We start from the raw sequence: 144,179 nt of genomic DNA on the forward strand, positions 1-144,179 counted from the left end.
CTAAAAGTTAAAAGCTGAGGAAATGCCTTTAGACGCTGCTTAAAAGACAAGGCCCACTGTGGGCATACAGGATGCTGATCGGTGGAGGCAGGAAAGTACCACTGACGCAGGAGCGGAGGTGCCCCTGTTGTTCAGGAAGGCAGTGAGCACTTGGCATATTTCTGGTCTTCTGCACATCCCATTGATGGGAAGTCCCTCCGACTTGTCAGTCTGTATTTATAGATTGAGATCCCGGCCAACGTTACTGTCTTCAAGAGGGTGTAGCGGACTCAGTCTCATAGCTAGTGAAGATAATGATTTGAAACTAGAAAACCTAAGGAATCCAGTGGTACCAACCATAATGCTTCAAAATCACTCACATTTTGGCAAGAGAAAACTGGCATGGCCATTTTCAAAGGGGTCCCTTGACCTCTGACCTCAAGATATGTGAATGAAAATGGGTTCTATTGGTACCAACGAGTCTCCCCTTTACAGACATACATTACAAATGTGTTATTTTCGCCTATTCTAAAATAATGTGTTTCTGTATACTGGGGTCCCTAAACAGTCTTGGAATTGTATAAATTGGGTATCACTGTAAATTTGTGTTTTTTGTGGATCAAATGAGCCAAACTGTATTCATGCGTCATCACACATGAATGTTAGTCCCCATAGTAGCCATTTCATTGTAGTGATTTTTTTAAATTTGAGCTCACTGTATAAAATGACCTGTGGTGACCTCTAGGATAATCACAGTGTCATGAAACTTTATGACCACAAACTAGAGACCTAGAGCATTCAGAGGATGGATGGCTTACCTAGGTAGATTGACAATTAGGGGGTTTCTGAGCCGTTTCCAGAACAGAAGTGCTCGCCATCTAATAGCCGAAAAAGGCAATTCTTGCAGAAATATCCAAATGTTAAAAGTTTTTGATACAAAATCACAGCATGGCTTCTTCTATGGTGTTCCTCCACATCTTGGTGTCTCAATGTGGTATTTTGGAGGGATTTTTTGATCATTTTTATCAATTCTAGAGTGGTAAAAAATGTTTGAATTTAGCACTAAATCTGTTTAACAAATGGTATCAACCCAAAAATAGCTGCAACAACTTATGAGAAATAATAGAGCATGGGAATGGCCATCATATACTTCCATTAAAATGGAATAGTTTTACAATTTATATTAATTAATTAATTAATTCATTCATGATTATTTCTGATTCATGACTAGAACAACTTGACACACAGTGCTGAACTGCATCTCAAATTAAACTTCAGGTTCCCAGCTTTCAGATGATGTACACCACTGCTTTCTCCCCCAAAAAATCCCTTGTACTCCCACATGTAGACAAAAACAAGTCTATGTGGGTCTCTTTATTTTTGTGTCATGTCAAAATCCACCATGGCAGGAGGCAAACATCGTTCTGTGTTTGAGCTGCCTGAAAGATCCAAATGTAAATTCTGATAAATATTTTGTCTATTGTAGTTTCACTCTTATCCAGCATCCCTTGAATTTATCTCCCCTTCCCATCACTCTCATACCTGCATCACCCTTGTTCCTCTCCTTAATCTCTCTCCCTTTCTTCGTCTTTTATATCTTTGTAATACAGTTTATTTTACTGAGAGACATTTCTGCTTTTCTCCAAATCCACACAAAAACCATGGTTTGCCGTAAACCAAACCTCGAATACCATAGACTGGCAGAATGTAGGAAAATACTGGCAAATATAGATCTGTGGAATTCACTTAACTACTGACAGTAGCATTCCAATATGTAGCCAAATCCTCGGCAGCCACAGTTTTAATGGGTAATTACAACGAGGCTGCTATTATGGGCCAAAGTTACAAGACGCTGTATAAGAGGCAGTAACTCAGGCCTCTTAAAGGGTGTTTCAGGCTCCACAAAGCATGGGCTGTTTTTCTCCGTTTCCATGCTATCACACCCTTCAATGTTGTGATGAACCAAATGTCGTAAACTCTTCCGATGATGACATCTTACTGTTTTCGCCTCTCCTCCCGTTCCTCCCCAGTCCCGCCGCTGTTGCCTTACCCACAGCTAAAAGGTCAAGTTTACTGTGTTGCTTCAATTTTCCCTTCTTACAAGACTTTTAGTTGTCATCCCACCATGATGGTATGTGAGATTGAGCAGAAACAGATCAGGTTGCATAATCTGACATAATGATTGAGGCAGCGGAGACAGTGAGCTGACGTGAGAGTGTATTGGGTGGAAAGAGCTGGAAATGTCAGCAGATTTCAATGTCAAACAACTAACTTGAGCTGCAGTTCGTGTGCTTGACACATGCTGCATGTCATCTGTCACTGCGCACCTCATGTAATGCTTGACATGTTGAAATACATACAGCAATGTGTTCACGGGGGTGCACACGCTCATGCAGAGAAGATACACCCGGAGCATGCTCTGGGCATATGCACGTTCAGCTATTTACCGCTCTCGGTGCCAAGTTGTTCCATGCCGTGGTATACTGTGTGTATCCAACTGATTTACAGCTTGCTGCCGAGACGGTGAAAAAAAAGCACAGGAAGAGAACTTCCATCTGTAGTAATACCCAAACAGCACGGTGTCGTTGACCATGGGCTTCGGGGGCTGCAGATGTGCATGTGACAACTTGTTGAGCCCTAGAGGGGAGGTGCACAAAAACCGCAGGGAAATTAATGTAACATGTCTGTGGTGCAGTAGCAGCAGGGTGTAAATGGATCATGATGCAGCAGGGAACTTGACTTCTCAGACATTTAGAGTTCAATTTTAGCAACAGAGCATAAAGCAAGAGTTTTCAGAAACTGGACACGGACTTAAATTGTAATGGCTGCCAATGTCGTTATTGTCAGTGCATACAAAATATAATGAATAAAGGCCCCGAGCCACAAGCATAATTGTATGTTATAATTGAATAAAGCATAACACATGTCAAAAAGTAGTATACTTCAGTGTATTAGAAATGTAAAAGTTATTGTTTTATTTTTTGTGCTTAATTTAAAGTATATTTAACTTGTACTTCATTTCATTTAAGTGTACTTCAAAATAGATGTCATTAAGTTAAATTTCAATGTACTCAAAATAAATATACTAATTCTGTAATACTTAAAGTGGTATTCTAGTGTATTTATAAAAAGTAGGGCTGTCAAAGTTAACACTATAATAACGCGTTAACGCAAATTAGTTTCAACGCTACTAATTTCTTTAACGCATTAACGCAATCGATCTTTCAGAGGTTGTAGCGGGCTCCGTTTTAGAGCTAGAGTGAAGATACTGGCATCATATGAAACCTCAGGAATCCATTGGTATCAATGTCATACTAGCTTGTTGCAAAGGAGGCTTAAAACTGGCAAGGCCATTTTCAAAGGGGTCCCTTGACCTCTGACCTCAAGATGTGTGAATGTAAATGGGTTCTATGGGTACCCACGAGTCTCCCCTTTACAGACATGCTCACTTTATGATAATCACATGCAGTTTGGGGCAAGTCATAGTCAAGTCAGCACACTGACACACTGACAGCTGTTGTTGCCTGTTGGGCTGCAGTTTGACATGTTATGATTTGAGCATATATATATTTTTTATGCTAAATGCAGTACCTGTGAGGGTTTCTGGACAATATTTCTCATTGTTTTGTGTTGTTAATTGATTTTCAATAATAAATATATACATACATGTACATAAAGCAAGCATATTTGCCCACTCCCACGTTGATAAGACTATTAATTCCTGTCTGTGTGCTAGTACACTTGAGTGTGCTGTAGCATACTAACATTTAGTACACTTTAGACTACTTTTTTTCACTAGGGAATGAAGTGTTGTTCATTCTAACATGTGGTGCTGGTTGTCCATATGGTGCAATGAAATATAGGTCAGACAGAGCTGACATAATGCTCCCAATAGCTGACTGTACGGTAGTGGTACTGTTTAGTTACTAGGTGTGTGTATTGGGAAGGGTGTGTTTATTGTCAATGTCTCACTGGAACAATAGAAGTATTTGGACACGATGCGTCACAGAGGAATCCCGACCTTTGAATTCTTGCATCCTCTCCCGTCCATTTATTCCCTCCTACCCCCTTTGTTCCTTTCTTTTTCTGTCTCACACACACACACATACACAGTATCAATAGTCCCCTATCACACAGTCGGTCCTGTGTGACTCCATGCAGCCCACTTGCTTCACTTTCTACATGGAAAACTAACTTTATTTTAAAGGCTGAGTGGTTGACCTCAGAAAATAGCCAACATGCGAAGCTGTTGACCCTTTTCCACTCCAGGACTGTGTGCTGTATAATTTCAAAGATGCACTCCCAGTGGTTTGAATACTGCAAGTATTTGTGGTCTCTCTCGGTGAACCAGAGACTCCTTATAATCTCTTGGATAGCTGAAATTCTTGGTCGTCTTCACCAGACAAATGTTGAGAAAATAGGTTAAGTCTAAGGTAAATATTACTGGTACCGTCTGAAAACTAACTCAATGTTTACAAAAGATATCAAGAGTGCATGTGGGCATTTCATCAAAGACATGTTTTTACAAATGTATTAATTTATGCTCTTATTCCACTGTGAATCCCTCCACATTAGCTAATACTTTCCCTATGCGACTCATTTCAAAGATGTATCAGCAAAAATGTAAAGTGAGCTTTTAGTGGCTTCCCCATTTATATCCCTGCTATGAAGGTAACGTGAAGACGTAAATCTAATTGTGGCTCAGATCCAGGGGGTTGACGCCTGTATGGTGAACACAGCCCTATTTACTATTCTGAGTTACTGGGGAGACTGAAGGGAGGAGTGAGGTACACAAGAAGGCAGCACTGAGATGTGTCAAGCCAGACAGAGGCAGCCAGAGGGAAGTTAAAGCAGCTTTACTTTCAAAATAAAAGCATCTTTTTATTAGCCATGCCTGCAGTGGGTTACTCTGATTTGTCTGTTGTTCCATTTTCAAGCACAACTCTACTATCTATATTCCGCCCTCTTTTTTTTTAGAGGGGTAGGGGGATGTTCAGGGGTAAATAAATAGTCAACAGTAGATGGCACATATGGTGTACAATGTACATCATCTGAAAGCTGGGAACCTGGAGATTAATTTAAGATTCAGCTCAGCACTGTATGTCAAGTTGTTCTAGTCATTAATAAGAATTAAAAAAATAATCAATTAGTTAAATAATCAATTAAAATAATTTGTGGAAGTGTATAAGAGTGTAGAACATGATGATATAAGTCTGTGATGGACATTCCCGTGCTCTATTATGTCTCATAAATTGTTGCATCAGTTTTGGATTGGTTGATTACATTTGTTAGAAAGATTTGGTGTAAAATGTAACCATTTCTTTATCATTCAAGAATTGATAAAAAATTATCAATAATCCCTCCAAAATACCACATTAAGTCACCAACACCTTGAGTTTAAGCCATGCTGTGATTTGGTTTCAAAAACTTTGACTTTGACATTTTGAGATTTCTGCAAGAATTGCATTTTTCGGCGATCAAATAGCGAGCACTTCTGTTGTGTAAACTGCTCAGAAACCCCCTTATTGTCAATCTACCTAGGTAAGCCATACATACAATGCTCTAGGTCTCTAGTTTGTGGCTGTAAAGTTTCATGAGGCTGTGATTATCCTAGAGGTCACCACAGGTCATTTTATTCAGTGAGGTCAAGTTAAAAAAAAATGGTCTCACTGCAATGAAATGGCTACCATGGGGACTAACATCATCAGACATGAATACAATTGGGCTCATTGGATCCACAAGAGTCTCAGTTTTACAGTGATACCCTATGCAATTCCAAGACTGTTTGGGGACCTCAGTATGCAGAAATATTCAAATACACCATTTTAGTATTAGCGAAAATAACACTTTTGTACTGGAATAAAAAAAACTGCATGGTTTTTGCCCCAAACTGCATCTGATGCAACACAAGGAAAACTAGTAAAAGAAGAGAGGCATACAGACCATACCAGTGATATCCATAACACATTCCACCTGAGTCCAGGATTATGTAAAACAGCAGCATGTATCCTTCAGGGCAGTTTGTAAAAGACATTTAAAGGTATTTAAAGAAGGGCGTACTGCTAACGTAATGATTTTTTGCAGCTCATCCCATGCCCAGGGTGCATAGAAAAAGAAAGCCGTTTGCAGTTTGTAAATCTACTGAACACAGTGGTGGGGTTACTTCAATTTACTCAAATACTTTACTTGAGTATTTCTATTTTATGCTACATTATACTACTGTATTACCTTTCACAGGTAAATATTGTACTTTTTACTTCACTATATTTATCTGACAGCTAGAGTTACTTTGCAGATTAAAGGTACACGTGGAGTTGTTTTTTTATTACCACTGGGAGTACTATAAAGCAATGTTTTTATTAGTGGGTCCCCATTTGCTTGGTTTTGGGGCATGCAGGCGAGGATGCACATGCACACTTATACATAGGTGACTCCACACACATTACTGCCAGTGGTTTTCAACCATTCCACAGATTTACAGGTGGCGGTAACAGCCAACTAACACAACAACGTGCCAGCAAAGGCCAGGAAGAAGAAGATTGTTAGCAAGTAAACAAGGATGTAAATAATGCAGCTTTGCAAATGTTATACGAAGAAGGAAATGCATTCAACACTTTTGTCATGCCTTTAGTATACACACAATGCAATTTGGTGAGTTGCAGTCATTGTCTTTACAAAAAACACCATTGAGAACCATTACGATTTTGAATTTATGAATTATGTATTTGAATTTTTTTTTATCATAATATAAATATGATTAGGCTATCATTGCTATAGATTAAACCAGTCAACACTATATAAAGCAGTTAAGATTGGCTCATTAAATCAGCTACAACATTAACATCTTTCTTACATTTTAATAATATTCAAATGACATAGCATAGGTCTATTTAATAATATAACACTCTGAAAGGGACCATTTTGCATTATGAATACTTGGAATACATTTGTATTTTTATTTAAGTAATATTTTGAAAGTGAAATCAGCCTATAGGCTGTGATGGAGTATTTTTACATTGTGGTATTAGGCCTATAACTTATTACTTAGGTCTACTTTACTTAGCCTATTTATTTATTTATTTATTTATTTATTTATTTATTTATTTATTTATTTATTTATTTATTTATTTATTTATTTATTTATTTATTTGTTCTGATAATCATAACTATAAATAGCCTACTATAGAAATCTAACCTGGTCCCTCTGAGACAAAGTCCATGACTATATTATTATTATTATATATATGACCCATATTGACGTGTTTTTTTTAAGAAAATAAATGAGCCTTTAAAGCAAACGAGAGTTTTATTTTGAAAGTTGTGCCCGGAAAGCTTGTATTTACTTCTCGCGTGCTTGGTATTGGTGTCCTGAGCGCGAGCGAGGCGCATTGGCGTTGACTAGGAGCGTCAGGAGTCAGGACTGAGTCGCGCTCACAGAATCGGACTGAAGTTCAGAGTGTAGTTTAACTTTAACTTCAAGCGTCTCCGGTTAGTCTACCGGGAGGTCTGCCATGCTCAGCGGAGCAGAGAGAGAGGAAGCAGAATAAAGAAGCAGAATAAAGAGCCGGACTGTGGACGGGACTCCGTTATTATGCTCCTGACTGTAACTCACTGAGGGGGAACGCGCTCCTGCGGGCTGTGGTGGATACATGGTTGACTCAAGAACACCCAGAACATTTGTGTTATAATTTTCTTTTCGTGGGAACTAACTGATAACTGTTGTGATGGAGGGCCACATGTTGTTGACATGGATGCTGCTGTGTGTGCTCCTGCGGCCGACGGCCACACAGAACCCCGCACCTGAAGGAGGTAAGATCACCTCACATGGATGGTTTTTTTTTTCATTTTTTCATTTTTTTTTTATTATTTCAAGATGACAGTATACATAGTAACAACAGAAAACATTAAAACATATACATACAGAAGAAGCATAGCGAAAACATAAACAAAGAGCTGTGCCAAACATAAAAGGACAACAGAGATGAAACAAAACCAACATAAAATGAAAAAAAAGACCACGCGAGAGAATGACAATAATTTCACTTAAAAACTTTAAAGATATTGCATACATTCATTGTTTTCATTGCTTTTCTGTTTTGTGAGGAAGAAATTGTTGACAGAAATAGATCCATTTCTTTCATAAATACAAAAAAATTAAGCTTTTGTTTTGGTAAATTTACACTTGTGAATGTGGAACTTCGCAAGAATTAAAATTAAATTAATAAGAAAGAATGCATTACTGTCTTTGTCACTGTAATCATAGCAACCAAATATAATATTTCTATAGTACAGTGCAAATCTGAGAAAATACCTTACATGGATGTGGACACCAGTGATCCAGAATCCAAATGCCATTTTTCATCATCATAATAGGGAAACTTACCAGAAATAGAGGCCAAGACTAAAGGCTATAAAAGGTATATAAAATGTAACTTAATATCTGTATTTTCAGCACCAATAAGGTGGTGATCTATAAACTACCTGTGACCAAACTCTCAGTCAATACACAACTTTGTCTCCAGTTAATGTAAAGTGAGTTTAAATGCAATAGGTGGCACATAATGTGAGATGAGGAGAAACTGATGCTGCTGCAGGAGGTGGAGGGACTGTCTGAGCTCAGGGTGGATCCGGATGGGGTTGGTATTACACCAGTGTTCTCAGAGCAGAGACATGGCTCGACTCCAGGTACTGAATTGTCAGTCGATGACATCCCACAGCCCGGGGCAGTGGTTCCCTGAACGGGGGGCACATGCAGGGACCACCCAGGCGGCCTGGGGAAGGCTTCAGGTGCTCCCCATAGGCTATAACACACACACACACACACACACACACACACACACACACACAAACACACATACACACACACACACACACACACACACAAAGGGTTGAATTCACAGTTTATTGTCTGCTGATGAAATGACATTACAGTAGTGGTTGGTTTCCAAGGCAAGGACAAAGCAGTCTCCACATCCACTGAGAAATAGTTCCATTTTAATTCTGATGTCATTCATTAAAGTAATAATCTAATGAGAAAAGCAAACTGAGAGCAAGAATAACTGATCTGCAGTTTTAGTTTTCCACAACTATGATGTAATAAATAATACGTATGATAACAACAGAGCTGGTTTAAGGTGTCCTAGGGCGAAATTTGGATTTGGAGATTAGGGTTCAACCGCCCGGAACCCCAACCCTAGCCCCGTAAACCACAACACTCATCAGACATCGCAATGATTTTAAGATGAAAATTACGATTTTTTTCCATAAATAACTGTATTTATTATAATATAAATAAACAATTGGTCCCTGATATTGTTGACTTAAAAGTGTTTAGTCAGTTTCACTTCAATTTACACTTTTATTAACAAATAAGTGCGGTCAGACGGATGACAAAGTGTGAGAAAGAGAGTTACAGGGGGTGAAAAGTGTATTTATTTATTTATTTGTTCATTTGTTACTTCAATGCGGAAAATTAGGAAGTACGCCCACCGGCATTTAATAAAAAAAATATTATTAGTGTTTTTATTTTTTTTAGGGTGACCAGGGTGGAGCCCTAGGCAACCGTCTATATGGCCTATGCCTTAAACCGGCCCTGAGAAATATGATATAATCAAATAATAATAAAATCTTTCTTTATTTTACAATGATGTAAAGTTATGACTCTCCTCAGGGACTTTAGTGGCTGATTTTGATACTAATATTGCGTCCGAAATTCCATACTAACATTCTATTTAGTACGCTAAAACAGTATGTGAGATATTTTAGTACATCTGAAACCTCAGTATGAAACCAATAGTACGCGAATTGCATACCATTTCGGGTGAAATATTACAGTATGCAACGCTGGACATTACGGCAGCATAAATATCCCACAATGCAATGCGGCAGTAACGACAACATCCGTCATGAATGTTGTCGTTACTGCCTTTGACGGACAGCTTTGTAACATAAATAATGCTTCAATTAACTTTAAGTATAAGATTTCACTTTGCTGGCCGTAATATATATATTTTAAATGAATTCAGACTTTGATTCTCACAAACGTTTTTGTCACCTAAGGTCGGCACAGGTTACTATGGTTACACGTCAATAACCGGCAAGGAGGCTCTCAGAAAGTGACGACGTAAATTACTGCTCAGTGCGTCCAAAAAGATACACACTACTGTTTATTCACACAAAAGTATGTTGAATGATATTACACCTATTGAGTATGTAGTCACTACATACTCAAAATCGCATACTATGCACTACATTGTAGTGCATAGTATGCGATTTCGGACAAAGCCTCTTCTGATTGTCATCAGTTCTGATCAGTGACAACAGTTTGATTCAAAACAAATGTTATATCATCAGCCGTTATCAAAGTGGTGCTTTTACACCCTGCAGTAAAACTCATGACCATGAAGTGTCTGAGAGGCTAAACTTGGTGGTGGCGACACCGGCGAGTCTGTCAGTGAGAGCGGATCTTTATGACCGTGTTAACATAGTAGCCTGGTGAGAGAGATGCGGTCACTTTGCTGTTGCCATTAATAGGGACCTGATGGGACTGAACCCACATTGCTTGCAGTAGTTGGACTTTTTATAAGTGCACTTGCTGTTATTACTGTCACCCTTGAATAACAAAGAGCTTGTCATCCCCACAACCTACAGCCACAGAAAAAGAAGGAACATGTATGGGTAATCATTGAGGAATTAAGAATCAATAATGGTTTTTGACTATTGTATTCTTTACTGGATGGCTGCAGCGCACCACATGCTTCAGTTTGTCTCATGTGGCCCTCCTGTTTATGCTACATTTCTGCACATCCAGCCCACAAAACCTATATTGTTCTAAAATCTAATTTTAGGAAAACTAATTGTATGAAGAACACACCGCCATGTGCATAAAATCTGAGTAAAAAAAGTTTACTTTTTTTTGCAATCAGAATGGTGGGATCTACATTTACCATTAATCACATCCCTGTAACATCACAGTGCTACTGTGAGAGGGCACATATACACTGAGAAGGTGCATCTCTTTGCAAATGAAATAGTATTGACTGAGTTAATCTTTGCATGTAAACTATTAATTACAAATCAATACAGTGCTTTTGAGAATCAATATCACAAAACCTCATATCGCGATATTTGTTATATTGATATTTTCATACTCCCCATTATTCTTCATGCTTGATTGTGCATGTGTCTGTGTAAGACTCCCATGTACTCTATGTAATGTTCCCATGTGTTCAGCAGGTTGCCTGCTCTGCTCCCGTTGTGTGTTACTAGGGCCACGTGAGGTTTCATTTTTCCACCATCACGTCACTCAGGTGCTCGTAGTTCACCAATAAATCCCATTTATCGTGCGATCGATAGCAGCAGGCTGCATTTAAACACGTCTTCTCTCTAGATAAACAGTGAAGCGGCAATCTCCAGACGTCAACATTATGGTTTTTAGATAAAGACACACCTGCACATAGGTAGAGGTAGAGGGGGGCCCTCGCCCCCAAAGTCCAAACAACAAGACAGATGTAAGGAATTCTTTAGGCTGATGGAGAGAAAGGCAGCGAGCGGGCACGTCTGCATGTGTGTATGTACACGCCTTGTTGTATTCTCAGCTTTCAGCACCTCAGAGTCTTATCAACACATCATCTCATGTGTTAAACATTCAAGTATTAAAAAAAAGAGGCATCCAAGGAAAAAAACAACTTTCCACAGGTGTCAAGGTGTGTGAGTCAATGCTGTAATTACAGTCTTATTAGATCACAGTGACCTAGAGGCAATCTGAGGTCTTCATCTGTCTCTCACATGTTTATTTTCTTTCTTTAACCCTCGCTCTGAGGTTTTAACAGTGGGCGTGTTTTCCTTGGATGACTGCACAACCTGCAACTAAATATTGCTTTTAGATTGTGTCTTTATTACCGCTGCTTCTTTGTTCCTCTCTCTGCTCTGTACATGACCATCCAACATTCCTCCTTGTCTCTCGCATGGAACTGGCAGTACACCCCCCTCATCCCCCTCAGCTTCACTCCTCTCCTTTTAATGCCTTTTATTTCCCCTTGTCCCACCTCCTCTCTCCACTCCCTCTGCCTCTACAGCTAAAGCCCAGCAGCTACTGTTCTCCCTCCCTCCCGTCCTCGACTCTTGGCATTTACTTTTAACTTTGCTTCTGTTTCGAAATATGGAAAATTGGTGGGGTGGGGTGTGTGTGTGTTGTGTGTGTGTGTGTGTGGGGGGGGGGAGGGTTCAACCTCTGGCTCAGTGCTTGAATGCCTTTTATCCATCGTTCACTGCTAAAGTTCTTACAATGCCGGCATCATTTTGTATTTCCTGTGTTTGTTTGGATTTCTTCTTATCTTCACTAGATTCTGACTCTTTGCTGCTTTCATGTTCCCAATATCCCCTATAAAAGTTATGTGACTGTTGCTCCAAGAAGCTGGACGAAGAAAGGGAGGGAGATTCCAAATGTGTGTGTGTGTGTGTGTGTTTGTGTCAGTGAAGCACGAGTGTGGAAAAAGTTGTGGGAGTAAAAAGGAATCATCATAGAGGGAGTTCATCAGCATCAAAAGGCAATGCGTACTGATTTTGACTACTTGAGTTGCATATTAATGACATAATGTATTGATTAGGGCTGTCGATTGATTAAAATGTTTAATTGTCCATGATTAATCGCGATTCATTTTTTATCTGTTCAAAATGTATCTTAAAGGAAGATTTGTCAAGTATTTAATACTCTTATCAACATGGGAGTGGGCAAATATGCTTACTTTATGCAAATGTATGTATATATTTATGATTGGAAATCATAAATATATACATGTATACATATATATATGTTAATTATAAAACCCTCACCGATACTGCATTTTGAAAAACAATATGCTCAAATCATAACATGGCAAACTCAAGCCCAACAGGCAACCACAGCTGTCAGTGTGTCGGTGTGATTATCATAAAGTGGGCATGTCTGTAAAGGGGAGACTCATGGGTACCCATAGAACCCATTTTCATTCACATATCTTGAGGTCAGAGGTCAAGGGACCCCTTTGAAAATGGCCATGCCAGTTTTTCCTTGCCAAAGTTTTGTGTAAGTTGGAGCATTATTTAGCCTCCTTCGGGACAAGACTAGTATGACGTGGTTGGTACCAATGGATTCCTTAGGTTTTTCTAGTTTCATATGATGCCAATATCTTCACTCTAGCTTTTAAACCGAGCCCACTACAACCTTAAAATAGCAAGTTGATGCGTCAAAAAAAGAGTGCCGTTAAAAACAATTTGCATTAACACATTATTATCGCGTTAACTTTGACAGCCCTAGTATTGATCTTTATTTTTCCTCCACAGTGCTGAACTGCTGCGAGGGCGACGTCCTCTTCTTACTGGATTCCTCAGGGAGCGTGTCGTCCTACGAGCACTCCCGCATGCTCACCTTCCTGTCTGAGCTCCTCCTCCCCTTCTCGCTGGGAGAGGACCAGGTGAGGGTGGGACTTCTGCAGGTGGGCACCCGACCACGCCTCGAGTTTGGCTTTGAAACCCACAGCACCCAGAGTGGCCTCCAGGGGGCTTTCAGGAACATCAAACCTCTCAGGGGGGACACCAACACAGTGGAGGCGCTGAAAATGGCAACAGAGCGGGTGCTGAGACCCGGAGCGGCGGACGGGGCCCGGGCGGAGCTCCCGAGGGTGCTGGTGTGGTTGACGGACGGGGTGAAACCGGGCGATGTGGTTGGACCAATGGCCGAGCTGCGGGAGCAGGGTGTGGCTGTGCTGGTGGTCTCCACTGGCCATGGCAACTATCAGGTGTTGAGGCAAGTGGTGAGTCCGCCTGTGGAGGACCACCTGTACTTTGTGGACATCGATGATATGAGCATCATCACAGAGGACCTGCGGGACGCCATCATTGGTGAGTATGGCACGGTTAGCTGCTGATATTTAAGGTTGAGGTATCAGATTAAATAATAATCAAATAAATTGTAAATTAATATTTCAGAATTTTAAAATGGAATCACAAAATTCATTTTTATATTTCACCTTTTGTGATTCCATTTACTAATGTGTCTGCCAATCAGAGCCCCTGTCACTGCTTTGTGGGTTGGGCACTGGTTTAATTAGCAGGTGTGTCATTGCTTACATGCCTTCAAATGAAAAAGACACATCTTTGAATCAAAGCAATAACGAAATCGAAACTACGGTAAAGCAGGAGACAAATTAATTGTGAGATGAAATATGATTTTAGGACACATTAGTAAAATGGCGATTGAAAAAGCAATACTTAATTAAAAAACGTAATTAATTAATTTTAATTTGATTTTAATTATTAAATGTAATTCATCAATTCAGAATTGTTTCCTTAAATTCACCAATTTATTAAAGCTGCACTAGGCAATATTTTTCAATAATATGATGGACCAGTTGACTGTGTCCGAAATAATTCCCTATTTACCATATAGTACACTAGGCTATATTTACTGTCCGTCATTTTATTTGACTGTCTGAAGCATAGACTGCATATAAGAAGTGGACGTCTGCTGTTTTGAAGCCTCGAGTTCGGCATTTTAGCCGTCGTCATCTTGGTTTTTGGTCGTCGCCATCTTGTTTTTTTGCAACCAGAAGTGACACGAGAGGGTGCCGAACGCTGAATAAGACGTTTTTAGGAGACAAAATGAGGAAATGTTACAATTAACTTTCATGAAGTGAAAACACACGGACAACTCCTAGACCGGACTTCACCGTGGTAACGACCTGTCAATCACAAGGTAGCCACGCCCTTAAGCATACCCTATCGTCTAATTTGACTTTAAATGGAACCATAATTTACTAAATGAACATCATGCTGTATTGAAAAAGACTTGAAACTAGCAATTGAGACCATAAACGCATGTTTACAATGTTTACTGAGGTAATAAATCAAGTGAGAAGTCATTTTCTTCTATACAATCAGACTTCTTTTTGCAACCAGAAGAGTCTCCCCCTTGCTGGCTATTAGAAAGAATGCAAGTTTAAGGCACTTCAGCATTGACTTCACATTTCAGACCCCGAGGTTGCCCACTGGTCTTTGAAGTGTATGCTGTAACATTACATAGTGTCCTAAAAAATTCCCACAATGCAACAAAAAAGTAGTGTCCACGGCTCTACTTTCTAATTGCTAACAATTCCACAATGCAATGCTCTGCATTTATAATCCACCACTCATTCACAGATGTATCACATGTCTCCGTACTCCTCCCTAATTCCACACATGCTCCTGAAGACAGTGAGACTAAATGGGAAGCCAGGACACTGAGAGTGCCTGTGTGCATGTGTATAGTTACTGTAATAAGATAGGACGATCTATTAATGGATTAATGATTCAGTTTCTCTTGCTGAATCCTCCAACACCATGCCAGATATGATACATGTATATATATATTTATATTTATAATTATATATAGAAGGCCGAGGGGGTACCCCACCTCTTTGGCCAGATTAGGTTACTGACATAACACTCACATGAGACACCTCAGCAATCATACCGTATATACTGCAGCTGTAAGACATGATGTATAGTATAAATAAGGCTTGTGTACAACAAGGAGAAATGCAACAGTCCTTGCTTAGTGATACGATCGCAGGTATCAGTGCCTCTGTGGCATTTGTTATTTTGTTGCAGGGCCTCACTGGGTCGGCTATTTCAAGTTGTCTTATTTCAAAGGCTATGAATGCATCCAGAAACCCAAGTCTGGCTGTCTTCGTGGGTGGCTGTCTGAAGCCGAGGCATTTTTAGCGCTGACTTGCTCTTTTTCCTGTCACCATCCTTTCCTCTGTGCAGAATTACAACTTCTTTAATTATAATCCTGACAGACCCGAGTGCACACAGTCACTTCATTCATCTTTTTCCTACCTCGACAGAGATTATCCGAGCCGAGCGAATCACCGTCCGCGACGTCTCCACCAACTCGGCCACGCTCCAGTGGCGACCCGTTCTGTCAGGTTTGACGGGCCATTACGAGATTCGCTTCAGTTCGTTTCCGAAGACAGAAACAGGAGGCGGTGGAGGAGGTGGAACTGGGACCAGTCCGAGCACTGGTGGCAGTCATTACCAGAGACTAACCCAGTCTGCAGATTCCAGCACTGCCAGGTTAACGGGCCTGAAGTCTGACACCACCTATACCGCCACACTGACCCCGGAGTCCAATGAACAAGCCTTTAACGCACTCTCCGTCACCTTCACTACAAAGCCAGGTTGGGTTTCATCATATTTACTCATTGTGTCATCATAACCCATAACTGTGCACATATCTTTGCTACCTGCTCTCAATCCTTTCATTCATTTTTTTCAAAAAGGCAAAAGTTCTCTGGCTCCAACTTGTCAAATTTGCTGCTTTTATCTGTTGTATTTGTATTTGTAAATTTAATATCTTTATATTTTACAAGTCCAAATTTTTCCCCAAAATGTTGTACTAATTATAGTAAAGTCGGAAAAGTTCAATTTAAATTTAAAAGTAAATATATATTTATTACTCACCTATTATTGGTAACTTTAATTTTCATATATGGTGAATTGTATGCTTGTCTATAGACACATTTTCATATGTTCAGTTGACCTGATGTCCACTGACTTAAGGACTTGTAATACTAGTAATTAAAGGTCTTATTGATAACATTTTTATGAAGACAAATATTTAAAACTGACTCAGTGTTTTTTCACCAGAGGTGCTGAGCCCATCTGTGGTAACGGTCTCCGAGTCGGGGCAATCCAGCATCCGGGTGAGTTGGGGTCCTTCTCAGCCGGAGACGGTCACAAGTTACTACGTCGAGTACTCCGCCCTGCCCAGGGGCAAGCTCCACGCTGTCACTGTGGGCAAGACGCAAAACTCCACGCTCCTCAGGGACCTCCAACCAGATACCACTTACTTGGTCACCGTTAGTGCCCGGCACGCCTCGGGCACGGAGAAGGCCATGTCGGTCAAAGTGTGTACTCAGGAAGGTGAGCAAGAAAATGCAGCTGAACTTGGTGATCAAGGATCCATTTACTGCACACTTGTCCTAATCCTACGCAGCCTAGTTCTTTCTTGGTCTTAAATTTCAGATAATTACTAGCTAATAACTAGTTCCATTCAGGTTTGACTACTCCAAGAAAAGTTCTGAGCACCTAGAGGAGGGTTAGGGTCTACATTTTCTACTATATGAGTTTTATTAAAGCATTTCTGTTTTTCTTTAGCCTCTACTTTTTTACTCTTCTTCATTCATATCCTCTTATCTAAAATTCTCTGTCTCACTCTGACTAACATCTTTGTGGTCTTCTCCTCCAGTGACTCCAGCCCTGGCAGACCTCCAGCTGACCACAGTGGGTAGTGACTCAGTGCAGGTTGACTGGAAGAGCAGCGTAGGAGGTCTGAGGGGCTACTGGCTCACCTGGGATGGACAGGAAAGCTCTGACCCTGTCCAGCACTCCTCCCTCTACTTGCCTCCCGACTCTCTGTCAACGCGCCTCACACACCTCCCCCCAGCGACTAGAGTGTGTGTGTCGCCCATTTACCGGACGGCGCGAGGAGAGGGACTGTGTTGCACGGCACAGTTCCATTCAAGTGAGTGGTGACAGGGTACTCACGCCATGAAGGGAATCTTTAGAGTTAGTTGGGTCGATATTTATAGGAATAGTTTGACATTGTGGGAAATATACTTATGCGCTTTCTTTCAGAGAGTTTAGCGTTTACTACACAGCTAGAGCCAGAATGCAATTAGCCTAACTTAGCATAAAAATTGGAAGGAGGAAAAACAGCTAGCCTCTCTCCAACGTTCAAAAATCCACCTCCCGGGAGCTCTAAAACACACTAATTAACATTATAAGGTATCTTGTTTTTTTAAATTCATATACAAAAAGTAATGTAAAAAACAATGTTGTGGTTTTTAGGGGGAGGTACATGGTGTAACTATCTCCTGACGAACAACATCAAACAACAGGTGACTTCCTGGAGTCATACAGTGCAAACGCTGCTGAGACGTGCTGGGAGGATGGATAACATGTTGTTCGTCATGAAATAGTTACACCACGTAACTCCTCCTTCTAAAACCACATTTGTTGTTTTTGCATCTCTGTTTTAGTACGTGGATTTTTGCAACTTTGGAGGGAACAGACTAGCTGTTTCCACTCTTAAAGCGAAAAAGTTTGACATTTTGGAGAATATGCTTGCCGGTATTGATGAGAAGATTGATACCACTATAGCAGAGACTACAGGAAGTTACTGGCATTGAGGAAGAAAATGTCCGGCACGTAACCCCCATTAAACTAGGATTTGTTGTTTTTACACTTACCTTTGTACGGGTTAAACAAACAAGATAAGTGTTAATTAGTGAGCTTTAGAGGTGCCGGTAGGAGGATTTTGTGACCTTTGGACAGAACCAGTTTAGCTGTTTACCTCTGTTTCCAGTATTTGTAACCTACTTGTGATGGAATTTTCCATCAATTCCTCTCTTATTGGTAGAAAGGTCAGAGTGTTTGTCAGAGTGTCCCTCTGTTGACATTCTTGGGTTGGAGTCCTGTCTAGAGGAGCCACCGTTATCTGTACAGCTGTGCCTGTAGTGGAGACCGTAGAGCCAGTCGCTAGGGCAACCAGGGTCAGAGATGCCAGAGGAACGGAGTAAGTCAAAACATGATAAGGGGTAAGACACTGAGCACCGGGGAGGAAGGGCAGAGTTGTGAGGCCTTCATGCAGAGAGCATCTATTGTGGAGACCTGACAATTCTCCTTGATCAAGCTTCAATAAACCTTCTTTTGTAAGACATCATCAGCTCCGGACCTCTTCCTTCCAAAGATAACTTGTGTATCAATTATTCCATCACACTACTAACTTAAGTTAGCTGCTGGTAGTAGCTTCATATTTACCATACAGACATTAAGAGTGGTATCCGTCTTCACATCAAACTCTTGGCAAGAAAGCGAAGAAGTGTATTTACATACATGTCAAACCTTTTCTTTAATGAACAGACATGAGAGTAGTATTGGTACAGTATCTAACCATGCAGTTTTGGTTTTGAGGTATCTGTCTTTGAGATTTCTGCCTGTACCCCAATACAATGGAGGTAAATGGAGTTGTGTTTGTGGTGCTTAAAAAATATTCAGCTACAACTTTTATTTTCAGATTCACCTGGATACGGTGGATAATCCCCACACCTCACCGTCAAACAGTTTTTATTGTAGCTGCTTTCTACAGGGCCAGCTCTAGCCCTTTTGGTGCCCTAGGCGAAATTTGGATTTGGAGCCTCCCCCCTGTAGGGTTAGGGTTAAGGTTCAACCTCCCAGAACCCTCACCCTAGCCCAGTAAACCGCAACACACATAATCATCATAATGGACATCACAATGGTTTTAAGACAAAAATTAAGATTTTTATTTTCATTAATAACTGTATGTATTATTATATAAATAAACAATTGGTCCCTGATATTGTTGGTTTAGAGGGCGACTAGTGCCCCCCAGAATTGTGGCACCCTAGGGGACTGCCTATATGGCCTATGCCTTAAACCGCCCCTAGTTTTCTACCAGAGTAATCCCTAAGATTACATTTTTAAAATGTAATTCTCCATTGCTGTGAGCTCCACAGATGAAATTACATTCACCTCTATTTTATTGGGGTGGACGTAGAAATCACAGAGACAGTTGTTTCAAAACCTACTCATATAAAACCTGTCTTCATGTCTAGATACCACTAGAAGTAAGTCAGAAATATGTGTTTTTGTAGTATGAGTGAACAGACCCTTTAAACTGAGACATATTTTTGTTGGACTGAATGAATTGCTCCAGATTAATTCCATTTGATTAATGTAATGGTAATGTTCATAGATTTATTACATAACACTTTGACTTTAGCCCAGATGTTTAAAGGTATGAATGTCAAACGTCTCAACTTCTGTGTCCCCCCCTCTGCCCTTTAGATGCATTATCATACGGCCACCAATCATAGCACCCCTGAGCTGCAAGTGCACCTTACCAAACATGGAGGGACGGCGGCGAGAAGAATGCTGACTTTCATCCATAACTCTTTTCCGAGTCGCTCCCCTTTGTGGATATCATCCAGGAGAGATGTGTGGTTTGGCTCACTGAGCACTCATGTTGAAGCCATAGACACTTAAGAGTGGTCTGGGACAATATGGCCACATGTTGACTGCTACAATCTGCAACACAGAGGAATGTTTGCTTTTCCATTTCTTTTGTCTCATCTGGTTTACACCTGTAGGAAATGCATAATGTTTCAGTTTAGACATGCATTAGAAAAATATATTTCTTTGGTCTGTTTTGCAGATACAGAGCAGGGCATGCTGGGAATGTTGGTGTGGCTTGTTTTGGAAAAAGGCTTTGCACCATATGTGGGCCTCATGCCCAAATCGGCATATTTTTCAAATCCTGCTAACACACAGAAACCATCTGATTTACATTTATAATGAATACTTATGAGATGCACTTAAATGACTTCTCTTTCAGCACATGTTTGACTCTTGTGTATGCACACTGGAGCGCAACAAGGGAACGTTAACATGAAGTCCCTAATATCTTCAGGATTGCTTCGAACTTTCAAGAATTTACAGTCCACATGCCCTGACACTGACACTACGGAGATGCTGCATATGATACAAATGTGTGTAACTGAGAGTAATTATGGTCTGTGGACATAGATCCATCATTCATATTTATTAATCAAGAATCATGTAAGTATGATAATTAATAGCGTACAGTATTTACAGACCTGCCGTTTACATATTAAGATTGTTACCTTTTTTAAGTGAGTCTCTGCTGCCCCCTACTGAAAGCATCCTTACAGGCTTACAGCTCATCTTTGACTGTTCTCCTCTCAGAGTAAGTGTATTGTTTTATGTTTGTTGACCACTATTGAAATTTAACATGAGCTTGCAATAAAGTCCTTTAATAATTTTGTTTATACTAATTGTAGTTTTTTATTATGGTACAATCTAGCATCGTGGACTGAGATTAGGGTTAAATATTCTGATGAATAGCCTTTAAGAGACCCACCATAGGGGCAGATAGCAGGTCAGCAATAGATGTCACATAGAAGTGCTGCAGATGCAGCTCAGCACTGTGTGTCAAGATGTTCTGTGTCAAAAATGGTCTCACAACATGAAATGGCTACAATGGAGACTAACATCATCACACATGAATACAATTCATTAGATCCAGACAGTCTTAGCTTTCTAGTCATACCCAATTTATGTAATTCCAAGACTGTTTAGGGACACAACACATCATTTTTAGAATAGGCGAAAATAACTTAATAGATAAATTTATACTGCATGCAAAAAACTGCATGGTTTTTGCCCCAAACTGCATGTGATTATCATAAAGTGGGCACGTCTTTAAAGGGGAGACTCGTGGGTACCCATAGAATTCATTTTCATTTACACATATCTTAAGGTCAGAGGTCAAAAGAACCCTTTGAAAATGGCCATGCCAGTTTTTTCCTCACCAAAATGATAGCCTAACTTCAGAGCGTCATTTAGCTTCCTTCCTAATAAGCAAGCATGACATGGTTGGCACTAATGGATTCCTTAGGTTTTTATAGTTTCGCATGATAGGCCAGTACCAGTACCTTCACTCATGTAGCTTTACTTAGCTCTAAAGCTGAGCCTGCTACAGCCTCTGAAAGACAGAAAAGTCGGTCGGATTTTTACTGCATTTAGAAGTCATGAGGAGAAGAGCACTACTCCTCCAGTGAAAACAGTTGTTCAATGTCTTTGTGGCTCTGCAGGAGCTTTGAAATGATCATTTAGCAGGCAGGGTGGGTCTAATCAAAGACTTTGGGAAGTGTAGGATCCAGCATTTTGGGAGTTTAACCCATTCTACGGACTAAAATGCAGGATATCTTGGCCTCTGCTGCCTTTCTCTCTCACTAGTCTCTTGGAAGTCCCTCAAATTTTTGCAAATGCAATACTAAATCAATACCCCCTTAAATCACTTTATGATAAAACTGTACCTTATAGGAACTACTTTCAATGTTGTGTTTGCATTTATAATTTCTTCCAAATCTTGGGAAACACAACAGTTTGACTCACTCACTTTCAAGTTTTGTTTAGTTTGGTAAAGTTATGAATAAGTTATGGAATACAATCTGTATGATGTGGTGGGACGGCACATATTGCGAACTACAGTAATCAAGTCTTATTTCAGATTTTTAGGTCACATAAACAAACAGACTGACATGGCCCGAGTACACAGACTGTTTGACTACTCTGTGACAGAATAGAGAACCTTTCTGTATCACAGCTTCCGCTTGCAGGTGAATGAAAGCACCTGCAAGCAGAAGCCTTGATTCAGAAAGGTTCTCTATTCTGTCACAGAGTAGTCAAAAGCTTTCTGTATCAAGGCTTCCGCTTGCAGGTGAATGAAAGCATCTTCAACTGGTCAGCTGATGTGTGTGAGTTATCATTTTGATAAACATTGGTGGTTAATTTGTCAGCCTTTTCTGAATTAAATAGAGAATTTAATTTCAAGAATTGTAACCCATAGGTGTGAATACCGGATCAAATACAAGTATCATGAATGTTTGCTGTATCCCGTTGCCTTAGGAAAGACCATTTTAGCCAGACAAGCCTTTCAACAAAAAGGTCTGGGCAATATGGATACAATCTTCTGTATGTGCAGGGTGGCTGTAACTCAAGTGGCATTGTGTGTCAGCCATTAAGTTGTGGGGTTGGTGGCTTTATATCCTTATATCATACAGGTGGCCATTTAATACCAGTTTAGGAGTTTACTCCCAACTCCTAATTAATTCCAAACCAGATCAGGGTACCCTATTCTACGGCTACTGTATATGGGACGGTAAGACAAAAGTACACACAACTTAAAAATAAATAAATAAATAAAAAACCTTTGTTTCATCTTAGTTTTAGTCTTTTGTAGAGGACCTAGGGCCAAACCTTTCCGAAATTATTCTACATAATCTATCATGTCTCAACTAACCTAACCTAATCTAACTTCTTTTTGATTTGTATTGCTTTATTTATATTTAGATTATATATATAGTTTTATTTAATTTAGAAAATCTTGTGATGAGATGAAAACATATGATTAATCCAGAGCATATTTTTTTCTTTGAATTGTAAAACTAAACCATAGCTATTATGAAGACAAATAGCCTACTGTTTTGTACTGTTCATCAAGGCCTATTGATCAGCTGACTCTTCCTACACATCACTCTTTTAATTACTTAGCTATAGTTTCTCCTCTGTTATTTATTAGTATGATTTTGTGTGCCCCCTTTGTAAAGCGTCCTTGGGTTTCTGAAAGGCGCTATATAAGTCCAATTTATTATTATTATTATTATTATTAATATCTGACCGGGAGCACCTGAATGGGCACCAAGAAGGATTTCTTTGAGGACAGTAATTCCCGAGGAGCCCCTGAAGGCAGCACCATGACGCAGTAGCGGTATCAGTCCGGTAGGAGGCGACAGTCTCCGCATCCTGTCTCCCGTTAGCTCATCAAGCTGCAACAGTCAAGCCTTGACATTGCGAAGATGGACGCTGTTATGATCTAGACCCACCGGGATACATAGAAAGCACAACACTGCGAGTTTCAGAGCTCTGTTATGACAACATTTCCAGCTCGTCTAGGTAAATAGAAACCTCCTTGGTTACTCAGATAGCGAGCTAACGGTAGCGTCTTTACAAAGTTATGTAGCTAGCTAGCAACATGACAGCTAATGTCAACGGACGGGGCTAGCGCAGCGAGCAGTAGCTAAGCTAAGCTAAGCTAAGCTAGCTAGCAACGTCGCTCCAACTACACCGTAGTTTGAGACAACTAACTGATAGAACCGCCGGGTTTCACTTAACGACAGTCTCTCGTCTGTATCCATGGAGACAGCCGTGTAACACAGCAGCCAGCCAGCAGCTAACTTCAGCTAAAGCTACCAGCAGGATGAGGAAGATGAGTTGATGTCAATGCTAGCTAACGTTAGCATGCTAATCATGTTCAGGACCGTTTCCTGGTTGAGATTCCTTCCTCGGCTGGTTACCGACCCGAGGTTTACAAGGACTTTGTTTAAGCTTACAGGGCATAAAAGGCAGCTAACGGTAGTATGTAATGTATGCTATGTAATGCCAGCCTTGGTACTTTTTGTGATCTCTGGAAGGAAGGTTAGCAACAACATCTAAACCCTGATCTGTTTGATGGGTCCCGTTTACTGTCAAACTAACGTGACAGCTCCACCTATGATCATGACTTCAGACTCTTTCCACTGATTTATCATATGATCTTTATTCCTTTATGCATGCAGTGCACCAACATGGCACTGGTTTTAATACAATTGAATCGTATTTTACTAAATGTTGTTAGCAAACGTAATAATCCTGCATTCTCCCTCCACCAAAATACACTAGCTAAACCAGTTACCCAAGTTAAAGTTATACTGCTTGATGGACCTCTGATAGTCGTCAGATCAAAACGATTATCAAAAATACTATATAATAAGCGGTGTGTATGTTTCTCTGTCAGCAGCAGGGTTACATATTGACAGCTTTGGAGAAGTATTCTCACAACAACAGGAGACACAACTACATTGGTGCTAGATATTTGCTAAGTAGCCTAATTATATATGTCTATGCGTTCTCACCTTTCTCATAATATTTAATGTATGCTGTGTAATGCCAGCCTTGATACTTTTAGATAACGTGATCTCTGGAAGGAAGGTTAGCAACAACATATAAAACACCTGGTCTGTTTGATGGGTCCCGTTTACTGTCAAACTAATGTGACAGCTCCACCTATGATCATGACTTCAGACTCTGTTTTATCATATGATCTTTATTTCGCTATGCATGCAGTGCACCAACATGGCACAGGTTTTCATACAATTTAATGTTGTTGTACTAAATGTCGTTAGCAAACGTAATAATCCTGCATTCTCCCTCCACCAAAATACACTAGCTATCTACGTAAGATCAGGGCAAACCAGTTAACCAAGTTAAAGTTATGCTGCTTGATGGACCTCTGATAGTCGTCAGATCAAAACGATTATCCAAAATTATATAATAAGAGGTGTGCATGTTTCTCTGTCAGCAGCAGGGTTACATATTGACAGCTTTGGAGAAGTATTCTCACAACAACAGAGGACACAACTGCATTGGTGCTGGATTTTTGCTAAGTAGCCTATTCTTATATGTCTATGCTTTCTCATCTGTAATAAGCCTGGTCTGTTTGATGGGTCCCGTTTACTGTCAAACTAATGTGACAGCTACACCTATGATCATGACTTCACACTATTTCCACTGTTTTTTCTCTTTATTTCACTATGTATGCAGCGCACCAAAATGGCACTGGTTTTAATACAATTTAATCTTATTGCACTAAATGTTGTTAGCAAACGTAATAATCCTGCATTCTCCCGCCACCAAAATACACTAGCTAGCTACGTAATATCAGGGCAAACCAGTTAACCAAGTTAAAGTTATACTGCTTGATGGACCTCTGATAGTCGTCAGATCAAAACGATTAATCAAAAATAATATAATAAGAGGTGTGTATGTTTCTCTGCCATCAGCAGGGTTACATATTGACAGCTTTGGAGAAGTATTCTCACAACAACAGAGGACACAACTGCATTTGTGCTAGATATTTGCTAAGTAGCCTATTCATATATGTCCATGCTTTCTCATCTTTCTCTCTAAGTTGACTAGTGGATGTGTGTGTGTTTGCAGGTGGAGGCAGGAGGTGTGAGTAGAGTGCAGTAGACCATCAGCAGCATGTATTCTGAGTGGCGCTCGCTGCAGTTGGTGGTGCAGAGTGACCAGGGCCACCTCAGTGTTCTGCACACCTATCCCACCAGCGTGGGCACGGAGGTGGCAAATGCTGTGGTCAAGCCTTTGGGCACGGCCGTGAGCCCTGTAGCCACAGAGAACATCCTCAAGACAGACAAGGAGGTGAGAAACACTGTTGTACTTCATGTCTGTGTATGCAATGTTTGACATACCATTTTAATGCCTTGGCAGTCTGCCAAGCCACCGGTTCCATCACCAAAGCTTTGGAGAGCCTGTTAGCTTCAAAACTTATGATCATAATGGGAATGGCCTTATTGATCCATCATAAGATGTATTTTACTACACAATGCCAGTTGCAGGAGCTCAGTGTATACCATACTGTTTGATGGTGCTCAGGGTTGGAAATTAACTTTTTTGTCCACCTGCCACTGTGGCTGGTGGATTCCTAAATCTACCTGCTACTCAATAGATTACCATAGTTTTCTTTTAGCTGGTGAATGAAGCAAATGTAGCAACCACCTGCATATCATACCAGCATTTGGCTGGTGGCTGGTCCTAATTTCCAACCCTTATGGGGCTATCACTGTGTTTGGTTAATTTTTTTGGACAAACTGCTTACCATTTCATTAGAAAAATTCAAGTTTAAAAAAAAATGTCAAGATATTTTTACATGTAATGATGATACTTGTTAAAAAAAGATGGGCTATACAACGGGGTTAGTAAAAAACTCAAGGCATCTGATGTCTTCAATTGAGTTTAAGCTATTAATATCAGTTTTTTGACTGTGATGCAAATAATTTGGGTGGACATACTACTTAGTGTCACCACAGTGAATAAATTCTAATTATTTTTGCTCTGCACAATCATTGTTTGATATGACATGCAGCGATTTGGGCGGTAATCAACTTAAAGGAGCAGTATCCTACATTGCTGATGTTGTCTTAAAGATTAACTTAAGTATTTTTCAACCTGGACCTTACTTTCCCATGTTTTTGTGTTTAAGTGACTAGTAGGGAAAACACTTTTTGAAACTGGTCCAGTACTGAGGGATTACAAGCAGCCGCCAGCAGGTAAACAGGCTGTAATGTAATCATTTGGGGCAACCTGGCACCCTCAGTTTACATCCAGTAAAAGTGTTTGTTTTTGCCACTGACAGGCTCAGATTGTTATTAGAAGTGTCTGGCAACATTATGGAAAGGACCCTACAGAGAAATGAACCCTTTTTCTTACCTTTCGCTTCCTGTTTGTCATTGTGTCATGCGACTTATTGCCGGAAAATATCGGTGGAGACATGAGTGAGAGTTGAGAGAGGAGTGCCACGGGGACATCGGTGTTGTCAGAGTTTGTTGTGTTAGACTACAGAAAGCGCAGCTTAGTGTTATCTAACAGATTTTCAATGTCATGGCTGAATATTTAGCTGATTTCGACAATGTGGAGATGACACAACATTTCACAACGAGGCTTCTCTGAGAGAGACACACAATAACAAAAGTAAGAAAAAGGTGTCATTTCTCTGTAGGGTCCTTTCCATAATGTTGTCAGACACTTAATAACAATCATCCTTTAGTGGATGTAAACTGACGGTACCAGGTTGCCCAAAGTGATTACATTACAGCTCGTTTACCGGCTGGCGGCTGCAGCGTTCTACCTCAAAACTGGACCAGTTTCAAAAAGTGTTGTCCCCATTAGTCACTTAGACACAAAAACATGGGGAATAGGGTCCAGGTTGAAAAATACCAAATTTATCAAGTGCCATATGTAGCTGTCCCAACTAGAGGCTATTGACACATGCAGTAAGAAGCCAGAATCAAAAATACAATGGCTTCTGGCTTAGTGGACACCTCCATTTTAAATACAGATATCTGTGTCTTTACTGTCACAACCAATGTAAGTACGGTCAAAAGTAACTGCACTGTGCTATTTACATCCCCTCACTTTTCACTCACTTTTATATTATATTGTGTGTTTCAGTTGGATGAAATTAACTTTTCTTTTGAAGTCTAAGCATTATACCCATTAATTACGAAGCAAAGTACATGAGAAATGTTGGGGTAAAAACTAAAAATATCTCATTTAAAAACATTTTCAGACCCGGTCTTTCAGTACTTTGTAGAATCTCAATCACCATCGTAGCTATACTTCCTCTTTGATATATCATTGTCAGGTTTGCACACCTATATTTGGTCAGTTTCTCTCTTGCTTCCTTCTACATCTGCACTGCAGCTTTTCCGTGTTTCCGTATTATATGCATCTCGCAAGGCTGCTGGACAACTTTGGGGAAAAAGACCAGCGCTGTGCTGGATTTGTGCTTTGTGTCATTGTGTCATGAGGTTGCATGCACTGTGGAGCAGGATTTATTCAAGAACCTCTCTGTATTTGGGTTTGTTTATCAGTCCCTTAATCCTTACCAGTTTCCCAATTCCTGCCTTTAAAATCATGGCATGATGCTTCCACGACCATGTTTCACTTTAGGGATGATAGTATGTGTGTAGACTCTGATTTTGCCCACATGTAGTGCTTGACATTAGAGCCAAAGATTTACATTTTTATCTCATGAGATCTGAGTCCTTTTATTCCTCTTGCTCTCAAAGTCCATTTAAATGCCATTAGGCAAATCCTAGTTGGGCTGTCATATGTCTTTTACTCAGAGTAACTACTGTAGCATATAAAGGTGTGACTGGTCGGGTGCTACAGAGATAGCTTCTCCTTTCTCTGCAGGAGGATTCAGCCTGAAACACAACATACACTTCCCCCTCCCTTCACTTCTCTTTCCATATTACAACACAGTTTAGGAACCTATTTGCATGTTGTGTGTGGATTATGCAAAAAGGTACTTTGTAAATGGCTATTTTTATATCTTAAAGCCTCTGAAGCACACACCATATATTCTGTGATAAACAACATTAGTCTGTTTAAAAGGAATGTCCTGAGCCTTTCCGTGGAATCCGGACCGGTTTTGATAGATAGGTATTGGCTTTGAAGTGTCAGATCATTTTTTGATCCTTTTGTTTGTATTCTCCATATACACCAGCTGTCAAAAACTTCTCTCTTGTGCTCTGATAAAACACAGGAACACTCTGCTAACACACAACGTTGTGAGCAAGTGAACCGCAGAGCTCACAGCAAGCCAGCAGTTTCAATTAATGACATGACAGCATGTGTCAGGAACGGATGTGAGAGGAGCTTTGTTGGGTTCAAAATAATTCAGCAATATGTCTCAGGTGCACCGTACATGTGAAGTGCTGCTGTTGCTTTGAACATCACTTCATGCTGAGGATACTTAGATAAACCTTCCAGCCGCTACTGATCCATGCTGACTCTCCCTTTTTCATGAATATTATACAAAACACAGTAGGAAATCATACAAAATATTGCTGGAAACTGTCACGGGAGGGCAGTAGGCAGGCTTTTAATGAAGGCTGATTTTAGGCTATGTACAGTATGTGGCTGTATTATGTAGGAAACAGAAAATCTTGGATAAGACTTGGTATCGGCAGATCACTGTTGGGACTTGGATCAGGATCATGGGCTAGTAATTAATTGCGACATCCCCTGTCTTTACTGTCGTCTTTGATACATTTCCACTAGGGCTGATAATAAAGCGTAAACGCAACGCATATAACATTGACTGAAGAATGGTCTGTTTTTCGCTCGCATAACTTGTCTTTTGAATATCCGGTCTGTTTATGATTTAGCAAGAAACTATAAAACATTTGCTTTGGAGAGGCAGTGTATTGTTATTGCCATCATCATCTTGCCCTAAACCTTTGGCCTTTCTTGTTACGAGACAGTAAATCAGATGTGCTAAACCTCTTATGCTTAACTCACTTGACATAGTACAGACGGACATAAAGGAACTTGTGCCTCTGCACTGCCTGTCTGCATCTGTGTTTGAGCCGACTTGGCACTTACTCAAGTTTTTCCCTCCTATCTAGATCCTTGCTTGTGTTGTACGAACTCTCAGATGTACGTCGCTTTCGACAAAAGCGTCTGCGAAATGAAATTGTAGAATTGTATGAACTGTATTTGATCAAAAGAATGGCAGCACCTGCAGAATATGACACTGTTGAAATATGTTTTTGGGAGCTGTTATTGTCTCTGTCATGTACAGTGGGTTACAGGACTCATTGACAGCAATATGCTACATAAATGCTACAAAACAAACCAATAACTCACATAAATTAATGAAATCGGTTTGGTTCCTAGGTGAAGTGGACCATGGAGGTGCTGTGTTATGGCCTCACCCTCCCCCTAGAGGGGGACACTGTCAAGCTGTGTGTGGATGTGTACACAGACTGGATGATGGCCCTGGTGTCGCCCAGGGACTCGATGCCTCAGCCTGTGGTCAAGGAGCCCAATATGTACGTCCAGACCATCCTCAAACATCTGTACAACGTCTTTGTGCCAAGGTATGTCAGAAATGTTCACAGATGTGCCTTTATCTCCCATTAGCCGTAGTTTTAAATTTAAATGTATACATTTGTTTTTGCACCATGACTGCAGCTGTTAGTCACCCTACATACAGTATATCTCTGACTACTGATGTCACTCCTAATGACTGCTGTTTTCTTTACACTTTCTCTCTGATTTCATTTCTCTCTCTGATTTCCTCTTTATCTCCTCATTTCAAACACTCCGTCTCTCCCTCCAGGCCTGAGCAGCACAGTCTGAACCACATCAGGCTTTGCCAGCAGGTTCTGACTGCAGTCCAGAAATTGGCACGAGAGTCTGTTTCCATGGTGAGGGAAACCTGGGAGGTGCTGTTGCTCTTCCTGCTTCGCATCAACGACACATTACTCGCCCCACCCACGGTTGGAGGTATGCCTCGCCCTGTCCTGCACAACACCCCCCCACCCCCCTTTTCTGTATTTACGGAGTTATTAATGATGATTACCATAATCTTTCAGTTGGGGTGGCAGAGAAACTGGCTGAGAAATTGATGGCAGTGCTGTTTGAGGTGTGGCTACTGGCATGCGCCCGCTGCTTTCCCACGCCACCATATTGGAAGACAGCAAGGGAGATGCTGGCCAACTGGAGACACCACCCTCCTGTTGTAGAGCAGTGGAGCAGAGTGGCCTGTGCCCTGACCTCCAGGTTAGAAAGGCATCAACTCAATTTGGATTTAGTGTTGAAAAAGGTTTCATACAGTTTGTCATTGAACATGAGTTTTGTTTATACTTGAGGTATTGTTGAGTTGTTTGATTACAGTTAAGATAAATGGCCACTTGGCTTGTCTAACCAGTTTTACTCCTGTGTCTACAGAGGAGAAGAAACCTAATGTTGAACTAAAGAGTAGTAGCCTCTGAAGTGGGAAATATATTGGTGGTTGTAATAATGACAATAGTAAAAATAGTAAAATAAGTGTCTGCATTGTGTGTGATAATCTGTACCTTCCTGTCTCACTTTTTCAATCCAGGCTCTTGCGTTTTACCCACGGACCATCCTTCCCACCTTTTAAAGTTCCTGATGAAGATGCCAGCCTGATTCCTTTAGAGATGGACAGTGACTGTGTGGCACAGACGTGGTACCGCTTTCTCCACATGCTTAGGTGCATAAACCCTCATTTTCCTGAGTTCTAACCAGGGCTGTCAAAGTTAAGGCGATAAATACGCATTAAAGCAAATTCATACTCAGTCATACATACAAAGTCATACTAGCTTGTCAGGAAGGAGGCTAAATAGCGCTTCAAACCTACGCTAAATTTTGGCAAGGAAAAACTGGATTGACCATTTTCAAAGGGGTCCCTTGACCTCTGACCTCAAGATATTTGAATGTAAATGGGTTCTATGGGTACCCACGAGTCTCCCCTTTACAGACATGCACACTTTATGATAATCACATGCAGTTTGGGGCAAGTCATAGTCAAGTCAGCACACTGACACACTGACAGCTGTTGTTGCCTGAGATTGCCATGTTATGATTTGAGCACATTTTTTAGTATTTATTTGCCCACTCCCATGTTCACAAGAGTATTAAATACTTGACAAATCTCCCTTTAAGGGACATTTTGAACAGTTAAAAAATGTGCGATTAATTACAATTAACTATGGACAAATCATGCGATTAATTGTGATTAAATATTTCAATCGATTGACAGCCCTAGTTCTAACCTGAAAAATACATTTTATTTCCATCAAACTAACTCTGATGGACACAGATTATTTTTCATGTGTTGTAAGAGACGGAGAAGCTGTAGCACAGAGTGGAACTGAAGAAGTACCTCATATCTCCCTCTTACCATCAAATATTCCCCCTCTTATTGTAATCTACTTCCTGTCTATGAAACATCCCACTAACAGTGCTGATAATATTGAATGTAAGAGAACTGATTCCACTCCGTCCAGGCTTCGGCAGAATCCAATATAAGATATATAAATGATATCCAACTCAGCTTTAGCAGCATCTGTAATTTTTTTTTCTTAATCATGAATTGTTTCTCTGTTTGTTTCTAGCAACCCAGTGGACCTGAGCAACCCTGCGATAGTGAGCACCACTCCAAAATTTCAGGAACAGTTTCTTAACTCCAGCGGTATCCCTCATGAAGTGGTGCTGCATCCATGTTTGAAACAGCTACCCCAGATCTTCTTCAGGGCCATGAGGGGCATCAGCTGCTTAGTGGACGCCTTCTTAGGTAAGAGTGCAAAAGAAAAGCTCAGTCATGGGACATTTAAGAGGGGGGGGGTTTGCACCTTTTAGTCAAAGTACTACATAACATTACTGCTCATTTTGTAATGCACGATGTGTTTTTGAAATGTGTTGTTCCTACCTTCTAGGCAGTTACCTGCTTTAGTAAGGTAACCCATCACATTCAACATGCTTTTGCTATTGGTACATCATTGTTGCATGGACTGACGTTCAAAGCATGTCCTGCAGTAACATGCAAAAGAGATGTTAGGTTGACAAAAATAAAAGCAGACATAGTGTTTATTGTGATCTCAAACTATTTTCAAGTTGATAAAAGTACATTTTCATACTGTAATGAAATCAAAGGATACCAATGGGCTCTGGAGGGTAGGAAAAATACATTACAAAAATGCCCATATTGTTTAGAAGAGGGTATACAGAAGTGTAAAATATATTAATTAGTAAATATAGTAATTTAGTAGTTAAGATGATATTATGCACTGAAAGTCATTTAAACGAATGACAGCAATTCCAAGCCTTCATTTCTTGTAACCGTGTTACTCCTTTCCAATTGTTATTCTGAGCAGTCTCCAGATTAAAGTCAAGACGGAGGATGTCAGTCAGTAATACCTGTTGGGACATTTGAATAGAAACATATCGGTGTGATTTTTCTCTTTACACTGTAGGTGTCTCTGTTGAAAAGAGAGATGTACGGGAGAGGGTGTTCTCTTTTTCTCCAGCGCTGCTCTCTCATGGTACAGACATCAGCTGGTACATCGTATAATGAGATGGGCATATTATTATTATTGGTGATGATGATATTAACAACTGGGGTTAGTCTTGCTGAAGCAAAATGATATGTTCCAGACATTCCGATTAACCCCCGAGATCATCAACAAGGGGTCAACAGTCAATCAAGATGGATGGATATCAATTATTGCTGATTCGTACCTAACCATTGTCCTGCATGTTAACGAATGAATACTGTCTATGATCAAGTTGCGGACTCTGAAGCCACTTCATTTTCTTCTCTCTCGCATAACATTAGAAATGTGAAAATGGCTTCAAATGATTATATTTAACCATAACAAGTTCTGTCCACTGGAAAAGTGTGGGGGGGGTATCAAGACTGTTTTCTTGTTTGCTAATCAGAAGCTTTTTAGGGCGCTTTCACAAGCCATCCATTTGATTAGTCCGACTCAGAGTGAAATTGATACTTTTGGTTTGTTTTCTGGTTCAGTTTCACAGTACACAAATTAAAGCAAATCAAATAAAAACATGTGTTTGCTGAGGGGCGTTTACAAAGGACCGAATTTATCTTTTTAGTCTCGAGAGCTGCCACTTCTATACAGGGAATCGCAGACTTTGAAATATTGCTATCAAAGTATTTCCACTTTGACTCAGTACTGATCTACTGTGCACACAAATCCTTTCACCTCCAGTTTATCTGACTTTATAAACGTTACTATTTGTGGACTTTATTCTGCATATTCTGTATGTCAAGCAAACATCAGACTGCTGCAGAAGTCCAGGTCCTTCCTCTCCCACTCAACCTGTTATCTACCTCTGTCAATCTCAACAAATGCCCGCACAGGCGGGCTGCGTTTTGGTTCGCTTGGAAATGCACCGAGAACACCTCACTCAAGCGGTCTCAGACCGTTTATTTTGGTCCACACCAAAGTACGATCACTATGCCCAAACAAACCGCACCAGGAGTTCTATTAAAACGGACTAAATGTTGGCTTGTGAAACCGCCCTTACTCCCTGCTATGGAGGGAAAGACACTAACTTTAGTCTCCAGTTCATTTTACCTTCCTGTCGACAGGTATTTCACGTCCCAGAGCTGACAGTGCTCCGCCCACACCAGTCAACAGAATGAGCATGTCTCCGCCCCCCTCCATCACCAACACCACGCCCCCTCACAGCCGCAAACAACGGCACACAGTGGTCACCAAAACCACAAGCAAGAGTTCAACTGTAAGTTTAAGTGTTTACATTAAACCATGACAAATAGTAAGTTGCAGAGAAAAAGTTTAGGTCTGTATTTATTTGTTATTGTTGTATGACATTATTTGCAGCTGATCTACAGACAGAACAAGGCTGATGCATTTGTGACACATTTTTGTTGCCTCTATAAAGCTACGCTAGCCAAGATTTTTATGGAAGAATACAGTGCACTACTCTAAATCAGTGTGTGTATCACATCTCCTGCTATATGTTTTGTCCTATTTAAGTGAAGAAATCTTTGTATCTAATGTTTTCTGTGTGTGATGTGTTAAGGCCCAGACACACCAAGCCGACATCAAAGAACTGTTGCATTACCTCAAGTTGCACTTGAACACATCGCAAAGACTACAGTCGACGGCCAGTTAGCACGTATGTTCTGCACCTGCGTGAGATGAAATAACTCTCCACATCAGCAGGCAACGGTAGTCTGTATTCGTGATTCAAAAAGGGAAACCGGAAGACCGAGGACTGTGGATATACAAGCCGTTGTTATGATATGTACATGAAACAAAGCGCCGTTTGCACACCACTCTCACTAACCACTTAGCTTCATTCCAGATGGCCAGATGTGGTGAAAATATGTGTATTGGAATGATCAGATGAGATGAAGATGAAAAGTTAAAAGAGCCTTCTATGTGTGCCCTCTTGACTTTACTCGTTTGCTTGCTTTCCTCACTTCCGTTTCTCTCGTGCACTGGTGCGCTTAAGCTGAACAGTCAATCAGAGTGATTTCTCTCACCGACGGGCTCCACATCGATTCAACATGCCGAATCGGCCAAAAAGCCTCCGACATGGGCAGACTAGAGCCAACGGCAAAAACTAAGCCGACAGACGCTCACCGTCGGTCCCAAACTGTCCGATGGTCGACCGTCGGCTTGGTGTGTCAGGGCCTTTAGTTACACTAGTCATGTTGTCAACAGCCTAATCAGATATCCTTTCCCACCCTGCAGGGCAGTGGCAGTCAACCAACCAAAGCATCCCAGCAGCAACAGCAACAGCAGCAGCAAACTTCGTCCTCGCCGACCCTGCTTTCCAGCCCCAACCAGAGCAGCTGGGAGACTCGGCCCTTGCCGGCCCCAGCGCGGCCGAAGGTCAACAGCATCCTCAATCTGTTCGGCCAGTGGCTTTTCGACGCCGCACTGGTCCACTGTAAGCTCCACAGCGGCCTCAGCCGAGACCCCAGCATGACCGGTAAGACTTGAGGCGATGGTTAATAGCGTTTCCATTTATGCATGGGCAGGTGGGTGTTTCGTTGCCGTTCATTAGTACGTGTTTTCGTGGAGTTATCTGTGTTTTTGGAGTCTGTTACTTTTGACTGTATGTCGTTGGGATATCCTTTCCTTTTTTCACCGTTTTTCTCTGAAACTTCTTTGTGCCTTTCTGTGTGTGGAGGGCTTGGTTAGAAGTGGCCTGGTATGAGATTTCCATCAGATTCTAATCCATTTACATCTACCAACTATTTAAACCTGGCTAAAACTGCATATAGACTATAACCATATGCTGAGGACTTCATACGGCCATTTTATTGGTAAAATCATCGCTAAAGGAGTCAATGACAGCACATACACTACTTAGTATTTGAAAAGAAATTTGGCTCATCATTGGCTCTCCATTTATTTTTCTCTTTTTGGTGTAATGTCCTGCATGTGTCTACCATGTCTGGTTAATGTTAAAGAGTTGTAATGGGTCAAAAGTCTTGTAATGACAAAATGACAAAAAAACAAAAACAATTCATGCCTGATATGAATTGATCCCAAAATATTGGATCTGCTTTGATTTTGTGTCTCTCCACTATTTCTGTTATCTTGCAGCCTCTTTTATCCAAATTCTCCTTTCTTATAAATCTTGTAAGTAGGAACGGCAGTTTTCTTTCCTCACTTGATTTGCGTTTCTTGACAAATCTTCCTGCTTTTTGATTGAGTTCCTCATGATCATCGCCATTATCGCCATTGTTTTCTGTTCCCACTGCTTGTCATATATCAAAGTTTCACCAGCGTTCTCTCAGCGTTTCTCCAAAGGTGATGGAATGGGTTTCACCAACTGACCACTTGTCTCGACCATAACGTTGCCACTTTGTGACAACGCCACCCCTTTTTTTAAGTTCTCATTTTCTTTTCCTTTGGACACTAATCCTTATTATTTAGTTTCCAACCCCCCCTCCCCCCCCCAAGTTCAGCATTAAATATTGTTTCGTATAATTTCCTTATTTTTCGTCAGTTCACTTGAGTTTTGATTTTATTGGTTTGGTGCCTCAGTGCATGAAGTGAATGTTCTGTACCTTGAGTGACAGTCATATAATTGCAACAGCGAGGGAGCTGACACAGGGATTTGGCTTTGTGGTCTTTTGCTCAAAACATTTTATTACCAACACACTACACTTGGTCATACTTTGTGTCAGGGATGGAGAGAACTTCTATGCAGGGTTCCTACACAGTATGGAATTTGATTTGAGTCATTTCCAGGCCTGGATAAGTATGGAACAAAGAAAAGAGAGTATGGAAAAACATTTATTTCCAGACTGTTGCCCCTATTCTGTTTTCTAAAATATAAAATTCAGAATTTAAAAAAAATGAATTGATCAAACAAGGAGCAGAGTGTTTTTCATGACGTTTGGAGCAACCAGTGCAGCCAAAATGTTTACTACTGTGTGAGAGAGCGCGGGCCAGAGCGAGCTTGATGACGTCGAAAGCAAGGCAAAGAAGTAGTCTATGGCGTGCGACTGAACGCACACTCCGCCTACGCAGAGCTGCCTATACGCCTGTACATCACAGCCAGGGCCGGGGTGTCCATATAGGCAAACTAAGCACTTTGTCAAGGGCGATGAAATGTGGGCCCACTTTTCATCATGAGCAAAATAACAATAAGAATATAAGTCAGACTTGACCAATCTAATACTTTAAACATTGAGGGGAGAAACGAGCGGCCCCCTTCTAATTTGGACAGATCCTCATTTTGGTTGAAATCTGATCGGCTCAGTCATTTACATCGTGAACTGTGACGAACTGTGACCAGTATCCCAGCTCACCTGTTGCTAATAGAGGGGCGGTATAATTGTTATTCACCTAGATCGGTATTGCCCAAAGTGCATGATGTTTGGCAGAGCAACTTCTGCTTAGGACTGTGGACTGAACAGCCACAATGGGTAAATGCACGTTTTCTGAGGGGCTGGCTTGACAATCCCAAATACAAAACCTGGTTGGTTAACAATTCCAAATGAGAAAAGAGAGCTGGATGCAAACTTTGTGTAAAATCGACATCTCAACCATAGGGGAAGGCACCGAAGCACTGGAGTCTTGTCACAGCATCCTCTGCACCCCGAGTCAAAAAGTCACAAAGTCAAATATGGTCTAAAAAATGTACTGAGAAGTCTGGAAATTTGAGTCTGGAAAATTATGAAATTTTGAAATGGAAAATGTGTAGGAACCCTGTCTACGGCAAACTCTTTGTGTCAGAATTCCCTTTTTAATGCATTTAAATGATGTGAGTGTGTTTGCAGTCATTGAAGTCTGTTGTTGTGATAGCGATTAAATGTTTGCTTTATGGTGCTTTTTTCCCCTAATTTTTACTGTTTCCTTTTTTTATTGTAGTGTGCATATAGTAGCTACATGTCTATGTTTGCCTGTTTCTCATACATGCATGTATACTAATGACCACATTACAATTCAGGGTCCTTTCATTCTCTGTCTCTTCGCAACTCTCTACAGCGATAGCCACTCAAGTAGGTCTGGAGCTGAGAAGGAAGGGTTCCCAAATGTCCACCGACTCCATGGTGTCCAACCCCATGTTTGACGCCAACGAGTTCCCAGAGAGCTACGAGGCAGGACGTGCCGAGGCCTGCGGGACTCTCTGCCGCATCTTCTGTAGCAAGAAAACTGGAGAAGATATTCTTCCTGTTTACCTGTCCAGGTAACCTAGTCAGGATTTTTTTCATCATGCCCAATTCTGATCTAAACTAACAACCGCCTAACTGTGGGCATGTGGCTTTAGTGCCGTTGACTGTTAAAGGGACCCTATGTGAGAATCAGAAATTGCTTGTTAACGGTGACATCTGTGGTCGTTAAGTCAACGACAGTCAGCGTCCTGTTGCTCGCGCTTGTGCTCGCATCTACGTAGTCAAAATAGTGAGGCGACACACAAAAGAGTGAACGTGATTGACAGCTAAAACCAACATATCACTATATATGCTTAGCAGTAATGTTAGTTTACCAAACGAAGGTTCCTCCATGAATGAAAGGCCCGGCCTATGTTGATCCTAGTGTTAACTTTTCCTGCTTCAGCCTCTCGAACGTGGTCAGAAGGCAGAGGGGTTACACCGTAGTTTTGGTCTCCTGGGTTAGATTCAATAACATTACTCACGCTGGAGTTAACCGCCGCCGTCACTCCACTCAGCAGCAGGGAAACAAGACACGGGAAAGTTCTATTGGTCTTGAGGAGCTGCAGCATTTATTTCTGCACAAACTGAAACTTCCACCGTACATTCACTTGATATTCTCAAAGCTAAACTAACGTTCTTCTGCTCCGCCACTCGCTTGTTTTCTCACACACTCGCAGCCGCTCTGTATCTCTTGCTTCACCACATACTTCCCAGGTGCACACACACTCTTAGCACTGGCTCTGCTATTCTCCAAAATGACCTACGCCACTCCGACAACACTAGTTCCCCCCCCCCCCCCCCCCCCCACCCCCCCACCCCCCACGTCGTCACATTCCTGTTTTTTGTGCTTCTATGGAGTTTGTGTTGGAATCTGAGTTGTGGTAGGGGCTGGTCGTTTGTTGGCGTTAGGGGACTCCATTTCTAACCGAACGTTGGCTATGGTTGCACACTGTTAGCCCCGTAGCGGAGCTTAAAATAAAGGCATTCGCACGCATTTGTTAGATTTTTGCCGGACAAAAAGGCCCGCATTCTTCACATTAAAAGCAGTCTACAGGCTGATAGAGGAAACCCAGAAAGTCACGGAAGGTCTAATTTGTTAGGTTAGGTTACAACCTGTTCACACATAATAAAAACATTTATACATGTAAAACTTACACACCTTACCTTACTTACCTTACCGTTAAGATTTTAAACTGCAAAACTTTGAGTATTCCTCTTTCTCCTTCTGCAGGTTCTACATGGTCCTGATTCAGGGTCTCCAGATCTCCGATTTTATCTGTAGACCAGTTCTGGCTTCTATCATTCTCAACTCTTCCTCTCTCTTCTGTACTGACCTGAAGGGCATCAATGTGGTGGTGCCCTACTTCATAGCCGCCCTGGAGACTATTGTACCAGACAGGTTAGACTGGTTTTGGATTACTTACTGTGTAATTGGCATCTTTTATTTCCTGGATAACATTCTCAGACCATGTAATGTTAGTGAGATGTCTCTTCAGAGGTTTTGAGAACATTGTCTTAAGTGTCTTGAAGTCCATGAGATTTGTTCTACTCTAAACAGGGAGCTGTCCAAATTCAAGATCTATGTAAATCCCACCGACCTGAGGAGAGCCTCCATCAACATCCTGCTGGCCATTCTGCCATTGCCGCATCATTTTGGCAACATCAAGTCAGAGGTAACAGCTTTCTGTACATCTGTACATTTGATATATTTTAAATCTGCCACTTTAATGCAGCGTTATGCATATGTTTCTGTGTAGGGGTGGCGTGTTATACCGGTATTGACGATAACGTGATATTTAGAAATGATATATTGATATAATGTTAATAAGAAACATATGATAATATCCTGTAAATAATCCAGTGCCTCTTAAATCATGTACAGTTATGGTTACAGACTCTCTCCACCTCCCTACAATCATATTTTGAGTGTAATTCATTTGCCAAAAAATAAACAAAACACACAATGAACAAAGTTAAAGATGAATTTGACTGATTGCATTATTATTATTTTTTTGTTTTTTCAAATTTTTTATAGATGTCGCAATAATATTATAAGAATTCTTTTGGCCGCTAGGGTTGGGCGATATGACGTTATATACCGCGCAACGGTAGAAATGTGTCCACCGGTAGAGATCTGGCAATACAGTTTTCCACCGCGGTAGCTATTCTGACGTGCCTCACAAGGTCACGCAATTTTTGCAGAAATGGAGGAGAGTGAAGTTATAAATACAGAGCAGGAGGAGGCATCCCAACCAACCCAAGGCGAGGAAGAGCTCTGGTTATACGATTACCAGACATCTGCACACTGTAGTTTATTTTGACAGCGTTTTTTCAGAAATGAAAGATGAGCAAACCCTGCTTCTTTTGGCATAAAATACAAATTTGTGTGATTTTATATTGCACTGACTGAAGTCAGGTTGGTATTCATTTGCACCTGTTAACCTTAAAACTAGAGCTGTCAAAGTTAACGCGTTAGTAATGCGTTAGTAATGCGTTAGTAATGCGTTAATAATGCAATCGATCTTCCGGAGGATGCAGCGGGCTCAGTTTTGAAGCTAGAGTGAAGATACATGGTACCAACCATGTCATACTAGCTTGTCACGAAGGAGGTTAAATAATGCTCCAAATTTTGGCGAGGAAAAACTGGCATGGTCATTTTCAAAGGGGTCCCTTGACCTCAAGATATGTGAATGAAAATGGGTTCTATGGGTATCCACGAGTCTCCCCTTTACAGACATGCCCGCTTTATGATAATCACATGCAGTTTGGGGCAAGTCATAGTCAAGTCAGTACACTGACACACTGACAGCTGTTGTTGCCTGTTGAGCTGCAGTTTACCATGTTATGATTTGAGCATATTTTTAATGCTAAATGCAGTACCTGTGAGGGTTTCTGGACAATATCTGTCGTTGGTTTGTGTTTTTAATTGATTTTCAATAATAAATATATACATATATTTGCATAAAACAAGCATATTTGCACACTCCCATGTTGCTAAGAGTATTAATATTTGACAAATTTCCCTTTAATGTATATTTTGAAAAGATAAAAAATGTGAAATTAATCGCGATTAAATATTTTAATTGACTGACAGCCCGTCTTAAAACCTGTAACACTTGAAATTATTGTTCTCGGGAACCTTAAAGCTTCAAGTGTTGTCACGTGTGAGGCAGTTGTTTTTGTTTGTGTGGAAGTTTCAAATTAAAGAAGAAAATAATCAAATGTGATGAATTACGGGATAGTTATTTTAAACCATTTCTTAATTGAATTTACAGAACAATTACTGTATCATGATATATACCATTACCGTGATATAAAATGACATATAACGTGATAGAGGATTTGGCCATATCGCCTACCCCTAGCCACGAAAATAGTGTAGTGAAAGTCTGATATGGTGACAGCCCTATTTCGGGGTCTGCAGTGTAAATCGAATCACTTTTTGTTATTGTAGCTTTTTCTTTAGCTTGTGTGAAATCCTTGTTGAAACATTCTCCGTACCATAAAGCTTCTTGTAGTGAAAACCTTGTACACTGGGTTCTTAAAAAATTTTGGTGTTGTGCTTTAGGTTCTGTTGGAAGGAAAGTTCAACGAGGAGGATGGATGGCCTCATGACCAGCCCGTGTCTTTCCTGTCCCTGAGGCTGCGTCTCGTCAATGTCCTCATAGGAGCTCTTCAGACTGAGACTGACCCCACCAACACACAGCTCATCCTGGGTAACTTTTTAATCTATTTATTTTGCCTCTCCGTGTTACTTGTGTAGTATTTTTGCTGACTTAACCATTTCCGGACTGTGTTAAAGTCTATTATTCTATGTATTGTTTAATTACTGACCCACCCCTCTCCTTTCAGGTGCAATGCTAAATATTGTTCAAGACTCAGCGCTGTTGGAGTCCATAGGTGCACAGACTGAAACAGTAAGTAACTGTAAGGATTTTCTAATGCTAGAAGCAGTGTGATGGGCTGGATATCAAGATTGCTGTGTTTTCGTGGTGGTAGGGGAGTATAGACGGCAGCCACATGACTGTGAGGAGTCAGAGTCACAGCCGCACCAACAGCGGCATTAGTTACACCAGCGGGGGAAGCACGGAGGCCACCAGCCCCGACTCTGAGCGTCCTGTCCAGGCCCTGCTGCGAGACTACGGTAAGACACACAGCTGCTCCACGTAAACTAATATCCTCCTCATGCTGGCTGAATTAACACAATGGTGCAGGCTTCGGTCAGAGCGTGCATAACAGGCTCGCTGGAACATTAATCAATGCAAAACATGTAACGTGAGAAATTAACACATCTGTTCTTTGTAGCTAACGTGGTTAAAGTGGTATGCAGAGTTAAGAAGCGCTGGGTAAAACGTCTTTGTAGGTGATACCAGCGTTATTTGCTGTGATGCTGTGCTGTTCTCTGATTGATTGGTTGCCTAATCAAAAGCATTTCAAAGATTTCATCTTTTCCTCATTAGGGCTGAGCGATGTTTGACTTAATGAATGTGATGTGAGAGGCTTTTTAAAAATACATATATATTTATAATTTTGCCCACATCTACTTTCACTGAACACAGTGCTGCATATGGGCGACTTTGTCCAGCAGGAAATGGGAGGAAGGGGGAGGGCTTCCTGTGGGACAGGACGGTTACATTGTTTCGTGAGGCTCAGGCCTGGACAGGAAACACAAGACTAGAGAGTGGGAAGGGGTCTGGAGACAGTTGTTACATACACTGTAGTCATCATAAACTTAGAAAATAAAAAAAATTGGAGTCACATCTACATCTTACAGAGGTTTAATACAGAAACGTGAACATAATTGCATTTTAAGGCTTTACCTAGTAGGGATGCACCGATACCGGATCGGATATCGGGCCGATGCTGACTCAAATAGCTCGATCGGGTATCGGTGACAAGTGGGCCAATCTATTCAATTCAATTCTATGTTTATTATGTCATACATTATATACTGGAATTTGAATTCCTGTTTTAAGTTTTGTTGCTGCATTGAAAAGGTTTACACTTGAATTGTAATTCCTGTTAATTTTTAAGATTTTTTTTTAATAACAATTCAGTAATTCTATATATAAATGTATCTGCTTGTTACATTTTGTTTTAAAAAGTTAGGAAAGCAATGTATGAGTCAAGCCTGATGTTACCTTACACATAAAAGAATGATCCCTGTCACCTCCACACAGTGAGGCATAAAGCTTATCGTATTGGCCGATACACAAAGCCCAGGTTTCGGTATCGGGATTGAAAAAGTCAGATTGGTGCATCCCTATTACCTAGTGTGTTTATACATCCTCAGGTTCTTTAGGTAGAAACTCTGAAATGGATAGTCCGCTTGAGAAATAATTACTCTGGATGGGACAAAAATAACAACGATAAAGGTTATGGGACAGAGGGTTATAGGAAGAACCAGGCAGAAGAAGAATTCTACTGGTGTCACAGCCTTTACTTGAGGCTCTGTTACTTCCACTAACATGCTTGATCAACACAAAGTCAGCCTTTACTTTACTCTGCAGTGATTTAAAAAAAACAAAAACTGTTTTAAGCCCTGCAAATTCTAGTTTAAGCTGAGAAAGTGTATGTTGCTGTCTGACAAGTTGTGGCTACCCTCTTCTATCAGTGTCAGCTCCACATGAAGCAGTGAAACATATTCAGAGAAATTCTATCCTTAGATCCTTACTAATTCATAGCAATTATTACTACTATTATTAGTATGATTATTTCACAGACCTATTTGTGTATAGTCATGTAATTTCGTATTAAATATTAAGTAGTTTTAAACTCTCAGGATTTTCACAAGATTGGCTTAGTAATGAATTCATTAATTTGGTTTTGGAGGATTATATCATAAATAGTTTTATTTTCTTTCAAAGTTAAAACTTGGTCGCTCAGCCCTACAGTGTTCTTCAGCAGTTTATTTACTACAGTGGAAACCGCTTATAGTGATCACGTCTGTCCGGGCCAAATTGATCGCTATAAGCGGATGATTATTATAACTGAATTTTTGTTGTTGTGCATCATTTCTCATGCAGATTACCATCTAAATGACATTTGTATAATTATTACATGAATTCAAAGTAATGAAACGGACCGCTTTGCTATTTACTGGCTCGCTGCCAATTTTTTCTGCCTTTTCCCTCACAAAGGATGAGGCATTGCAGTTTTTTGGCCGGCTCTGCAGCTCGAGCGTGCATGCAGAACGGCGCCCCTTTGCCAGTGCTCCTTGTGTTCTCACCCGGTAGCGGCATGGAGGGAGACGGGCGCTTGTCTGCATGTGAGCCGCAGAGCTGGTCGAGGATCGGCAAAGTTTCACTTTGGGGGCATTAAGTGACGAGGCCATAGCAATCCACTTGATGAGGGCAGCTTCAACCACAGGTGTTCTCCCCGTGCATGTTCGTTTTTCAGTCAGAGAAAATGACTATCTTTTTCCCGTCATGATATCAATGTGCACGCAGCATCAGCCTCAGGTATCCAGCTGGAAAGCAGACGGGCCGCGTGGCAAAGTATCAAGGGAGTAAAGTAAAAAACAAAACAAAAATTCAATTAACATTAGTATTACGTAGATTCAAAATGTTTTTCCATATGTTGTCATAAGCGGACTACTTGATTACTATAAGCATATTATTTAAACAGCATTTATAAAGGAATGATTCTGTCCCAGGCTTTTTGATCCATATATACAGTAAGAGGTTGATCTCTGTAACTGTGATCACTCTAAGCGGTTTCCACTGTATCTATATTTTGGTCTACCTGAGATTTTTTCTCAACATTGTGTGCTGAACTGATTTCAAACTCTATTCTGATGCATGTTTTCAGTATCTAATACCTGGGCATCCAGGACTTTTTTCCTGTTGTCCTATATACCCTAGCTGTGTTGCCTGAATTCTGCTTTGCTCTATTCTCTGCGGTGTTTGGTGTTTGGTATTTCGGGGTGTTATATGGTCTAGCTCTTCCAGATACGGCGGCAGGCCTCCTGGTGCGCAGCATCCACCTGGTCACTCAGAGACTCAACTCCCAGTGGAGGCAAGACATGAGCATTTCACTGGCTGCCCTGGAGCTGCTGGCTGGGCTTGCCAAGGTAAAGGTACAATGTCCCAACACCACAGAGACTCACTGTAACAATCTGCAATCATTACTAGCTGGCCAAGAACACGTCTTTCAGATCACCCATTTGTCAACAAGCAGATGCTGTTAGTTTAGTAGAATTAGTAAAATAGACAGTAGTTTACATTTTATAGCCCACCACAGTCTATTTCTATTTTAAATGTAGAGTGTTGGGGAGCAGAGAGAGAAGAAGCCAAGGCAACATTGAGGTTACATGAGGTTATTTAAATTGACCTAAATGCTAGTTCTAACAATAGTGTAACCTTAACTTTTATTTAAAACCACAATTAATCAAATGTTTAATTTACGAAGTAAACAAATCACATACACACCAAAGTCTACAAAATGTGTTCACGAGTGCATGAAATGAAGAAATGTGATGATACATTTTCCTATGTATTTTGTATATGTTTTAACCAGGTAAAAGTGGGAGTGGACTCTGCAGACCGTAAACGTGCCGTCAGCTCTATATGTGGGTACATTGTGTACCAGTGTAGCCGTCCAGCTCCTCTTCAGTCCAGAGACCTCCACTCCATGATTGTAGCTGCCTTCCAGTTTCTCTGTGTGTGGCTCACAGAGCACCCTGACATGCTGGATGAGAAGGTAGCTTTAAAGACTGAATTACAATTTGACTCAGATATGTTGTCAGTTTAGAGAGCAGAGGAGTGGACTCGAGTCACATGACTTGGACTCGACTCCGTCTCGAATCATAAATATGATGAGTTTAGGCTCAACTTGACAAACTCAAAAAAGACTTGCAACTCGCCTTGGACTTCAACACCAATGACTCGTGACTTCACTTGGACTTGAGCCTTTTGACTTGAAAATACTTGATACCTTATCCAAAGCCCAAAGATTAAAAAGTATGTTATTTACCATGCCATGAATAAATTAATTTCCATTCATTTCCTGAATCATTAACACGTTAGCGCTATTCATTCCCAGCAAGTAAACACTTAATACCCCATATTTCCAGACAGCATCCAATGAAATTGCAGGAGAGAACCATGAGGAACATTACGATACTGAGTGGTAGTTGGAAAAAATGATACCAAAGATAACTTTGTTTGCGTACAAAAACAATGCGGTGGTCAACCAAAAAACAAATTGCAGTATGTAAAATGTGCGGGTTGAAATTGGTGGAGAGTGCATTATGTCTTGTTTAGGACTTGGGACTTGCCTGTCTTGAATTGGGACTAAACTCAGGACTTGAGTGCAAAGACTTGAGACTTCCTTGTGACTTGCAAAACAATGACTTGGTCCCACTTCTGTTAGAGAGGGATCAAATTTGTTTTGGTAAGATTAAACTTCTACCAAAAACATACAGAAAATTGGATACCTTTCCATTTCTCTGGTCTAAGCCTCATTTGTGTGGAAACAAAACAGTGCACTCCAGCTCTGCGAACTTATCCCCTTTCCTTTTCTTCTGGATCAGGATTGTTTGGTAGAGGTGCTGGAGATTGTGGAGCTGGGAATCTCTGGCAGCAAGTCCCGACAGGAACAGGAAGTGCGACATAAAGGGGAGAAGGAGCACAACCCAGCTTCAATGAGGGTGAAGGACGCTGCTGAGGCCACTTTGTCCTGGTGAGATTCCTCAGAGTTTCTACAGTTTGTTAATATAGTTAATATACTGTGTAACACTTTCAACATAACACTCTGCACATATAGGCAAGGCATATATTGATTCAAAGTGCTCTTTTGTTTATCTTGTCATTTAAACCAACTCTGCTCTGTCAATTACATCCTGTGTCATCTTGACATTTCATATTCATTGTTGGTGTCTTGCCTGTGTATATACAAGGAATGCTGTTGGGTATTTATATGTGAATGTAGAAGGAGAACTCCTTTGCATATAGCCACTCAAAACATTTTGTAATGCATAAAACTGTAACCATCACCATTCTATGCTATGAACTGGGAACTGCAGCAAACACTAGCTTTTTCTAGTCGCGACGTCTCCTTATCTACAAGCATAGACACTTATCTTGATCTGCACAATGGTTGTTGACAAGCTAGCAAACAAATGGTCATTGTAGAAAATCGCAGTAGGACTGCTAATGTGGCACTGCATGCTAAATAGCCTGCAAACTGACATTATCAGTTGGCTCGTCAGCTGTAGCATTCGGTACTGCTTGCCTCGCCATAGCCAGTCACACAATAAACACTATCTAAAAAATAAAGTGGAACCTGTGTCAGGGCATTGACTAACTGGCACCCCAGAAAATAACAAAAGAAAAACAATCCAATCAAATCATCACAAGCTTAAAAACGTAGCTGCAAGTGTCAAGGGGTGCGTTCATAAATGCAATCTGATGTTATACACTGAAATGATAGCGCTGTGGAGCGTTCTATTTCTATATGAATTAACAAACGTTGCTGCTCTGAGTAGTGCTCTGAATAACTGAACGGTATATTCCAACAGCGCTCCAAATTTATGAACGGTCCAGTTTATGCCAGAGTGACTATTTACGAACGCACCCAAGATCAGTCAGTTTAGATGCAGAATAGTGTGGTCCTCCTTTTTCTTTATTACTGCTTAACATTACTCTCTGTCTTTTGAATTGTGAGCTACTGTTACCAGAGAGCTGCCCCCACCAGAGGCTGACAGGCTAAAGGGGCATTTCTGGATATCTTCCAAAGAAATGTTCTTTCTTCCTTTAAACAATAAAATGTTATCAGCAGTAGAGCTGTCCCAAACACCATCAACAGTGTATATTCAAGTCTGCGGCCAGGAAGGGTGGGGGGGGGGGCTCAACCTGCCGAAGGAGCACTTTAATCTCTCTGAGATGGACGGCATAGCACTGTAACACGGGTCATTCGGTTTAATTAAAGGCATTCATTTTTAATGATTCTGTTATTTTATAGTATTGTTGTTTGTATTTTTGTTTGTTATTGAATAAGAAGCATTTTCCAAACGGTTTGGTGTGTCCTATGCATGTATGTAATCCCGAAAGGATAAATACCCAAATCCCAAAATTGAAAACTTAATACCTACCCAACGAACGAATAACCAAATAGTCGAATAACCGGGTCCAGCCCTAATTAGCAATACATTTGAATTTCACTTTTACATTATTTTTGTCTCCAAAAAGAATGTTGTAACTTAGTTGGACTTTATATGTTAGTCATTCTACTAAATGATGTATCTGTTGTGTTTTTCTGCTGATACAATGACCTACTTTCCCCAGATTTTCTGCTGAATCTCCCTGCAGCACATAAATGAAGCATGTTTTCCCTATTGACCTAGTTTGCTGTGGTGTTCCCCAGTATCATGCAGGTGCTGGGGGCCTTCCCTTCCCCGAGCGGACCTGCCTCCACCTGCAGCCTGCTGAACGAAGACACCCTGATCCGCTATGCCAGACTCAGTGCCACAGGAGCCAGCAACTTCCGCTACTTTGTCCTGGACAACTCGGTCATCCTCGCCATGCTGGAGCAACCTCTGGGCAACGAGCAGAGTCAGTAGCTTAACATCCATCCTTTGACGTAATACCAGGTTATTGAGATATTGAGGAGAATTATGGCGTTACTTGGTTCATTCTTAATGTACATGTAGAGACCGTATCACCCACCATGTACCAAGCACTGCTTAAGTAAAATCAATTACAAACATGCCCTCCTGTTTCTTCATAAATGAGAGCATCTCTGTCCTCACAGACCCGAGTCCATCAGTGACAATTTTGATCCGAGGGACGGCTGGCAGACATGCCTGGACCATGCAGCTCTTCCACCAACCCAGAGGAGCCCGGGCCAATCAGAGGGTGAGCTCACACTGTGGTTTACTGCAGCATGCAAGATAACAATGCTAAACCATAGGGACGTTAATAATAAACAGTTTAACCGTTAACCGCCATTAAGAATTTTTACCAATTAATGTTAAAGGAAATATTAAAAATTAAATAAATAAAAAAATTAAATAAATAAAAAAATTAAATAAATGAAAACTGAGCAATACTCTGAGGAGCAGCTTGTCACTTAAAGGAGAGTAGCTGGTCCACCTTAACAGCCCACCTAAGTGAGTCTGAGCCGGTGTTTCAAGATACAGGAGCTTAGCTTGGGAATTGAGGAGTTGTAGCATTAATTCACCGATAAATAAACTGTACACACATTGCACTACTACGTTCACAGCTATAAGGCCCCCGACAACCCCACACTCACCGCCGCCAAACACATGGCCCATCGGACACTCGCTAATGTTACGCCGGGCTGACAGACCGTATGTGTGTGACAACGGTGAGCTCGAAGCCACCAGCAACGCTACATCTGCGAACGCAGCACAAACACACACTCGGTCTGTCGGACACTCGCTAACGTTATGCCGGGCTGACAGAGTAGCCAGGCAGACACACAGCTGACAACCTTGCAGCTAAACTAAATGATGCGGTGGAGAGTTACTGGGAAAGTGGCTGCATGTGTCCATGACAATACACGCAGCACCGTGGCTGCTACAGTAACTCTCCCAGACGGGTGAACTGGGGACTCGGTTGTCTGTTTTGCTCGTACACTGCAGCTGGAGGTAAATGATGGATTTAACCTTTTTGTGTATCGGCTTATCGTTGCAGCTGGGCACTTCAACCACCACAGCACCGCTGCATGCAACGCACTTATCTTGTTGGTTAACAGTTAGTAATCGGTTAACGAGGGTCAGCTATCGGTTTGAAAAAAAATTGCATCCATACTAAACCAATACCACTCCAGAAATGTTGTTAAAATGACATGCTTGAGTTTTGCTTTCGTAAAAGCTCCACATCTGTTTCGCTTATAACACAATCTGTCTACTTCTCTGCTTCTACAGCAGGTGTTTGTTCCCGAAGGCCGTCCAACACCCAACAACGTCGTGGGTATCAAGTACAACGTCAAGCAGAGGCCCTTCCCTGAAGAGGTGGATAAGATTCCACTTGTCAAAGCTGATGTCAGTATTCCTGACTTGGATGACATTGTCAGTAAAGAGGTGAGATTCACTTCCTGTCATTGATCTTGTATCCACATTATGACTAATAAATAAAAGATTCTACTTACTTAAACAAGATTGTTTGTTGTCATGGCTAAACCAGAGCCATGCAGGTAAATGAATCCCTCATAATATTTGTTATTATACGAACCCAGGTGTGTTGTATGGGCTGGCAGGATGATGGGAGAGCTACAAATACAATGATGAGTAATTACCCACACGTGAGTTGTTGGAGAGATGAAATTCCACTTGGGTGTCTCATGGAAAAAAGGGTCAAATCATCTGGTTTGGTGGAAAGCATATGATGATCTTAGAGGTGTGGTTTTCTCAATCCAATGCAATAATTTGTAGCTTTCAATCCGAAACCACGGTCTGATAAAAATGACCACAGAGTTGAATCAATACCTCTCTGACACATTAAAAGCTTCAAAAAAGACTGAAGTTATTGAAGAGCTGTTGCACTGGATTGGATTGTACAGGTTTAGTTAATAAAAATGGTTTCTCCGATTAAATGTTTGACACCAGTGTTTTAAAGCACAGGTGCACACTAGTGACTCTTTTCACATCAACTTTGGGAGCTGACGTCTCAGTATTTGGACTGTGGGACTTGGTCTTTGTGGGTTTATGGTAAATTTATGCAATCGAGTGCCATTCATCAGCCACATCCTCTAAAAATGATCTTAAAATTGCCCCGTCCCCTTCTTCTTTTCAGCTGGAAGTTCAGCATGACAAGCTCCGTATTCTGATGACCAGGCAGATCGACTATGAGAACGCCTTGGAGCGGCACAGCGAGGAAATGTGGAAGTCCAAGACTTACCCTGACCCACAGACCGACTGCAAACCCCCTCCACCCTCGCAGGAGTTCCAGACCGCACGCCTCTTCCTCTCCCACTTTGGCTTTCTGTCTCTGGAGGCGCTCAAGGTTGGTAAACAGAATTTGTGCGATCGTGGCCAATGAGAAAGTCTCTTGGATTGAAGTTGCGAAAAATATTTTCTGCCAATATCAAATGTTATATACAAGTCCTCCAGCAATTTATACTTAAATAGAATCCCAATACAAAAGTACCAGTTAAAGTTACGTCTGTGGAATGAATGAATGTGAATAAATTAGGGCTGTCAAAGTTAATGCGATAATAACGTGTTAATGCAAATTTGTTTTAAAGCCACTAATTTCTTTAAAGCATTAACGCAACTTGCAATGTTTAGGTTGTAACCATGTCATACTAGCTTGTCGCGAAGGAGGTTAAATAACGCTCCAAACTTGAGCTAATTTTGGCGAGGAAAAATTGGCATGGCCAATTTCAAAGGGGTCCATTGTCCTCTGACCTCAAGATATGTGAATGAAAAAGGGTTCTATGGGTACCCACGAGTCTCCCCTTTACAGACATGCCCACTTTATGATAATCACATGCAGTTTTGGGACAAGTCATAGTCAAGTCAGCACACTGACACACTGACAGCTGTTGTTGCCTGTTGGGCTGCAGTTTGCCATGTTATGATTTGAGCATATGTTTTATGCTAAATGCAGTACCTGTGAGGGTTTCTGGACATTGTTTTGTGTTAATTGATTTCCAATAATAAATATATACATACATTTGCATAAAGCAGCATATTTGGCCACTCCCATGTTGATCAGAGTATTAAATACTTGACAAATCTCCCTTTAAGGTACATTCTGAACAGATACAAAATGTGCGATTAATTTGCAATTAACTGGACAATTATGTGATTAATCGCAATTAAATATTTGAATGAATTGTCAGCCCTAGTATTAATACCTTTTTATAGTATTGTTATAGTTAATTTAGAATGCATGTAAATTCATTTATTATTGACAGGAGCCCAACAACAGTCGTCTACCTCCTCATCTGATTGGCCTGGAGTCATCCTTGCCAGGGTTTTTTGATGACATCAGCTACCTGGACCTGCTTCCATGCCGACCATTTGACACTGTCTTTATTTTCTATGTGAGGGCTGGACAGAAGAGCAGCCCTGAGGTGAGGGAACTCACAACAGATTCTGTACAATATAAAACAGTATACTGTATAATGATGATAATGATAAGTTTGGCTTGTATTTACTTACAACAGGAATGAAATGGCTTGAATTTAATCTTAAGACTTACGTATATGTATATAAAAATGTGTGGATAACAATGGGTGTGTTCTTGTGCTTGCGGTGATCAGATCCTGAGGAATGTGGAGTCATCGTCCTGCGTCCAGCCCCACTTTTTGGAGTTCCTGCTGTCCTTGGGCTGGCCTGTGGACGTGGGACGCCACCCTGGGTGGACGGGACACCTAGACACCAGCTGGTCCCTCAACTCCTGCTCCGACAGCAATGATATACAACAAACAGGTAAGCTACTAAGCCAACTGCTGCGTTGGATCTGAGGAAGACTTTGGACGAAGGCACATATTGGCATCTGTTTTTTATCTACATGTTGGATATTCGTGGTAGTAACTAAGTCAATGTTAAAAAAATCTTTTCATTGTAGAGGACGCAGCTACGCCTGAGGACACAGGAGGCTCAGTGTTCAACGGGGAGAAGAAAGTTTTATACTACGCTGATGCTCTGACAGAGATTGCCTTTGTTGTTCCATCATTAACAGAAAATTCTGGTCAGTATTCACTACCCTGATAAAATATAAAAATGAAACATGCTAAAATGGGTCACCAAATATACTTGGGCTGCCGTTACTATATGGGCGGCCCGCCTAAGTAAAGTCTATGAGTGAGAGACACTGCTTATGTTTCTAATCACTTTTACATTAAGGCTATATTTCATTTATGTTTCACAAAACACATAGTTTTGTTGGGCTGTACTGAAACATTCCTCTCATTGAGTAGGTAGTTGTATAGCAGCTGAAAAGGCTTTTTAAGCAGTTATTTTTTTTAAAAAAAGTGAAAGAAGGTTGTTTAATAAATTTGTATGATTGAACTTGTGCACATTGAGACAGTGTAATGAAATGCTGAATGACTTAATAACAGCTCAGTTATTTTTTATAATGAAGAGGTCTTTGTTTCCCTGGCACAAAAGGGGAATAAATAACAGCAACGGCGGGCAGGTATCTGCCCAGAATTTTGCAAACCGTGTATCCCTAATGAAAACCCAGTGAGGGATTCAGGGATGACAGAGTTGCCATTTGATCTTTGTTGTTTCTCAGAGGAGTCTTCGGTGCACAGTGACTCCACAGTGGAGGCAGACACCAACGCAGACATCATGCCTGGTTCTCTCAAACAACCCAATCTGACTCTGGAGCTGTTCCCCAACCATTCTGAAAACCTGGAGTCTGCCAAAAAGGTAGTGTGTATTCAAAGGAACTGTATGCTGACAGCACTGATTATGAGTGCTAATTGTTTTATGTAGCGTTTGCTTAAACTCCCTGTGTATTGTGCTATTTCTGTAGCTGAGTCCTTTGGTAAAGACAAAGAGGTCATCGACTGGAAAGTCTTTCCCACCACTGGGTCCTGAGACGAAGGTGTTTGTGGTCTGGGTGGAGCGCTTCGATGATATCGGTAGGCACTACCCTGTCCTGTCATTTGAGACTACTAGCAGTGGAGAATAATGTATTGTCTCTCTGTGTAGATTATTATCTATTTCTTTTTATAGCATTTCCTCTTGTTCAGTCAGTAGGTTAATCCACACAAATGTTTTCAGTGAAAGCTACCTCTTTAGCCTTAAAAGGTGGCTGTAAAAAGGTTTTTCTTAGGTATGTGACTAATGGATTGAGGTACATGAATGTCATTGTTTTTGTGTTTTTAGAGAACTTCCCGTTGTCTGATCTCTTGGCGGAAACCAGCACGGGCTTGGAAGCTAGCATGAGCAACAGCACTTCCTGCAGGTATTCAGCAGTTTACACTCTGACACACTTTGCTGCCAGTATGGAGAACATATGGTTCATGAATCTGTTTTGGTCAGGTGCAAAAATGAAGAAAGAGAAAAACAATTCTGCAAAATAGCATGTGCTCTCACATGCTGAGTAACAAACAGTGCACAAACACATGCCGTGCAAAACAGGAAGTACAACATGCAGTGTGTGCAAAAGCAGGCAGAGAAAAGGAACTGTGGCGGAGCTGTGACAACGGTTACCAGTGTGAACTGGCTTACAGGAAAATTAATTTTTTGTGAAACATGATTAATATGTACGTTGGTTTGGTCACCCTTTATAATGTTGAGATAACATGCTACTCAGCAGCTTGGTTGTGGATAGATTGACATTACCTGAGGCCACAGACCACAAGACTCAAACTAATTTAAATTAGGGCTGTCAAAATTAACATGATAATGTCGTGTTAACGCAAATTCATTTTAATGCCACTAAGTTCTTTGACGCATTAACGCAGGTCTGCGTGAAATAATTCTGATCGCATCCAACGACGCCCATATGAATTGCCTTCGAGAGCCACCACCGTATCGAAGATACACAACTTATATAAAGACCAGAAAGCAAAAGTAGCGGGGGACAGACTACGGCGGTTGCCTTCACCAGAGACTATTGGACTCCACTTAGCAATCCCAGTTACCTCGGGGTGACAGCGCTTTATTTTGACCCGCAGTGGGAACTTTGGTCGCATTTCCAAAATGTACATGTTTTTATCTAACAAAATATTCTGCTTCAATCCATATTTGTTGGCGTTTAGCCTTTCAAAAACAACATTTTCCCTGCAGTCAAAAATACAAAGGGAGGCATGTACCTGCTTAATGGGGCGGTCTAGCAGCAACCAAAAAGTGTCATAAATTACATTTATATTACCATAATAACAAAATATAATTTTTTTCCCCCATTTTTTAGGGTGCTGATTTCATAAAATATGACGACAGACATTCAGAGCTTCATTCAAAAACCTCAATAGAACCTTCAAATGCAAAAAAATGACATTCGTTATAGCCCTACATTGAACATAAAGTCAGTACACTGACAGCTGTTTGTCCTTGTTGGGCTTTAGTTTGCCATGTTGTGATTTGCGATTAACAATGGACAATCATGCGATTAATCGAGATTATTTTCATGGATTGAAAGCCCTAATTTAACCAAATTAACAATGCCACTTTTGAGAGGGTGTTGTCTGGAGGTGTGTGTTTCTGATACAACATGACGACAGTTCATTTAATTAGTGATAGAACTCATTTCCTGAATGGCCAGGTCCTTTGAAAGATAATGGGTGTTTGACATTTGTGACGATTGCTAATATCACTTTTTCTTATTTTCAAAGCTAACAAATAAGCTATTATGTGCAATTAAAATGCTGAAAATGGCATCAAGTCCAGTCAGGCATAGACACATTTTCTCTGCCTACATAATTGTTTCATGTGGAGTGAAAATCTATTGGCATTAGTTCAGTCAAGTTCTACGTGATTGCAGTCTGATCTGTCAAGACAGATCATATATACATTTGGTACTTTTATCATGTTTTGTTTTGTATTGTATTGTGCTACTGTTTTTTCAAATATTATTCTATATTAATTTATTGTTCTAGCTTGTTGCAAATCACCAACATCATCGTTGTCCTCTCTGTTTTTGTAATTGTTTCTGCTACAGGTCAGGGTTACTAGAGAAGGACGTTCCTCTGATCTTCATCCAACCTCTGAAGACGGGACTCTTCAGAATCCGGCTGCATGGCGCTGTGGGGAAATTTGGCATGGTGATTCCCCTGGTGGACGGCATGGTGGTCAGCCGCAGAGCACTAGGTAATGGCTCTACATGACTCTCTCTTTGTTTATTCCTCCCTACAGTACTATATACGTTTCCTTCTTTCCTCATCAGAGACAACATAAGCAACGAGTGTTAACGCATGACAGGGTTTCCACACGGAGTCTATTAGGATCATTGATGAGCTTACTGAAATAATAATATGTACACATAAATATTTTATGGTTGGCGTTTGAGTTAAATGGTAATAAACCCCATTTAATCGGTTTATATTGTTTTTCAATTCAGGAATTACGGTTTGTAACTGGGGCTGTCAAAGTTAATGGGATAATAACATGTTAACGCAATTTTTTTTAACGTCATAGTACCATAAAAAAAAAAATGATTTAAAGCATTTATCTATCCTGTACTGGTACATATATTTTACCTTGAAAAACATAATAAATCTCATTCTGCTTTTCAATGTATGTAATGCCACGCTTTGCCAGCAGGTGGCAAAGTTGGAAGCTAGGTTTGATGGTTGCTTTGGCTTTCCAAAACAGAAATGTAGAAGAGTACATCTTTTTTATTTATTTATTTATTTTTTAAACTTTGTCTCTTTAGTCAAAGCAGTTAGTAAAATGTTGGAATGTCTTTTCCATCCTCATTTTTATCTTCACTACTTTCATCTCGGTAGAAGGTGCATCAGTTGTTATAGAATTCATCCTTTTTTAAAAGATTCCTTTGTATACAGTCTCAAAACTTTCCTATTTGTCTACTTTGCCCTGATGAGCTCCTGTGTTTGCATCTTCCTCCCAGGGTTTCTTGTGCGCCAAACGGTCATCAACGTGTGCCGACGGAAGCGTCTGGAAAGTGACTTGTACAACCCGCCTCACGTGAGGCGGAAGCAGAAAATAACTGAGATAGTCCAGCGTTACCGCAACAAGCAACTGGAGCCGGAGTTTTACACCTCGCTCTTCCACGAGGTGGGGGAGGGAAAGCTTCACCTCTAACCCCCCAACCCTGTCCTAACACTGGCCTGCAAGCGCACACAACAACACACACACACACACACACACACACACACACACACACACACACTCTTGTCCTATACTCATACACCATTTACAACTGTGCGTACACACACACACACACAGAATCTTTATATTTATACTGTACTGTTTTGTTATTTATATGAATACATATATCAACACTGTCTGCCTTTGACTCCGAGAGCAAAGTGTCAAAAACCATGCCAAGGTGGAAAAAGCTGCATTTCTATGTCGCGGCGGCTCATTGAAGATTTGAATGGCTGCAGTTCAACAGTGACAGTCTCTCTCTCTCTCTCCTCATTTAGGTTCATGCTTCGTTGCAAAAAGAGTTTCTGCTTGTCATTAACTGCAATAGTTACACTGTTGGCCTTTCTGAAATTGTAAAAAGTTTGTCCTTTAAACCCTGTGATATACGAGTGATGGTTTGGTAATACAGAGCTGTGTCCAAAATCCAGATCTGCATATCTGTTTTTGTTTTAATCAAACAGATTTATGGTTGGATTTTTGCCAAGGAGACAACAAAATGTTTTGTAACGTACATCGCTGCTGCTTCGAGGCAAGTGGCTTCAAGAGAACAAACAATTGACCGCATTAACCCATAATCTACAACAAATTCTCATCTAGCATGCAGACGCCTGCTAAAGTCTTCCTCGTGCGAACACATTCGGCCATCGCAGCAGCTGACTGAGCACACCGATTTTTTGCCGTTTGTATATTTTTTATTTTCCAGATGATTTCTAGAACTCCTACGTTGTATTACTGTATGTGGGTGTCATTTTTGACACCTGTGCCGTCTCTGTGCCAGTCTGAAAGTCGTCCCATCTCACAACAGCCACTGTGTGTGTGTGTGTGTGTGTGTGTGTGTGTGTGTGTGTGTGTGTGTGTGTGTGTGTGTGTGTGTGTGTGTGTGTGTGTGTGTGTGTGTGTGTGTGTGTGTGTGTGTGTGTGTGTGTGTGTGTGTGTGTGTGTGTGTGTGTGTGTGTGTGTGTGTGTGTGTGTGTGTGTGTGTGTGTGTGTGTGTCCAGCCAGTCAAATCATTTACACTACAAGGAGTCATAGTGACACCTAAAAAGCCCATACATGGCATTTAAAGATTAATTTCCTGAGTCAAAACATAACGCTAGAACTGGTTTACTCCTAATGCTGGGTAACGTGAGTTTATTGATAAAGAAAGTGGTTACAGAGCTCCTGGAGTTTGCACTTGATATTTGCTGAGCTAATATGAAATGACCATAAAGACATTTTAGGTTTGAAGTCTGCCAATACCAAACAGAACTATAGCACAGTTGAAGTGTCTTGCTCCTTAAAACAAATTTATGGTGATGTATTCAAAGGCCAAAACACTCAATGTAACTTACAGCATTATATAAAGCTCTGACTGATCAAAGCTGTCATTTTTTTTTATTCTAAACCCCAAAAAGAGAATATTTAACTTGTCAAATATTCAATTTGGATAACTAAAATGTGCAGTTTTGCCTTCACACACACATTTTAGTAACTTTTTTTTTTTTTTTTTTGCTTCTCACGATTTGTTTCACTTTTGTTTACTCACTGTACTCTGGTTTTGATTCAAGCCCTCTCACTGTCTGCCTGTAACAATGTGAATTTATTTAGCACAGCGATGGAACAGGGCAAAACACCTCTAGTTTCTTTGTTATATTGGAAAGTCTTAATGCACTGAGCACATTTTACGTTTATTTTCTATTCCCTTTGGTTACCTTCCATGTCTTTTTGTACTTTTGTGCATTTTTGAAAGAAAACCCTGCTGAAGGAAGAGTTTTATCTTGTGAAGAGAATGAAGGAGAGGCGTCGTGGCGTTTTTAACCTATCATGTCTAATTGTGTGACTCACTTTTTATGACGGTGCTTTATGCACATGCCTTTTTTTGGAAGGAAAAAAAAGTACATTAAATATGCTTCAAAGAAACTACATACAATCAGTCATACATTGTATCCTATGTTACTCCTCCTGACGTTTGATCATATTTAAAGATTTGCCATGTACAGAAGCGGAGGATGATATGTAAATATATGATAGTGTAAGGCATTTACAAGTTGTCTGTTGCATTCCTCATCTGAGATGGCGAGCAAAGTTCTGTATGTATGCAATTATGTGTGGGAGCATCACAATGGGTATTGAATGTAACATGCATCAATTAAAACTATTATTGACATTTTAATTTTTCCCATTTACTAATACTTTGCTTTTTGTTTTCAGGATGTCTATGAGGAATAAAATGAAGTTGCACTTTTACTTTTTAATATTTAAAGCAGCAGTAGGCAGAATGTTTTTGGCATCATTGGGCAAAAAATCCATCATAACCTTTCAGTATATTGTAATTCAGGTGTTCTGAGAGAAAACTAGACTTCTGCACCTCCTCATGATTCATGATTCTGTTTTCAGGTTTTAGAAAATGTAGCCAGTCAGGGGAGACTTTGGCCAATCACAGGTCATTTCAGAGAGAGAGAGCGTTCCTATTGGCTGTTCATTCAACGGAGGCAGCTGTCAATCACTTGCAAACTCCGATCAAACGGTCAAACTAGGCAGCGCTGATCAAATATGAATTAATATTCTGTTACTGTCATGCCTATTTCTCGAGTAAAATATTTTCATAAACATCTTGTAGTGTACTGTTTAGCTGTAAAATTAGAAGGTTTGCTCTGGCTGGTGGGCGGTGCTTGGTATTTCCTCATCTGATCTCATCATGGCTGCCGGGTCACAAATTCTCATTTTAAAGCTGAGCAGTACACTACAAGATGTTTCTGAAAATATTTGAGGCAAAAAATTGCCATTACAATAACAGAATATTGATTCATATTTGATCTGCGCTGCCTAGTTTCACCGTTTGTTTGGAGTTGGCAAGTGATTGACAGCTGCTCAGAGATGGCAAGACTCCAGCTCGGCTCTGATTGGTTGTTATCCTCCGGTCTGTGAAATCTTGCAGATGCCATTAGGAGCACCGGAGGACACGGAGGCACGTGATTTTTTAATTCAGATTACCTTTCCTATGCACTATTGTCAGGATATAGTGATTGTTTTTTAAAAATAACTTTTTTTTTAATCATATTTGCTCTGATTCTACCCACTGCAGCTTTAACTGATGGACGTGTCCCCTCCAGAAGCAACTGAGGCTCTATATTTAGATCTCAATTACTTTTATTAGTTAAAGCCAAAATTATACCTAAATAAAATGCAGACTTTTCAGTTCTGAATATTTGCAGCACAAACAGAATGGATGTGGCTTGTGGCATCAACAGTGGTCTGTTGTATGAGTGCAGTGAAACAAGCCGGATATTAATTTGATAAAACAGCCAACAGTTCCAGGGCGAGAAACTCCTGCCACAGCAGGTATGCCTCCACGCCCTGAAGCTGTAATGAAATATTAACGTACTGTAACCGAATTATTATTTTACTCGGTCTACCATGACGACAGGTCTTTGATTTAGCCTAAGCTCAACAGTTAGAGCTTTTCACCTTCTTTATACATGGATGCACCCTGTTTGCATAGGCCTACTGTAGCTACACCAACAACATGTTCACAGAACTGGTTTAAATTGAGAAATTACCGTTTGAATTGGTATTAATACTGCACAAAAACAACCCATCCGTGATCCAGACACATAATAATGACAATAGTAGCACGAGACCAACAGCCCAGGAGCATATCGGGCACGAGACTCAAATGAGCCCTCATTCAATATGGACATATCGGAGTCAAAATAGGCATTTCAAATTAATGTGGTCGACCTGGCTTTGTAAGGGAGCGTGTTACCCGTTAGAAACATGGCTAGAAATAGAAAGTGAGATGTTTATCTGTTTTACACTGTGCTCATTCTGCAGGTGAAAGCTGCCCTTGTGCCTGTATCCACCAGAGGACGCCTTCCTCTTAAACATAGCTAACACTAGCTACAGGTGGGATTCTGTTGTGACAGGTAGGGGCCTAAACATTTAGCTAGCTAGCTAACTTACTCAAACATTATTTTAAATATTTAATAGCTTTATAGGTCATGTTCCTCAATTAGAAAACTTTAAAAAAACATTCTAGGTACATTTTCATAAAACCTTGAAGTCTTGTCATTTTGACCTGTAGTTCTGTCTTAAAGGTCCCATATCATGCTCATTTTCAGCTTCTTACTTGTATATTGGGTTTCTCCTAGAACATGTTTACATACTTTAATGTTTAAAAAAACCTTTATTTTCCTCATGCTGTCTGCTTGAATATACCTGTATTTACCCTCTGTCTGGAACGCTCCGTTTTAGTACATTTCAATGGAATTGCAACAGAATTGCATTGCTAGGCAACAGCTTGGGTCCATGTTTACTTCCTGTCAGCTGATGTCATTCACATACACTGCAACAGGAAATAAACTGGGACCCATTTAGAATGTTTAAGTTGGCAACTTTGAAACGGTCTAAAGATTGTAGATTTGTGACATCACAAATGGACAGAAATCCTGACGGCTTGTTTCAAAAGCTCAGTTTCTGAATACGGGCTGTGTGTATTTCTCTGGATTAAGCGTTTCGATACTTTCACAGTATTTATATAGAAATGAAACCTGCTTTATAATATAAAAGACATGAAAATGTCATTTTTTTACAATATGGGACCTTTAAATTGCTAGCATAGCATTTGACTAAGAAGAAGGGATGCTTACATTTGAATTGTGTTTCAAAGATTTTTACAAACAAAGTGATATGTTTATCTTCTTTACACTGTGCTCATTCTGCAGGTGAAAGCTGCACTTGTGCCTGTATCCACCAGAGGACGCCTTCCTCTTACCTATAGCTAACTAACACTGGCTACAGGTGAGATGCTGCTGTGACAGGTAGGGGCCTAGCTAAATATTTAGCTAGCGAGCTAACTTACTCAATTAACATTATTTTAAATATTTAATAGCGTTATAGGTCGTGTTCCTCAATTGAAAGACTTACTTAATAAATATTCTAGGTACATTTTTCCTAAAACCTGGAAGTCTTGTATTGTGGTTCAACTGGTCTTTTAGAAAGATGGGCTAGTTATCTCCACTTAGCCTGACAGTATAGCCTGTATCCATCTCACAAATTGCATTTTATTGTGACTGTAGGACTCAGTTTAGGACTTTATGATGTGAATTAAAGTATTTGTTTTAGTATTTTATTTCAAGTTTTAATATATTTACATGGACTTAGTGTGTTTAAGGCATTCTAGTTATCTACTTCTCTGAATTTGTTCATTTTTAGTTCTCATATGATATTACTTGTTTCCTGTTGAGCCACTTTAACATGAGGGACAATGTACATTGCTATTTTTAATATTCAGTAGTAGGCTGACATTATACTACAGTAGGCTAATGAATGGAAGCTGCAGTGAGCAGGCTGCAGGCTACAGATGTGTGTGTTTGTTTGTGTGCTCACTGCAGAAGTGATCTGTGGCCCCCCTGTGTGTGTGTGTGTCTCTCTGTCTCTGTGTCCCTCCTCCTCCTCCTCCTGCTGCTGCTGCTCTCTGCCGTCTCTCCAGTCTGAACTGATCTACTGTTCCTTGCTCTGCTCTCTCTCAGCTGGTGTAGCGACCACACAGCCAGGCTCTCTCTCCGCTTGTTGTTTGGTACTTTTGGTGAACTTTATCTCCAGTGTGCGTGGTGCGTTGCAGCATCACTGCTCCTGAGGGCTTTTTGGGAAAACTTGCTGCTGAAAAATGGACTGAAGCAACAACTCAGCAAAGTGTGGATACTTAGTGAAAGAAGAGTATTTGTGTAGCCTCTCTGAGGGTTGAATTAACCATGATGGAAGAGGACGACGGGCATCATGAGAACGGGATCCGCAACACCAAGGAGTCGGACCGGCAGCAGCGGCTCCGGCTCTGTGTTTTAAATGAAATACTGAACACCGAGAGGGATTATGTCCGGACACTGCTCTTCCTCCAGTCTGTAAGTTTGACATCACCTTTCTCACGTTGCTTGTGTCCACGTCCCGCTCTCTCCTACGCGGACAGAACGTCACGCCAAACCCCGATCATAAATCATGAAATTCAAGTTTATCTTTCCTTTTTGACCAACATACACATTGTATGAGACAACTGGTGATATTTTATGAAATGGCAGGCTACACTCTTCAATTCGGCATATATACAGTACATGCAGTGGCACGCGTTGTAAGATAAAATCAACTTTAATATTTCCCCCCTGCTGTAGCTTTACGGACCGGGTATGAAGATAAAACCACCTGCGATTTGTCTTGGGTTTGGCGTGACGTTTTGTACACAAGAGTAGCTCCCCTGTTTGTATTCTAACTTTTCAATCCCATGTTATTGTTATATATATAAACAGGCTCCAGAGTCAGACACACCTCGCAGCTGTGATTTGGAGCTTTTGTTGGCGGCACAATGTGTTTTTTCTTCACACAGACTTTTTATTGACAGCTTTATTCTGAAAGGGCAGGCTGCTGGAGAAGCATAGCTGTGTCTAACTTGCTTCATCTTAGCCTAATGTTATCAATGCAAATAGAAACATATTCCTTGGAAGATCTGTTACAATTTAGGCATGGGGGGTTTCCATATGGGTATGAATGCTTGGGGGCATCATTCACACCTCTCCATTGTGTGCTAAGGCTCAGGTTCAAAACAAGCAAAGAGCTCAGAGCTCAATCCACACTGGCTTTGCAAATAAATAGATATTCATGAGTATTCAACACCACCACACCTCCTTTTTCCCAGACAGAGATAAGAAACCATTTCAGTGCAGCTACTTATTCGCTCATTGTACATCAGCTGGCTGTGATGAATGAACGTCCTGGTAATTTTACACGCTCCTTTCAGCCACCAACACAGTGCCAGTGTAGATGTCTCCCACCTGCAGGAAACTGTTCAATTTGTCACTTTTGCTTGTCATTTTTCGTTGTCTTTCTCCTCCCCTCATCCTTGCCTTGTCATCTGTGGTACTCGCACAGTGCAGGTGGTGTCTGCTTCCAGCTGAGACAAAGTCAGCGTGTGGTTAACTCCAAATTGGCTGCATTTATCGTGACAGCAATAATGTGACTTTACTATCATGCTTCATTGCTTGCTGTAGGGAAATCTCCTCTTTTGTTGCTCCCCTCTACAACAATGTCAAAGGTCAGCAACAAAACATAACCCTTCAGCTGGAAGAGATTCAGGCTCTCATACTCGCTCTGCCACCCTGCTGACTCAAAAGGTGAAAAGGCAACCGTTGATTGTTGTGAACGTTACTTGCCGTTTCTTAGGATAATGCTTATGATTCAGTTCATTTTCCACTGCCAAGCGTTTGTCAAACATGGTCATGGTTCCCTCTTTCTCTTGTGCTGTCACGTGTTAAGGAACTTCCTCAAAGTTCTTGAAATAAATCGGTTCTTCTGTACAGACGGTTCACAGTAGCCTAGTGTCACAAAGATACTAAATGATCATTACAGACTTCAAGTCATGATGATGCAGTACTTTCTCCAGATCATACCAACATAATGTAGCTTCAAGATGCAACCGCATCCTGAACTTTACTTTACTGAATGGATTTAAACTCTACCACATTTAGCGGCCAATCTCTGTGGCACTGTTTCCTTTCCTGGTTACACAAGATGCAGCCAAAGCTTATCTTCTGTTACAAGACAGACCAGGCAGCAAAGGGACATGCTTTGACCTCCCCCACCCCCCTACCTCCCCAAAACCCAGTTCTAACATAATGATAAAGACAAAGCCCCAATGATTTATCAGAGAAGTCTGGGAGCTTTTTCCTGTGAACATCTGAAAGCTGTCAGTGCCAGTGCCCTCCACCATGCTCCTCCCCATCATCACATCAATTGGCATGTCTTGATTTAAGCCATCCGGTGTATAACCAGAGGGGAGTCAGGCTCCCAGACTGAAATTCTGTTATCACCTGTGTCTTTGCATAGAATGCCCTTTTATTCACCCTAAGACTCCAGTCACACAGAGTGTCAAGATTTAGTCCATATTTTCCATTGTTATGTTATGACTATAGTTTTCTTTTTGTTGGGATTCATGGTAGGGCTGGGCGACATGGAGAATATCAAAAATCACAATATTTTTTACCAAATACCTCGATATTGATGTTGTGACCATATTATAGGTTTAACTTGACCATTGGTGCTTTTACAAAATATTTACACCATGAGGTTTTTTGATAGATAATCATCAGTAACGTGGATATAATGACTAAGTGTAAAAGACAAATAATATAACAGCTAGAACAGTCTGGTAAATTCAGAAAATGACATCAATTTACTGTAATGCAACCTTTAAAACCAGGAAAATACAACACTTATGCCATATTATGATATCTAAAATCTAAGACGATATCTATCTCTCATATCACAAAATATTGATGGTTGATCGATATATTACCCAGCCCTAATTCCTGAGGATGGTATTCCACTGTTGCACATTTGCAGTTTGATAATAAATGCTTATTTCTGGTACTCAATTCAATGAATCATCCTTTTTAGTTTAAAAAAGGATATGCAAGTTATGTGCCATTGCTCTGTACTGTAAACATTTTTTGTATCATCTTGTTATAGTGTTTCTGTAGACTGGAATAGATGCATAAGATTGCCCTCATTACTAGTCATCTTCACATATGGGCACACACTGTGTAAACAAGTCTTGATGCCAAGCATGCTGCTCTGTATTAATGCACCCTATATGTGATAGTATATGCTGTGCGTACATTGAGGCCATAACCAAATCCACTGAATCTCCGTATGGAGGACTTTGTGGCATTGAGGCTCAGTGGTTTAGGTTGCCGAAGGAGTACATTGACAAGAGAGAAGCACCACCAATCCTCTGCAAATCCCTCCCATGCTCTCCGTCCAGGGTCCAGCTGAGCCGGCTCCTCTTTCCTCAGTGGGAGCCGAGGCTTTGTCACCACGCAGCTCACTGTGGTGTTGATAAGGGAAGTCTGGCTGTGGGAGCTCAGAACATATGGTTTCAGTAAAGATACAGAGTGGTTCAGGGTGGGGGGTAGGTGGGTTGGGGATGCATAGTCCTTCAGTGTGAAGAGGCTAAAGCAGTGATGGGGAAGGAAAAGTGAGAGTGGTTCTAAAATCAGATTGTTTTCTGAGCAGTTATTTGTGTTTCAAAGACATATTTTTGTGATCATAAGTGATATCTTTCACATATTTAGGTGTCTGCTTTTTGTCAACCTGCCTCCTCTAGTTCCTGCATTTCCCCGAATGCCCTCTGACAGGTCACAGAGCATGTTTGATATACTGACGCATTCTTCTGTGAGTTATGTATGTGGTGACAGCGGGGATAGGGATAACAAGGTGTTTTCCCCCAGTCAGTAAAAGTGAACTGCCTCTATGACTGAAAACACAACATGGTTTGAGGTTGCAGTGCTTTCTAGTCTCCTGATGCCACAGTGCTATTTGTTGAACATCAGTGCAGACCGTAAAGTTTTGATTTGTGGAACTGACACCACAGCGTGACATATACTGTTGATGTTTAGATAACTGAAACATCTTTTGCTGTTACACCGACCGGACATATCTGGACATGTCTATATTTAACTTTAAAGTTACCGTGATGTTTAAGTATATTGATTTTTGGCTGGAGTGCTGAGGGCAGGAGAAGCAGTCTCCCAATGCATGGTGGGAGTGTTGTGGCGAGTTGGAGAGGGTCTGTATTAAATCTCAACTTCATGCAAATGAGCCCGTCCAGCGTGACGCGTCCAGCTCACGAAACTTGGCCCAAGCTGTCAAACTAGGCGATCTAGTTCTAAAATGAAATGAGATTCAGCAGTGGCATATAACCTATTTCTCACTTAAAATGTTTTGAGAAGTAGATTTTGGTGGATTGTTTAGACGGAATAACAGAAAGTTTATGAGCAGGCTGCCATGTTGCAGAAAACCAGGGACCAATCAGGTGCATTCAACGATATGGTAGGCCTACGTCACCGCTTGAACGGAGTGGACATGTACCGCTGGATTTAACATTATAGACTTGACCACTGACTATTTGTGTAACAATTTAACCACAAATTCCCAGACTGATCATACACGGTCCAGCCATATACTTGGAGTCTTGTTTATGTCGACCCCATCAGCTTCTTTCTTATCTGTAGGCAACTGACAGTTTTGTTTCCCTCAGTCTCATCGGGGTTTCCCCCCCCATGTCCAGGACAGAAATTGAACAGTGGCAGAATGGCAGCTAGCTGTTGAACGCCCACATCACTCTCCATTGCCTTATCGCTGATTTATTTTCCACCTCCCTTTGTGCTCCGTCACAACCTCGTGGATCTTTAGCCCCCGTACAGAATCACTTCTCAATCGCTGTGATTGCAAATGACACACAAAAGAGATGGTTATCCGGCTTTGGCATCTCAGCCATTCTGCATGTCACTCATCCCCTGGCAATTACCAGCGCCAACGAGCTCATCCAATGTGCTGGGGGGAAGCACGTAGGGATGGTGGGAGGAGAAGAGGTGAGAAGGGGGTTGGAGGGTGTGAAAAGAGGGATTAGAGGATTCATTTTGCTCAGTGTTATCACTGCGAATCTCCAAATCTATTGCTTCTTTGAGGTAGTGAGTGCAAGCAGTCTCATTTAAACAAGCTGACTCCTGCTCAATTCCAAATTTACGGTGATAACTGCTCTTTTCAAGCTATTGTTGCAGCAAATTCCTTTGTTTGTGTCTGAATCGATCATTTCTTTGTGCCATAGATTACTGGGGATTTTCTTCAGGGCAGCGCTTTGTTGATTTAATCCAGGCAACTGGATTTTCCCCGACATGATCCACCAAAATGTAGGCTATCTATGACTATAATACGGTCAGTGGCGTCATACCCGGTAGACGTGAGGGATTTTCCTTCAAAACCATAAAGGGGTTTGCCTTTCTGAAAGCTGACGTCTTTTATATTTTTTTTACCACACTGACCATGATGTCTCAGTGAATCCTGTCCAGTTAAGTGGAATCCTGTGGCCAATAAGTTCGTCTCCTTTTTGACCTTCCGTCTCGAGTCTGAGCAGTGTGAGACTGAGAGTAGTGTGACCAGGAAGGTCTCGTCAGTGCTGCAGGATAATAGGAAACATCTGGAAATCCTGCCCCTGTGACCTTTGCTTTGGGCCACACACAAGTGAGTTTACACATGTCTCATACCGACGTGTGTTTGTGGGGATAAATTGTGTTGTGTTTTTTGTGTGTGACTGCATGCACACCTTATAGCTGCAGATCTTTCTCTTCTTTTGCTGTCGTTGACTTGTCAAATACGTCCACTTGTAGTTACTGTTGACAAAACTCACTGAGCAAACAGGATGACGCGTGTGCATGCATACAAACACATTATCTGACTGGTGCCCAGGAAGACAGACGTGCAGGAAGCCAGCCTTGAGCTTCCTCTCCAAACTTGAGCTACCTCTTTCCTTTCTTTTCTTTTCTTTTTTTTTTTTTCTCCGCTCCATCTCTCCAGCCCTCCCCACTTGGTGGGAAAGACCAGCATGAAGTTTCTCTGGGCAAAGGGGGGTATAAATAGCTTCAGATTCTAACTCTCATCTTGGCCACATCGCTAGTGGTTTCAGTTCACTGCAACCTCAGCCCCACTGAAGTCATACAAACACAGGCACACATCACATATATAGCGAGAGTGGAAGGGAAAAACAGCATGCGTAGTCCTAACAGCAGGTAGAACAGTTACTATGGCTGACTGCTGGGGTTTTGTGAGGGTTTTTTATTATTACTGGGCTTTAAAGCGTGCTGCTTAGTAAGACTTGAGAGACAAGATCATAGACTGTGTAAAGATGGACGACCTGACAGCTCCCCAAGAGTGAAGCCAAAACATCTCGATCGCCCCCCTGGTGGCTGGCTGCACTATAGGTCCCGACCCCTCTATGGGACGTGGGCCAAACTAAATAGTACACGTCAAATACATTTTTCCTAAACATGGTTTCTGACATTTTAGGTAGTTCTTATCACGCTGATGTATGTTCAAGTGTTCATTTTTCTGATAAGTTTGTTACTTGAGTTACTTGATGCTATAAAAAGGGGGTGAGACGTCATGATTGGCAGCTGTGATTCTTAGCTAACAAGCTGCGGCCGTGCTCGGCAGCTCGCGATTGGTTTCGGGTGGGACCTCAATACTGCGGTTCCACCACCCAATCACTACTGCGCAGACTCTGGCTCCAAATGACGTCAAAATCTCAAGAAGGAAGCTCCCCTATTGACATACTTGTCAACCCTCCTGATTTTCCTGGGAGACTCCCGTTTTTCATTGTTTTTCAATAACGGGTTTCAGAGCGCAGTGGTGCCGTTGTCGCGTTGTGTTTGAAAGGGCCTTCAGTGAGTGAGAGAAGGAGAGGGAAATGGAGAGTAGCTACTAAGAAAAATAAATACTCAAGCAGGGGCAAAAGAGTGAATGAATGAAAACTGATGAATATTAGCGTAGTTTATACCAGAGATTCACACAAGTTTACGCCAGAGGGGTGATCATTCAGAATTATTCCGTTTTCTTTCCTGAGAATTTAAAGTAGGCTAGGCCTATTTAACCAAAAAAGGCTGTTGCAGTGTACTCAGGCTATTATTTTGTTATTTTCATTCTTTAAAAGTCACCAGAATGCAGGAAACAACACATTTTTTCGAGGGGAGGACACCCAGGTCCCCCCGCTTCGGTTTTGAAACCATCCCTATCTTTGAGGTATCGAGGTTGGCAAGTATGCATATCGGGGATATTTTGGCTTCACTTCTGTACAGTGGGAGGAAGTGGAGATGCGTCGTCCATCTTTATATACAGCCTATGGATGGGATACAGAGTCTCATCATGTATCTTAAACCCCCAGATTAATCAAACCATCAAATGCTGGAGGTGATATTAAGTTGGGACATATATGCTGGTGATCGAATTAAGCAAACAAGATAGAGAGATAAACATTTTGTCTTAAAAATACTGTGACCTCCCTTTTGATTAATCGTGCCGGATGTAATCTACAGGTTTTGGATTTTTGGTTAGATAATGTTCAAAACAACTTGTCTTTCTTGGCCGTCTGTTTCTAAACCAGTGCCCATTGTCAGAGACATTTACACACTAAGACCCGAAACACTACCTTAACCTGAGGTCAATGTTTTAACTTGCCACTTGTGCATCCTTCCATCTCACTCTGGATAATTGGTACCTTGTAGTGCAGCTTTTGCCATAGTTAACAGTGCCAGACTAACTCATTACAATGCAGCGTGTTACATAAATGGGGGTATATGCCAGTTTCCAACTTAATCTCAGTGCTTTTCTTTAAAGTCATGTGTGTTGATAAGCCATTTCTTTGAGGCATAAGACTGCAGCAGGAATTTTAAGAATTCAAGTTAACAAGTCTAAACCACTGTAACACCCAGAGGCATGATGTCAAAAAAGCACCCCCCCCCTCCTTCCCTCCATGAGATGCTTTCAGATTCTTACAGATGTGAATTAGCATAAGAGAAAAAGTAATTTTACATGATCAGTGTGGAAGGATGTCTTCTTGTGAATGTTGACTTTGCCACCCTTTTGGCTACATTAAGTATTTAATGGATTAGATGTTTCTCTTTGAGTAGTTGTGTTATGCAGTTAAGGAAGTGGATCTGTTCAGGAGTGTGTGCTGTGGAATCTGAGGTTTTATGGAGGTAAGAAAGTCATGAACCAGAAGTCATCAGTGTTATATCATCTTGCTGATCTCTGTGTCAAATATCAGACCACACAATGACAAGAATGCTGAACAGAGAGACTTTTCCGATGCACTGTTTGGTTAACAGGGAGCAAACACCGAATAAGAGACACTACCACCGTGTATGTGAAAAGCTCCGCGAAGTGCTTGTCAACAGGCTGATATACGATACAGTGGGTGACCTGGCCTGGATTGTAAAAGCACGGCAACATGAGATCTCTAATGTCTCCTTGGAGATCATGACCCGGACAAAGTTGGTACAAGTACTTTCTCAGGGTGGATACCGGGTGCAGTAACTGTGCAGCATGTTTTTGAGAACACTCTTGAATAGGAAGGATGGATACCTGTAGAACGACTTGGTAAACACTTTCCCCTGGGAGCTTCCCATTCGGGGTTTACGAACCGTGGTCAGCAGGCTTACAATGTTTGTTTGCTTTCTCAAATACAACCAGATGTGTGGCTTCGTTCCGGGTCAGAGGTCATTTGCCACATAGAAAATTGCTGAACAACAAAACAACCATAAACAACTTAACACAAAGCATCTGAAATGGAGAGAATATGATAAAGATGTTTGATAAATGCTTGGGCTAGATTACAGGACTGCTGACGTGTGTTGCCCGATCAGGGCGGGTCAGACTGTAAATGCCTCTTGTGCTGTCCAGCCAGGAAGCTGCCTCACACGACACAATGGGACTAAGAAGGAGTCTTACACACACATCACACACTACCCAACACAGTCCTAAGGAGGTCTTCTTTTGTCTCTCGTTCACAGATTTATTTTGAAGTGGACTGATCCTAACCCATCTCATTTGAAATGTTTTCCTCCAAGTAGAATTAGTTATCCAGCATGGTATGAAATTAACTTTTTTCACTGCAAGTATTTTTTTTTTGTCTGCCACTCTGAAATTTTATCCGCCACTTTTGAAATCTATCTCATTCAAAGAACTATATTTATACAAGTTTCTCGCCAAAAACAAAATTGTACAAGTTTACATTAAAACACATCATGATAATGTTAGAATTTACCTTCGCCCAGTGCTTTTTACTGAATAGAGCTTGAACGCATCATGATATAACTCAATGGAACCTCCATTAATATTAGCTGTTAGCTCCGTTAGTTAGCCAAGTGGGACTGTGCTGCCCACCGGCTGCTAACCGCTAACGTTACTCCTTCTGCCAAATTCAACACAGATTTGTTGTTCACAATGTAGCATTATCAAGGAGAAAATAGGGTGCGTCCCCTCATGTTTATTAGCACCACGCTACTTAGCGTTTCTTTCTCTCCGCCATGGCTCTGGTCCCAAACAAACTAAAACACGATACAGGGTACATGTGGTGTTACATCATTGTGCATGTGTAGCTGTTGGAAAGCAGCAATAGGAGGAATCGATAGTCTCGGAGGCATCGGACAACTAGGAACCGATTCTCGGTTCCCTTTTCCCTGTTCGCCAAAGTAGTGGACGGCCTCACAATTTTACCCCGCCACTGCCCACGATTTACCCGCATTTGGCGGGTGGCGGTTGCTAATTTCAGACCCTGTTATGGAGCAAGTGGACTCCAGAATCTTAGATATGTGCACGGGTGGGAGATGTGTCTATGAATCATGCTTCCTTTCCAGTTCATTTTTTTTCTTTTTTATCCATTACGTCTTAATGTAGTCTCACTTCCTCTGACACACTCTTGGTGTGCGTTTTGTGACAAAAGTGAATGAAAAGTGTGTCTAATGATGCCTTGTTCAGCCAATAGAGCGTACTGTGTGTGACAGCCTGAGTGAGTGGTGGAACGATGTAAAGGTGGTGGGAAGATGCACGGGAGACAGAACGATGCTGGATCCACATTTTTAGTTAATTGCTACGACAACGAACAGAGTTGAAAACAAGGAACTGCTGTAATGTTCTCGATCATGATTGTCACTTTGTTAAACATTAGCTTTAATTCACTTTACCAATTAGTGGAGATCTTTGCCTATTTATGTTATTTAACCCCACGAGTTAAAGAGGCTGCTGACTCTGTTGTTATAACTGTCCACGACAGCTGCTAACAACTTCCTGGGCCTGGTTCCTAAGGGGCTTTTATTTTGCCGTTTGTTCAATATGAACTAACATGGCACGATTTAAAGGCTTGAGTCATACATGCTTGAGCTGTTACTGTGATGGTTTTGTTGTCACATGCCGACAGGAAACCTTTTAGGAAAAGGTACTACGTGTTTTACATGATGGATTACCACAGCCAGTTTTTGGAGATTTTGTGCCCCCATCTGTGATTTACATGACCCTTTACAGTTTACAGGATGGACATGTGACAGAAAAAACAACAACTTGTGAGTGAATGGAGCCCTTGTTTAAAGGGCATGTAACCCGGAAGGAGGTTTCCTGTCATCATATGATGACATGTGATTCAGTTTAACGTTTGAAATTCCACGATGTGTTAGCTTTCTGTTGTACTTTTGCTTTCACTCAGATGGAATATTGTGAATCAAAACGATCCTAGAAGCATCACTTACAGAAGTGGAAACTAACGCAAGCGCCTTAGCGGCTGCCAAAAGGAGAAGTTAAGATATAGTGCAGGTTGCATCAGTGTTCTCAGAGATAGAATACGACTTTTTCAGACAGAGAGGGCTTTAACTAGCTGCTGTCTGTCTGCCCATTAAATACTGTTCTCTATCCAGTTGGTAAATAACTGTTTGAGACAGACGTAGTGGGTGTTTTCTGTGATCTTCCCCCCTGCTTTGCTAAATGACCATTATTTTGTGGTGTGGGACACTAATTTGGTTCTTTACCACCATTTTCTCTCTGTCTGAGCCCCTGACACTGTTTATGTCTGCCCAGCTGAATGCCAGGTGTGGCATACTTAGTTTGGTTTTGCTTGGTTATGTCACTATCAGGGCTGTCAATCGATTGAAATATTTAATCACAATTAATTGCATGATGGTCCATAGTTAATCACGATTAATCACAAATTAAAATGTACCTTAAACCCTCTTATCAACATGGGAATGGGCAAATATGCTTGCTTTATGCAAATGTATGTATACATTTATTATCGGAAATCAATTAACAACACAAAAAATGACAAATATTGTCCAAAAACCCTCACAGGTACTGCATTTAGCATTAAAAATATGCTCAAATCATAACATGGCAAACCCAACAGGCAACAACAGCTGTCAGTGTGCTGACTTGACTATGACTTGCCCCAAACTGCATGTGATTATCATAAAGTGGGCATGTCTGTAAAGGGGAGACTCGTGGGTACCCATAGAACCCATTTACATTCACATATCTGGAGGTCAGAGGTCAAGGGACCCCTTTGAAAATGTCCATAACAATTTGTCCTCGCCAAAATTTAGTGTAAGTTTGGAGCGTTATTTAACCTCCTTCGCGACAAGCTGGTATGACATGGTTGGTACCAATGGATTCATTAGGTTTTTTAGTTTCATATGATGCCAGTATCTTTAGAGTGGGCCCGCTACAACCTAAGAATTGCAAGTTGCGTTAATGCGTTAAAGAAATTAGTGGCGTTAAAACGAATTTGAATTAACGCATTATTATTGCGTTAACTTTGACAGCCCTAGTCACTAAATGATGTTTTTTGTTGTTATGAGACATACATGTGTACATGCAGGTATAATGGAAAATGATGGAAATTGCTAACTAACTGTAGCTTAAATGATCGGCTGCGTTACATCTCTCTCCGTAGCTGCTCTCTGGTCTGTCGGAAGCTTCACGTCGTCTCTGATGGCTCACTCAACACCATACTCGCCACACTCCGATCCAGACTATGATTCCCTACGTCTGTCAGCACCAAAAAAACTTGCATCCAAACGTCCAGATGGCCTCTGCAATCTGGTCCATGATGTTATCTCCTGATCACCACATGTCAGCCCCTCAACAGGAAAGCCACTTAGAAAAGAAGACACACAGACAAACCTGCGCTGAGTGTCAAACACTGGTAGTGATGAAATTAGGTTATTATTTAACCGAGATGGATGCTGAGCTTTCTCTGTGAAGAGAATATGTCACTTCAGTGGTAGTTGAATATAAATAAACATGTCAAATATAGACCATTTTGACAGATTTACAGGTTGAAGCAGATGGCTGAGTAGCTGGCTGTTAACATTCAGTGTGCAAATGAGGATACAAATATTTAGACTTATGTCTTTCCAGCACACTAATATGCATCACATGCTTACATTTCCATTAGGGGAGTATGTGAGCGCGAGCGTCGGGTGCTTCTGTTTTTTTTGTTCTTATAGAGGTGTAATGCGTGACAGAATTGAGAGTGAGTCTATAACTGTGTGACAGAAGCTGCCTAACAACCTGGAAAAGTGGAGACATCATAAAGGATATTTATAACACATTAATTACGTACAGCCGCTGTAAAAGTGGGAGCATCTAGCTTAATGAGATGGCTCCTCAGTTTGACATGCTTCATGCCAACTTGTCCAATAAAAACTAGACGTGCTCAGAAGATTTAAATGTCTGCAGCAGTGAAAGTCTTTGAATTTTGATGGACTGACCCGAGCTGAGAGATTTGTCATCGGAAGTGTTATTGAAAGTTTGTATTTCACATATTCATCATACATCCATTAATGCAACAGAGCTGACGAAGGCGTGATGAGTAGGCAGTCTTGAACAGGAAGTCTCTGGTCAAGTGCTGACTGTCTGTCCTCTGTGGTCGAGACACGGTCTCATCCCCCCGTAGTGTTCAGTTTCCGCCCATGTGAGCTACTCAAAGAGCCCCGAAGTTTAAAGTCCTTCAAAGCGGAAGTGAGTGAGAGTGGGAGAAAAAAACAAAAACTGGACAAGACTCAAAGAAGACTTTGTGTTTTGGTGATTGGCTCGGCCAAAAAGGGTTTCTCTTGGAAGACAGCGAGGGACTGGTTGGCGGGTGAAGGGGAGCTGAGGGAGTTTGTGGAGGGTTGGGGAGAGATGTGAATTACGGCTTCAGAGAGAAAGTAGTCTGCTAAGGTTTGCTGGGGTCCCTCATTGTGGCGACGCCACGGGCCATTCTCTGGCTCCGCTGCACTCAGGCCACAAAGAGGGGATTTCTTCATTTATTTATTCAATTTCATGCCATGTCGACCCCAAAACGGCCCCCATTCCCTCTCCAAAACTGCCCTGTCCCCCCTTTGTGGCTGGTTACCGCAATCCTCTCCCCAAAAAGAGAGACCCTTAATGGACGCATTGTTTTTAGCTTGTTGTTGTTTTCTCTTGGATAAGGAGGGGTAGAGAGTTTGAGGCTGGTGTCCTGAGAACTTGCATAGAAAAGTCCTGAATCTGTGGATCTGTGATTCTGTTTAAGGGTTGTTTCAGTAGGTGTGGGAACCGTGGCGAATTGAAAGGGGGCTCTCAGGGCCCGCTAGAAACACTCTGACAAGCGTTAGAGCTTGTGCTTGATATACGGGGTCTCTTGTGAGATATCTGAATTAAGTGAGATGGCCCGGCATTGTTGCTGAATGCTGATGTAGCCATGGGCAATCAGAAAAATGGTCCACTTTAGTCTCTTTACGGAGAAGCTGCTGGAATGAGAGAAGTCTACTCCCGAAAAAGATAATCAAGTTTGGTATTTAAAAATCAAAGCAATGATGTGCCTAGAAGGGTGCAATCTGATTGGCCAACTAATAAAGAGACTAATTCAGTTATGAGCTGCTCTATAAAATGAATTGTTCCATCAAAGAAATGTGTGTAGCCATTACAGCACCTTGCTATTGATTATATATTACATGTAAAATTGCATTTGCTCTCTGACCAACAGGAAGTACAAAATCCATCAGGTCAATTTGTCTCATCATGTTTCTCCGGGTTGCACAAGAGTATGTTCACAAAATTGAAGTTATTAAACATGAGTGAACTGATTTAAGTGAATGGCAGTGATTCATGGCGTATATTTCAATGTCTCTCTCTTCTGAGTCCAATTATATTATTGTCCTCTTTTACTAGTAGGTCAATGAGCAACATACATAGAAATGTCAAGTGTGAAAAGTCAAGTATACAATTCAGGGCTGTCAAAGTTAACGCGATAATAACGCGTTAATGTAAATTAATTTTAATGCCACTAATTTCTTAAACGCATTAACGCAACTTGAGATTTTTAGGTTGTAGCGGGCTCAGTTTTAAAACTATGGTGAAGATACTGGTATCATATGAAACTACAAAAAACCCAAGGAATCCATTGGTACCGACCTCGTCATACTAGCTTGTCACCAAGGAGGCTAAATAACGCTCCAAACTTATGCTAAATTTTGGCCAGAAAAAAAAAGGCAAAATCTGGACAATATTTGTCATTGTTTTGTGTTAACTGATTTCCAATAATACATATATACATACATTTGCATAAAGCAAGCAATAAATAAAGTAATAAATACTTGACAAATCTCCCTTTAAGGTACATTTTGAACAGATAAGAAATGTGTCATTCATTTGCGATTAATTGCGATTAACTATTGTAATCGATTGACAGCTCTAATACAAATATATCTGTCTGTTCATACTCTGGGTTGTGGACGTGAGAAACACTCTTTTTTTCTTTTCTTTTTTTTTTTACAGAACATTCATTTCTTCTTAATATTCTTCTTCTTCCGCAAAATTTTTATTTCTTAAGTTTGTCTTGAAATTCAGGAGACTAATACAGCACAGCTTTTTTTTGGCACTTCCCTTTTTGTTTTTCTGTGTAAAATATCAGAAAACACCTTTCAGTGTAATGCAATCCAGTACAACGCTACCATGGCTTCCAAAATGTCAGTCATGATGTCACGTGACCATGTTCTCACAGACATTCATCTTCCCATTAATCCCTGTTTAATATGGATGACCTTTGCTGAATGCAAATATACAAATTAAAAGGATCCTCCGCGCCTGACTCTGAGTGACCCTCGAGGCAACATCATCCCCTGGCTGCCAGCAGCGTGACAGCAGCTCCAACAGCTTCAGACCTGTGTGGCCTGACTGTACGCCTGACTTACTTCCATGTCGCAACTATAGCCTGACTATTTTGACTGTTTCTTACTTCTCTTTAGTTATTTCCCTTATTGTAATTATGACTGTGTAGAGATTCTTGTGTTAAGAAATTATTTTTAGTTGTTAAGGTTTGACACTATTATAGTTAAGAAAATTAAGACGTGCTTGTTTCATAGTCAGCTCTACGGTGGTGTTTATTTGTATTTTTGTGAACTCTATGCCGGCCGATTAAAAGGGTTCAAGACCAAAGTGAGGACCTTGACTGAAAGATGCGAAGCTAGTGTTGGGTCATGTTACGTAGTTGGCTTTAGGTGCAGGTAGAGAGCTCCGTTCAGAAGCAGACGAGGCAGACGTGAAGGCAGCAGGCCTCTTACTCACTGTCCAGTGGAGCGATCACTGAACCCACACCAGCATATGGTCCATCTGTATCTTCACACCTTACTGTCTGGCCCCTCTTGGCTCTGATAAACCCCAACAAACCCCCCCAACCCAAATCTGACCCTTTGGCTGTTGGACATATGCCACAAGACCAGTTATTCGTGTTAAATAGTGATTGCACTGTCTGGGGTGGCAGGTGATGGTGGATGTTGTTATTTTTCAGCCAAGTACTATGATGGGTGGCAGTTGCATGTGTAAATAATGAAGACAGTGGCTTTTGCATTTCTGCCTGTTCCTTTCAATCCATAACAGTAAGTAGCATGATCCTCCACTAGTCATTTAGTCATTGTTGGTGCCTGAAAACATAGACAACATTCTCATTACAGTGCGGCTGTTGTGCCACAAAGTTAAACGGTAAAGACCGTAATTTAAATCTTTTCAAGTGTAGGCTATAGAGCCCAGTGTGATTTATTTGTTTGGTACAGCTTGGTTGCATGCTAGCGCTCAGACTTTACTTAGAACACAGCCGAGTAAGCGGCCAGTCAAACATGTCGTATACTTCCTTTGCACAAAAGCCACACTTCCTTTTCCGAAACAACATCTGCTGCTTTTGTGTCGAGAGGCACTGCTTCATTCTGCACGCTGTTTATTTTCCTTCCCCGCTGAGTTGCACCACGGCCTATCTGCTTGAAAATAAACTAAATTCTTGTGAATGATTTGGTTTGTCTAAAAAGGTGTTGGCTTTTGTTCAGTGTGCTTGCTCTGTTTTCACTTCCTGTTTGTGTGCCAAACACACGCAAACGCCGACAGAGGCATACGTGCGCACTTCTTCTGTTGCAGTTTTGGGTTTTTTAAACTTGTTCTAGTACATACAGTATGTTGTTGCAATAAAATGGACAGTGACTCAGCCTCCCTTCAACCTGCTCACGTGCCCATTCAGCAAGTGGTGTAAGGGCGGTTTCACACTCTGTCCACTTGAGTACAGACCCTGGCTAGTTTCTTCAGACATTTGGGAGGAAGAGTTAGTGTCTGCTTTCACACGGCAGTCCTTTGAAAGTGAGGATAGATTGTACAACATGTATCCATGACAAAACTGTACGCCGTCTATGTCACATCTGTATCTAATGTGCTACTTTTGTAACACAGGCACTTTGGCCGTCAAGGCTTTTTGCACCTTGTGCACCAAGCAGCATCTTCAACTGAGGCACAGTTCTTGTGTAACAAGGCTCATAACAGTGCAGACCTTTACTAGAGGCAGAGGTAGGGGTGTGGGGTTTTGAAAATGCTAACAAAAAACACAGGCTTGTTTCTGGGAACTTTGCGGTTTAAATTAGGTCAGCCTTTTAAATATCTCACTTTTTTTGTTACGTGGTATATTCACGTGCATACTTCTAGTGCACTGTGTCACCTGCTCCAAAGAAATAGGGCACAGCATTTCACCTCTACTATTGGGTCCATACAATCTAAATTATCATTCATCAGTTATTAAAAAAATGAAGAAATATACACAAAGAATAGAATTCCAGAAATTCAACCAAACTGCTTAAACTGAGAGCCAGTCAAAAATAACACTGCTGTCTTCTAATCTTCACGTGTGGCGTCAGTCTATATTGCGTTTACTGTGCCACTAACCGGGAGCTGTGAAGTCCATGTACGTTTTGATATTTTGTTCATTGGCTTGGGTCCGGGATGGAAGACACGAGGAACGTCCCCCCCTGCGATCGGTACTGCTTCGTCGGAAGGGGAGTGTACGGCGGCTCCGGGGGGATGGAGCTTCAGTTGACAGCTGTTGTAGCTCGGATTTGGTCGGTGAAAACCCCGGTGCCGGGAGTCACAGTGGGCTGGTGGAGCGCTGGGTCTAACCTGCGTATCGGCAGCAACAGAAAGTTTGACGATCCGGTTTGGGAGTCCGCGCAGCCCCCTTGGATCCGACCCCCAGAGCTGGGGTTTGTGCTGGTTAAATTCAAACTAATAGCTAAATGCTTACGGAAGGCCTGTCTCCGTCTCTTGGAGCTGTCGCACGCTCTACTCCCGGCGGAGTAGTATCCTGACAGTGGGGAAGACGAGGCGAGGGTGCGAGTCGTTTTTCTTGCTTCTGCCACTTTGGATTTAATCCAATAAACAAACTATCGAACGTACACGGACCGTGGATGAATTACAGACTAGCCTGACAGCTTCGTCCTCTGGACTGAGAGCAGACTGGACGCTACAGTGACTCACTATCGCCTCTTGAGGAACGAGTGGTTCTACGTGACGGGACGAGCCAGGGTTAGCTGCTCAGCATGCTCATTTAGGTAGATATCACTGCAACACAATACATAAGACATCTTTGACATAACTTCAACACGGTAACCTCTTCACATTCTGTTGATAATGTTTGTTCATTTTTAAACTAAAATTCTGGCCAGATTTTACACATTGCACCTTTAAGGACAGGACCTTCATCTGTTGGGCCTCTGTAGTTCATAACTAGGTTAAACATTTGTAGCTTCTGGACCATCTAAATACAGTTAACACACTATTTCACCAGCTTGTCATACTACACTACACTGACAAGAAGAGACCAAGCCAATGAGAATAAGAACAGGTAACATTTTGCTAATACTAAGCTTATTGCAGTCAGGATTTAATGGTGTGCTGCTGCAGATAGTTCTGTTTTGAATGGATTTGAAGTGCTTGTACAGACCTTTGAGGGTGAGTAAGGATGAAATAATGTAGAATATATATTGAGCAATATAAAAGAACGTATCCTGACAATGTTTTCAGTGCTTGCACAACTGCAGTGCAGAATATTAAAGGCATGACTACTAAGAAGAGGAGTGACAGAGTGCAGGCAAATAGTTTTGTTCAATGAGGAAAATACACAGGTCTGAATGTGAAAATGTTTTTGGTTCCTCGTCAGCAACAAAAGTAAGATTGCAAGAAATGTAACAAGACTGTATATGTACATTTGTTTCTATGAAAAACTGGACAAATTACAGAACTTTTAAATTTCAGGGAAAAAAGTAACGACAGGAATAGTCTATAAACTTTTCATGGTTACAAAAACATATTTTATTGATTATAACATTTTGGTATATTTCTTTATCTGATAAATGCCAGTTCAGCAGACCTTTTGGAGTAAATTAGAATTGAATGTATTTGGTATGACTTCCTCTTAGGAGGATGTTGGACTTTCCTGGCTTTACTGTACTGAAATATTAGTGGTATAACTCTGCATTAGTGTCATACTTGGCAGCCACTTTGTGGTCTGTCAAGAAGCTCCGTAGTCTCCTGTGGGATTGCATCATGAGCAGTTTCCCCCTAACAGCCCATCACCCCTGTGGCAAGAGACCATCGTGTGCAATATCTCTGTTGTGCTCCGTGCTGCAGCTGAGCCCCCTCTGCGCAGCCACTCTGACTCATTATTATGATTCCAAGGGTATCAAAAAACGAATTTGTGTCCCATCTGACCAACTATTATTAACACATTGATTGATGTCATCACTATTTTTAGGTATCGGAGAGTAAAATGGCATCTTATGCACACAATCTGCTGGGAGCTGCTTAGGGCAACCTAAGGTGTGTATATATATACACAGCTGTATTTATCTAAGGAGATTTATGATCTATATTTTTAAGGACCACAGTTTGCTTTCAAAACAAACATCTCCTAGTTCATCTCCATCAAATTCACAGCCAGTGCGGGTCAAGCGCTGACCCGTGGCTGAATCAGCTTTCAGACAATAACAGAAAGACAAATCCCCAAACAACACAGACAGAGTTATTGTTATCAATCATTCATTTAAATATTATTCATCAATGTCAGATGCTCCACTTAACATGATTACGCACCCTGGGCTCACTGATGACGACGTGTTGATGTCATAAAAAGAGGCAGACAGGTCACCTGAGATGGAGATTTGAAAGTAAACAAGGAGCGTTGGCCGCGTCCTGCTGCCTCTCAGCATGTTGATTAAGAAGTAATGAGCTCAACAACTGTGTCCAGAGGGTTGAGTTACAGCGTTCGTCATGACTGCTCTGTTTGTTCTTCATGATTGATTTTTTTCCAATAACAACTGGCTTAGCATACGTATTGCGGAAAGGACAGCTCTTGTCAATATTCATGTTGTATCTAAATGTCAGCGTGTGTGTGTGTGTGTGTGTGTGTGTGTGTGTGTGTGTGTGTGTGTGAGTGTGCGCAATGCTCTGAGGTATTGTCCTCTCCATGCAAATGATGCGTGACTTATGCTGAGGGTTATCTGAGGGTGCAACAATCACATCTGCTTCTTTTTGGGTTATCCAAACCAGAGAGGGAAATATTGACTCTGTTTTATTTTTGCATTTAATTTTGTGTGAAATTTAAAAAAAACAATCTGGATATGTTAACAAAAGTCACATGGAATGTTTCTTATGCAACTCCTCTGTGCAACAGTCTCACGGCAGTTTGTGAAATAGTCATGGAATTTAATCTATTTGATTTGTGTACATAGACACAGCAGTGTTTTCAAAATAAAACTACTTAATTAGGCTTAGGAATAGATCAACTTGGTTAGGATTAGGCAACAGACTTCTTAGTAAGGCTTAGGAAAAGATTGACTTGGTTAGGCAACAGAAGTACATAGTTAGCTTTAGGAAACGATCGCGGTTTGGGTAAAAATAGCACCGTAAGTGGCGCAACTCAAGTACGGAAGTTACATGACAAAAACTACGTTGTTTGCTTTAGGGGAAATATTGCGGTTTGGGTTAAAACAGCTACAGAAGTGCTGTAACTCAAGAACGGAAATTACGTGACAAATAGGGATGTTAATAATTAACCGTTTAACAGTTAACTGACATTAAGTATTTTAACCGATTAACGCTATCAGTTAAATGCTTAAAAGAAATATGAATAATTAATGAAAAAGCTGAGCAAAACTCAGAGGAGCGGCTCGTCACTTAAAGGAGAAAAGCTGCTCCACCTTAAGAGAGTCTGAGCTGGAGTTGCAGGATACAGGAAGTTGGCTCGGGTCTTAAGGTCACTTGGGCGGAGAAGTCGTAGCCCCGTATCATTTATTCACCGACAAATAAACTGTACACACACTGTCTGCTACAGCTACGTTCACAGCTATAACGCCACCAACAACTACACACTCACCGCCACCACACACACGCGGTCTGTCGGAAAATCGCTAAAGTTACGCCACGCTGACAGACCGTATGTGTGTGACTACGGAGAGCACAAAGCCACCGGCAACGCTACAGCTGCTTACCGTAGCACAAACACACACAGTTTGTCGGACACTCGCTATCGTTACACCGGGCAGACATAGTATCGTTACTACACGCAGCACCGTGGCTGCTACAGTAACGCTCCCGGATGAGTGAGCTGGGGACTCAGTTGTCTGTTGTGCTCATACACTGCCGCACCGCTGAATGCGAGGCACAAATCTTGTCGGTTAACGGTTTATAATCGGTTAACGAGGGTCGGTTATCAGCTTATTTTTTTTTTTTAAATTAGCATCCGTAGTGACAAATAAAACATTTTTGACTTGTGGTTTCACACGGGACACGGACAACGGTCGCCTGGGCAAACGTCCTCTGTTTTTTGACCCATCCGTCCACCCCGACCTCCTCCCTTCATTGCTCTCTCTATACTTCCCGGTTCACAGTTACGTGGATTACATACAACTTGATTTCATGCTGACCATCATGAAATAAATGGGAAATTTGAATCTATGTAATCAATAAATCACATTTTGTGACTATTTCAAGTACTGCTGTGCGACTGGGCTGGTCTGTGAGTATCAGTAACCTGTCATCTTGCAGAGTTACAAATTTAGGCTTTGTAGGAAGTCAAAACAAAGCAGATATCAGTCTCTGTAACTTCTGCTAAGTATTACTGACTTGTCTGTTCTCCTGGCAGGAAATTTACTCTCACTGATGGTCATTACTGTTAAAGACTCAAGAACTAGCTGAATATGAAAATCAGTTCAGACTGCAGCTTCCTCAGTTATGATGCTTTGCTTTCCGAGCACAACTGCTGTCCATCAGATGTCAACGTCCTACCAATTATACCCATAACACCGTCTTCTTGTGTGCTTCATTTCCTGTTGTTGATTCTGATCACGCTCTCAAAAAAATATTTAGAGTTTAAGTAAACTCAGACATGCCTGGTGTGCATGCCCAGTTTATGCTCTGTCGTGTTGTCTGCTGTGGCTCTACTGAAGCCGGTGTCTCAGTCAGGTTGGTGGACAGAGAAAGCTTCCAATTTTCTCTCCAAATAAACCTGTGTGCTTTGTGGTGGAACAATGAAGACAGCCAATACAGCCCTGGGTGAGAATGGCCATGTTGGGGCGAGACCTGGACTGAAAGGATCTCTTTGTTGCTCCTTCGCTCTCCATCCTCCCTGCTGATCCTCCTGTCACCACATCTGTGTGGCACATTTTGGTCTAAAGCGTGAATCCTGCCTGGATGGTAGATGTCAACAAGGAATGACTCCAAAGTCTGGATACTTTAGTTCTTACTGTTCCACTTTTGTCGCTTTCCCTTTTTTTGTTTTCATCCTGTGCTCTCTCCTGCACCCCACCCCTCCGTCACCCCGCTCTCCTCCGTCTGAGAGCGACTGAAGGAAAAGCCTCGTTTCCTTCCTCTTCTTATCCTCTCTGCCAGGGAGCAATCTCTCACATGAGTGACTCCTCCAGTGTGGACATGGTACAAGTTGCCATATGGGAGATTTAATTAGTGTACGCCTCAAGCACAATCAGCTCCCTCCCAAAACCAGTCAGGAACACAACAACTACTGCTTCCCTTTAATACTGCTCTTAATTAGCGAGGTCGCAGTTCGCTGCTGAGGACCTTTGCTTTCTATTTTGGTACAACCTACGCAAAAGCCAGTAAAGAGGGAAAAAAGACTGGAGACAATCCTCCCAAAGTGTTCGGTCTCTGAGGAAATGATATGATTGCTGCCTGCTGCTCGGTTGGCTGGCTTCTATCTTTAGAGCAAATGTGTGATTACAAGTGTCAGTCTTTCATTATAGGCAAGTGACTTACTGTAAGTAATACATGCAGTTGGCTGATGTTATGTGTGAGTGTATAGAGCATGCACGGGTTTTCTATAAAGGGCCGGTTCACCCAAATTATATAAAAACAAAAAACATATTTTCTTACTTGCATCTAGTGGCATTTAGTCAAAATTGTGAGTTGCTCGTGATAATCCACAGAACACAGTGCCAAAAGTTGTCATAGGGACTATTTATTTTTCAATTAAAGGGGAACACCGCCTAAATTAAGGATTACAATTTTGTTATTGCCATGGCCTCGGAAAGTTCAATCAATATTTGTGAACATGAGCTACTGTCTCTCAAAGCCAGAATCCAGAGGAGTGAGTCTCAAACAAAATGTTCCTATATTCTCAGAACATTCACCTGGGTGCTCTCAGTGCCATCTTTCCCAATTCATTGTCTATGAAGAAGTTCCACACATTATACTCTATGACATCACAAGTTGAGTTTAAGCACTCTAGTTGAGAGAGTTGTTCATGTTTACTAATATTTTTTGGACTGTCTTAGACCATAGGAATAACATATGAATTTTGAAAATGGGCGAAGTTCCCCTTTAAGAATATTTGTCTGTAAAGGGGAGACTCATGGGTACCCATAGAACCCATTTTCTCTTGAGATCAGAGGTCAAGGGACCCCTTTGAAAATGGCCATGACAGTTTTTCCTCTCCAAAATTTAGCAAAAGTTTATAGCATTTTTTAGGGTCCTTTGCGACACGCTAGTATTACCTAAAAATCGCAAGTTGCGTTAATGCTTTAGCAAATATGATTAAAAAAAAGTTATTTTTAGAAAACGGTCGCTATATCGTGACAGCAGTACGTGAAACAAGTAATCTGAAAAAAATCTTGTGCCTCTGTGTCCTCCGGTGCTCCTAGCGGCATCTGCAAGATTTCACAGACCGGAGGAAAACAAGTAGTAAGAGCTGATCTGGAGTCTGCTGTCCAGCTGCTGTCTATGAGAGCCGGCTATCAATTACTCGCAAACTCCGATCAGACGGTCAAACTAGGCAGCGCTGATCAAATATGAATCAATATTCTGTTACTGTTATGCCTATTTCTCGCCTCAAATGTTTTCAGAATCATCTTGTAGTGGGTTAAGACAGAAAATCTATGACAAAGATTTTCACAAAACCTGAACAAATGAAACTAGATAGATACTTTACTACACTAGAACCACTGACCCGTTCACATGTGTGTCCAGGCAGTATGTATTGTGTACAGATCATTGTGCTGCTTGTTTCATCGTTGTAACTTTTAAGTGGTAGATGTCAATCAGCTGAAAGGTTTACAGCAACAGCAGTATCCTCCAGTAATACTTGAATCTCAGAATCATTGTACATTCATCATTGAACCCAGCTGTTTTTTTTCTCTTTTCTTTGTAACACCCTTCATCCACGTGGCACGCTATCAATTTTCAGACTTTAGGCTCAGAAATGCAGGCAGACACAACAGCAGGAGCCTGCCAGATGAAGCAGGCTGCAGGAGTAGAGTTTTTTTTGGTCGGTTTGGGGATTCATATCTCCTCTATCCCTTTCCTTTTCAAGACAGTGTCGGCGTCTGGAGATGAAGTCAGACGGAGTCAGGTTAAGCCCGTCAGACACAGGCTGAGAGACGGAGAATTGGGGAAGAGAGAATAAAAGAAACTGTTTGCAGATTCACTTCCCTTCTCTTCACCATCCTTTTTTTTTGTCCTAAGTCAGGATTCTGATTGGCAGGCGCACACACACACAGACAAAACTGCACACACACACACACACACACACACACACACACACACACACAGACAAAACTGCACACACAAGCAAAGCTCAACTTGACATGAGCCTATTACGACCGTCTTCGGTGAAGTGGTGTGTGTGTGGAGAGCAGACGCTGCAACACTGCAGCAGTTATTTCTGATGTTTTACAGCTGAATGCTCAGGTGCATTAACTTCCACTATAGATGATCCATACAGTGAGCTTTAGGTGTCACAAGACAGTAACGTCTTGTCATATAGTGGAACGTTCTGTGGTGGTTCCTAAGGGATAGTAAGACAACTGTGACACGTCTTCGTGTAGCGCCATGAAAGGCAGTTTTCTGTTAAGTATGTGAGATATACTGTATAAATATGACTGTCTATTGCTCAAAGGCTTGTGTGTTTATACTCATGCATACTGATGTGACAGGTTCTGTATGTATATTGTATGTATCTGTTTCCTCAAAGCAAAGAGCGCATATATACTCATTTATACAACAATCAGTAAAGGGAACCTGGACTTCCACTTCCAGGCCACGCTTGTGTACACACGAGATTCAGGTTCAGGATTTCAAAAATATCCTTATGTTATCTTGTTGATAGCGAATCATACTCTCTGGGGAAGCTCGAAACCCCCCGTGCTTATATTCTCATAGATGCAAATCATGGTCTGAAATGAACTTTTTTCACTTGCAAGTATTTTTTTTTGTCTGCCACTGAGAAATCTGCCACCCTGTCTGGTGGCGGGTGCTAATTTCAGACCCTGATGTAAATGCTTCCCTTGCCTTATCAACAATAAATCACAATACTTATTGTTAAACCTGCTTTGTTTCTGTTTCCTCTTCAGGCATTTTTGCAGAGAATCAGACAAACTGCAGATGACCAACAGTGTCTCTCACCGGAACATGTCAAGGTATGACTGGCTTTTGAATACTACAAAAAAACAAGCCTACTAGTCACTATCTAAAATCATTTTTTTTAAAATATATATTATGATGCTCAGATATCGTATTTCATTGACAGATTTGCCTTCTTTCCCCACATCCCCATCCATCTGTTGGTCACTTCCTTTCCCTTTTCCCTCTCTTCCTTCCACCCTGCCTCTTTATCTCTTCCTTCCTCCGTATCCCCTCCCTTTACATCATCCCCCCCCATCCCCCCGTTTCTAGATTCTGTTTTCAAACATTGAGGACATCCTGGAGTTGCACAAAGAGGTGTTGTATGCAGTGGAGGCCTGTCTGAAGCCCGAACCCCATCCTCAGCATGCACTGGGATCCGTGTTCCTGCAGTTTGTAAGTACATGACACACACAGAGACGCACATAAAACAGCAGACAGTCACACGCACATACAAGCACATGGACACGCATGTGGGGGCGCATGCATGCATGGATTCCTCTTCAATGCAAAAAACACACACAAACTCTTTTCATGGGGCAACCCGTAACCACAGATGCAGGGAAAGCGTGCAAAGCCTGCTGTGAAAATACCCCTTAATTCTCTCTTTCTCACATGAAACAGCCCTCACACACACACACACACACACACACACACACACACACACACACACACACACACACACACACACACACACACAGACTACCTCCCTCCCTTTGCCTTTCCTCCTTTCCAAACAGGCCTGCATCCTGTCAGGCCAAAAGAGTCCCTCTTCATCAGTCTGTGTCTCTGTCTCTGCCATCTCCTTCTTTTGCCCCTCCATCCCTCCATCCAAAGATTCCTCTCCGCTCTGCAATCCCACCCCTCCTCACCCCCTCCGCTCCCCTCTGTTTGAACTCGTTTGGCCCCAGGGAACAAACAAAGAAGGGTCTGTGTCCGGAGGAGGAAGAGATGGTGTGTCACTCGGCGAGGGGACAATGCTTCTGCTGGTAGCACTCAATAGAAAGCTCCTTCTCTCGCTCTACTCTGTTTGTCTCTCTCCGATAAACTATCTTCAATACACTTTCACTGAGGCACAGAACACCTCAGCTAGGTATTCCACCATCAGTTCGCTCCATCAGCCTACAGTCAGTGTTGCAGGACACCCATCCATCCATCCATCCATCTTCAACCGCTTATCCGGGATCGGGTCGCGGGGGCAACAGCTCCAGCAGGGGACCCCAAACTTCCCTTTCCCGGGCCACATTAACCAGCTCTGACTGGGGGATCCCGAGGCGTTCCCAGGCCAGAGTAGAGATATAATCTCTCCATCTAGTCCTGGGTCTTCCCCGTGGTCTCCTCCCAGCTGGTCGTGCCTGGAACACCTCCCAAGGGAGGCGCCCAGGAGGCATCCGTGCTAGATGCCCGAACCACCTCAACTGGCTCCTTTCGACGCAAAGGAGCAAGGACTCTACTCCGAGTCCCTCACGGATGACTGAGCTTCTTACCCTATCTCTAAGGGAGACGCCAGCCACCCTCCTGAGGAAACCCATTTCGGCCGCTTGCACCCGCGACCTCGTTCTTTCGGTCATGACCCAACCCTCATGACCATAGGTGAGAGTAGGAACGAAGATTAGACACCCATTAGATTTAAATTTCAGTTCCTCAAAGACAGAAAAAGAATCTCTTTGTTGGAGAACCAATAAACCCTGAAGGTTCTGCCCCTCGCTGTTTCATCCAGGTTCAATCTAATATGAGCGTAAAAACATCTGTGGATCTTGGGCTCTACCAAGATGAAACTCAACCACTAACATAATGTCGGTCTCCAGAGCAGGTTTTGCCTCGGAGAAATGTTCGCCGCTTTCACCACACCACCCCGCTGTAGTGAAATGAAACAATCAATAATCATCTGTACACTACCTGTCGGTAGCATGAATGACATGAAATCACATATGTGCATAGCTGTTGAATTGGCTCATCAAAATGTACCTTCACACATGTGTGAGGCGTTACGGTCATGCAGTCTGTCAGGGTGGAGAATTGATTAAAGGAGGCCCGCATGGCTTTTTCCATCGCTCTGTGGTCAGAGATATAGAGGTCAGACTGGGAGACATATGGAAGTCAGACTGGATGGGTAATAGGAAAGCTGCAGGTGTTTGGATTCCGAACTGAACTGATATGTTTAAGAGCAATAGCCACGGCCTCTTCATAATTTCAGTTTACTTGAAGTCTAAATCAGTGCCGTGACAGGAAAGAAACCTTTGTGACTCAAACTAGCATTAGATATTGATTTGAAGAGTCATAGTAATAAAGCAAAACTCTCTGTAGTATTGATATAATGATTTTAAATAGTATTTAGTATAGTTCTGTTCGACTGATTACAATGTTGCGTGAAAAATTTACATGTAAACTGAGGATATGTATAGTATTTAAAATAAATGTACAGTATAAATATTATAATACATTGGATGTTTATACACGTTTTAGGGTTGCAACTAGGACTGTAAATCTATTAAAATATTTAATCGTGATTAATCGCATAATTACCCATAATTAATTGCGATTAATCTCAAATTAATCGCACATATATTAGCTGTTCAAAATGTACCTTAAAGAGGAAATTTGTCAAGTATTTAATACTCTTATCAACACGGGAGTGGTCAAATATGCTTTCTTTATGCAAATATTTTTCTCTGGTTTGTTGGTCTTGTCCAACCAACAGGCCAAAGCAGAAAGATATTCAACTTACAGTAATATAAAAAGATAAAAGCAGAAAATCTTTACATTTAAAAAAACTTGTTTGATGAATGACTCAAAGTAGAAGGCTGTTGATAAAAAAGCGAATAAGCGCATTTTCCAAAACTATTCCCTTGAATTGTTTAATTTCAATCCCAACTGTTGGCAAATAATTACATATAATAACACTTAAAATCCCCCTATTTATAATTTATAATCAGTAAATTAACAATACATGGTTTATAACACACTGTGGTGTAGTTGTAAGTTTTTTAAAGGTTATTAATGAATTTATCAACAACTAAAACTCCTCCTGTGAGCACAACAAGTGGAGGCTGCTTTATAACCAGATAATGAATGGAAATATAGTAAAACAGTTGTAATAATGTAAAATATGTCTTCACAAGAGAAGTTATAATTGTTGACAAATACTATATAATATAATAAACACTTCAACATCTCCTTATATTTGCTTACAACTACATTATCATGTGTTTGTTAAATGTTTATACGCTGCTTGTAAATGCTAAATAGGGGGGGAAAGTGTTACCCTGCATATCCATTACACTTCCCTCTCCAGCCCGTGACCTTTGTCTCCTTCGACGCTGACGCGTCTCAGCCAATCGGTCGGCCCCGTCTGGCGCCCTCCAGCCGTAGCCCTTGACCTCGACCACAGGTCAACACCATGACTGGGATTTGATTAACCTCCCGCATTGTTCCACAAGACTGTCTGCCACTCACAGTTAGGGAAGAAAAATGGGAAGATTCATTGCTATTCAAAGTCAGATGTTGCCAAGATGGCTCGGGAGGCTGCAGATGTAAAAAAAAAAAAGAAAGTGCACCAGCCTTTTCTTTTGAAGTCACTTTTATTTATACAGCACATTTCAGCAACAAGGCAACTCAAAGTTTACATAAAACATCAAATGCATGAATTAAAATAACCAGTTTTTCATCGTAACTCTTCTTAAGCAGTATACAGATGCTGTTAATGAATGTAGGACATTTTTAACCAAATAACATTTTTCTTACTAACTTGAGGCTAGAATTTGGAACGAGTCACACGCACACACACAATCTTAGCCCTCGTTTCTAGATCACGGCATGCACGAGATCATTCAAACCCTGCAAAGGTGAAAAAGTGACTCTAGGAGGAGAAATCAGAGACATCAATATTTGCTCTATTTCTGGGAGTGTATACACGAGCACTGTGCAAGAAGCAACAGTCGTGTCATTATGCACTTTCTGAACTACACCCATTATGCTTTGACTCGATGTGATTCCTCTGTGTGTGATACTACCCTCTCATCTAGCCTCCGGAATAACATTCCAATGACGACGAATTCAAATACAGACTTATGTTTATCAAAGGGGACAACCCACGTCTTTGAGCTATTCTGGGGACAAATGATGTCTTTCAGAGTAGTCCTGATGTTTAAAATTGACTCTGTGGTTCACGTTTTGGCCCTGGTAAGACATTTTAGTTGTGCCTGAATTGACTAGTTGTCACCTGAGAGAAGGAAATACCTCGGAGAGGGCTTTGGTTGTAAACATAGCTGCAAAAAAAAGGCCTGCTGTTTGTGGGAGATGATGGCGACTGAGAGCTGAAATGGTTATTTCAGGTTCAGCTACTGACGTGCCACCACATCCAGGAGCATGTGTGTAAACTGATATACAGTTGCTTCATTTACATGTCCCTAAACACTAAACACTACTGCTCAAGTATTCTGTCGGTGGGTTGGACTATGTATTGCTTTTCTCTTCTCTTTCTGACATAGCCTGGAACAGCATAATTCAAGTACACGAAACCTCAACAAGTTGTTTGGGATACGCTCTGACGCATGGAAACATGTCTTCCTGTTTGCTATTGGATTTAACAGTCTGGGCATGTTCACTGCAGTTGCTGCTAGATCTCACTGGTTAAATAATTGGGGAGAGCAGACAGGCAGAAGACATATTTCTGTTTACATTACTGGTGTCATGAATAGCAAGCTATTGGAGTTTTTTTTTTAAGTTGCTTAGCCTCCCCCAGAGTAAAACTTTAAAGGAGCATGCTGTGGTTTTTATCATGTTTTAACCCCACAAATTATGTGCAATTTACATTTCCGTCAACTGCTTTCTAAAGCATACCATTGTCTAATATGTTTTCCAAGAAAACAGCATGACAAGAAGCTGCAAAATTCACATTCACATCACATTTTGCCACATATTACAAGGTATTTGATATTTGGTGCATTTGGCCAGCCAACATAGTTTGTTGCTAGATGATGTAGCGTCATGCTGTGGACTAAATAGAGCCAGAATCAACTTTATTGTCATAATACTTTGCACGTCTGTGTTTCTGCTCGAGAGGTTTGGGACTGCTGAGCTAACAGAGTTGTCTCAGTGAATTCAATTATGAAGCATGCATTTTATGACAAAGTGTTAAAGGTACTATATGTAACAATTTACATGCATTAATGGCTTTGTGTTGCCAATGTGTGAACAGATTGTAATGTAACTTAAAAACAGAGACCTTCCCCGATTTTCTCAGTTGCCTATATAACAGCCTGTGGATTGATTTTGATGTAAAGGACTCGGGACGGTTTTGCTTCGTAACGTTAGCTGATGAAGTAATTTGCAAATGGCAAGATAGTTAGTGTTATGGAGGTTGGACATTACAGATAGTAACGGTGATATACAGTATGAGTATCTTTTGCACCAAATAGAATGGAAACCAATGACATAATGGAAATCTGGAAAATGGGAATAATGAATTTTGTTAAATATACTCTATATCAGAGGTTATCAAACTTACAGGGGAGAACATTTCTCGAGGACACTCTCTTTATCGGAACATAGGTTAAGATTATGATTGTACTCTTAGATTTCATCGGAACTATTTGTATTCTAAAACCTTTCAACCTAAATACTTCACACCTGTTTTATAGCTATAAACAAAAACACATTTCACTTTGAATCATGTCAAGATAAAATGAGATAATCCCTTATTAGTCCCACAGCGGGGACATTTGCAATGTTATTGAATGTTAATACCACTGATATACCTTTAAACGGAGGGTGATATTATTCAAATTGCATATCGACTCAACTTGACAGCATTTACTCAACCAGGGTTTGGAAATTCCCTTTGTCCACCTGCCACTGTGGCTAGTGAGTGACGCCAATCTAGCAGCCACTTGCATATTTCACCAGCATTTAGCTGGTAGCTGCTTCTAATTTTCAACCTTGTTTACTACATTCCTACATTTCAAGTAATTGATCTCAATAGCTTTCAGAAAATGACAGTAGCAAGACTGGCATAGTCCTAATAAATCCAGACATTTAAACTTTAGTAAGTGCTTAAACTTTAAGACCCCACTTTGAGAATCACTGCTGTAAATGATTTTTAGTAGATGAGCAGAAACACCAATATAGTCCTTTGTCTATATTATGGGCAAGCATTTAGAATAAAATGCTGTTTTCAGACTCTTACAATTATTAATTTTACATGTCCACTTGAACAAACAGACTAAAGTGGTATTTAAAAGTATTGCCCCCCCCCCTGTGTTCTCTTCCTCTAGCTGTGTATTAACTCACTCTGACAGTATCTGGGGTTTTACGCCATATGCCGGCCCAGCTGTTGCTCCCCAGTGGTGCTTTGGTCTGGAATCCCCTGCCAAACGTGGCTTTGGGTGTGTTTGGGTTCCTGCCTGCCTGTGTGGTAAAAAAAACTGCACACTGTTTATATTGTGCTGCTCACTTGTTTTACACATCTACAAAAGATGTTGAGCTCCTTCTGGTCAGGGGAATGGGACTGAGCAGAGACACAGAGTTCTATTAAAAGAGCTGTTAGCTTTGTTTGGCTGCTTCTGTCACCACAGCTGGGTTACCATGTAAAACAGACACACGCACTCAGCAGTGACACTGTATGTAGTTGAGTTTGTGTGTGTGGTTGTAAAACCACACGCATGATTCTTTTCGCACATGTGTGCCTGTACAGGATGCTGCCTTGGTAACCATTTGTATTTTTAAAGGTGTTATCAAACATGATCATTTTGTGGAACTCATAAGATTATCCAAATATGCTATCAAACTCTTTTAGGCTGATAGGTCTCAATGGCTGGATACTGATGATTCCTTTGTAGCATTATAGTCAGGCTTTAGATGCTAAGCCCTAGGGAAGCAGTTAAAGTTGAAAGCGGTGTCCGAGCACCTGCAGTTTTGGATTTCACTTACTACGCTGTTTCAGGTGACAGTTTCAGTTTCTAGACTGCGAGCTTAGGCCCCACCATGCACATGGTTTCACATCCCAATTACTGCAGCACGGTCAAGAATACACAATAGGCCTCAGGGTGTAAATTCAACTGCAGCTGTGATACTGTGTATACATTGTTATGCTGCATGAATAATGCATTTCAAGCTACAGTGCATTCACTTGCCCGAGTGTCATATTACGTATGGTAAAGAAAACTAACTTGACAGCTCAACAAAAGCTTCTGTATTGTTGTGCTGGGGTTGTTTTGTCTTGTGGCACCGTGTGATGCTATCAGCTAGGAAAAAGGAAGTGTGCTGTGTTGGCATGCTGTCTTTTTTTACCCACTATGACGGACTACTTTGAAAAAGAGAAGTGCGACAAATGGTGTGGAGGAATACTGTAGTACATATTAAAGCTTTATGAGAGTCTATATTCTTTCAGTAGTTTTGTCTAATCATTGTTGCAGTTACACATCACCGTGATAGCCTGACATAGCAGACATTGCTACTACTAATAATGATAAGCCATGACGACAGCTGTGGAAGTGCAGTTATCCACCACTTTCCTTGCGATAGTACAACTGAATGTCATTAGACTTTAGTAACTGGAGTGTTCTCCCCAGCTTCTGCTCTGCACTGTGAATCTTTCCTCCTGTCAGTTGTCTCTGTGGACCCTTCAAGGCTGCCAACTAGTAAAATGTGGCATCAAGTCCTTGGTCTGCCATCCTGACCTGTGTTTTTCTCCTGTCTTGCAGAGGGAGAGTTTCTCAGTGTACGGCGAGTACTGCAGTAACCATGAGAAGGCTTTGCGACTTCTCATGGAGCTAAACAAAATCCCCAACATCAGGACCTTCCTGCTGGTAAGTCGCCACAGCTCCTCTCCTCTGTCCCGCTTATCTTCTTCTCATTGCTTCCAGGGCTCCAGAGTGCATCCGCTTTGGTCGCATATTCAACCAAAAATCTGTCGAGTGCGACTAAACATTTTCATTTGACGCGCTGGTGCGCCTCACACGTCTTTCTCTGTGTGTGTATGTGTGAAACCACGTCCTGTACTCGTCCTCGAGAAACATCACAACCATAAAACATAACAGTAATTCAAAATGCAGATCTGCTCTCAGCGCATCTTTCTCTCTCTCTGTCACTTGACCACTCATTTGCTATACACACATTACATTACACTACTCTTATATAGATCTGCACGATTATGGCCAAAATGAAAATCATGATTGTTATCACGATCATAGATTTTAGGGACAAAATATTTTTGTCCCTTCCATGTTGTGCTACATTCCAACCGTCAAAATCTTTGCTTTAATTAAAAAGAATCTTGGCATTCGCAGTTTTAATTATATATTATAAGCTAGTATTTATAAGTTAGTGATTGGAAGTTAAATAGGTCATAATTCACTCTCTAATATCTATTTATATTGCTGTGAAAACATTTCCTTCAAACAACTTGATTAATTCAAGTATCTCGCCAAAAACCACATTTTACAAGATGAAATTTTTAATGCATCATAATAGCATTATAATTTACGATCACCCAATACTCATTTTTACTGATCTGTCGCCAGATGAGTCGGTCACTGTGATTACTCTGAGCAGCATCATGGGAATGAATTACAATATAACAAGAGTCTGATTAAGTTAGTTGTTCCAAATGTTTTTAAGGTCGTTCCTTCTCGGCTTATTTTGGACTTGCAGTTGTTACAAACTTCGAGCTTTAGTTTAGGAAGCGCTTGATTTATGCAGCAGAGTTTTCAATATCGCAGTCGATCATGTTCATTTAATTGTGGGAAGCCAAAATCATGATCGCAATTCAAATTTGATTAATTGTGCAGCCCTTCTCTTGTACCAACGTAATTATGTAAACATGTGGATACCTGACGGTGCCGTAGGTAGACTGGTAAACTCACTATCGACGCGTACAGGGGACCCACCCTATTTTTTCCTTGATGATGCTGCATTGTGAACAACAAATCTGCGTTGAAATCAGCAGGACGAGAGCTTAACGGGAGGTGCTATTCATTCACATTATGATGCGTTCAGGCTCTATTCAGTAAAGATGAGTATTGGGCTATGGTAAATTCAAACGTTATCATGATGTGTTCAAATGCAATCTTGTAAAATGTAGTTTTTGGTGAGAAACTTGAATGAATCCAGTTGTTTGAAGGAGATGTTTTCACAGCAATTTAAAATAGATAATAGAGAGGGAATTATGACCTGTTTAACTTCCTAACAAAAAACAGTATGCAAACGGTAATAAAGGAGAGGATGTTGAAGTACATGGGATTTATTGTTTTAATTGTTTTTTTTATCGTGGTATCAAATTGGTATTGAGAATCATGGAATTTCACTGGTATTTCTATCGAGTACAAAATTTCTGGTATCGTGGCATCCCTAATGTACAGTAGGTCTATGAGAACTGACAAAATGCTTAAAATGTATTATTGTGGCGCTAAAAGGCACAATGAACATTTTTGGATGCACCTAAATTAAAAAGTGAGGCACACCAGTGCAACCAATGTAAAAAGTTAATCTGGAGCCCTGGCTTCGCCACTCCACATGTCATCGAGTTTTTCCTTCTTCCGCATTTTTATGGGCTTCCTTCCTCTTCTCACTATGACTCTGACGTCTCTCCTCTTAATTATGTATAAAATCTCCATGTTTTCATTATTTCATGTCACATGAGTCTTATGTATCCTTCCTCTAGTGGTGGTCAGACTTGTGTTTGTTCATATAACCCAACTCGCACCTTATTGTCTTTCCTGTATGTTTACCCTACATTTCTTTCCTCTTGTGAGTCTCCTCTTGCTTATTTCTTTTTCTGTCATCTATCCATCCTCCTCCTCATTTTCCCTTCCATCATATCACCTCCATTTCCATGTTAACACTTGAATAAAGGGCAGAAACAATAAAAAGATCGGGGGGTTCTTCCTGCCCGGACAGGATGCAGCCACCATCAAGGTCACTTTTGTGTCGTTCTTGTAGTGTTTCCGCCGCCAGCTGTTTTCTGTGTTTTGACACCCAAACCTCTGGGCCCTGGACAATGAACTCAGAATGTCGACGGGGCCTTTGAGCGAGGGGGCCGAACCAATGAAATCATCTGCAGATACTGGGCCAGCCAGCTGTGGAGTGTTGGCAGCCTGTCTGGGATTGGCCGAGAGATCTGAGGCCCTGCGCTTGTCGCTGCCTGATGGTTTGCTTCCATGGCATTATTCTGACCCACGGGACTGGAAACAGTGGGATCAGAGTGTTGCTGTGTGCTTTGGCTTCCTGCTTCTCCTGGCCCGGTCATGCGGCGGTTAATTGGTTAGGTCTTGTGCGACATTGACGCTTCCAAAATAAAATCACTACACAACATCTGGTTTTGTCTGAAAACAGTTGTTAGACCTGCTCGGTATAATCTCAAACACTGGACTAGCTCTTGTGCTTTGAGTAGCAACCGAGAGCAAAATAGAAACAAGATTGATTCCCTTTAATTTAGAAAAAATATGTTCTATTTAAGAAGTTGACAAAGAAGATATGTGATTCTTCTGTAGAATAGCAGATGATACAGAATGAAAGTTTTTCAATCCTTGAAGTGGAGACCATTGCGAATTTATGTCATAGAAATTAATGGCAGTGTAACATGGATTGCCGTCGGCGTCTTTTCAGCTGTGTTTAATTCATTTTTTTTCCCGGATTAAACTATTTTTATGCTAATTGAATCCCACAATGAAGAGGGCTTCTGAAATTGTATGTAGAAATGAAGTGCTAATTGCGTTGGAAGAGAAGAGAGAAGTGAAGCGAAAGCAAAAGGAGGTCAGAGTGAAGAGCAGAGGGAATTCTGGCTTTAGGCTGGCAGATTACTAATAAGCAGAAGATGAGAGGAAAGAAGAAAAGGAAGTCAGTGAAGATTTAGATAGAAGTTGTGGTTTGAGTGAGTAATGCAATAATGCAAGTACATTAGGATTCTCTGGAATCCCAGTGTTCTGCATTCGTGATCAGTTGCATTTTTGCTGCTCATTTTCCCATCAGAAAATCCCCCCAGCATCCTCTCTTGCTCTTGTGAGAGGAGTTGCCATATGATTATAATGCTCTAAACTGATCTCCTGCCTTCTTTCCCACTGGAGAACACTCAAGTAGTTTATCTGCACGGCTGCTTTTGATCTTTCATCCCATCCCATGAGCTCATAGCATACTGACAGGCTGCGCTCCTACAAAATACAAGGCGTAGAGAAACCATGACTATAACTGCAACCCCCCCTCCACTTCTGAAGAAAACCCTTCCTTTCAACTGGTTCTGGGGGGCAGTTTCTTAAAGACCAAATCTTCCGGGGAATGAGAACACATTTTAGAGGTTTCTCAGTGATCCTTTAGTTGGTTTTGGAGTTTTTTTTTTCAGTGGGCACAGTAGAAGGCATGTAGTATAGTTACAGATATAGAGCTGTGTGTCTAAATAAGCCCTCTTAAAAAATACCACTGAAGTCTTTTTTGTTTTAATCTCCTCACTGTTGTTTTCCTGTGAGAGAAGCAGAAAGAGAATGATCTTTTGGTGAACATAAAATAAGTGCTACCAACATACACACATACACACATACTAAGCATTCACGTAAATTGAGATACTGAAATAAAAACAAGACACAATAGAAAATACAGCACATTATATATGTATATTTTGAACAGATAAAAAAAGTGTGATTCATTTGCGATTAATCTAAATGAACTATTTTAATCGATTGACAGCCCTAGTTCAAATGCACCCGTGTCAATCTAAATCTCAAATATCAAGGTTGTGCGGAGAGGTCACAGAAGTCAAGTAACAATTTAATTAAATTAATAAATAATTTTATGGTAACAGCAGTAGTTCCCTATACTGTAATATAATGAAGCATAAATCAATATTTATTCATTTTCAATAGACTGAATACACAAATGCTATTTCAGTGGCAGCGAAGCATTTGCTCCATAACTACACATGCATTATTTTTAGTAATGAAGAGCATGTCTCAGTCTGCATACAGATTTAATAACTTAGTGGACATATGGAAAATGTAGCACACCTAAGGCTTTGCTCCCAGACAAACAGAGACGGATTGTTCTTCTGCACCTGGACCTATTATAGATCTGCTGCCGGTGCAACAGACTGTGACTGAATGGAAATGACAACAATAGTCAATTAAAGTCTGTTTATTGCTGAAAAAAACACACGAGGTATGAGACAGCGATGAAAACAGCTGTGAATGTACTAAAATAGACCGGTGATGTGTTGGATAATTAAAAACAAGGGGAAAAGTTAAATGGACTTCTTCTACTCTGTAACTGAATCAAGATGCACGTTGAAAAAACAATGAAGAAATATTAGATTTTTTGTTCCTGATTAAAAAAGTAATCAGGTAATAAAATCAACTTATTATTTGGGTAATAAAGTGGGCATTTCTGTAAAGGGGAGACTTGTGGGTACTCATAGAACAATGATAATGGCTATATGTTTAGGAGCGCAATTTAGCCTTCTTCCCGACAAGCTGGTGTGACATCTATCTTCATTCTAGCTTTACAACTGAGCTCGCTATATCCTCCGAAAGATCGATAGCTTTAATGCTTTAAAGAAATTAGTGGCATTAAAACTAATTTGCGCTATTATCGCGTTATTATCGCGTTAACTTTGACAGACCTAACTTAAATATAAGAGTGTGATGTGCAACTGATAAAACATTAAGAGGTTTTCTGTTTATCCATTCCTTTTATTTTTACTACGTACTTCTTGCATTTCAGACAGGCTGAATCTTCTACTTTCCGTGTGATGCTACACATAATCATTTTTCTTTTACTATTTAATGTAAAACTCCCTACTCCGGGTAGGGAATGAGTCCTTATCCCAAGTGAAGGAGTTTAAGTATCTCGGGGTCTTGTTCGCGAGTGAGGGGACGATGGAACGTGAGATTGGTCGGAGAATCGGAGCAGCAGGGGCGGTATTGCATTCGCTTTACCGCACCGTTGTGACGAAAAGAGAGCTGAGCCGGAAGGCAAAGCTCTCGATCTACCGTTCAATCTTCGTTCCTACTCTCACCTATGGTCATGAGGGTTGGGTCATGACCGAAAGAATGAGGTCGCGGGTGCAAGCGGCCGAAATGGGTTTCCTCAGGAGGGTGGCTGGCGTCTCCCTTAGAGATAGGGTAAGAAGCTCAGTCATCCGTGAGGGACTCGGAGTAGAGTCCTTGCTCCTTTGCGTCGAAAGGAGCCAGTTGAGGTGGTTCGGGCATCTAGCACGGATGCCTCCTGGGCGCCTCCCTTGGGAGGTGTTCCAGGCACGACCAGCTGGGAGGAGACCACGGGGAAGACCCAGGACTAGGTGGAGAGATTATATCTCTACTCTGGCCTGGGAACGCCTCGGGATCCCCCAGTCAGAGCTGGTTAATGTGGCCCGGGAAAGGGAAGTTTGGGGTCCCCTGCTGGAGCTGTTGCCCCCGCGACCCGATCCCGGATAAGCGGTTGAAGATGGATGGATGGATATTTAATGTGCCTTGGTGAACATTGGTATATAATATTGTTTGTTTTGCGTTTTTTCTTCAGCACTGTATGCTACTCGGAGGGAAGAAAAGCACAGATATTCCCCTGGAGGGCTACCTTCTCACCCCCATTCAGAGGATCTGCAAGTACCCTCTGCTGCTGAAGGTACCGTACAACTGCTGCACTGACGTCATGATGTTGTCATCAGATAATAACACCAGCTTTGTTTGACATATCACAGACAATCTAAAGAACCAAACTAACATGATAGCTAGTGCAGATCATAATGTCTGTGTTGACTCATTTTATATTGTTCGCAAAAACTTTATACCTCCTGGCATTTCAAGGCACCAAATCTTTTCCCCGCACTAATATTGTCAACTGCAGGGGTGGCGGGTGGCGAGTTTGGGACGTAGAAGAGGTTGTTACTATAGGTCACAGAACTTTATGCTGCTCTAAGATTAAAGTGTTTTTCTATGTGCTTCCTTCTGGATATTCTACAGTTTTTGTTTTAAAACTCCCCCTTCCCCAATCTAGGAGCTGCTGAAGCGGACCCCTAAGAAGCACGCCGACTACCCCGCAGTGGAGGAGGCTCTGCAAGCCATGAAGGCTGTCTGCTCCAACATCAATGAGACCAAGAGGCAGATGGAGAAACTGGAGGCGCTTGAACAGCTGCAGTCCCACATCGAGGGCTGGGAGGTGAGAGCAAGAAGGACTTTAGAGTGAGAGGGAATGAGGCTACGTCCACACTAATGTGTTTTCGCACAATCTCCGTCCAGACAAGCGTTTTAGGGCCGTTTCAGAATTAATCTCCATCCATACTACCAAGCCTGAAAACACATATCACATGACCATTCACGTACACTGGGCATCAAGCCCTCTGGGAAGAGCGCCGGGCTGTGAAGCAAGTTTTGGTAGTGGCCAAACAGCGGTACTACAACGTCCGTGTCCGTCACGTGATGCCATTGGGCCCAAAAATACTTTTTCCCATAGACTTACATTGGGAAAGAGACGTCTATAACTCAGCGGATCGTAGCTGGCCTCCTGTGCATATAGGCAGTGGTAGCATTATAAAATGCAGAATTTAACAGCTGCTAGCATAGACCAGAAGGTCAGCAACGCTTTTAACTCATTATCCTATTTGTGACAAATCAGGGAAGGACACGTCATGACTGATACGACCCAGTCAAGAAGCGAACGTGGGTGTCAAAGGTCTCCGTTTCTGTCCGTCAAGACTAAAACGCAACCCCGGAGTTTTATACCAAGTACTGGGTCAGCGGCATTTTCAAACGTCTCGGTTTTAGGGGCTCGAAAACGCCGGAGTAGTGTGGACGCTAGGCATAAACGTAGCAAAAGTTCTGTGTTTTAAAATTAAAACGTATTAGTGTGGATGTAACCTGAGAAAGGGTCAGACAGTAGTCATGGAGGTAAGACAGAGATCAGTTTGACAGGACAACAGCTATTGCTTGTTTGAAAGGTGAAACCTTGAGAGCTGAAAGATGGTGACTAAATGGCTCGGGGCAGTGCTGTGACATTCAGAGGGTAAAAATTGAAGGAAAGAAAGAGCAGAGCAATTTTGATTCGTACAAGGCTTCTGTGAAAGGAAGAAACGAAAGTCCTGTAACATAACCACGACAAACAAAACCAAACCTACTTTAGAGAGACCTCAACCACCACGGCCTTCATCTATCTTAAGAGTTGGGCACTTCTGCTGCCAAATCACTGCTCTGAGCACAGGGGCCACGGACGGGGCTTGGGAGCCGAGCGAAGGGTCCAGTGCATTTTTCACGCCTCCCTCACCCACCACAACAGAGGCCTTGTCTTAGCAGGCACCAATGGGACAATCCACCCACACAGGGTGCCACGGGGGATGCCAACAGGCATACTGCCCAATCAGAAGAGACCTAGGAAGCAGAGTGCTAGTCTCACATGCACTGGGAGGGTTATATGAGGGGACCTTTTGAAGGATGGAACCAGAGAGTGGGCCCCACTGGGACATCCCACTATTTGCTTGCCAAAACAGACCCCTCTTCTCCCTTTCCCTCAGAAAAATGTCACAATTTGACCCTGGTAATTGGTTATTTAGCTTGTGTATATTGACAGTAAAAAGACCAAACAGAACATTTTCTGGTCCCTCTTGTGATGAATAATCAATCATCTTTCTGTTCCATGGTTTGTGCTTTAGCCACCACGATGTCCCCCGTCTTTTACTTTACGTCTCTAGTGTAACCCGAGACCACAGCGGGTTGTGCTGAAGCGATTAGCCAATCAACAGAGCAGAAGATCGAGAGAAATTTACTCAATTATTTTGAGAAAAAAACTGTGTTTTTTTCCAGCAAAACTATCAAACGTTCTCCTGTTCCAGCTTCTCAAATGTGAAGACTTGTGCTGCATTTCTGTTTTATACAATTTAAAATGTAATATATTTCAGTTTTGGACTGATAGTTAAACAATGAAATAGAAGACTCATTTTAGGAACTAATTTTTTAATTAAAAATCGCAAGTTACATTAATGTGTTAAGGAAATTAGTGGCGTTAAAACGAATTTGCGTTAACACGTTATTATCACGTTCACACGATAGGACTTTGACAGCCCTAGATGGAACTACTAATGAATAGTGGAAATAATTGTTAGATGCAAACCTAACAGCGAGTCGTATCCCTGCGAGTCACTTTCAGATTGGTAATGAGGTTAATGTTGAGCTGATTGACCCAAACAGCTTGAACATTAATGATTATTGACCTCAGATTAGTCATTAAACAGACCACAGCCACGAAGTTGCTGCCAAGATCCAACTTTCACTTCTAAAAATGAATTTCTGTCTGATTCCCTCGGTTGAAAACCTCCGACTGTCATTTTTGGTGTTCTATACAGGCAATTTCTCTGTGCTCTTTTCCTCTGAACAACTCAGAAGAAGCTCAGAAAGGCACTTCACCCCGACCCTGCCCCCTCCTCCCCACAGAGCCTCCAACCTTACAGCATTAGCCTTGCTCTTCTCTCCTCTCTCCAGCCACTCTCCAGGCTAATCACCCCCAGCTCTAATGGAAGACGCCGCCAGTAGTGCCGAATCAGGCTCAGACGCATTACCGCCGCTCAGATACACAGTGCACGCGCGTGCACACATACACACCGCCACTGTGTATTTGTACACTTGTACGCTTTCATATACATTATAAATACAGGAAAGCGTAGACATGCCTGCAAACGCACATTACAAATGCTAAAAGAGGACACATATAGGTACGAGCGCGCCGTCTGAATTCTCATACACAGGATCATGCCAACCCCCACCTCGGGTTAGTGCAGTTAACACGAGGTTGAATCAATCGTCTGAAACACGATCCTCTCCCCAGACCCTGTCGGTATGCACCTTAAGAAAAAGCTCGGGGAATCATTTTTCTCTCTACGAACTCTGGAGCGATGAACATCCGTCATAAATATACACTCATGGGAATCAATTATGGACGCTTGAGAGTGGGCGCGGCCTGCGGGGGGTTTCCACAGGTCTCTGGTGGACCCGTGTCAGAAACATCAAAGACAACAGTGAAGTCCAAATCTAATGTATATGTGCAGTGAGGGGTGCTGGGTACTCGACGAGCCGAAAGGGGGGGGGGGTGTTGGCCTAAGTCGGCACATGGGTGTATTTAGTTCCAGATGATTTGGAGTGGAATGATCCGTTTAACAATGAGTAATTAGATGTTGTTTTATTCTATGTTTTAGTAGCCTTGTTTTGATAGCACTGGGCAGATACTCCTGCTCATGGACTCTAGGAAATACATGTTAAATTAAATCCTTTAGTATTTCCTCGGCTGTTTTGAATTATAAATGATAGCAGGAAATAGTTTCATGCGTCATCCACAAATCGGGAAGGAACACGTGAATGCACGGCTGCTCATGCGTGTATCTCTATCAGTGAAAGCGGTTTCTGTTGTCTAGTTGGAAATGTGAAAACGCTGAAAATGATTTTCTCAAACTAATGACGCCTAAATAATGTTAAGTAATTGGCCCTGAAGTTCAGCCACTTTGTGAAAAGGTTAATTAGACACCACGCTGTGGTCAATCAACAGTTCCAGATGACGTCAATAACCTCATTAACAAATGAACTGAAAGGTTTCATAGTCACTTTTCTAAGTATTCATTGTCTAAATTTCCGACATACGTTCAAAATGAGAAAGAACGCTCTCAGACACCTCTTGATCTTTGATGATTCATATAATTCAGACCTTTCAATACAGAAAATGTGGCATTATATGTTGAAAAGAGAAACATTGTGCTCATTTCAGCTCTAGCAGTCCATTGACTGTAACACACCGGTGTTTGTGGGTTTGCTTCATGCTGCTTCGTAAAGAGAAAAGGTCTTAACAAGTTGCGGTGTATTTGATAGCCGACGAGAAACGGCTTTTAAGAAAGACTCGAGCACGTCCTGTGAAGGTGGTGGGCTGCAGAGGAACACAACGCATCTTCCTGAGTACGTACAGGAGAGTCGACGAGGCTTTTATATCACAATTTCTGAATCTCCTCTTTGCCCTGGCAGAGGTACAAAACATATGATCAGGTTTCACTGCAGGGATCAGAATAAGGCTTAAGCACTTCCACCCACAGTCTGTACTATGTCATAAGTCATGTATTTCCTTCCTCTATGCATGTACAGCTATATTTTTTATGTGTATGGATGCAGGCATGTATCTGCGCGTACATGTCTTTACATCCTGAGAAGAGAATAAAAAAGCTTTGTTTGTTCCAGAGCCCCACAGGAAACCATAGCTATGTAGGCCAAGGTAACAGTTTTGCGGGGATACCACTTTAATGTTTTGGTGCTTACACATTATGAATTTGTGAAAAGGTCCAGTTTGAGACAACCCTGCTGTAATGTTGAGTAGGGCTGTGTATTGGCAAGAAACTGGCGATATGATACGTATCATGATACAGGGGGTAACGATTCAATATATTGCGATACTGTAAGCAAGGGGATATATTGTGATTTATTGGGACTTGGGCTCATTTGATCCACAAGAGTCTCAGCTATCTAGTCATACCCAATTTATGTAATTCCAAGACTGTTTAGAGACACCAGTATGCAGAAATATTCAAATACACCATTTTAGAATAGGTGAAATAACACATTTGTACCGCATGCAAAAAACGGCATGGCTTTTTGACCAAAACTGCATGGAATTAGCACAAAGTGGGCATGTCTGTAAAGGGGGAGACTCGTGGGTACCCATGGAACCCATTTTCATTCACATATCTTGAGGTCAGAGATCAAGAAACCCCTTTGAAATTGGCCATGACAGTTTTTCCTCGCCAAAGTTTAGTGTAAGTTTAGAGCGTTATCTAGCCTCCTTTGTGACAAGCCAGTATGACATGGTTGGTACCAATGGATTCCTTAGTTTTTCTAGTTTCATATGATGCCAGTAGCTTCACTAGCTTTAAAAGCGAGCCTGCTACAACCTCCGAAAGACTGAATAGCGGCCGGGTCCGCCAGATTTTAAGAGTTTATTAAAAAACGATAGTGTTTTACAGTCTCGTAAAACAGCAGCTCTGTGTTGACAACACTGTAACCTGTCACACAGTGATTGACTAGCGAGAGGCTAACTGTCCTGGCAGTGAACTGTATGCAGTTAATATTTTGCAGTGTTGCATAATTGGGCGTAAATGGAAGCTGGGTGGGGGACAGCTGTGTTTACTCCTTCCGATCGCTGACGATGGAATGAAAACAAAATTGTTCACAATGTTAAAGTTGAATTCCACATTGTTTCGCTGAGGCTGTGAACTCTTCAAGTTTTGATACAGACAACAATGTTTTCTTTGCAACTCCCCGATTTAGACAGAGTGCTGTCAGAGTTTCCCTGCTCTGCTCAAATAAAATAAACTTGAGCACATGACCGTGACGGAAACATCGGCCATCTTAAGTTGTGTCACGCTTGTTACAGTAATAATGTCAGTAGCTTATCTCCTTTTCAATCTTTTGTTTTTATTCTTCAGGGCACCAACCTGACCGATATCTGCACAGAGTTGCTGCTTCATGGAAATCTCCTGAAGATCTCAGCAGGCAATATCCAGGAACGTGTCTTCTTCCTGTTCGACAATCTTTTGGTTTACTGTAAGAGGAAGTCCAGGTGAGGAAGGCTAACCTCCGGGCACCTATACAGCACATATCCCACAACAGCGTGTCAAAGCAGTAGGAACAAGAAAGCATTCAAAAATTACTACTGGGAAGAAGCCAGACACGGAAAATTGGAGCAAATGTGCACATTCCTGTTTGTGTAGACAGATTTTAGTATGCAAGCAAAACAGAAACAACTACACGTGTCTGCTGCTCCCATAGCCGTGTCTGTATGAAAGCACTTTTCTTACTGCGGCTCCGGCGTCAACGGATGTTTTCCCTGCCGAGTGTAACCACAGTGTTGTCCCAATTTTGTAGGGTTTCTGGAAAGAAGTCCACCAAGAGGACCAAGTCTATCAACGGGCCCCTCTATGTGTTCAGAGGCCGAATCAACACTGAGGTTATGGAGGTGGAAAATGTGGAAGATGGAACAGGTTTGTGTTTGGCCCCGCAGGCAAAAAATATTAAATATTTTAATCGACTGACAGCCCTAATTAACACTACTTTCAATTTTTGCTCATTTATAATTTCACAATTTTGCTTATGAAACTGTGCCATTTAGAATCTGCTGGTTGGATATGAATCAGGTACCTTGTTGACAGTTTGGGTGGAGTGTTTAACTTGCACCTAGTTTCAAACAGGATGTAGCTCGCTACCTCATGTACCACCTTTTGATGGCAGTAACAGGTTGAGGCGTGGATACAAATCTGAAGTGCAAAAGCAACACTGAGCCGGGCGATAAACTTGATGAGTTGAGATATATAGTGCCAAAGATAAACGTCTCATCTGTGGGCTTGTTGTTATACAGCCAGCTTATTCTGCTATTGTGGTTTTGTTGCGAGGCACCGCGCCGGGCTTGGTAGAAACATTTCGTCTTCCTCTCGCTCACATGTTTCCTCTTTTTTTTTCTTGTCTCTTCTGTGCGGGCAGAATATTTTGCAAGCTCACATGACCTTTTTTTTCTGCACGTTGGCTGCTGGCTGTCACATTTAGGCTGCTAAAGGGGAAACCACAAAGAAAAACAGGCCGTATTCGCAGAACTGAGGGGTCCCGCATCGAAAAAGCGTGCATGTGTGAACTCGCAGAAGACAGGTTATCTGATTACTGAGTGTATAAGATATGAAGTGTTGGAGTATCTGGGGTTATTTGCTGAAAGCTCGAACGGAAACAATTTTTTTAATTGCGAATGCTAATAACAGATAAACCTGATTCCATATATATATTACATTACTACCTTACATCACTTAGATCAGATGATGAAGCTGACTCAATTAGCAGCCGGTTTGATTATTTTATTGTGAACGAAAGTGGAAAGCTGTTCACCTTTGCAAGCATTACAAATTTCCTCACTGACTCATACACCTCTCTGTCTTGATAAATGCCACCTCACCAGATCGCAGCATGTACTTACATAAAATTTAACGAGAAACCATCTTTTCCCTCCTAGTTGTTAAGAAGACACTGGACACAGTAGTAATGTGTCCAAACGTAGTTTCCTGCTCTCCCAGATCAGCAGGAGCTGCTCCCTGCGGAGCCTGAAGTATCACATCTATTTATATGACCTCTGAGCGTGAGACTAATGCACCCCATTACCAGCGGCCATTCATTATTCAGTAGCTGCTCACCTGCAGCTAAATGGATGATAAAATTAGAAAGGGGTATGAGGAGAGATTTTGTTGAGTCAGTGGAAAGACGGTCTTTCACTGCTCGCGCGGTGCATCATGTTTATCTTTTTAATTGGCTTGTAAATCATTGCTAGAGTGCTAAATCGTATTTAGAGATGACTTTAAAGTAGGGCTGTCAAAGTTAACACGACAAGAACACGTTAACGCAAATTTGTTTTAACGCCACTAATTTCTTCAACGCATTAACGCAATCAATATGTCAGAAGTTGTAGCGGGCTCAGTTTTAAAGCTAGAGTGAAGATCATATCGCATCATATGAGAACAGAAAATCAAAGGAATCCGTTGGTACCAACCATGTCGTACTAGCTTGTCGAGAAGGAGGTTGACAGTCCTACTTTAAAGCTAATTTATACAACGTCTTTGCAAGTGTGATTTGATTACACTCATTACTACTTTTCTTTACTTCCCACTGAGGTCACTGTTGACATAGTGCACGAGCGTGTCTGTGTTTTTTTATCTAATTTTCTCAAAATGAAAACGCTTAAAGAGAACGAGAGGAGAAAGAAAAACAAGCTCGGGAAAGAACTGTGAACCAGCGAGATAATTAACAGTAGCACATTTTATTTTAATGAGATTATTTGTTTTAAGTGTAACACTAAAGGCCATTCCAATAAAGGCCTGATATGTTGAAAAAAAAAATAATATAGCTCACCCTACTCTATAATAAAGTATATTAATGCTATTCACGATGACATCTCTGCCATTTTAAAAATGAATTACTAATTACTTTGTTTGCCTTGCAGCGGACTATCACAGCAACAACTACACAGTGACGAACGGCTGGAAAATCCACAACACCGCTAAAAACAAGTGGTTTGTCTGCATGGCCAAACATGCAGAGGACAAGCAGAAGTGGCTGGACGCCATCTTGAGGGAACGGGAGCAGAGAGAATGTGAGTAACGCTCTTTTAAAAGGCAATTTATGGCACTTCTGGTTTATGGGCCTGTGAGCGCGAAACCAGAAATGATCCTTTTATATACTAGAGTTCCCCTCATGGAAAATTCTGTTGTTTTTGTAGTCCTGCATTGAAACACATGGCACCACCGACCGTGTTTTACAAGGGGACTAACGGGTGTGAGCAATTATTTATTTATTTCATACCTAACAGTGTCTCACAACAAGATCATTGTATGAAATACACTTGCCACAGGTCAGTGCTTGAAGTGGAAAAAAATCAATACCCTTATTCACAGGGTTGGCGGGTGTATCGACCAGGATCAACAATTTCTTGCGACTTATTCTTATTTATTCATTATTTCTTTAAGCATGTTATACTGTGTCAGTCATAATCAGCTTTTACTACTATACTTGGGCTATGCATCTTCTATAATAGGCCTATAATACTCCAATAATATTCCAACTGGGTTCTGGAACAATATAGGGTTAAGGCGGTGTGTTCAGTGTTAATAGTTAAAGTGCTTTACTGTGTTATTTGTAACCTACAGTAGGAGATCATTCAGGTTTCAGGAGCAGTGTCCCAGTCAGGATGCTTCTACATATTATGCAGCAGGATAAAGAGACACATTCTGAATTTATACAGTGAATAAAAGATACTAGGAGATATTGGGTTTGGAGTCCTCCCCCAAGAACATTTTAAGATTTTTGACGCAAAACGTGTTCAATTTTACATCATTTTGGACCATTATTATTACTAGTTAAATAATTATTTTATTACTTACACGTATCAGAGCCTACGTCTGAACATTTAATTCTAGAAATGTTTGCCCTAAAAGAGCAGATTCAGAAAAGTTTTAAATAATGTGTGATTAATTATATTTGTTCACAAATAAAAAAAGTTCTGACGAACAGTTCACTAATTATTTTACAAAAAGGACGTGAACATTGTATCAATAAATTACAGCGCCCTTGTTCTCACCCTCCCTCCCCATTCCCCCTCACCCGTGCCGTGCGTCGGCTCGTCCAGATGCTCTCCACATAGCTGTTATGTTCATACGTCATGAGGATAAGCGCAAAATACGTTGGCGCTGCACCGTTATGAATCGCCATTATGAATCTCCCAGAGAAACTGATATGGAGAGGGCAGACAGGATTACCAGCAGCTTGTAAGAAGTGCCGGTACGAAAGAAAAAGTCACGGTACGCCAAGGAGTTAAATGAAGAAGTGCCGGTACTGTGTACTGGTGAGTACCGGCCCACTTTCAGCACTGCCACGGGTGGGATGTATTTCAGGACTGTTGTATTAGAGTGCATTAGTTTTAACCATGTGTACATAATAAATTGGTAACTGAGTGTATAGAAGTGCTCCTCTGCTATCCAGGCTCCCTCAGCTGGCTCACAGTAATGACTGTGGATGTGCTTCTGACCTGGATGCAGTGTCTGTGTCCTACGGTTGTGTCCCACCTTGAACAAGCTGCCTGCCTCTGTTTCATCAACAGAGGCTTAGGTGACATGACGTCTACAGTCAGCCTGGTTGACCTGTGCGCTAAGCAGAGACAATCTTTTCATCACATTCAAGAAAAATCAATGCAGCAGAGGTATTAGACTAATCAAAGCCCTCCGTGTGAAGCGACTGATGAGTCAAATGTCTCATTCACAAACAACAAATATGCTAAAAACAGCATCTTGGTCAAATGCTTAAAATAGAAAAGCTTGTCAAAGAAAGTGAAGCTCGGTTACGTAACACACTTAAATTAATCTGAATCTATTTTTACTAGAATAAAGTGTCTTGCAGAGACTCGAAGACAAGAGTCGTTTCCATTTCAGCAGTTTGTTTTTGCAGCCATATAATAAATTGACAATTAGCTTTGGATTAGTGTGCAGAAAATCAAAAGTGTATTTAGTCTCACCCCAAAAAAAATCCACTTCTTTCACTGGTGGTAAAAATAAGCCCTGCACAGCACCACGTCCACTGATTTGAGATTAGTAATGCAAGTTGATATTCTTGTTGCTCCTTCAGACATCCCTCTTTTGCCTTAAAATGTGTCCCCACCTGTTCAGTGGCTGGCCATCTGTCTTTGTTATGTTGTGTGCATTAGACAGTGTGAAAGGCTTTAACATGATTTGGGGAGGTACACAACAGGTCACCTGATAGCATTGATGGCTAACAAATCAAAATTGGATGCCTAAAGCTAAAGCTAATTGAAACCTTTGAGCTGAAAATGCTCATCGGTTTAGCTGCACATGCGCGTTGGCTGAGTACAACTGTCAACATAGACGCATTTTTGCGAATTACTCTCTGTAATTTTACATTAAGTGAGCATCCGCAGCAGAGTTCGACGTCATCAGCATCTGATCCCGTGATGAAAGGGTTTCAGAGTAGGAATAAGTACGAAGGAGTGTGCTGCAGCTTGTGGTGTTTGGTTTCAACCCGGCGGAAATCGACCTGAGGCTAACAGATGCCAGATCAGTCACAGTGCCCAATTTCCCCACACTCTCCCTTTCTGTTACCCCCTCTACAGTATAGTCTGCTCTCAGTGTGCTTACCATTCTCTCAGCCTCTTTACTAACAGTCTAGACAGCAACATGATAAAGTTTTACTGCAATAAATCCTGGCAAAGCTTTTTTTTTTTTTCATGCATTATTGCTTTTCCTGACACGCCTTGTTTAATGTGACCTTTTCCATGTATCCCCATTCTGGACATGTGGCTCTCCTAAAAGACATTCATTGTTCAACAACTGCCAGCTGGAGGTGTTTTTGTCTTATCACCGTTTTCATGGCAGTTCAGGGAAAATGCGTGGTTCAGATAATGCGATCGGGTACGAGCTTGTGCCAGTGAACGCCGGAAGACGAGGAGCAGCACAAGACAAACTCTGACAGCTGGAACAGAAGCTGAGGGGCCTCTTCGCTGGACAGGCCCCGTCTGTTGTTCAATGACACTCATTGTTTAAGTCGACTCCAGCTGCTGTCAAATGTAATATAACCCCACCTCCATCATGGGCTGCCAGTGCACAGCCCCAAAGACTCGATGGGAAAACTGGATTCAAGAGTTAGCCGTTTGTCTCGCCCCTCTCTCTCCCTTTCAGTTGCTCAGACTTCCACCACAGACCTTCTAACTTTGAATGCTATAAGTTGCATAATGCAGCATTTCAACGGTATTGCAGAGTTTGTACTGGACGGTGTAAAGAGTCAGAAAATATTAAGGACCCTGGCTTTGATTGAATATCGAATTGAATCGATTCTCAAAAACATTGTACCAATTTTTAATGAATAGTTAACATGCAAAGACTAACTCAGTCAATACTTAATTTAATTTGCAAAGAGATGCGCCCTCTCAGTGTACGTGCCCTCTCAAAGTAGTGCTATGATGTTACAGGGACTATTATAAATGTAAATACAGATCCCACTGTTCTGATAGCGTCAAAAGTAAAAACTTATTTTACTCAGATCTTATGCATATGGTGTTGTATTCTTTACACTACGACAGTTTTCCTAAAAATTAGATTAAAAAATCGCAATATATCGCAATATATTGAATCGTAACCCCCGTATCATGATGTGTATCGTATCGCCAGATTCTTGCAACTCACAGCCATAACCCTGGCACTCCAAGCTGACCTCAAAGGAATAGTGACAAAGACCAAGTGATCAAATGCCTTCCGATGCCGCACATTTCCTTCTTTCTTCTGCTCGAATTTGCAGATGAAGTCACTTCAAAGCCACCAGAAAGCAAATATGCACATTCTGTTCTACGGCTGCATGAGAGGAAATAACTAGTCAGCAGTTTGTAATTGTAGTACAAAAAAACACCCCAGGAAGACAAATAAAGTCACCTACCATATTCAAACCGAAAACATAAGGAGTAAGGTGAATTCACTGATTCGCTAGGCTGATAAGCCAATCAGCAATGCTCACTGTAACAATGGTAAACAATGGCCAATTGTCAACTGCCCAAAGAGAAAGCAAGGTGGTTGACAAGTGACAAAGATCCATAGACTGTACATAAGAAGTGGACGTAGTCACCGACAACCGAACGCTCAATAAGGTACTTTTAGATATAGATATAATTTTATTTATTATTATTATTTATTTTCTATTTTTATTAGATATAATTAACTTTCATGAACTGAAAACACACAGTGAAAAGATGAAAGATGAAAACACAGACAACTCCCAGACCGGACAACGCCGTGGTAGCGACCTGTCAATCATAAGGTAGCCACGCCCTAAAGGCCCTGACACAGTTTGGGGCCATCACTGAGCGTCTGTCGACCTAGTTTTTGTGGTGTGTTCCTCACCGCCTGCTTTATGCTGCCTGTGTCTGAGGTTTTTCGGCAGATTTAGCATGTTGAATTGCCGGCATCGTAGGTGTGAGAAATCCCTCCGAGTCGCCCCCTGCTGGCTATTAGAAAGAATGCAGTTTTAAGGCACTCGTATTGGCTTCACTTCTCAGACCCCGGAGTTGCCCACTGCAATGATCCCAAGTTAGATCTGTTTCCAGGTGTCACAAATATATTATGTTTTCTCTGTCAAGTGTATCGCGACGCGATCCAGATATTCTATAGTGGAGTTCAGCGGCTTGATGTGTCCCTCAGTAGAGTTAAGAAGCTTAGGGAGGCGCAGTGCAGCAGAGTTGAGTTGCCCGAGTCAGAAAGTCTCACATTGAGGTTCAGAAGTTCATCAAACCCCACGACGAGGTTAAGCAGCTCAAACTGTGAACTCACTGGAGAGCTTTTACTGGGGCGGCAGGCCTTACAATGAGCCCTCACATGTTCTGCTTTACAATAGAGGAATAATAGTCAACAAACCAACACAGAAACCAGATCAGGATCACACTGCCCTCCTGAACTCTACTTATTCTCAAAACAACATGTCTAGGAGAGATTGACATCTGGGTTTGTTTCAGAAGCTTGTGGCAGACCCGAGCCGCCGTGCTCTGTTCCTGGCCTCGTTCCATCTGCACAATACCAGAACACAACCGGGCCGTCCAGGCAAAGGCCCGTTTGTCTCTTCTAACTGCACCATGACAGCCTTTGCCTCTTAGCTTTGACACGTGTAGAGAGCTGTGGAAAGCAAGTTGAAATTTGTGTCCAGTAATGGGTCTGCTGTATTTTTCTAGTGATACAGTCACTGTTTTTACAGAAAAGTGTATTGTTGAGTCTCAATCCACTGATGGGAAGGGTGACAAATCCTCTTGGATCTGACTTGTTTTCCTCTTTTGTTCGTAGGTCTCAAACTGGGAATGGAACGGGACGCCTATGTGATGATTGCAGAGAAGGGGGAAAAGCTCTACCACATGATGATGACCAAGAGTCGGCACCTGATCAAGGATCGACGCAGGAAGCTCAGCATTGTGCCCAAGTGCTTCATGGGAAAGTGAGTTTCTTTGCTTCCTCGGTGCCTGGCTTCTTCAGTTTCCAAGAATGTGACTGCAACGCTGCTCTGTTCACAAGGGGATCCTTACAAAACGTTGTTACGTAAGATCAGCAGGCTTTCAAAAGAGCTGGTATCCAGTCTCCCCAAGTCCTGGCATGATGCCTAAACTGTTTTATCCCTACATCCTCGTCCTTAATGAGCCCCCCTCATGGTCTCCTCTCACGGTTCATAGAAAGGGCCAAGTTGCTCCCCACACACTCATATCGTCGAGCACACACTCACACATTAGCAAAGGATCTTTAACTAAGGCTCTGCAACGAGCCATCCCCCCTCTCTGTCCCCTTGATGTTTCACTACAATGAATAGACGATGAGAGACTTGCTTAAGTTTCCCTCAAGACAGCGATCGTGAGATCTGGAGCAGCAATTAAAATTTTTGGGAAACAAAAAATAAAACTAGGCAAGACTACGATGGTGACTGATGATTGGTATTGTAAAGAGAAACCAGGGAGAAACCATTACCATCTGTAACACTGCCAACACTATATTACAAATCATTAAATGCATCCCCCATCTGAAATAGTTTATTTCGAGAGGTAAATGTAGTGGACGATAACTGCGTTGACTATCCCATCAGCCAATGCCGAGAAGCAAATCTAATGGGTTTCTCAGAACTGTAATGGTGTTTCTGGGAGACGTGTTCGATCTCGGTGGAGTCGTATAAAGTCCTTGTCTGGGTGCTTTCCTCTCTCTGTACAATGTACCTCACTAGATGTTCTGGTCAATCAATTCAAATATTTAATCGCGTTTAATCGCATAATATTCCCATAGTTAATCGTGATTAATCGCAAATGAATTGCACATTATTTTATCTGTTCAAAATGTACCTTAAAGGGAGATTTGTCAAATATTTAATCCTCTTATCAATATGGGAGTAGACAAATAGACTTGCTTTATGCAAATGTATGTATATATTTATTATTCTAAATCAATTAACAACACAAAACAATGACAAATACTGTCCAGAAACCCTCACAGGTACTGTATTTAGCATAAAAAAATATGCTCAAATCATAACATGGCACCCAAACTGCATGGGATTATTATAAAGTGGGCATGTCTGTAAAGAGAAGACTTGTGGGTACCCATAGAACCCATTTTCATCCACATATCTTGAGGTCAGAGGTCAATGGACCCCTTTGTAAATGGCCATGCCAGTTTTTCCTCGCCAAAATTTAGAGCAAGTTTGCAGAGTTATTTAGTTAGCCTCCTTCCGGACCAATGGATTCCTTAGGTATTCTAGTTTCATATGATACCAGTATCTTCACTAGCTTAGCCCGCTACAACCTAAAAATCTCAAGTTGCGTTAACGCGTTAAAGAAATCAGTGGCGTTAAAATTAATTTGCGTTGGCGCGTTATTATCGCGCTAACTTTGACAGCCCTAGTTATTAGTATCCTCATAGAGGTAATGTTTTATCTTGCACCCATCCACTGGTAGGTCAGAGCTACTGTTCAGTGCCAGAACAGTGGCTGTCAAGCTGGTTCAAATTCCAGTGTTTGCCAACATGAATGTTTCGTTTCTCAGACAATCCTTTTTCAGTCACTCCCTCCCTCCTTTGCCTCGCCCATGTGGTGTAAGTGTAGTTTATCTGCCTCCTCCCCTCACTCTGTTTTCACTATTATTATCATCATCTCCCGCTTTCCTCACTTTATCACTCAGTCATTTCCTGACGATGAGTGCAACCTGCATTAACTCTGCATTTGTCTCTCTGATGAAATTAGCAGCGGGCAACGTTTGAGTGCTTATTGGATCAAACAGAGATGCTGACTGCCGGTGTGATAGCACCCTGTTGTCTTGATAGCATCATCCCGTCATCTGTCTGCTGTCTACTTTGGAAGATGGTCGGTGTTAACACACTTTACATTTTCTTATTGTTACATCTTTGGTCGTGCCAGTGCATGCCTAACATCATTTGGAGGAGGGATTTAAAGAGATGAATGTTCATAACCTAATTTGCTTGTATTGTTTGTTCTTACGCTTTTGTGCGAAGAGGAGAGTTAATGCTAGGAGGAGACGGAATAAGATCTCCCTTTTCCATACCTGGGTTAGCTTCTGTTCCACTAGCTTTTAGATCTCATTGTAGTTTCTCAACCTCTGAAGGGAAATACATAAGCTGTGTCCCAATTCCATACTACACATTTATTCTGAGCATGTAGTGTTTTCACACTTGAAACATGACAAAATGAAGTACGCAATAAAAAAGTCAGGATACATACTTGTGTGCACTTGATGCACACTACTGTCCCACAATGCCAAGCACAATGGAAATGTAGCTGGAACAAATTAAGATAAAAGGCAAATTGGTGATGAGGTGGCTCCAGAAAGTTCTTAAAAAAAAACAAACAACAAAACATAACATTTTTGTCTCTTATTTCTCTTTGTGAAGTTTAATTGGCAGTGACATTCTAAAGTTGCAATTTAATTGATGTAAAGGGCACCCATATATTGTGCCATTTTCTTTAAGCATAAAACAGTAAAGTATGTTGATTTTTTTTGTGTACTTACTGCAAGAACAGCATACTATAAAGATTAGTATATAGTATATACTGCACCAGGCTGTTCTCATACACCTTTCGTAGCTATACCTCCGAAAAGTGATGCACTGTAAATCATATATATCCCACAAAATCAATTTGTATGTAATTCAAGTAATCGTGAACCAGGAAGTATAAATAGCGACAAAGTCTGCGCGGGGAGGAAGTTGGAGTGGATGGTCAGGTCAAAAAACACTAGACTTTCAAACGTCACCCAAGTCAATGTTGATTTATATGTCACGTAACTTCCATACTTAAGTAAAGCCAATTCCGTAGTTATTTTAACCCAAACGTTGACTTATTTGTCACATAACTTCTGTATTTAAGTTACGCCAATTCCGTAGATATTTCAACCCAAACCATAACCTTTACTGAACTGAAGTAGTTTTGATGCTTAAACCTAACCAAGTTGTTTCCTGTGAAGACGGAAGTTCATTTTGAAAAGACTGTATTCATGTAACAAGCAGAAATTGACACGTGTTGCTGGACATTCTCACGAAACGCACGAAAAACGAGGAATAACTTTTCATAAGATATCATACAAACTCTTGTATGAGGATACGTAAACTGCACACAGGTCAGAATGTAGTGTGGAATTGAGACACAGCAGTTGTGTATCTGAGCCTAGGGGCTCACTCGAAAAGCTCCCACTAATGTTGTCAGTTATATGCGGAAGCTCAACCAATCATCAGCAGATATTCCCACAAATCCATTATCCTTGCCATCTACTTCTCCGTTTGTGGCTGAAGGCTCTCTCTCTCTTTCTTTCTTCCTCGTTCATACGCACACACACACACACACACACACACACACACACACACACACACACACACACACACATTATTCCTGCTCATCATATTAATTTCCATAACAGCCTGTGTCCAAAATTAACCTGACTCTTACATAACATCCACACGCACGCACGCACGCACACACACACACACACACACACACACACACACACACACACACACACACACACACACACACACACACACACACAACATCCCGTCACATTCAGTCCCCTATCAGTGTCAATTAACAGCCACCAGCTTTGACATGAACGTACAGAGAGACAATAAACACACACATACACTAATAATGCAGGCATGAAAGCACATTTCTTTCCCAATTATGATAAAGTATTCCTTTTGTGGCGTCAGGCAGACATAAAGGACAAGTAGCAGGTGGCTCAAGGTGTCCGCAGTTCTGCAAGATCATACACACACAGCAATAATATGCTCGTGGGTCGACTTTATACATCACCGTTTTGCATGCGGGCCACTTTTGCTGAAAATATTCGTGTGTATGTGATTAACTCCTGATAATAATCTAAACAACAGTTAAAGACCCCATGAAATTGCACTCATACTTCGATACGGAGGTTTGGGGGGCATGAATGCACGACCGATTAATCAGCGACCGGCTTTTTCCTGCTCCAAACTATCATTATTATATCGCCTTTTAATAACCCGCTATATCTGTCGACCACTACAGTCCGTTGCATGACTGCCTGAAAGCAAATCCACACACAAGCACAGATTTCTCACACACATGCTTCAAAATTGTTCCCATGCGGGAATGTTCTTGAACACACACACACACACGCACACAAACACACACACCCCCTAGCTCTCTCCAATTCACTTCTCATCATTATCTGGGGAAGTGGTTTCACACTCAGCAGCATGAAAGACGAAGAAGGGGAGAATGTAATTTTCTCCTTCAAACATTTGTTCAGCGCACACTGGGCGTGAAAAGAAGGGAGCGGAGCTGAAGCGCTTAAATTTGGATGGTTAATGCATGTACAGTATCAAAGCCTGAGGGCTATTTGCAGCAAAGGAGAAAAGGAGAAACTTCAAAGAAAGTTTTCTACTTGTACTTATATGTACTGTAGATGCATGTTTGTGCCTGTGGACGAAGTAATTAATTCAAAGTGTAACCATTTAAAATGTCATACTGAACTAAATTGCTCAAAGAGCCATGCACCGTGTCAATATATTGCATTGCGTAAGTAGTGAACATCCAGGCCAGCTCCGCTTCAGAAGGGATGTATTTCACTGGTTGTGTCACGTGGGCCTGTTGAAAGCAATAGGCATCATAAACATAATATGCATCACATGTGTCACTGAAATACAGTACAAGCATACAAGCAACGGTCACTCCTGCTGCAGTAGGGAATAGTCTGGCGGAAAAATTACCATCCCCATGTTCGCTCTGCTAACTGGCCACACTATACACATTTATATATACATTTAGCAATCAGAGCCTCAGTCAGGAGTGTATAACAGTGGTTGTCATATACAAACGATGCATTGGGTTAAATTTCATTTACTCGATCATCACCTGTAGTTGTTTCTTACCGCTAACACTTGAAGACATTTTTCTTCTCCTGCTCTGGCTCGGGCAACAGAATCCAACAAAAACTAATAAAAAAACAGTTAAGCTCTGTATATCATGTTGTTTCTGTTTGGCGCTGGAGGGTAACTGGAGCACAGATACTGTTAAGTCTTTACCGCCTCGGCTAGCGGTGCTGCTGCCTTTTGCTAAAGCAGCAACCTGAAATTCACGTTGTTACATTTCCTCAGTGGTGGACTCTGACACGTGCATGTTGACTTTGACAACTTATCAAAGAGTGAATCTATAATGACCTCTGCACAGATACTAGGGAGTTGCTTTGGCTAGCCAAAATACCAAGATGTAGGAGTAGATATATCAAAACATCTCCCATATACATATACAGTACATAGGTGTTATAAGGTGTATGTATAAGGGTTGTCAAAGTCAACGCGATAATAACGCATTAACGTAAATTCATTTCTTTAACACATTAACACAATCGATATTTCGGAGGTTGTAGCGGGCCCAGTTTTAAAGGTAGAGTAAAGATACTGCTATCATATGAAACTTCCTAATGAATCCATTGGTACCAACCATGTCATACCAGCTTGGAGGTTGGAGGCTAAATAACGCTCCAAACTTATGCTAAAAAACTGTCATGGACATTTTCAAAGGGCTCCCTTGACCTCTGACCTCAAGATATGTGAATGAAAATGGGTTCTAAGGGTACCCACGAGTCTCCACTTTACAGACATGCCCACTTTATGATAATCACATGCAGTTTTGGGGCAAGTCATCGTCAAGTCAGCACACTGACACACTGACAGCTGTTATTGCCTGTTGGGCTGCAGTTTGCCATGTTATGATTTGAGAATATTTTGTATGCTAAATGCAGTACCTGTGAGGGTTTCTGGACAATATTTGCCATTGTTTTGTGTTGTTAATTGATTTCCAATTATATATTTATATTAGAATGATATTAAATCTAATAAATATTTTAATTGATTGACGCCCTAATAAATAGGGGTTATAGATAAGGGCATAGACTGATACACTAAGATTAGGTTGAGCAAAACACTTCTTCGTATTTTATTTTGAAATTTGATGCTCTACATTTTGTTCAAGAGCTCATCCATCCGGAGAAGGGAAGTGTTGCATGTTTTATGAGTGTGGTGTGGTCTAAGCATTTTACATAAGCCATGAGCATGAGAGGCTTCATGAATGAGCGTGAAAGAAATACTAACTTTAAATCCAAGACAAAACACACCGTGTGTCTGCCAGATGGTTTCAGTGAAATTCCGTGCAAAAGCAGCACAGCAAGGAGCGACATGCCAAAGATGGTGACAATTTCAAAAACAAAACAGATTACCACTTTAAGAAAGCAGGCCTGATCATATGCTTCTTTTTGTCTTTGTGTTCTCAGTGAGTTTGTGTCATGGCTGATAGAGAGCGGAGAGATCAGTAAGCCTGACGAAGGGGTCAACCTGGGACAAGCCTTGCTGGAAAATGGCATCATTCACCACGGTGAGACAAAACAAAATACTTTATTACTCTCTTTGTTTTTCTCTGTTTGTTAAACCCCATCATAAACATCATGTTCCATCCCTTTATACTTTTTACTCACATCTTTACTCATGCTCGTTGCAGCTCCCCTTGTCACGATTTTTTTATTCTGTTTTTAACTTTGTTTAGTCATCTCGTCCATGGCTCTTTTTCTCTGATTCACATTCTCCCTCTGTAATTGTTTGACTCATTCATGGCATGAATTTGCCCCCCCCCCACACTTCATATTGGAGCACACAATTTTAGGGCATAAACCACCATGATCCAAAGGCATTGTGTGGTAATAATACTTCTGGAAACGTGTCTCACATTATTTCCCCTTCCCTAATTTGTGTCTCGTCTTGGTCCACCAACCTGAATTATGCATTGAGGAATGATAGACACATAAACCTCTACATAATGCATGAACACAGTTGTCCAGAGTGTTGCTGAATGGGCTCTTGTACATACAGAAGTAAGTGCAAACCACTCTCGATTTATACACACACAACACCCTCTCAGGGAAATTTGCTGAGACACAACCTTCACATTCCTTAATACCTGTGGAAAATCCCCTGCAATCCTCCCTCACTGTGGCCCACGACCGCATAGAGGTGCGGTGATGACATGCAGGGCTCTACGGGACGGCAGTGTGTGGGGAAACTGTCGAGGCCCAGGCCCTGCAGGCGAAATGTAGGTGTCATCAGTTAAAAGGAATCAGACAGAGAGAGGTAATGTGACAGAGTGGCAAATTGAAGCTGTCCATCTACCCCTTGTTATGTGAAGAGACCCATAAAAAAGAGACAGTCAACCACATGCATTTTATAGAGCAAACAATGCAAACTTCATCCAATCAGCTGTACATGTTTGAACCACTAAATCACACCAGTTCATACTTGAATGTTTGCAAATTTCACATCTCCTTTGCTCCCATAATAAGTCCGCTATCATTCTTTGTGCTTTAAATTCCACATTTGACACTTTACAATGGCTGATTTGTGTGGTGCCTTTTGGTTTTATGAGGACATTTTAAGTCTAGACTGAGAAAAGCAGCAGCTTGTTTGAGCCCATGCCAGCTTGTTGTTGTGGAATCAAACTGCTTCTGTTCGGCAGTTAGCTTCTCCAAAAGGCATCCGTTTGTGTACTGTATGTATTTGTTGTTTTCCATTTTCTGTGTTGGATTTATTATAGATGTAAAATGTTTTGTTTATTAATGTGATTATGGAGGTTTTATGGGAGTTGGCAGCTGTCTGCTATGTGAAATATTTGAATCTCATGGCTTACCCAACACAGAGAATTTACAACTCCCACAAAGTTCTTGCTTCTTGCCTCTTGTCTGTTCTTACCCCAATACCTCCTGCGTAAAAAAAAATTAGAAACAGAATACATTGACTACGTAATGCTCCGCTATGCTCCCAACATTATGAATCTTGCATGTTTGAAAAGGCCCAGACAAATTCATGGCAGCCTGAGCTTCGCCTCACTCTGCAGAGTTTCTTCAGAGTTGGACTCAATACAAGTATGACAACAAATATTGAGTAATTACCTCCGACAAGGCCGAAGGCCTAGGAAGGAGGTTATGTTTTCACCGGCATTGGTTTGTTGGTTTGTTTGTTTGTTTGTTTGTTTGTTTGTTTGTCTGTTAGCAGGATTACTCCAAAAGTATGCGATGGATTTGAATGACATTTTTTGGAGGGGTGGGGTGTGGCACAATGAACACTCCATTTTGGTGGCGATCCGCATCATGATCCGGATTCAGGAATTTTTTTTAAGGATTCCGATCAGCCTGAACATTAAGACCTCTGGATATAACTCATGCGCAGTGTAACTGATGACGCATTGATGACGCATTCAGAGACAGAGACAGAGAGACTGGCTATAGCTCTGCAGCCACTGATGTCTAAATACATGTGGACAGCCATTTACATGTGACAATAAGAGGGAACATTGATGTTCATATCAATCTTTCTTAATTAAATATAAACCATTTCTGAAGATTAGAAAATTTCAAAGAAAGGCAAGGTTTATTTTGCTTCAATATTCCACAGTTAAGAGTGCAGGAGGAACTTAAAAAAAACCAACTAAAAACTAAAGCTTTATTACACTCATCATATACATGCAGGTACATACATGAATATTTGACCTCTGCATTAAACCCATCCTAAGCATGTTATAAGCAGTGGGCTGCTGAGAAGCACCCGGGGAGCAAGTTGCGGTTCAGTGTTTCGCTCAAGGATACGTCAACATCCTCACAACCGGGGGTTGAACCGCCAACCCTGATCCTGGTTAAAGGACGATCCGCTCGACCCACTGAGCTACTGCCGCCCCAAGTACATACTTAAAGCTTGGTGTGTTAATGAACCCAGCTGAGGTGACATTATCTCCCTATGGTGATATTTCAGTGTCGGACAAGCACCAATTCAAGAACGAGCAGGTGTTGTACCGATTCCGCTACGACGATGGCACCTACAAGGCCCGCAGTGAGATGGAGGACATCATGTCTAAGGTAACTATGATTCTGTGTCTGGGTATCCTCGTTGGCCATTGATAGGAAATGTATAAATTAGGGCTGTCAATCGATTCAAATATAAAATTTTGTCCAGAAACCCTCACAGGTACTGCATTTAGCATAAAGAATAGACTTGTGGGTACCCATAAAACCCATTTTGAATAAATGCAACATCATTGACTGCACCTTTTCTAATATGTGCCATGGTTTCTTATCGCCATTCCAAAGTATCTTAAAAATGACATTATTGAATAAATTTGTTTAAAAAAAAATCTATTTTTTGGTAAATTCATACACTGTATAATCACATAAACCTCGGTTAAAACAATATGGAAATGTTCATACACTGGAGGCACCAATCCCGTCCCATAGAAAAGTCTGAATCTAAATTAAAAGAAGGCATAAAGATTAAAGAGACAAAAGACATAAAGATTGGTTATGTTGGCCTACTTCTATTCTCAGACTCCTCTATGATTTTGATCCTAAAATGCTACCCTCGGGTAACTCTTTTGACAGTCAACAGTTAAATCTCTTGTCCTGAGGCCATGCTTGTACTTGTTTATCCAAGGTGTGTATGTTCTATGAGTCAGCGGCTCCATTTTTCTTCCCTTTCAGGGCGTCAGGCTGTACTGCCGCCTTCACAGCCTCCACACGCCTGTCATCAAGTAAGTACCTGCCCTCCTCTCCTCCATCTTCCTCCTCCTCCTCTCCCACTTTACCCCCCATATGCTAATGTTCCCGCTCTCCAGGTGCATGAATGCATATTCACGAAGGGTTCACATTCGGCCCACGTCATCCTTTCTGTAATGACTGAACTAACAGTAGCACTGCCAGGAATGAGAGCCCGCAAACCTCCCTTTTCTTCTCCAACTTGGACTCCCAGCCAGGCTCGAGCTGCTGTAGGTTTCATGTGTACAAGATTCAGTTCAAATGGAGGATGCCAGCTTTTCATGACTGGAGGGGTTTGTATGAGGTAGCTCTTTAAGGATTAAGGAGAGCCACACGTTATGAGCATTTGTCTCTTAATCTTTACAGTGTTATGGGTGAGCTGAATTTATGTTAGAGAATTTTTAAACTGAGGGGGAGTTCAAATGATGACTGCAAACATTTTTTAACCTCATAAATCACTTCTTTTTTCCTCCTTCATGCTCTCTCCCTCTTTCAAACACATAAACACACACACTTGCTCACTTTCTTACTAACGTACGCAGTACATATACTCTGAAATATAAACTCTACACTCTACACACTCTCTGCCTGCCCTAAACATGTATGTTAATATACATATGCAGTTCTCCATTAGTCCTTAATTGTTCTTTTGAACTAACTTATCATAATTCTTGACCCAAGACTTAAAACTACAGCTTAAATTAGGGCTAACTTTACCCTAAAAGAAATCCAAATTGTAACTCTGGAACTGAATTTAGTCCCTTGAATGATCTCACCTTACAAAAATATTTGGTCATAATAAGCCTCATTAATTAATGGTAAAGTGATAGTTAATTAAACTTAGTATGGTATAGTAATAGCTATTATACTGTTAACAAACAATGAAATGATAATTAATAATGTTTATTAATTATTAGTAATGCTATAATTTATGATATTTTAACAGTTTATTGTTGCACACATTTTAACATTTTATATACTTATTAGTATTATGTATTTGTTAATGATTAATAATTGGTTTGTAAACCATCTATAAACATTATTTTGATGTTATTATATAGTTGCAACCGATGATTATTTTACCTTAAATGATTAATAGATACTTAGTAAAGCATCTATAAACATTATTTAGATTAGATAGTTAATACTTTTTCCATCAATCTATGTAATATTTATAGTAGTTTTACAAACAATTTCTTAAAGGTATAGCAATTATAGTATAACTAATATTTAGTAAACATTATTAATTATCATGTTATTGTTTGTTAACAGTAACATAACTATTAACTATCAGTGTACCATTTATTAATGCTGGTTATTATAAAGTGTTACCAAATGTTTTCCATCTGAGAGTCAGAATAGAAGTACACATTTATACAGAAGCACACAGGAAACACACATCGCCTCCCTCTGACACCCCCTCAAACACACACACATGCACACACACACACACACACACACACACACACACACACACACACACACACACACACACACACACACACACACACACAGACATCCTCTCCCTTCATCCTCTTCCCCTTCACCCCTCTATCTCATTCACCCGCTGATTGAAGTGCCCGGGGTTGCCATCGGTGCAAACAAAGAGCTTTTGGTCCAGGGACAAATCCTATTAACATACAAAGGCAATCCGTCTGCCTGCCAGCCAGATATGATATAATACGGCCTTGCTTTTTTTTAATCCATCACTAAATTGGCATTGTAAGTGGCAGCCATTCATTTTAATGTTTGAGTGATGAATTTATAGCATTTTAAGAATCATAAATAATAATAATCTTGTTTTATTAAACTTCGTTGAGTAACAAAGCGACCGCCGGTTTCATGACGCAGTAAACACAAATAATAACATATGATAAAATAGATCACCCTAATAAAATCAATCCTGGGAATGTCACATATGTCTAATGCTGTAGAGGATGACATCCTCCCTGATGCAGACAATTATTGATTAGTAAATGATGTCTTGAAGCAGCATGTTGCTTTAAGTCTGCAGTATCAATCAGTGCACTCCTCGTCCACATCTTAACGGCTATTTCTGATTTGGCTTTCGTTCTGAATGTGGCCGTTTACAATATGGGTGGTCCACTCCGGACACACCCAATGTCTTACTCACAACATTGAGATGTTAAAGCAAATACGCCGTTCATTTGATAGGCTTGGGTACACCCGTCGAGTCACACTACCAACCACACATCCTCTCCTCAGCAGCAGTTTCCTGTTTCACATGTTTACGCGTCGAGCAGATTGGTCCGCAGCGGTCGCTCATGTAATCTCACACAAGCTCAAAGAATCAGAAAATAAGAGGACAACAGACTGTCTGCAACACGTGCAGCACATGTAGTACTATATATGGGTTGAAGGGGAGCACAAATATAAATCAATTTAAAAAGCTATACAAGAAAGATATTTTTGGGAGGTATATGGTTGAAGAAGAGTTGTGTTAAAGGTTGGTTATATACTTTTTAACTCCGGATGTATTTGTGGGTTGTAAATAAACTTGGGATGCTGTTCATATATTCAACTTGGGATGTAAATAAATCTGAGATAGTTTTTATATTATATTATATTATCATTCTATGATATATGAGTTAATAGAGGAGAAGTGAGAAAGGGGTAGGGAAATATAAGTTTTTCTTCTACCTACTCCTTTTCGGACACTATAACTCTTGTTTTGTTTGTTATTATTTTGTATCTGTTTTTATTTATTATATGTTCGAAATAAAGTCTTTCATTCATTCATTCATTCATACCTGCAAAATACATCATTCACATGATATGGATGTTGTCATAGCAATAACAGAAATAATATGATTTTAATGACTTTCTCTGCCTCTAAGTAGAGACAATCTCTTTTCGTTTCTCAAGAAATGCAATATTTCATAAATATAAAAGTGTGTTTATGTTGTTAACCACAAAGATGATTTGTTATCTATTAAACACTTGTTACATGTGAAGCAGCCTGCATAAATACATTTTGTCAATACTTTCTTGCTCCTTTAGGGACCGAGACCACCATCTGAAAACCTTCAAATCTGTGGTGCCTGCCGGCAAACTGGTTGACTGGCTACTCCTGCAGGTGAAATCAGTGTCTACTATACTTTAATCCAAGGACATGTATCAGTCTCCCAATCTCTCATTGTCTTTATCATACACATATTCATTAACATCTGCACTCCAATAAAATACACAGATCAGTCAGGCCAGCGGTGCTGCAGTCTGCTGCGTATGAGAAAGGTATAAACAGGCATTGTGACTGACTGTGTGCGTCATTGATTTGGTTTCCCAGGGAGACTGCTCTAACCGAGAGGACGCCGTGACGCTGGGTGTGGGGCTCTGCAACAATGGCTTCATGCACCACGGTCAGTCGAATTCTCTATCTCACACACACGCACACACACACACTGGCATACACACGAAGGACAGGTAAAGACACCCAAACTGACTAGTATGTTTTACTTCTATTCAGTTTGATCATCTATTCAGCCTAAGATAAAAGGAGCTCAATGGTACTTTGACGTGACACATGCACGGTGTGGTGCATGCATCACTCTTTCCGCAGTGTTCTCTTCGCTGTGCTGCTTGTTAACCTCATCATGCATCGTGCCCTTATTTGCCCCCCCCCCCCCCCCCCCCCCCCAAGTCGGTCCTTCTCTCTACCCGCAAAAATGTAATATTAGCCTCTCCGTTGCCATGCCGTCATAGGTTGGAAAAAGGGCATCGTAAATTTGCATACCTGGTCTAGCCAAGTCTCGGTAACCTCACTGACCACATTGTAGTGGAGCGGCTTTGGTTCTATCCCAGCATGTTGAACGTCAACAGCATTAGCAGTGTACCCTAACCAGAACTGTTTGGCTTAGCTACATGGCTGTCTGGGTCAGTCCACTGAACCGTGACCGCTGGTTAGGGCCTAAAATGGAATCGTCCTTCTTCATTGGCCAAGCGTATTATGTGTAAAGTGAGAACCACTTAAAAGAAGTGCTTAATGTGGGGTAACTGAAAAAGTAACATGACGACATGCAGCACTTCCCGATGCATATAGTGAAGGACGCAAGGCGACTGAATCTAAGATGAAGATAGTCGCCGTTACACAATCTCTGATAAACAATCTCAGGTAAGATCCTGAAGATCATTTGACGACTGAATTACATTATAATAGGTTACACTAGCAAACAGGTACCATTTCACAGGCTGCTCATTGACATGTCTGGCAGCAGTCGATTGTATAGAGTCCCAAGGCTTAAATGTACACATGGTTAAAGCTGCGGTCGGTAACTTTGAGCAAATATGATAAAACATTATTTTTATAAATCTGTAACTATATCCTGACAGTAGTACATGAGACAGAAAGTCAAGAAAGTCTCAGTTTGTCGTAGTATCATTTAGTTTTGTGTGAAACCGCCCAGTGAACTACATCTCTCGTTTTGCACAATATACAGTACTTCACCAACACTAACTAGCTAGCTAACTTATCTATGTTCCACGCACTAATGAAACGTTATCTTACCTGATGTGTTTTATCCAGCGACTCCTGGTCTTTTTATCAGCCAGGAAGCAAAAGAACGATCGAGACCCGTTGCTGGTGTGAGTACATCCCAGTACGAAACACACAGTAATCATAGATTCAGCGAGAGAGACGTCACTTACACAACTTGACACACTGGATGTGTCGTTTTTTTCTAATTACATATTTTCACAGTCTGATACTTCAACAGTTTCACAACAAACTGTGACTTTCTTGACTTGCAAAATTATGTTTTAAATTGACAAACATCATATGTGTGATTCATGGCGCAATTCAAACAGGATCAAAAAAATATTTGTGTCTCGCCGTTGACCACCAGCCGGAGCAAACTTTCCAAAAGATGTTTCTGAAAACATTCAAGGTGAGAAATAGGCATTACAGTAACATAATCTTGATTCATATTTAATCAGCGCTGCCTAGTTTGACAGGTTGACAGGAGTTTGCGAGTTTCGCGAGCGGTGATTGACAGCTGCGTTAGAGACTGCTTGGCTCTGATTGGTTGTTTTCCTTTGGGCGTTGTGAAATCTTGCAGATGCCGTTAGGAGCACTAGGAGGACACAGAGGAACAAGTTTTTTTTCCAGATTATCTGTCTCATGCACTACTGTCAGAATATATTGACCGTTTTATAAAAATAAGTTATCATATTTGCTCAAAGTAACCAACTGCAGCTTTAAAAGCTTACCAATCTCTTCTCTGTATTTCACACATTTAAATACAGTCAACTGCTCCCAGGAAGTTTGCTTTCCTTTTACTTTGAGCTTGCCTGATTGGCAGTCACACATACACCTACCTCTCTCTACCATCTGTTGGAAGGTGTCACCTGTTCTCTGTTACCTCTCCCTCTTCTCTGCCCTTCTTCAGGGTCACGACCTCTCTCCTCTCAGCCTGTCTGCACTCCTCACCTCCCCTCCTCTTTAGTCCTTAGTCAGCACATCTGCTGCTCTTCACCTGGTTCTTCTTGACCTCTTCTTTCTTTTTTCCTTTCCTTGTCTTCCTTGACTCTGTCTTTTTATGTCTCTCTGTCTGTCTGCTTGGATATGAGGTTATGAGGCTCCTCACTGGTGGGAGGATCACTGCTAACAGACAACACAGTTAATATGCCTTTCATCTGTCCTTACCTGCTCACATCATTCATCTACACGTCTGTCGTAAGCACCTGTTGCATTTTGCCCTTCAGGCAACTCAACATACAGGGACAACACCAAATACAATGTGTCCTCCATTAGTCCTGTTATATGGCAGGATTGAATGGCTCCTAAGCCAAAAGGACAAGTAATTTCCCATTTGACAATAGTAAATATAGAATGCCACTAATAGAAGTAACAGTGAGTAATAATGATTTTTTTTTAACCACAGATTTCCCTTCCACCACAATGTTCTCATCTACAGCATTCAATGTGATGTAAATCAATACTAAACCAGTGAAATGAATGATCTTCCAATGTCCCTCAGGGGCTAAATGTGTCTTGTGGGGATCCATTTGGTCAAGGTGTGTCTATTAAATGTTTTCAAACCTCTGATTAAAGGTGCCACTGCACTCAGATCAGTCAGAAATTCATCTTTTAAATTGTTGTTTGAAATTAGTTTGCACTTAGTGGAAAGGATACTTAAAAGACGTGTTAATTTCATGATTGCCCATATAGTTGCTTCAGTGCATCATATTTTATGTCATGGATAGTTAGTATAAACATAAAGTAGGGCTGTTAATCATTGTTTAATTATTTAATCGCGATTAATTGGAAATGAATCGCCCATTTTTTATCTTTTCAAAATGTACCTTAAAGGGAGATTTGTCTAGTTTTTAATATTCTTATCAACATGGGAGTGGGCAAATATGCTGCTTTATGCAAATGTATGTACACATTTATTATTGGAAATCAATTAACAACACAAAGCAATGACAAATATTGTCCATTAACCCTCACAGTACTGCATTTAGCATAAAAAATATGCTCAAATCATAACATGGCAAACTGCAGCCCAACAGGCAACAACAGCTTTCAGTGTGTCAGTGTGCTGACTTGACTATGACTTTCCAAAAACTGCATGTGATTATCATAAAGTGGGCAGTGTTAAAACAAGTTTGCATTAACGCGTTATTATCGTGTTAACTTTGACAGCCCTAGTTCCTTTTTTATCACCCAAACTAAACTTCCTCATAATTAGTTGTGATACTCGTTTACTAAACTCACATAGTAAGAGAGGAGAAGAAGAGTTTAACATTAGACCTGAGCAGTCACCAGAATGGACACAGTATACAATATAGTTTTTTAAAGGTACTGTATGTGTAATGGAAAGTACTGCATACTGCATTTAGCATAAAAAATATGCTCAAACAGTCGCTGCCAAGAAATATCTGCAGCATTTTTTTGTTTAGGTGTGCTGAAAGCATGACATATGATCAACGTTATCCCAAACTAAAGAGGATGCACAAGTTGGCAACTACTGAAACGAAACATCCATTATTTCTTGACTTTGTTTGACACTCGGTAAGCATGTATTTACTTCGGCCTAGCTCATGTTGTTTATGTTAAATTCACTTTACAATGTTGTCTGTTTGGACAGGGACACATTTGTTCTTGTGTTGGCTCTTTACTAGGGCTGTCAATCAATTCAAATATTCAATCGCGATTAACCGTAAGATTGTCCATAGTTAATCGTGATTAATCGCACATTTTTTATCTGTTCAAAATGTACCTTAAAGGGAGATTTGGCAAGTATTTAATACTCTTATCCACATGGGAGTGGGCAAATATGCTTGCTATATGCAAATGGAAATCAATTAACAACACAAAACAATGACAGATATTGTCCAGAAACCCTCACAGGTACTGCATTTAGCATAAAAAATATGCTCAAATCATAACATGGTAAACTGCAGCCCAACAGACAACAACAGCTGTCAGTGTGTCAGTGTGCTGACTTGACTATGACTTGTCCCAAACTGCATGTGATTATCATAAAGTGGGCATGTCTGTAAAGGGGAGACTCGTGGGTACCCATAGAACCCATTTTCATTCACATATATTGAGGTCAGAGGTCAAGGGACCCCTTTGAATACAGCCATGTCAGTTTTTCCTCCCCAAAATGTATCGTATTTAGCTTCCTTCGCGACAAGTTAGTATGACATGGTTGGTACCGATGGATTCCTTAGGTTTTCTAGTTTCATATGAAGCCAGTATCTTTACTCTAGCTTTAAAACTGAGCCCGCTACAACCTAGATCGTAAGTTGCCTTAATGTGTTAAATAAATGAGTGGCTTTAAAACAAATTAGCTTTAACGCGTTATTATCACGTTAACTTTGACAGCCCTAGTATTAAGTAAATATTAAAAAGTGTACACCATTTAGTACTCCTTTAAAAAGTCCTGCCAAGTGCATCTATGAACAAATATCCAACAGATTGTGTCTTAGCACTGTTTCCTTGACCCTTGGATATTGTCAGCTGTTCAGGCATTAAATGATAATTTAGCATGTGTGTGGCATAACTCTGTGTGCTATTAGGGTATGACACTTTCCGGAGTAGCACTCCCTCCTGTTGAATAGGTGGTGTTAAGGTATTATATGACCACAGCCTCCGTGACTCAGAGGAAATAACTCACGTTCAGGCTTTGTTTGAGTTGGCGTAAGGCCAGTGTGTGTGGCGCGTGTGTGTGTGTGTAATCAGTTTGTGAAGCCTTTTGTTCACCTGATGGTGCCAGATGCTCGCCAAATCTCTGAACAGCTGGGTACCTTCGGCTCTCAGTGTTGCCTTTTCACCGTAGCCTTACGCATTCATACAGTGTCAATGTCAAAAACGGCAACTCCTATGTGACACAAACAAGATGGATATTTTCTTAATTCTGTCCAACACGATAAAATCTGCCTCCCACGTCATGGCTTTAGTCCAAATACGACCAACACACGTCACTCCCATTTTAAATATCCTTGTGTATGTGCACCTGTTGCAGCAGTGTGCTTTGACTTGACGCAAATAAAAACTGAGAGGGGAGAATTATCTGAAAAGGGCAGTATGTTTAATACTTTCTTTAATTCAGTGTTCCACAGAAAGCAACAAAATAACAAAAAGGCATCTTTCATTCAAGAGAATCGTTCTTAAGAACATTAAACACTCACATACTGTAACTGAGGGGCCTTATTTCAGGCTTCGCTTTTAATCAGATAAACATTAAAAACAGTGGGGGTTAATGTAGTGCGTTTTGGTTCAAGCTCAAACTGCTGCGACTGGATCCGTGATGTGGTCCTCACCTGTTCAAAGTGCCCCATGTGTTGGAGTGAGGCTCAGCCCAACAGTGGGATCTCTAAACTCACTCAGACACACACACACGGCAAACTGTTTCTAGTGTCCTCCAGAGAATCCTCCCTAGCCCTGGCCCGAGCTGGCTGCGACCCAGATGTGGTTTGGCTCCAGATGTTCCTGCTAGCATCAGTAGCTAATGTGCTAATTAACCGTTGGCTTGTTTGTGTAAAGATGTCTGCAGATTAAGTGGCAGCTTCTTGGGCAAACACTTGAATATCTCCACAGGTCTTTGAAGTTGCAAATGACCCGCATGCAGTGTTTGTGCCATCATGTAACACACTTTGCATTTAAGCGTCTAATTTTGCAACAAGACCATCAATTTAGCCGGTATGAGCTGCAAACACACTTATTTAATGGACAAGTGACAACGGATGGTCAAAGCTAATACTAAATGCCTTTTTTTGACCTTTCATTAGCTCGACTTTAACTATTTTTTTCCCAGCAACTTTTAGCTGAGTGCTATTTGAGTCATTATTACTGTCTGCAGCAGCTCTCTGATTACATGCTGTGTTGTGTTTTTCCCCTCAGTCTTGGAGAAGAGCGAGTTCAAAGACGAGTCCCAGTTCTTCCGTTTCTATGCGGATGAGGAGATGGAGGGAACCAGCACCAAGAGCAAGCAGCTCCAGCGCAACGACTTCAAACTCATCGAAAACATCTTGGCCAAGTCCCTGGTGGTGAGCTGGAACACACACACAGAAACGCATGCATTCCCACATTCTCTCACACATATGCATGGTTACACAGATGCTTATTGTCACGTTCCGTCCAGAGTGCCAGACTCACATTGTCGTTTTTGTTTCCTTTGGAGAAAAGAAATTATAACAATAAAGATAATGTTGAAGTGTTTCACTGAAGCAAGCACACTAAATATGGCACAAAGATCTTTTAGTTCACTACATTGTGATACCAGCGTTATCCACTCTACAGTACGTTAAAATAGAATCACTGTTCAGGATGGAAAACAATGGATCAATGGAGATGGATTCAAATACAAAGAGAGCAAGCTCTTTCATGCAAATGCATGCATACACACGTGCAGGATACTGTATATATGTGTGTGTGCATGTGTGCGTGTACACAGTGATGATATAACAGGGCCGTATTGTACTGTATAGCTAGCTAATTGAACTGGCATACTAGCATCTATCGCATCCTTCACTCCAGTTAGTTTGGAGCCGTGTGCGTGTTCTTCTTTTCCGATCTCCACAGCTAGATGTAATTAACATCACTATACACACAGAAACACCCCCCATCCCCCTCGTCCCCATGGGAGCGGGGACTGCTTTGATGACAATAAACACCTTTGAGTTTGCTCTGATCAGTATGCATCCTAATGAGTCTTGTCTTGTGGAAATCAACTGTACTGCCTGGGATGATGTCCCTTTTGTGTTGCTGCTGAGGTGATAGCAGTTGATTATCGCAGTCAGATATACTGTACACTCGTCCTCATTTGAAAATTAATTTTAGTGCACAGTAGGGCTGCCAATCTATTGGAATATTTAATTGCGATTAATCTCATGATTGTCCATAGTTAATCACGGTTAATCGTAAATTAATTGTACATTTTTTATCAGTTTTTAAAGTACCTTAGAGGGAGATTCTGCTTTATTATGAAATATTTAAAATGGCTTGCTAGTCATGACCTTTCGTGTCATTCCAGACATACAGTACATACCAATATTTGTTTTACTACCAGGCAGCAAATGCAGTAGCATCTCAGTTTTTCCTCCTCATAAATGCTCTCATTTATTGTATGCATACTTACAGTCCTTCTTCTTTTATATCCTTGGTGATACATTGACATTTAACAATCCTCATTTATGACATAAGACAACGGGTACTGGGAGAATAGTGTGAAGAGTAGAACCCCCGAAAAGGACAGAAATCAGAAGTGAGCTGTTTGAGCACTGCTTACTTTGTCTTCAAAAAAATCTCATGACTTAAAAACATTAAATCAGTACAGGATGGATGAAAGTTGTCCTACTAGAGAGGATTTTTTTGTGAGACAAACACTGAGCAGTTTCTGTGAAGTCTCTGAACTTTGTTGAACTATTTGCATGTAGATCTGTTAACTGGTTTAAATCATCTACTATAATTAGACTGTTTTTGAAAACATAACTGCATAACTGTGGGAACATTTCTGAAGTTTCTAAAAGTTAGGTTCCATGGTCAGACATAGAGCACACCACCAAACCACTGATGCATGTAACACGCATGCAGAAAGGTAGTTGCATGGACATCCCATCCTGTATTTAAACCAGGTACAAGATGATAGATTCAGTAAATGAGAAAAATGTGCCTGCACACTGGATTAAAGATCCCAAAACTTAATGGCAACATCTCAATCCTACCAGGTCATGACTATGCAGCATACATGACATAATGGGCTGAATAGACAATTTTATTGCAATTCATGTTTCTACAGTAAAAGCACAAAAGCAGAATGTGCTTTTGTCAATATAATTTGTGCAATAGTTCATAGCATTCCTTATGAAAACTGAATATAACTGATAGTATATTTATTTGGCACATGAAATAAGGTCAGCGTAATCTGTTTTGGGAGTAGCCGATAGTGGTTTCCAGAAGCTGAAACAGAGAGTGAACTATTTAGTTAAGTCCATTATCTTTGGGGAAACCTAACAGCACGCTATCTGGCCTTCCACAAGAAGTGGAAAAGGCTTCTTTCCTTGATTAGCAAAACTAATCCTCCCTCATGGCTATTATTGAAGAGAAGTGCAGGAACTCTTTATTTACCGTAGCCATCTCCTCTGATGTAACAGCAGAGATCACATCTTATCAGGGCCACGCAGCAGGAAGATGGCCCCGGCAGCTTACCTAATGGAAGTTGGCTAATGTGTTTGGTGATGACAGCGTTTAACTAAGCCGCGCCCCACTGGGGAATAGAATATGAGAAACAGAGAACATCATCAGGGGCAAGACACCTGACACGCAATGTAAATCACAGATTACTACTGTGATAATGTGTGGATAGTTTGTATATATGACCGCCCAGAAAGAGTGCCCTATAATAAACCTTTTAACCAGGGCTGTCAAAGTTAAGGCGAGAATAAGACTTTCAATTTGTTTTAATGTCATTAACTTCTTTAACACATTAACACAACTTGCAATTATTAGGTTGTAGCGGCTCGGTTTTAAAGCTAGTGTGAAGATACTGGTATCACATATGAAACTAGAAAACCCAAGGAATGCATTGGTACCAACCATGTCATACCATGTCATAGTAGCCTGTCGCAAAGGAGGCTAAATAATGCTCCAAACTTAAGCTAAATTTTGGGAAGGAAAAACTGGTGTGGCCATTTTCAGTACTTGACCTCTGACCTCAAGATATGTGAATGAAAATGGGTTCTATGGGTACCCACGAGTCTCCCCTTTACTTTATATTTATATTAACTATGCATGACATAAAGTATGATGCACTGAAGCAAATATATGGGCAATCATCAAGAAATTAACACATCTTAAAGTATCCTTTCCACTGAGTGCAAACTAATTTCAAAAAACAATTTAAAAGATGAATTTCTGACTGATCTGAGTGCAGTGGCACCTTTAATCAGAGGTAAAAAAAAAGTGCAGTTAATTTGTGATTAATCGCTATTAACTGTAGACAATCATGCAATTAATTGCACTTTTTAACAGAAGGAATGAGGTCATTGCAGCAAATACGAACAAATGTACCTTTTACAGCAAGAGCATGCAGTTGACTTCTGATTAACAGTCACATATATACAAATGACAAGATTTTACAGGGTGTGCAAAATAGGAGCAGAGCACAGTGAGGCTAATGAAATGAATATGAATAAATATATACTGTATGTCATGACAATTATTTTGCTACTCGCTCACTCGTGATGCTAATCCAGTGAAATACATTTCAGTCTAACAGTCAGTCACCCGTGTAAATGTGGGAGTAATTAGATGATTCTCTCTGTGCTAGATCCACCCCGAGGAAGAAGACTACGGCTTTGAGATTGAGGAGAAAAACAAGGCCATTGTGGTGAAATCTGTCACCAGGGGTTCACATGCTGAGGTAATGGCCAACACACACACACACACACACATGCTGTATCTCCTTCCCGCCCCAGGGCATTAGTTCCAGTAGGTAATGGCTGTCTACTGTTTTGACGGCTGCTGTCAGTCTGCTTCTGTTTCGCTTTGGAAGGACTTCGTTCTGATTGGCTGTAGAGCCATTAGACATGCTTACTCACATCACTGCCACAAAGAACACACACACACACACACACACACACACACACACACACACACCTATTCATCCAGAGCGAATTTAAAATGCAGATAAGGCATTTAAAACATGCATGATTATTGAGTTTAATTTTTAATAAAGCATGTTGTAGCATTACTGTTATGTTCAGGAGCAGCTTGTAAAAATAGAATTTGGCATATTTGTGGCAGCAGTTATTTTTTTCAACCTGGTACATACCTTAAAGAACTAATGTAATATATTTACTGTAATAAATCATAAAATGACCATGTAGTCATCAAGTACTGGCTTCTCCGATAACAATGCTACAGCCGGTATGTTCTCCTTTCCGGTCCGGAACGTCGTTTTTTGTTTTGACCGGTGATCCCGTCAGCTGCCCGTTTCAACCCCCCGTTGTCACCTATGAAACAAATTGGCAAGTAAACACAGCCTTCTGCAGCCATGGAAGCAAGCTAACCAACTGGTTCAACAGAGATAAAGTCAACATTAGATTCTACCCGACCTGAAAAGCCTCGGCACATGTCTCTGTGGTCCGTGTGCAGCTGGTTATCAAGACAGCGAGTATATGAGACCCACAGCCAGTGAAGTGATTCCGACTACTGCTGCTGGTCAGTGGCTAATGCCATGATACTAACACACGCTAACTGCTATCAGTCACACCGGAGAAGCGGACGATGTTTTGAATTTGGACTGCAGTACCCATTTTAAAATGCTAGCTGTCTGTGCTACATATTGTTCCTTTAATGCCAGGTATAATGTAAGACTATTTTCCTTTTCTTTTCCTGTGATTTGCTTCATGTCAGCCAACTCTTGTTGGACAGGTGACAAATCTGACCAGCAACCAAACATGCTTACTGTTTGTACAACCTTTTAAAGGACTTGAAAACACAGGACGGTGCCCTGGTTGTTCATGGAATCATCCTTTCCCACCGGTCCAGAGATGGGAAAACTTTTTCCTTTCTCTCCATCATTTAATTTTATCACAATTTCTCTCCCCATGGTTCAAGTTTCCTCATCACTTTCTGTTATTGCACTCAGTGAAGTTCTTTCCCACATTGCTCTTCCCCCTAAGTCATTTTCAGGATAATCTTTATTCTTCTCCTCTGCCTGCTTCCACCTCAGTAAAGCCTCACTCTTCTGCTCCCTCTTACTCTGTTATTCATCCCCCGTCTCCCTCATTCCCCCACAATAACAGGATTGCTAGTTGTGACACAGCCCGTGTGCCAGCACCGTGAATGAAGCTCAGCTGATTCCCATGGGGCTCTGAAAAGGGCTGAGAGACACACACTCACACACACAGAGCTCTTTCACTATATGATACTATTATAGAAAGTCACGTGCAGACAGGCGCCTGTGCTGTATAGTCACACACACACACACACACACACACACACACACACACACACACACACACACACACACACACACACACACACACACACACACACACACACACACACACACACACACACACACACACACACACACACACACACACACATACATACATACACACACACACACACACACACACACACACACACACACACACACATACATTCAGATGGCCGTGGCTCCTCCCAGTCGTTCCTACATCCATCCTGGGCCATCATCCAGAGTCGGGGCCCGGCTCAGCCAAGGCCACCCCACCGGATCTGTGCCCAGGACACTGGATTCACACCGTGGACACACAGAGGCAGCTTTATTCTCACAACGTGACTGAAGATGTGCAAGATGACTGCATTTAATGATGTGCGACATGCTGCGATGCTGTCATTTGAAACGGGTTTTTTAGAAGCTGACTGTGCAAAGCTGGGGGTGTTTGTGTGTATTTGTGTGTGTGCAGTGGTTATTTTATTTCCACACTTGCAGTGTGATTGATCAGATTGTATTTAGTTCAAGGGAAAAGGCAATCTGATAACTCAAACCACAACTGCTCCTAATGGCATCTGCAAGATTTCACAGACGGAAAGAAAACAACCAATCAGAGCCGAGCTGAAGCCTTGCCGTCTCTGAGCATCTGTCAATCACTAGCAAATTAATTACATGTAATTGTATGTGTAATTGTAAATGTAATTACAGTAACAGAATATTAATTCATATTTGATCAGCGCTGCCTAGTTTGACCGTTTGATCGGAATTCACGAGTGATTGACAGCTTCCTCCGTTGTATGAACAGTCAATAGGAACGCTCTCTCTCTGAAATCACCTGTGATTGGCCAAAGTCTCCCGTCACAGGCTAGATTTTTCAAAGCTTGAAAACAGAGCCATGAGGAGGAGCAGAAGTCTAGTTTTCTCTCAGAACTCTTGAATTACAATATGCTGAAAGGTTATTATGGATTTTTTGTCCAATGATGCCAAAACGTTCTGCCTACTGCCGCTTTAAGAGACAAATATAAAAAATAGGATGCATCTTTGTATTCACGTCCACATAACCTGTGGAAATTGAAAGTGACCCTTTAATCTGGAATTGCGTGCAAATCCGACAGGCAGCAGGCAGGAGACTCGGGTGTAAATATCACGCAGCTTAATCATATCTGTAGCCAATCTTGATACGCACTCCCTCCATAAAAGAAAGACTATTCATATGCTGGAAAATACATGACAAGACTGAACAGGCTGTGTAAATATTGAGCAGTACACACTGATTTTTCCTTGTTATGTTTTGGTTTGTTTTCTGCCATGCTCCTTAGAGGCACATATAACAGGGACTTGATTCAGGGTTCAGTGAGGTTAAAACTTGAATCATACTTTATCTGAGCCTGATGCTGCACACAGTTTAGGCCTCACTGTGACACTAGAGAGATAATTAATGTATGTGGTCCACACCTGAAGCTCTTGCTGTGCAAACAGGGGCTTATGAGGGAGCTGAAAACAAGCTGCAACCTAAAAATAAGCGCATTCTGTCTCCTGTCTGTGCGTCTGTCCGTCCAGATGGCTGGCCTGCAGGTGGGCAGGAAGATCTACACCATCAACGAGGACCTGCTGTTCCTCAGGCCCTTCTCCGAGGTGGAAACCATGATCAGCCAGGCCTTCTGCATACGACGCTCCCTGCGGCTGCTGGTCGCCACCAAGGCCAAGGAGTGAGGGAACACGCACTCTAAAACACACACACGTATACACACACACATAGGGCTCAGTGGTCTGACCGGTCTTTTCTCATCCAGGATTGTGAAGATTCCCGACAACCCAGACAGCTTGTCCTTTAGACTCTGTGGCTCTGCCCCTCCTCACGTCCATGCTGTCAGGAAAGGTGAGTGACTTCATTTGATTGACCCCTGAAGCAACTTTGATCCACAGACGTGACTTTTTTCAGGGTTAATGAGTGAATTTCAATAATTCCTACTACTGTTAGCAACATGTGGAGAATAACAAGCAGAATACAGACTTTCTACTTAACCTTTTATAATAATAATGAAGCTACCAATGAAGAAGATGTTCCTTTCTTATCCCCTGAACTAAACTTCTCGTAACCTCATTTAGTAAGAGAGGTGAAAAGACAATATAGTTTTTAAAGGTACTGTATGTGTCATGTAAAAGTAATCTGTTGGTTTAACAGTTCACAGCTCCCAAGGAGATGTAATTTAATGAATATTAGGGCTGTCAATCGATTAGAATATTTAATCACGATTAATTGCACGATTGTCTATAGTTAATCACGATTAACTGCAAATGAATCGCACATTTGTATCTGTTCAAAATGTACCTTAAAGGAGATTTGTCAAGTATTTAATACTCTTATCAACATGGGAGTGGACAAATATGTTTGCTTTATGCAAATGTATGTATATATTTATTATTGGAAATCAATTAACAACACAAAACAATGACAAATATTGTCCAGAAACCCTCACAGGTACTGCATTTAACATAAACATATGCTCAAATCACAACATGGCAAACTGCAGCCCAAAAGGCAACAACAGCTGTCAGTGTGTCAGTGTGTTGACCTGACTATGATTTGCCCAAAACTACATATGATTATCATAAAGTGGGCATGTCTGTAAAGGGGAGACTCGTGGGTACCCATAGAACCCATTTTCATTCACATATCTTGAGGTCAGAGGTCAAGGGACTCCTTTGAAGATGGCCATGCCAGTTTATCCTTGCCAAAATTTAGCGTACGTTTGGAGCATTATTTAGCCTCCCTTCGCATGTCAGCAAATTAGTATGACATGGTTGGTACCAATGGATTCATTAGGTTTTCTAGTTTCATATGATACCAGTTGCTTCACGCTAGCTTTAAAAATGAGCACGCTACAACCTAAAAATCCGAAGCTGCATTAATGCGTTAAAGAAATTAGTGGCGTTAAAACCAGTTTGCATTAACGAGTTATTATCGTGTTAACTTTGACAGCCCTAGTTCCTTTCTTATCACCCAATATAAACTTCCTCATAATTAGTTGTGATACTCGTTTACTAAACTCACATAGTAAGAGAGGAGAAGAAGAGTTTAACATTAGACCTGATCAGTCACAAGAATGGACACAGTATACAATATAGGTTTTTAAAGTTACTGTATGTGTAATGGAAAGTAATCTGTCGGTGGTTTAACAGCTCCCAGCTCCCAGGGAGATATAATTGAATTAATATATCTTGAATTCAGTTACAAGAGACATATATTTTGGTTACGACCCCAACACTGGAGATCTGTGAGCAGATTTATAGGGGTTTGACCTTGTTATTGCAGGATCTGTGCCAGTAAACACTTTTGGTGTCAGAAAGACACATTTTTCTGGGTGAATCCGAGGGAAAGATGAGGTAACCTTAGCCTCCAACCACCTGTTACTTTCTGCTTTTAGTGAGCCTCTATTAGGTTTTTATGGCCACCTGTCAGCCAGACGGGCTGCTGACAGGGTTCAAACCCCTAATAGACTAAACTCTGCTTTTACAACACACACACACTGCTCTGTGATCAGAGCTAAAAGTGTAATAGGTAACTGAAAAGTACTCCCACACTTTTGTTCTCCCTTCTCATTGCTCTTTCTCTGTCCTTACAACCTCCTAACCAGATGTTTGTACCACCTACTCGAAATAGAAACATGAGAGATTTATGACAAGTTGAGTGAGCGATGAATCCAAATGTGTAAACCAGACGGGAGTAAGAGAGGACACACATATAAACAGAGGAGACAGGGGGACTTCTACACTTTCTCTCTTTTCCCCTCCCCCTTGCATAATAAGGCAGAAATGAATAAAGAAATGTAGAAAGAAAAGTATAAAGAAAAGTATACAGAAATAAATAAGTTTCGGCAAATAAATAAGGGGTGAAATAAAAAGGAAAAATCGTGCAGAAATAAATAAAGAGATACACACATTTAGAAATTAATATAAAATAAATAAATGCAAAAATAAATGCAAAAACATATAAATAAATTTAAAAATGTATAAAAATAAATGCAGAAATAAATACAAGGGAAAATTAAACATAAGAGTAAATAAATGAAGGAATAAATAAAGAGGCAAATTAAAACAGAAATTTAAATTTATGTCACATTTTATCAATACATGATAATACACAGCAATACATTTATTTTGAATATAATTTTTGCTACATTTAATTTTATTTATTAATTTATTGAGTCAGTTATTTATTTATTAATTTATTTATTATTTTGTCAGGTTCCTTCCTCCATACCTCTCCACACTCCCTCTCCTTTCCTCTCTTTCCTAGTGTCTTGTATCACTTCTGGCTCTCTGCTGATGTATGAAGAGCAGTTTATTTTTCCAGCTGATACTCAGAGTCTCCAGTTGTTGTTTTTTTTCTGTTCCTAAATCAGTCCCCCGGTGTGATATCCATGCTTGGGTCAAGTAGCCCCGGAGTTAGGTAATTGCTGGCACCCTGGGTGGGAATGATGCCAGCGCTGGTATTTTTAGGTCGGAGAGGAAGATGATGGAGGTGTTGATTGGACTTCCAGGCTGTAAAGCCATTAGTAGTTTGGTACAGCGTGTTACAGCATTGAACCGAGTAATTTTCTATTTTCCTAGAGGAACAAAAAGGGCCAAGGTTATGTGCACATACGGGATTTGAGTCCAAAACAAGATTCCATAGAAAATGAACTCATGTACTTTGATTTAAGCAGATTTTTTCCCTAGATACGGGAGACACTTGTACGACACTTTTAACTCCTTCCTTTCCCTGGCTTAAATTACGTGTTTTCATAATAGCCCGATGTGTTGTGTGCAGTCACACTGCACTTTTTCCACCTTGTGACCTTTGACCTATGATCCTGTTTTGACATTGCAGGCTGGGAGGCAGCGGGGGCGGGTCTTCAGCCAGGCCAGGTCATCCTGAAGGTCAACGGCAACAACGTCAACCACAGTGACTACGAAGAGGTCCTGGAGCACTTCACCGCGCAGCACACACACCAGGAGCCTCCGCAAGCGGTGA

At 41.2% G+C, this 144,179-nt stretch overlaps 3 protein-coding genes across 15 annotated transcripts in view; all 3 read left to right on the forward strand.

The window, feature by feature from the left end:
* Positions 1-7,359: 7,359 nt before the first annotated feature.
* vwa1 (von Willebrand factor A domain containing 1) lies at positions 7,360-20,876 on the forward strand. The gene is made up of 6 exons (XM_074642924.1): positions 7,360-7,788; positions 13,303-13,860; positions 15,846-16,178; positions 16,648-16,923; positions 17,249-17,524; positions 19,870-20,876. The coding sequence occupies exons 1-6, from the start codon at positions 7,704-7,706 to the stop codon at positions 19,896-19,898; spliced, it is 1,557 nt and encodes a 518-aa protein (XP_074499025.1). The 5' UTR covers positions 7,360-7,703; the 3' UTR covers positions 19,899-20,876.
* Positions 20,877-23,409: 2,533 nt separating this feature from the next.
* LOC141772195 (ral GTPase-activating protein subunit beta-like) lies at positions 23,410-57,387 on the forward strand. 12 transcript variants are annotated; one of them, XM_074642928.1, is made up of 32 exons: positions 23,410-23,559; positions 25,642-25,863; positions 29,908-30,110; positions 30,353-30,519; positions 30,609-30,795; positions 31,118-31,249; positions 32,154-32,332; positions 33,012-33,080; positions 34,151-34,302; positions 35,283-35,523; positions 38,037-38,238; positions 39,438-39,605; positions 39,765-39,879; positions 41,775-41,922; positions 42,059-42,123; positions 42,206-42,350; positions 45,148-45,284; positions 45,725-45,907; positions 46,740-46,888; positions 48,572-48,759; positions 48,959-49,062; positions 50,097-50,252; positions 50,408-50,473; positions 50,965-51,174; positions 52,091-52,249; positions 52,439-52,607; positions 52,747-52,869; positions 53,416-53,552; positions 53,659-53,767; positions 54,015-54,093; positions 55,792-55,940; positions 56,701-57,387. In XM_074642928.1, the coding sequence occupies exons 2-32, from the start codon at positions 25,687-25,689 to the stop codon at positions 56,892-56,894; spliced, it is 4,662 nt and encodes a 1,553-aa protein (XP_074499029.1). In that variant the 5' UTR covers positions 23,410-23,559; positions 25,642-25,686; the 3' UTR covers positions 56,895-57,387. The 12 variants fall into 12 exon arrangements, with proteins under 12 accessions (XP_074499029.1, XP_074499030.1, XP_074499031.1 ...); XM_074642929.1 differs by having other exon boundaries at positions 45,148-45,278; XM_074642930.1 differs by having other exon boundaries at positions 45,157-45,284.
* Positions 57,388-62,428: 5,041 nt separating this feature from the next.
* Positions 62,429-144,179, forward strand: part of prex1 (phosphatidylinositol-3,4,5-trisphosphate-dependent Rac exchange factor 1) — a 109,761-nt gene continuing 28,010 nt past the window's right edge. For both annotated transcript variants that reach the window (XM_074642925.1, XM_074642926.1), the window contains exons 1-20: positions 62,429-62,839; positions 87,497-87,562; positions 87,819-87,941; positions 95,249-95,353; positions 101,049-101,150; positions 101,523-101,684; positions 106,972-107,105; positions 107,411-107,526; positions 109,521-109,670; positions 114,904-115,051; positions 121,410-121,510; positions 123,931-124,034; positions 124,653-124,702; positions 127,728-127,803; positions 128,014-128,086; positions 134,077-134,222; positions 137,504-137,596; positions 140,723-140,871; positions 140,956-141,041; positions 144,036-144,175. In XM_074642925.1, the coding sequence (XP_074499026.1) occupies positions 62,693-62,839; positions 87,497-87,562; positions 87,819-87,941; positions 95,249-95,353; positions 101,049-101,150; positions 101,523-101,684; positions 106,972-107,105; positions 107,411-107,526; positions 109,521-109,670; positions 114,904-115,051; positions 121,410-121,510; positions 123,931-124,034; positions 124,653-124,702; positions 127,728-127,803; positions 128,014-128,086; positions 134,077-134,222; positions 137,504-137,596; positions 140,723-140,871; positions 140,956-141,041; positions 144,036-144,175 (2,271 nt within the window). In that variant the 5' untranslated portion in view covers positions 62,429-62,692. The remainder of the gene's footprint in view (positions 62,840-87,496; positions 87,563-87,818; positions 87,942-95,248; positions 95,354-101,048; positions 101,151-101,522; positions 101,685-106,971; positions 107,106-107,410; positions 107,527-109,520; positions 109,671-114,903; positions 115,052-121,409; positions 121,511-123,930; positions 124,035-124,652; positions 124,703-127,727; positions 127,804-128,013; positions 128,087-134,076; positions 134,223-137,503; positions 137,597-140,722; positions 140,872-140,955; positions 141,042-144,035; positions 144,176-144,179) is intronic.

The sequence above is a fragment of the Sebastes fasciatus genome, chromosome 8 (assembly GCF_043250625.1).
Source record: "Sebastes fasciatus isolate fSebFas1 chromosome 8, fSebFas1.pri, whole genome shotgun sequence".
NCBI classification, from domain to species: domain Eukaryota; kingdom Metazoa; phylum Chordata; class Actinopteri; order Perciformes; family Sebastidae; genus Sebastes; species Sebastes fasciatus.

Coding starts and splice junctions, on each gene's coding strand:
- vwa1 (XM_074642924.1), top strand. CDS start 7,704: ATGGAGGGCCACATGTTGTTGACATGGATGCTGCTGTGTGTGCTCCTG. Junction 13,861..15,845: donor CCTGCGGGACGCCATCATTG/GTGAGTATGGCA, acceptor CTACCTCGACAG/AGATTATCCGAGCCGAGCGA. Junction 16,179..16,647: donor CACCTTCACTACAAAGCCAG/GTTGGGTTTCAT, acceptor TTTTTTCACCAG/AGGTGCTGAGCCCATCTGTG.
- LOC141772195 (XM_074642928.1), top strand. CDS start 25,687: ATGTATTCTGAGTGGCGCTCGCTGCAGTTGGTGGTGCAGAGTGACCAG. Junction 39,880..41,774: donor TTGGCAACATCAAGTCAGAG/GTAACAGCTTTC, acceptor GTTGTGCTTTAG/GTTCTGTTGGAAGGAAAGTT. Junction 45,908..46,739: donor CTGACATGCTGGATGAGAAG/GTAGCTTTAAAG, acceptor CTTCTGGATCAG/GATTGTTTGGTAGAGGTGCT.